Source organism: Nematostella vectensis, chromosome 8 (genome assembly GCF_932526225.1).
Source record: "Nematostella vectensis chromosome 8, jaNemVect1.1, whole genome shotgun sequence".
NCBI lineage: Eukaryota > Metazoa > Cnidaria > Anthozoa > Actiniaria > Edwardsiidae > Nematostella > Nematostella vectensis.
Genome location: NC_064041.1, coordinates 5,799,148 through 5,943,326, shown reverse-complemented (window position 1 = coordinate 5,943,326; position 144,179 = coordinate 5,799,148). Strand labels below are relative to the sequence as shown.

Sequence of the window (144,179 nt, the reverse complement as noted above, 5' to 3'; positions counted from 1 at the left end):
ATAACTCACCTTCATCTCAACTACACCTTCAACTTATAACTACACCTTCAACTCATAACTCACCTTCAACTCATAACTACACCTTCAACTCATAACGATACCTTTAACTCATAACTACACCTTCAACTCATAACGACACCTTCAACTCATAACTCACCTTCAACTCATAACTCACCTTCAACTCATAACTGACATTCAACTCATAACGATACCTTCCACTCATAACTATACCTTCCACTCATAACTCACCTTCAACTCATAACTACACCTTCAACTCATAACTACACCTTCAACTCATAACGACACCTTCCACTCATAACTCACCTTCAACTCATAACTCACCTTTAACTCAAAACTCACCTCCAACTCATAACTCACCTTCAACTGATAACTCACCTTCAACGATCTGCGTTATTGCTGCAATCATTTGATTGGTGACTTCCACAGAAACCAGTTCTGAGACTTTGTTGAGAAATCTTGTAACTGTAAGAGCTGTGACAAAACAAATACATGAAAATGTTTTAAAAAAATTATAAAAAAAACTCTGGACCCCACACTGCGTTTTTCTTTAGAAACGCCCCTGTACTTGTATATTATGTGCTGTAAATATTGGGCGATAATGATGACAACGATTATGATGAATGATATCACTATTAAGTTTATTTTGCTGTGTTGTGGTATTATCTAATGTGCTTAAATGACAGAAGGTAAAAGTTGATGTGGATGAATCAATGTTGATGTTTAGATCTTTTGATAATGCTGTATAATGTGGTGTACTTTGCTGTGCTTCGTTCACTGTGATGTGTTGTTGTATTGTATTTGGTTTTGCTGCGGCTTGTTGCCGTGTGTTGTTTTGTACTATATTGTACCGTGTTGTGTCGTGCTCTGTGCTTAATACTAACGAATGTCGCAAGGAGCGTTGCGCGGCCAGTCGCAACCCTTTGTCACGTGGTTCCAGTTGAGTCCCGCGGGACATGGCATCTCGTGCGCGATCCCGTTAGAGCACGTGATATACATTTTGCAAAAATCTGGGTGGGGGTAATTTCCATTCGCTTTTCCCTTGCAGAAGGAATTCACTGAAAAAAAATAAGTTAGAATATTACTTAAAAACGCCAAGACTAAACAAATCTGTGAAAAAAAGTTATTGTCGATGCATTATTTTGATTCTATATCTACAAAGGAATGAAAGAGCATTTTGTGAAAGAATCGAAAATATTTTTATGATTCAATAATTTCCAGTCTGAACTGGGCTAGCAAAAATTTATCGCAATATGCCTTAACACAGTCAACGCCATCTATAAATTTTGGCAGGTTTATAAAGCGCCATCTTTGATACAGATATTGTTAACTACTCACCGATATTATATCCAGGAGAACCCACGCAATGATAGGCCCAGGCCCAGTTGCAGTTTGTGATGCGTGGGTCCCAGACCCTCCCAGGCCCGCAATCTTTGCGCACGGCTTTCCACCAGGTGCAGTGGTAGTAGTGCTGACACGAGGTGGGGTCTGGTAGGTACGCACCGTGGGGCTTACCCGCGCACACATCTAAAAAAGTAATCATAAAGAATAGGCGCAAAAAATAAGGGGCACCCCCCTTGGCGGCCAAAAAGTGAGTCGTTTCTTCAAATCCTATGCTTTTTCTATGATACCTATGACCGTCCCCCCTTCATATGATACCTAGCATTTAAAAACATAGGTAAAAATATTCCCTTTCCCTTAAACACGAAGGCGCGGTATAAAAGGCCGCTTCCCATGGAAGCATCGGCTCATTTGTCAATCAACCGCCGTGGATGGGGGTTAAATTCAAGATGGCGGCCATAGTCAAATACAAGACACAGAGGGGAGAGGTTTCAAAGCGCTTCCTGATGTATAAAAATGCCAACTCTACCTTCTAGTCCGATAGAATGTGTAAAAAAGAAAACACAGTAGAAATAAAGCTACGAAACCATCGTGATTTACGCAGAAAATCAAGCAAACTCATGACCAAAAAACAACGATTTCAAACCTCGAAAAAAGGTGAGTTTTTATGCCTAAAATGTACTTTTCATATCTTTAAAACTCAGAAAACAGGATTTAAATTAGTAATCAAAAGCTTATAGGTACAAACTCAGAAAACAGGATTTAAATTAGTAATCAAAAGCTTATAGGTACTTAAAGTAGAGGGGAAACTCTGTTTTGCTAGAAAATGCATCTTGACTTTGTCCACATAACTGCCGATAGAAGTAATGCAGGCCTTCATAGAAAAGATGTTGCTTGTAGATCAAATCTTGCTTTCCTGTTGTTTGTTTTTATTTTTACATCGCCTCGAGCTCGGACAAGATTGTTTTGTGGTGTGTGAAGTTTTAATTCTATTTACATGCTACTATAAGTTGGAATTTAAGTACACATATGAATTAAATGGTAGTGTTTTTTTTATTGTTGGAATCTTTCTATCATTACACATAAATCATCAGAGAAAGCAGTCCATTATTTGTATTCCAGTAATGTTAACTAAACAGTTTAGTAAATCTTTCTGAATTATTTGTTGAATCTATTATATATAATTTATAATTAATTCTATAATTTCATCCTAGCTATACCCAAGGAGCAAGTCATGGTGACATCTGAATAACCAACAAGATATATATCTCAAGAAAAAACAGATATTTTTAGACATATACAGTTATTACATTTCCCTTTATAAAGGAAACATGTTTTTTTTTGCTATCAAATTGATTTATGTGTTACTGAAGGGTATAGCTACCAGTCATATTTTATAAACTGCATTATAGATTATACTTTTGAATAAACCAAAATGCTTTCTCTTTTATCCATTCAGTTCAAGACTTCTCATTCTTACAGTAAAAGCAAGTATAGATACAGGGGGGATATCCATTGAATAAAAACAGTAACGTCATGTCTCTATACAGGTGCATTCTGATCTAAAAGGTATTATGGCTCCAACTCACATCATGGCTCAACTTACTTAGATGGATATCAGGCATTTCTTTAGTAGCCCTTCAGTGGTTTGGTGTATATATATGTGTAAGTATACAAGCTGAGACATTGTACAAAGGGTTTTCTGCTGTTTCTGTGAGCCAGTTATTCACTATAAAAACAAATATTGAAACAAATGTTCTTTTATTGTATACCACACCCTTGTTTTGTACAGACAAATAGTAAGTGTTGCATTTTATTGGGACGGTACTAAGCCCTACTTTTAACCCTACATCTGATAAATTAGCACGAGGGCACAATGGTCTAATGACCAAGTGCTCGACAAGAAATCCAGTTGACTGCACTATACACCCTATTCAAACAGGTGTACCTAGTACTCTGTTGAGTATACTTATAAATGACAGGAAGGGTGAGGGTAAGTTGAAAAATTCCCTTAGCCTTTTTTTTTATCTTCTGGATTGAGAAGTCTGGTACTAACAGCAATGCACCAAAGAAAGGACCCAAGGTAATGACCACCCTAGATAATGTAATATCAGAGTTTCACTTGCCATTCCCTGTATGATGCTGAAATATCTTATGAAACTTGGGTCAGTTGCCAAAGCCTGATCATAGTAAACATGTATTGATCAACTATTAAATTTGGTAAAAAGATAATACAGATAAATCTTGACAAATTGACTTTCTGTCAAAGTCAAGTCAACTGGGTTCAACATCCCCTGACCTGCCCACTACACCAAATTTTCTTTCTGCTCAGGTAAATGTCAAAACACTTTATGGATTTTTGGTTAATGTTTAAACATATGTACAACAGTAGATAGGCACACTTTGCATTTTTGTTTTACACCTGTTGCAGCAACAAGTATAAATAATGGTTTCACTAGAATAAGTTTTACTGAAGTGTCCTCTTACACTACAACTGTAAAATGACTTATAAATAATAATATATATCAAGAGAGCATAAGATAAGAGAGGGACACTTTGGTATTACCTGCGCGCCATGTCGGTTCCGAATCCGGCTATTTTTAGTAACCACCACCCCACCACTGCGCGTGAGGATTTGCTCCTTTTATTTTGTCCTACTCCCCCGCGGGTTGCGTGTTGTTGTTTTGCAAACTCGATAGGAATCGAGCGTGTATCCAGAATTAGCTGAGGGAAAAGGGGGGGGGGAGTGAAGGGGTTGCGCACCAATAGGTATCATATAATATCTATCTGAAAAAAAAAAATGATGTAATTTCTGTAGACTCTTCTGTGAGTTTTAATTGAAAATTTTAAAGTACTTATGATAAGTTACTTATGTTTACGAGTATATATATCCACGTATATCCATGTAAACCCTCAAAACTAATTGATATAGAAAATCAGGTATCAAAGACATGTTGCATTGCGAATAAAACTTCATATAAGGTACCCATTAAAAAAGGTAAAATAAGTTCCAGATCACACGCATCTCATATTTATTTCAGAATTTGCAAACTAGCAGAATTGGTGATTATATTCGCCACATTTGAAGGAATTTAAAAAAAAAATTACCCGCGAGAGGCTTTAAAGCCCCATTGGCAACCAAAGCGCTTGTTGTTGTTTTGAAATAGCGTTATTGTCTTGCGAGCGATTTGATTGGAGGACTATAATAAGCATAATTATTCACTACCGTCACTCGAGGTGCGTGTTTCATCTTGTTTTTACTGGTGAAGAAAGCTTTTCAGCCACTTTTTCCACAGTATTTAGGGAGACAAGAACATAACGTAACGAAGAAACGACTAAGCAATGCGTGCTTCAGGATAAGGATCATTGACAAATAAAGATTGATGTCATCGAGAAAGATGTTAGCCTCCATCGAGGCTCACCTTTGAATCGAACCTACTTTTTTCATTCCTTCTAACTAAACTTTGACTTCTAGGAAAACTAAACCCAAATTCCTTTGTAGTCGTTGTGATTGTTTATCACGCAATGCGTGCAAGATTCCTTATAGGCAAAATACTGGCATCGACACGAACGCAAAAAACTAATAAAGCGAAGATTGTTCTTATCGAGTGTTAAATATACTCATAAAATTCTGTATTTTTATTGGACCTCAGTGAATGATTAGTACAAGTTTCATGAACCTTCTTTTATACTTCAATTTCCCGTGACCTCCGGCTCGAGGCACAGGCAGCCCAAGGCTACTGTCAGTGGTTTATAAAGCCAACGGAATGTATGGGGTAATTTATATGTTAGCGAAAAAATACTTTATCGTGAAAAATAAAACTTTAGACCATGTAATATAGTGTTTGAGTCTTCCTTTATTTCAATTTTGGCGATAGAATGTCAGTAGAGCGAGTTTGAAGCCGCCACGAATTGTTTCTCTCTCTGTATAAAAATAGTAAAGGCTGGGGACTCCATCGGCTAACGGCCACCACACAACTACTTCGAGGACCGATAAAACTCGCAAAAATCAACCAGCCGCCAATCCAGCACAAAAACACTTTGAAAATATACCTTAGCTTTCAATTGAACCGAGTCTCATGTCACCGATTTGCGAATTTCACTCATATTTTTACACTTTTCACCGTCGACTATCGAATTCACCATCTGTGACAACAGATCGTGTGCCCTTTCCCCGAGCGGCTCTAGGAACGAGGCACTGCTCGGAAATTCAAACTTCGAGCAGTCGTCGGCGAGACAACGGCCGCGCCGAGTGAGTGTGTTTTCCCTGCAACGCTGGTGGCGCGACAGTAGACACTCACTCGGCGCGGCCGTGTGAGGTGGTAAAACCGCTATCATATGACATCGCATAAATGCCAGCATATAGATAAATCTTAGAATTATTTGTATTGTTGTAAAACGATAAAGTAATAACTATTTAAAACTTTGAGCCGCATATCGACAATTTTAACGCGATTTTAACAACGATAGAAGAGGTTTCTTAAAATTTTGAAACAATTTTCTATTTTAGCGCAGCGCTAAAAAAAGCCTCGATCTGATGTAGGCTTGGCTGCTTATGGGCCTTAAACGCATTTTGAACGAAAATAGTGCTTTATTGCATCTGACGTCGATTTCTCTCGTTTTGGTAGAATAAAATGAATTTCGTCCTATGCTTCTCTTGGCTCCTCTGTACTTGCAACACAGAGTAAGCCTTTAAAATGCTAGTAAAATTGAACATCCTACCTATGGCAGGTGGGCCCATCATCAGTGGACCGGGCGGACCAAAAGGGCATGCCCCAATCGATACCACGATGCTCCAAAAGGAGAGAATAAGTGGAAGTTCCTTCATCTTGTCCTGCCCCTGCAGTCGAGAACTGCACTAATGCAGCTGGGATGTTCCGCTGCGCTTTTTATGTAATTGTTTCGTTCTAATAGCATTCTTTGGCTGTTTTCAATAGTTCTTTCCAAAATCTGTCAGAGTAATGTTAAAAACTCCATGACCAAAGCCAGAGGATATTGGACACATGGATACAAAAATAATTTATAAAGAGAGAAGCTACAAAAGGTGTATTCTTAAAAAACGACTACATCCTTTCGACATTATTTTCCTTGAATTTCATTTAATTACAGCCTTATTTTAGATCCAAAAAGATATAACGCGTCACTTTTGGTATATTTATAAAACATGCAGCTATTAGAGTTTAAGTGTCATTTATTTATTTTGAGCTGACGATTCAGTTTTGTATCAATTATATCCCCCTAAAAGGACACCCCGTACATATCGCATTCAAGAGGGGACATTTGAAATCAAATATGGCTTTTCTTGCCCTAAAAACCAAAAAATGTCAACTAGGTTGATACGTAGATATCAGTATAAAATTAAAATATTACATTTTAAATTGGCTTATCACTCAGTTTCGGTTTTCTGTAGTTTTGTTTTGCCTGGATCTGTTTCGCGCTTCTTTGGGGGCATGCTGCTAGCCATGTTCTAATGTTCTAGAAATTCCGGCCCCATATCACGCGTGTTTAACGATGATAATGGCTAAGATCACGATGTTATTTTTAGTGTCTAGCAAATATCAGTTCCGCATTACTTGCCATATCAATATTTGGGTGACCTTAAATCTCGTTCGGCCAATCTCTTGGAGGCCTGGGTCTAAGGGCTTTTCAAGACTTGTGTGATAAAGATTTGACCAAGCGATAAAGTTTTTTTGACACATTTTTGCCTCGAGTCTCAAGTTGAAAGGAATCAGCATTTTTCACCATGTTTTCTGGAGATCAGGGAGCGGGAAAACTTTAGATCTTCTAAATATGGGCATCAATGCCCATATAAGGCAATGCATACGAAGGACACTATCCGTAGGGAATATGTTTGATATGCTAGCTATTAAAGTGGTATTGTTATTTTTAGCTATGATGATGACGATGCAGTTTTATTTTATAATGATGATAATAATTTTTTTAGCTTTTGCGAGTCGGTAGCGTTTTTTTTTAATAATAAAATTTCATATTCCATTTTTCTTATGTACAGCGTTTATCAGTCGCCTACTCTTAAATATCTGTATGTGCATAGAATATGGACAAGAGCTTTAGTAATACTAACCTCTATTAACTATACTTGGGTTTCCTGTGGTTTTCTGTGTTTACATCGGTTGGCGGCCATTTTCGATGCCAATGAAATATTCCAATGGTGTCTATATAACGCTTCAATTGACTCCTATACTATGTTACTTTACTTAAAATTCATTTTGGTCACTCCTGAATAATTGCCTTCTGTTCTTGGCAATATTTTTTTGTCAGTTTTGCGAATCAGTGCTTTAATATATTTCGAGCGAAGAAACATTTAGGATGAAGTTCACCCCTACAAAAATTCCAAACAATCATCGCGCTACCAGTCTCCATGAAAAGGAGGAAAATAGAATATCGCCGACATAGAAGGCCAATATGACTGTGCCTTTGCCAAAGAAAACACAAAAGGTTAGCGAGGAAATCGATGAAAACTGTTAGGATCGAGTGATCGCAAGCGTCGTTGAGGTAAAAAGGTTGTAATCTGCTCCTATAACCTAAAACAAGAAAACGCGCGCTAGAACACTACACTGATAGCTATGTGACGATTATCCTTTGAAATGTATTTAGAAACTGTTACATTGGAGTTCCAATAAATACAATGCAACAAATTCAAGATTGCTGGTTTTGGAGAGATCGCACAGTAAAATTAGCTTGACAATAAAGCAGGCTCTGGTAGGTTTCCTCTGGTATAATCCCCTGGGCCTCTAAAGACTCACAAGTTATGGATGTTTTTGTCGCGTCGTTTTCAAGAATAAGTACAGTTTTTTTTGTTAGATACCAGCGGCGTCGTTCTCCGGCTGACATACACGGTTGAAGAAGCTGAATATTCTTCGAACTTATCCCAATTGTGTCTTTTTAACATCCAAAGAAAAATCAAATAGGAAGGATACCTGGTTTCCCATTGTGCAGAATACGATTCGATGCTAATGAGTCTTTTACACTGTATGGAGTTTAATAAATCCCATAACAAAGAAACTAGACCCAAATAGCTTGGAAAATAGCTTCTTCTACATGTCCAACAGCATGTAATCTCGATAAAAAGTAACTTAACTCGACTTCTCATATCGATGAGTATCGCGATGCGAACTCAATCGCTTGAATGCTACAAGAACAGCATAGTACTCTGTGGATTCCGGAGATAACGTTTCCTAATAATAGAACACATAATATTTTGGTAACATTGATTACCAGCCAAAGTTGATTCCCCGTGATTCCCCAAAGCTCGAGTAACGGTGTGTATCACCGCTTAATGTAACAACGGCCTCTTAATGTAACACTAACGCTTAATGTAACAAAAATCGCCGCTTAATGTAACACTAACGCTTAATGAAACAAAAATCGCCGCTTAATGTAACACTAACGCTTAAAACAGTTAACGCTTAATGTAAAAAATTTTCAACGCTTAATGTAATAACGGACTTAACGCTTAATGTAAGAACACTCGACGCTTAATGTAATAACCATAAAGTTAACTAAGGACGAAAATATTCATATCTCGTGATAGAAACATCGTCGGACAACCACACTTGGAGAATGTCATGTAGGTGTCAAGGGGGTGCATAAATAGTCACGTGAGGTGTGACGTCATCGCTTAATGTAATACCTATAAATTTGGATATAGGATTTGGATAGATAGATTTGGATAGATTTCGAAAGAACAATTTGCAAGACAAACCAAACTTATTAGGGTATAAGTTGTCTGAGCGTCAAGGGGTTGTAACGGGGGGGAGGTCATTTAGCGCTGCGTCATCAATGACGTCATACCAAATACGAATATCAATATCTTGAGCTACGAGAGTTGTGACCCGACCAAACTTAGGACAAGTTGCCTTGAGGTCAAGGGGGGGTCCACAAAAGGAACACGTGACATGACGTCATTAACATATAAAGAAAACGTTGTCGTTTTGTGGGACTGGTACGGAGGAATCTTAGTTTTTTTTCAGATACGCTTTCTCCATTTACCAAGGATGGTCACAGTCAATTTTTTTCTCTTCTGATTACAATTCATAAAGTTTACGAAGCACCTGCGGTACGGTCACCTTAAAAATGACAAGAATCATGCAGTTTTTCCAAATAAGGAATATATTAGTTTCCTTATATGGAAGTGACCGCGTTTGTAAAAAAACGACAATTTTTGGCTAAATTTTCTTGATATGTGACGTCATCATAACTAGAAAAAAATCATGTCTTTAGATACGAGAGTTGTGACACGACCAAACATAACACATTGACCCCTCAACCGGCCAGTACCGGCTTTGGTACCCACAACCCAAAAAATTCATAAATGCAAAATAAACACAACAAGATGAAAATACTCAGGCATCAGTCTAAGGGATAAATGGTCTTGAAGATATGCATCCAACCAAGGTGTTGGCAACTACTCTTAAGCCAAATAATAGCACAGGTTCTTTGACAAATTTCAAATCGAACAAGCAAAGAAATGCAGAATCACCCCTCTCAATAAAACGCTCAAAATACCACAAAAGGGAGAGAGATCAGCAAACACAGCTCAATACACAAATAGATTCCTTTATTCTGATCCTCCAGGTTAATTTCCATGGCCTCAAAACATAATGTACACTCCTTGAAGGCTTGTAAAATCACTTAGATGCCTTTACGGGACCGCAAAGCACTGTTGGAAAACTTGGATTCCGCTGACTAGGTGCAGCTTTGTTTGACTTTGACGGGCTGTATGAAACTGAAAATAGGGGGGTATCTGTTTTCAGTCTGTTTTATGTAAATTCAGCTAAAAAATAGCCAGGAATAGTCAATGGGTTAAGCCAAGTTGTGTTGAGGTCAAGGGACATCCAACAAAATGGACGTGACATGACGTCATTGATTACGTCAACAAAACTAGGAAAAATCATATCTTGAGCTACGAGAGTTGTGACACGACCAAACTTAGGAAAAGTTGTCTTGAGGTCAAAATCTGTCGTCCCTTAGGGCCCTTTAGAATATCTATTTACTGGCAAAATTCCCTCTTGAGAATGAATAACGTGTTTGAGGTGTCCTAGAAGGCCTTTCCTTTGATCATCTCTAGACCTAACGCTAGACAGACGGGGTATTACATTCTAAGAGCACTTTGGAGTTTTGAAATGTTGAAATGAGTGACTACACCCGTACAGGCACACGGAGTTCATCGTTGATTGACAAGTTCTCCACCACACCAGCTATACACACGGAGTTGATCGTTGATTGACAAGTTTTCAACCACACCAGCTATACACACGGAGTTGATCGTTGATTGACAAGTTTTTCACCACACCAGCTATACACACGGAGTTGATCGTTGATTGACAAATTCTCCACCACACCAGCTATACACACGGAGTTGATCGTTGATTGACAAGTTCTCCACCACACCAGCTATACACACGGAGTTCATCGTTGATTGACAAGTTTTCAACCACACCAGCTATGCACACGGAGTTGATCGTTGATTGACAAGTTTTCAACCACACCAGCTAAACACACGGAGTTGATTGTTGATTGACAAGTTTTTAACCACACCAGCTATACACACGGAGTTCATCGTTGATTGACAAGTTTTTAACCACACCAGCTATACACACGGAGTTCATCGGTGATTGACAAGTTTTCAACCACACCAGCTATACACACGGAGTTGATCGTTGATTGACAAGTTTTCAACCACACCAGCTATACACACGGAGTTGATCGTTGATTCACAAGTTTTTAACCACACCAGCTATACACACGGAGTTGATCGTTGATTGACAAGTTTTCAACCACACCAGCTATACACACGGAGTTGATCGTTGATTGACAAGTTTTTAACCACACCAGCTATACACACGGAGTTGATCGTTGATTGACAAGTTTTCAACCACACCAGCTATACACACGGAGTTCATCGTTGATTGACAAGTTTTCAAAAAACACCAGCTATACACACGGAGTTGATCGTTGATTGACAAGTTTTCAACCACACCAGCTATACACACGCAGTTGATCGTTGATTGACAAGTTTTTCACCACACCAGCTATACACACGGAGTTGATCGTTGATTGACAAGTTTTCAACCACACCAGCTATACACACGGAGTTGATCGTTGATTGACAAGTTTTTCACCACAGCTATACACACGGAGTTGATCGTTGATTGACAAGTTTTTCACCACACCAGCTATACACACAGAGTTGATCGTTGATTGTCAAGTTTTCAACCACATCAGCTATACACACGGAGTTGATCGTTGATTGACAAGTTTTCAACCACACCAGCTATACACACGGAGTTGATCGTTGATTGACAAGTTTTCAACCACACCAGCTATACACACGGAGTTCATCGTTGATTGACAAGTTTTCAAAAAACACCAGCTATACACACGGAGTTGATCGTTGATTGACAAGTTTTCAGCCACACCTGCTATACACACGGAGTTGATCGTTGATTGACAAGTTTTCAACCACACCAGCTATACACACGGAGTTGATCGTTGATTGACAAGTTTTCAACCACACCAGCTATACACACGGAGTTCATCGTTGATTGACAAGTTTTCAAAAAACACCAGCTATACACACGGAGTTGATCGTTGATTGACAAGTTTTCAGCCACACCAGCTATACACACGGAGTTGATCGTTGATTGACAAGTTTTCAACCACACCAGCTACACACACGGAGTTGATCGTTGATTGACAAGTTTTCAACCACACCAGCAATACACACGGAGTTGATCGTTGATTGACAAGTTTTTAACCACACCAGCTATACACACAGAGTTCATCGTTGATTGACAAGTTTTTAACCACACCAGCTATACACACGGAGTTGATCATTGATTGACAAGTTTTCAACCACACCAGCTATACACACGGAGTTGATCGTTGATTGACAAGTTTTTAACCACACCAGCTATACACACGGAGTTGATCGTTGATTGACAAGTTTTCAACCAGCTATACACACGGAGTTGATCGTTGATTGACAAGTTTTCAACCACACCAGCTATACACACGGAGTTGATCGTTGATTGACAAGTTTTCAACCACACCAGCTATACACACGGAGTTGATCGGTGATTGACAAGTTTTCAACCACACCAGCTATACACACGGAGTTGATCGTTGATTGACAAGTTTTTAACCACACCAGCTATACACACGGAGTTGATCGTTGATTGACAAGTTTTCAACCACACCAGCTATACACACGGAGTTGATCGTTGATTGACAAGTTTTCAACCACACCAGCTATACACAAGGAGTTGATCGTTGATTGACAAGTTTTCAACCAGCTATACACACGGAGTTGATCGTTGATTGACAAGTTTTCAACCACACCAGCTATACACACGGAGTTGATCGTTGATTGACAAGTTTTTCACCACAGCTATACACACGGAGTTCATCGTTGATTGACAAGTTTTTCATAACACCAGCTATACACACGGAGTTCATCGTTGATTGACAAGTTTTTCACCACACCAGCTATACACACGGAGTTGATCGTTGATTGACAAGTTTTTAACCACACCAGCTATACACACAGAGTTGATCGTTGATTGACAAGTTTTTAACCACACCAGCTATACACACGGAGTTGATCGTTGATTGACAAGTTTTTCACCACAGCTATACACACGGAGTTGATCGTTGATTGACAAGTTTTTAACCACACCAGCTATACACACGGAGTTGATCGTTGATTGACAAGTTTTCAACCACACCAGCTATACACACGGAGTTGATCGTTGATTGACAAGTTTTCAGCCACACCAGCTATACACACGGAGTTGATCGTTGATTGACAAGTTTTCAACCACACCAGCTACACACACGGAGTTGATCGTTGATTGACAAGTTTTCAACCACACCAGCTATACACACGGAGTTGATCGTTGATTGACAAGTTTTTAACCACACCAGCTATACACACAGAGTTCATCGTTGATTGACAAGTTTTTAACCACACCAGCTATACACACGGAGTTGATCATTGATTGACAAGTTTTCAACCACACCAGCTATACACACGTAGTTGATCGTTGATTGACAAGTTTTCAACCACACCAGCTATACACACGGAGTTGATCGTTGATTGACAAGTTTTTAACCACACCAGCTATACACACGGAGTTGATCGTTGATTGACAAGTTTTTAACCACACCAGCTATACACACAGAGTTGATCGTTGATTGACAAGTTTTCAACCACACCAGCTATACACACGGAGTTGATCGGTGATTGACAAGTTTTCAACCACACCAGCTATACACACGGAGTTGATCGTTGATTGACAAGTTTTCAACCACACCAGCTATACACACGGAGTTGATCGTTGATTGACAAGTTTTTAACCACACCAGCTATACACACGGAGTTGATCGTTGATTGACAAGTTTTCAACCACACCAGCTATACACACGGAGTTGATCGTTGATTGACAAGTTTTTAACCACACCAGCTATACACACAGAGTTCATCGTTGATTGACAAGTTTTCAACCACACCAGCTATACACACGGAGTTGATCGGTGATTGACAAGTTTTCAACCACACCAGCTATACACACGGAGTTGATCGTTGATTGACAAGTTTTCAACCACACCAGCTATACACACGGAGTTGATCGTTGATTGACAAGTTTTTAACCACACCAGCTATACACACGGAGTTGATCGTTGATTGACAAGTTTTCAACCACACCAGCTATACACACGGAGTTGATCGTTGATTGACAAGTTTTTAACCACACCAGCTATACACACAGAGTTCATCGTTGATTGACAAGTTTTTAACCACACCAGCTATACACACGGAGTTGATCATTGATTGACAAGTTTTCAACCACACCAGCTATACACACGGAGTTGATCGTTGATTGACAAGTTTTCAACCACACCAGCTATACACACGGAGTTGATCGTTGATTCACAAGTTTTTAACCACACCAGCTATACACACGGAGTTGATCGTTGATTGACAAGTTTTCAACCACACCAGCTATACACACGGAGTTGATCGTTGATTGACAAGTTTTTAACCACACCAGCTATACACACGGAGTTGATCGTTGATTGACAAGTTTTTCACCACAGCTATACACACGGAGTTGATCGTTGATTGACAAGTTTTTCACCACAGCTATACACACGGAGTTCATCGTTGATTGACAAGTTTTTCACCACACCAGCTATACATACGGAGTTGATCGTTGATTGACAAGTTTTTAACCACACCAGCTATACACACGGAGTTGATCGTTGATTGACAAGTTTTTCACCACAGCTATACACACGGAGTTGATCGTTGATTGACAAGTTTTCAACCACACCAGCTATACACACGGAGTTCATCGTTGATTGACAAGTTTTCAAAAAACACCAGCTATACACACGGAGTTGATCGTTGATTGACAAGTTTTCAACCACACCAGCTATACACACGGAGTTGATCGTTGATTAACAAGTTTTTAACCACACCAGCTATACACACGGAGTTGATCGTTGATTGACAAGTTTTTCACCACACCAGCTATACACACGGAGTTGATCGTTGATTGACAAGTTTTCAACCACACCAGCTATACACACGGAGTTGATCGTTGATTGACAAGTTTTTCACCACAGCTATACACACGGAGTTGATCGTTGATTGACAAGTTTTTCACCACACCAGCTATACACACAGAGTTGATCGTTGATTGACAAGTTTTCAACCACACCAGCTATACACACGGAGTTGATCGTTGATTGACAAGTTTTCAACCACACCAGCTATACACACGGAGTTGATCGTTGATTGACAAGTTTTCAACCACACCAGCTATACACACGGAGTTCATCGTTGATTGACAAGTTTTCAAAAAACACCAGCTATACACACGGAGTTGATCGTTGATTGACAAGTTTTCAGCCACACCAGCTATGCACACGGAGTTGATCGTTGATTGACAAGTTTTCAACCACACCAGCTACACACACGGAGTTGATCGTTGATTGACAAGTTTTCAACCACACCAGCTATACACACGGAGTTGATCGTTGATTGACAAGTTTTTAACCACACCAGCTATACACACAGAGTTCATCGTTGATTGACAAGTTTTTAACCACACCAGCTATACACACGGAGTTGATCATTGATTGACAAGTTTTCAACCACACCAGCTATACACACGGAGTTGATCGTTGATTGACAAGTTTTTCACCACACCAGCTATACACACGGAGTTGATCGTTGATTGACAAGTTTTCAACCACACCAGCTATACACACGGAGTTGATCGTTGATTGACAAGTTTTTCACCACAGCTATACACACGGAGTTGATCGTTGATTGACAAGTTTTTCACCACACCAGCTATACACACAGAGTTGATCGTTGATTGACAAGTTTTCAACCACACCAGCTATACACACGGAGTTGATCGTTGATTGACAAGTTTTCAACCACACCAGCTATACACACGGAGTTCATCGTTGATTGACAAGTTTTCAAAAAACACCAGCTATACACACGGAGTTGATCGTTGATTGACAAGTTTTCAGCCACACCAGCTATACACACGGAGTTGATCGTTGATTGACAAGTTTTCAACCACACCAGCTACACACACGGAGTTGATCGTTGATTGACAAGTTTTCAACCACACCAGCTATACACACGGAGTTGATCGTTGATTGACAAGTTTTTCACCACACCAGCTATACACACGGAGTTGATCGTTGATTGACAAGTTTTCAACCACACCAGCTATACACACGGAGTTGATCGTTGATTGACAAGTTTTCAACCACACCAGCTACACACACGGAGTTGATCGTTGATTGACAAGTTTTCAACCACACCAGCTATACACACGGAGTTGATCGTTGATTGACAAGTTTTTAACCACACCAGCTGTACACACAGAGTTCATCGTTGATTGACAAGTTTTTAACCACACCAGCTATACACACGGAGTTGATCATTGATTGACAAGTTTTCAACCACACCAGCTATACACACGGAGTTGATCGTTGATTGACAAGTTTTTCACCACACCAGCTATACACACGGAGTTGATCGTTGATTGACAAGTTTTCAACCACACCAGCTATACACACGGAGTTGATCGTTGATTGACAAGTTTTTCACCACAGCTATACACACGGAGTTGATCGTTGATTGACAAGTTTTTCACCACACCAGCTATACACACAGAGTTGATCGTTGATTGACAAGTTTTCAACCACACCAGCTATACACACGGAGTTGATCGTTGATTGACAAGTTTTCAACCACACCAGCTATACACACGGAGTTGATCGTTGATTGACAAGTTTTCAACCACACCAGCTATACACACGGAGTTCATCGTTGATTGACAAGTTTTTAACCACACCAGGTATACACACGGAGTTGATCATTGATTGACAAGTTTTCAACCACACCAGCTATACACACGGAGTTGATCGTTGATTGACAAGTTTTTCACCACACCAGCTATACACACGGAGTTGATCGTTGATTGACAAGTTTTCAACCACACCAGCTATACACACGGAGTTGATCGTTGATTGACAAGTTTTTCACCACAGCTATACACACGGAGTTGATCGTTGATTGACAAGTGTTTCACCACACCAGCTATACACACAGAGTTGATCGTTGATTGACAAGTTTTCAACCACACCAGCTATACACACGGAGTTGATCGTTGATTGACAAGTTTTCAACCACACCAGCTATACACACGGAGTTGATCGTTGATTGACAAGTTTCAACCACACCAGCTATACACACGGAGTTCATCGTTGATTGACAAGTTTTCAAAAAACACCAGCTATACACACGGAGTTGATCGTTGATTGACAAGTTTTCAGCCACACCAGCTATACACACGGAGTTGATCGTTGATTGACAAGTTTTCAACCACACCAGCTACACACACGGAGTTGATCGTTGATTGACAAGTTTTCAACCACACCAGCTATACACACGGAGTTGATCGTTGATTGACAAGTTTTTAACCACACCAGCTATACACACAGAGTTCATCGTTGATTGACAAGTTTTTAACCACACCAGCTATACACACGGAGTTGATCATTGATTGACAAGTTTTCAACCACACCAGCTATACACACGGAGTTGATCGTTGATTGACAAGTTTTCAACCACACCAGCTATACACACGGAGTTGATCGTTGATTGACAAGTTTTTAACCACACCAGCTATACACACAGAGTTGATCGTTGATTGACAAGTTTTCAACCACACAAGCTATACACACGGAGTTGATCGGTGATTGACAAGTTTTCAACCACACCAGCTATACACACGGAGTTGATCGTTGATTGACAAGTTTTCAACCACACCAGCTATACACACGGAGTTGATCGTTGATTGACAAGTTTTTAACCACACCAGCTATACACACGGAGTTGATCGTTGATTGACAAGTTTTCAACCACACCAGCTATACACACGGAGTTGATCGTTGATTGACAAGTTTTTAACCACACCAGCTATACACACAGAGTTCATCGTTGATTGACAAGTTTTTAACCACACCAGCTATACACACGGAGTTGATCGTTGATTGACAAGTTTTTCACCACAGCTATACACACGGAGTTGATCGTTGATTGACAAGTTTTTCACCACACCAGCTATACACACAGAGTTGATCGTTGATTGACAAGTTTTCAACCACACCAGCTATACACACGGAGTTGATCGTTGATTGACAAGTTTTCAACCACACCAGCTATACACATGGAGTTGATCGTTGATTGACAAGTTTTCAACCACACCAGCTATACACACGGAGTTCATCGTTGATTGACAAGTTTTCAAAAAACACCAGCTATACACACGGAGTTGATCGTTGATTGACAAGTTTTCAGCCACACCAGCTATACACACGGAGTTGATCGTTGATTGACAAGTTTTCAACCACACCAGCTACACACACGGAGTTGATCGTTGATTGACAAGTTTTCAACCACACCAGCTATACACACGGAGTTGATCGTTGATTGACAAGTTTTTAACCACACCAGCTATACACACAGAGTTCATCGTTGATTGACAAGTTTTTAACCACACCAGCTATACACACGGAGTTGATCATTGATTGACAAGTTTTCAACCACACCAGCTATACACACGGAGTTGATCGTTGATTGACAAGTTTTTCACCACACCAGCTATACACACGGAGTTGATCGTTGATTGACAAGTTTTCAACCACACCAGCTATACACACGGAGTTGATCGTTGATTGACAAGTTTTTCACCACAGCTATACACACGGAGTTGATCGTTGATTGACAAGTTTTTCACCACACCAGCTATACACACAGAGTTGATCGTTGATTGACAAGTTTTCAACCACACCAGCTATACACACGGAGTTGATCGTTGATTGACAAGTTTTCAACCACACCAGCTATACACACGGAGTTGATCGTTGATTGACAAGTTTTCAACCACACCAGCTATACACACGGAGTTCATCGTTGATTGACAAGTTTTCAAAAAACACCAGCTATACACACAGAGTTGATCGTTGATTGACAAGTTTTCAACCACACCAGCTATACACACGGAGTTGATCGTTGATTGACAAGTTTTCAACCACACCAGCTACACACACTGAGTTGATCGTTGATTGACAAGTTTTCAACCACACCAGCTATACACACGGAGTTGATCGTTGATTGACAAGTTTTTAACCACACCAGCTATACACACAGAGTTCATCGTTGATTGACAAGTTTTTAACCACACCAGCTATACACACGGAGTTGATCATTGATTGACAAGTTTTCAACCACACCAGCTATACACACGGAGTTGATCGTTGATTGACAAGTTTTCAACCACACCAGCTATACACACGGAGTTGATCGTTGATTGACAAGTTTTTAACCACACCAGCTATACACACAGAGTTGATCGTTGATTGACAAGTTTTCAACCACACCAGCTATACACACGGAGTTGATCGGTGATTGACAAGTTTTCAACCACACCAGCTATACACACGGAGTTGATCGTTGATTGACAAGTTTTCAATCACACCAGCTATACACACGGAGTTCATCGTTGATTGACAAGTTTTCAAAAAACACCAGCTATACACACGGAGTTGATCGTTGATTGACAAGTTTTCAGCCACACCAGCTATACACACGGAGTTGATCGTTGATTGACAAGTTTTCAACCACACCAGCTACACACACGGAGTTGATCGTTGATTGACAAGTTTTCAACCACACCAGCTATACACACGGAGTTGATCGTTGATTGACAAGTTTTTAACCACACCAGCTATACACACATAGTTCATCGTTGATTGACAAGTTTTTAACCACACCAGCTATACACACGGAGTTGATCATTGATTGACAAGTTTTCAACCACACCAGCTATACACACGGAGTTGATCGTTGATTGACAAGTTTTCAACCACACCAGCTATACACACGGAGTTGATCGTTGATTGACAAGTTTTTAACCACACCAGCTATACACACAGAGTTGATCGTTGATTGACAAGTTTTCAACCACACCAGCTATACACACGGAGTTGATCGGTGATTGACAAGTTTTCAACAACAACAGCTATACACACGGAGTTGATCGTTGATTGACAAGTTTTCAACCACACCAGCTATACACACGGAGTTGATCGTTGATTGACAAGTTTTTAACCACACCAGCTATACACACGGAGTTGATCGTTGATTGACAAGTTTTTAACCACACCAGCTATACACACGGAGTTGATCGTTGATTGACAAGTTTTTAACCACACCAGCTATACACACAGAGTTCATCGTTGATTGACAAGTTTTTAACCACACCAGCTATATACACGGAGTTGATCATTGATTGACAAGTTTTCAACCACACCAGCTATACACACGGAGTTGATCGTTGATTGACAAGTTTTCAACCACACCAGCTATACACACGGAGTTGATCGTTGATTGACAAGTTTTTAACCACACCAGCTATACACACAGAGTTGATCGTTGATTGACAAGTTTTCAACCACACCAGCTATACACACGGAGTTGATCGGTGATTGACAAGTTTTCAACCACACCAGCTATACACACGGAGTTGATCGTTGATTGACAAGTTTTTCACCACACCAGCTATACACACAGAGTTGATCGTTGATTGACAAGTTTTCAACCACACCAGCTATACACACGGAGTTGATCGTTGATTGACAAGTTTTCAACCACACCAGCTATACACACGGAGTTCATCGTTGATTGACAAGTTTTCAAAAAACACCAGCTATACACACGGAGTTGATCGTTGATTGACAAGTTTTCAGCCACACCAGCTATACACACGGAGTTGATCGTTGATTGACAAGTTTTCAACCACACCAGCTACACACACGGAGTTGATCGTTGATTGACAAGTTTAAACCACACCAGCTATACACACGGAGTTCATCGTTGATTGACAAGTTTTCAAAAAACACCAGCTATACACACGGAGTTGATCGTTGATTGACAAGTTTTCAGCCACACCAGCTATACACACGGAGTTGATCGTTGATTGACAAGTTTTCAACCACACCAGCTATACACACGGAGTTGATCGTTGATTGACAAGTTTTCAACCACTTCAGCTATACACACGGAGTTCATCGTTGATTGACAAGTTTTCAAAAAACACCAGCTATACACACGGAGTTGATCGTTGATTGACAAGTTTTCAGCCACACCAGCTATACACACGGAGTTGATCGTTGATTGACAAGTTTTCAACCACACCAGCTACACACACGGAGTTGATCGTTGATTGACAAGTTTTCAACCACACCAGCTATACACACTGAGTTGATCGTTGATTGACAAGTTTTTAACCACAACAGCTATACACACAGAGTTCATCGTTGATTGACAAGTTTTTAACCACACCAGCTATACACATGGAGTTGATCATTGATTGACAAGTTTTCAACCACACCAGCTATACACACGGAGTTGATCGTTGATTGACAAGTTTTCAACAACACCAGCTATACACACGGAGTTGATCGTTGATTGACAAGTTTTTAACCACACCAGCTATACACACAGAGTTGATCGTTGATTGACAAGTTTTCAACCACACCAGCTATACACACGGAGTTGATCGGTGATTGACAAGTTTTCAACCACACCAGCTATACACACGGAGTTGATCGTTGATTGACAAGTTTTTCACCACACCAGCTATACACACAGAGTTGATCGTTGATTGACAAGTTTTCAACCACACCAGCTATACACACGAAGTTGATCGTTGATTGACAAGTTTTCAACCACACCAGCTATACACACGGAGTTGATCGTTGATTGACAAGTTTTCAACCACACCAGCTATACACACGGAGTTCATCGTTGATTGACAAGTTTTCAAAAAACACCAGCTATACACACGGAGTTGATCGTTGATTGACAAGTTTTCAGCCACACCAGCTATACACACGGAGTTGATCGTTGATTGACAAGTTTTCAACCACACCAGCTACACACACGGAGTTGATCGTTGATTGACAAGTTTTCAACCACACCAGCTATACACACGGAGTTCATCGTTGATTGACAAGTTTTCAAAAAACACCAGCTATACACACGGAGTTGATCGTTGATTGACAAGTTTTCAGCCACACCTGCTATACACACGGAGTTGATCGTTGATTGACAAGTTTTCAACCACACCAGCTATACACACGGAGTTGATCCTTGATTGACAAGTTTTCAACCACACCAGCTATACACACGGAGTTCATCGTTGATTGACAAGTTTTTAAAAAACACCAGCTATACACACGGAGTTGATCGTTGATTGACAAGTTTTCAGCCACACCAGCTATACACACGGAGTTGATCGTTGATTGACAAGTTTTCAACCACACCAGCTACACACACGGAGTTGATCGTTGATTGACAAGTTTTCAACCACACCAGCTATACACACGGAGTTGATCGTTGATTGACAAGTTTTTAACCACACCAGCTATACACACAGAGTTCATCGTTGATTGACAAGTTTTTAACCACACCAGCTATACACACGGAGTTGATCATTGATTGACAAGTTTTCAACCACACCAGCTATACACACGGAGTTGATCGTTGATTGACAAGTTTTTAACCACACCAGCTATACACACGGAGTTGATCGTTGATTGACAAGTTTTCAACAAGCTATACACACGGAGTTGATCGTTGATTGACAAGTTTTCAACCACACCAGCTATACACACGGAGTTGATCGTTGATTGACAAGTTTTCAACCACACCAGCTATACACACGGAGTTGATCGGTGATTGACAAGTTTTCAACCACACCAGCTATACACACGGAGTTGATCGTTGATTGACAAGTTTTTAACCACACCAGCTATACACACGGAGTTGACCGTTGATTGACAAGTTTTCAACCACACCAGCTATACACACGGAGTTGATCGTTGATTGACAAGTTTTCAACCACACCAGCTATACACAAGGAGTTGATCGTTGATTGACAAGTTTTCAACCAGCTATAAACACGGAGTTGATCGTTGATTGACAAGTTTTCAACCACACCAGCTATACACACGGAGTTGATCGTTGATTGACAAGTTTTTCACCACAGCTATACACACGGAGTTCATCGTTGATTGACAAGTTTTTCATAACACCAGCTATACACACGGAGTTCATCGTTGATTGACAAGTTTTTCACCACACCAGCTATACACACGGAGTTGATCGTTGATTGACAAGTTTTTAACCACACCAGCTATACACACGAAGTTGATCGTTGATTGACAAGTTTTTAACCACACCAGCTATACACACGGAGTTGATCGTTGATTGACAAGTTTTTCACCACAGCTATACACACGGAGTTGATCGTTGATTGACAAGTTTTTAACCACACCAGCTATACACACGGAGTTGATCGTTGATTGACAAGTTTTCAACCACACCAGCTATACACACGGAGTTGATCGTTGATTGACAAGTTTTCAGCCACACCAGCTATACACACGGAGTTGATCGTTGATTGACAAGTTTTCAACCACACCAGCTACACACACGGAGTTGATCGTTGATTGACAAGTTTTCAACCACACCAGCTATGCACACGGAGTTGATCGTTGATTGACAAGTTTTTAACCACACCAGCTATACACACAGAGTTCATCGTTGATTGACAAGTTTTTAACCACACCAGCTATACACACGGAGTTGATCATTGATTGACAAGTTTTCAACCACACCAGCTATACACACGGAGTTGATCGTTGATTGACAAGTTTTCAACCACACCAGCTATACACACGGAGTTGATCGTTGATTGACAAGTTTTTAACCACACCAGCTATACACACGGAGTTGATCGTTGATTGACAAGTTTTTAACCACACCAGCTATACACACAGAGTTGATCGTTGATTGACAAGTTTTCAACCACACCAGCTATACACACGGAGTTGATCGGTGATTGACAAGTTTTCAACCACACCAGCTATACACACGGAGTTGATCGTTGATTGACAAGTTTTTAACCACACCAGCTATACACACGGAGTTGATCATTGATTGACAAGTTTTTAACCACACCAGCTATACACACGGAGTTGATCGTTGATTGACAAGTTTTCAACCACACCAGCTATACACACGGAGTTGATCGTTGATTGACATGTTTTCAACCAGCTATACACACGGAGTTGATCGTTGATTGACAAGTTTTTAACCACACCAGTTATACACACGGAGTTGATCGTTGATTGACAAGTTTTTCACCACACCAGCTAAACACACAGAGTTGATGGTTGATTGACAAGTTTTCAACCACACCAGCTATACACACGGAGTTGATCGGTGATTGACAAGTTTTCAACCACACCAGCTATACACACGGAGTTGATCGTTGATTGACAAGTTTTCAACCACACCAGCTATACACACGGAGTTGATCGGTGATTGACAAGTTTTCAACCACACCAGTTATACACACGGAGTTGATCGTTGATTGACAAGTTTTCAACCACACCAGCTATACACACGGAGTTGATCGTTGATTGACAAGTTTTTAACCACACCAGCTATACACACGGAGTTGATCGTTGATTGACAAGTTTTTAACCACACCAGCTATACACACAGAGTTGATCGTTGATTGACAAGTTTTCAACCACACCAGCTATACACACGGAGTTGATCGGTGATTGACAAGTTTTCAACCACACCAGCTATACACACGGAGTTGATCGTTGATTGACAAGTTTTTCACCACACCAGCTATACACACAGAGTTGATCGTTGATTGACAAGTTTTCAACCACACCAGCTATACACACGGAGTTGATCGTTGATTGACAAGTTTTCAACCACACCAGCTATACACACGGAGTTGATCGTTGATTGACAAGTTTTCAACCACACCAGCTATACACACGGAGTTCATCGTTGATTGACAAGTTTTCAAAAAACACCAGCTATACACACGGAGTTGATCGTTGATTGACAAGTTTTCAGCCACACCAGCTATACACACGGAGTTGATCGTTGATTGACAAGTTTTCAACCACACCAGCTACACACACGGAGTTGATCGTTGATTGACAAGTTTTCAACCACACCAGCTATACACACGGAGTTGATCGTTGATTGACAAGTTTTTAACCACACCAGCTATACACACGGAGTTGATCATTGATTGACAAGTTTTTAACCACACCAGCTATACACACAGAGTTGATCGTTGATTGACAAGTTTTCAACCACACCAGCTATACACACGGAGTTGATCGTTGATTGACATGTTTTCAACCAGCTATACACACGGAGTTGATCGTTGATTGACAAGTTTTCAACCACACCAGCTATACACACGGAGTTGATCGTTGATTGACAAGTTTTTCACCACAGCTATACACACGGAGTTCATCGTTGATTGACAAGTTTTTCACCACACCAGCTATACATACGGAGTTGATCGTTGATTGACAAGTTTTTAACCACACCAGCTATACACACGGAGTTGATCGTTGATTGACAAGTTTTTCACCACAGCTATACACACGGAGTTGATCGTTGATTGACAAGTTTTTAACCACACCAGCTATACACACGGAGTTGATCGTTGATTGACAAGTTTTTAACCACACCAGCTATACACACGGAGTTGATCGTTGATTGACAAGTTTTCAACCACACCAGCTATACACACGGAGTTGATCGTGGATTGACAAGTTTTCAACCACACCACCTATACACACGGAGTTGATCGTTGATTGACAAGTTTTCAACCACACCAGCTATACACACGGAGTTCATCGTTGATTGACAAGTTTTCAAAAAACACCAGCTATACACACGGAGTTGATCGTTGATTGACAAGTTTTCAACCACACCAGCTATACACACGGAGTTGATCGTTGATTCACAAGTTTTTAACCACACCAGCTATACACACGGAGTTGATCGTTGATTGACAAGTTTTTCACCACACAAGCTATACACACGGAGTTGATCGTTGATTGACAAGTTTTCAACCACACCAGCTATACACACGGAGTTGATCGTTGATTGACAAGTTTTTCACCACAGCTATACACACGGAGTTGATCGTTGATTGACAAGTTTTTCACCACACCAGCTATACACACAGAGTTAATCGTTGATTGACAAGTTTTCAACAACACCAGCTATACACACGGAGTTGATCGTTGATTGACAAGTTTTCAACCACACCAGCTATACACACGGAGTTGATCGTTGATTGACAAGTTTTTAACCACACCAGCTATACACACGGAGTTGATCGTTGATTGACAAGTTTTCAACCACACCAGCTATACACACGGAGTTGATCGTTGATTGACAAGTTTTAAACCACACCAGCTATACACACGGAGTTGATCGTTGATTGACAAGTTTTCAACCAGCTATACACACGGAGTTGATCGTTGATTGACAAGTTTTCAACCACACCAGCTATACACACGGAGTTGATCGTTGATTGACAAGTTTTTCACCACAGCTATACACACGGAGTTCATCGTTGATTGACAAGTTTTTCACCACACCAGCTATACACACGGAGTTGATCGTTGATTGACAAGTTTTTAACCACACCAGCTATACACACGGAGTTGATCGTTGATTGACAAGTTTTTCACCACAGCTATACACACGGAGTTGATCGTTGATTGACAAGTTTTTAACCACACCAGCTATACACACGGAGTTGATCGTTGATTGACAAGTTTTTAACCACACCAGCTATACACACGGAGTTGATCGTTGATTGACAAGTTTTCAACCATACCAGCTATACACACGGAGTTGATCGTTGATTGACAAGTTTTCAACCACGCCACCTATACACACGGAGTTGATCGTTGATTGACAAGTTTTTAACCACACCAGCTATACACACGGAGTTGATCGTTGATTGACAAGTTTTTCACCACAGCTATTCACACGGAGTTGATCGTTGATTGACAAGTTTTTAACCACACCAGCTATACACACGGAGTTGATCGTTGATTGACAAGTTTTTAACCACACCAGCTATACACACGGAGTTGATCGTTGATTAACAAGTTTTCAACCACACCAGCTATACACACGGAGTTGATCGTTGATTGACAAGTTTTCAACCACACCACCTATACACACGGAGTTGATCGTTGATTGACAAGTTTTCAACCACACCAGCTATACACACGGAGTTGATCGTTGATTGACAAGTTTTCAAAAAACACCAGCTATACACACGGAGTTGATCGTTGATTGACAAGTTTTCAACCACACCAGCTATACACACGGAGTTGATCGTTGATTGACAAGTTTTTAACCACACCAGCTACACACACGGAGTTGATCGTTGATTGACAAGTTTTCAACCACACCAGCTATACACACGGAGTTGATCGTTGATTGACAAGTTTTTCACCACACCAGCTATACACACGGAGTTGATCGTTGATTGACAAGTTTTCAACCACACCAGCTATACACACGGAGTTGATCGTTGATTGACAAGTTTTTCACCACAGCTATACACACGGAGTTGATCGTTGATTGACAAGTTTTTCACCACACCAGCTATACACACAGAGTTGATCGTTGATTGACAAGTTTTCAACCACACCAGCTATACACACGGAGTTGATCGTTGATTGACAAGTTTTCAACCACACCAGCTATACACACGGAGTTGATCGTTGATTGACAAGTTTTCAACCACACCAGCTATACACACGGAGTTCATCGTTGATTGACAAGTTTTCAAAAAACACCAGCTATACACACGGAGTTGATCGTTGATTGACAAGTTTTCAGCCACACCAGCTATACACACGGAGTTGATCGTTGATTGACAAGTTTTCAACCACACCATCTACACACACGGAGTTGATCGTTGATTGACAAGTTTTCAACCACACCAGCTATACACACGGAGTTGATCGTTGATTGACAAGTTTTTAACCACACCAGCTATACACACAGAGTTCATCGTTGATTGACAAGTTTTTAACCACACCAGCTATACACACGGAGTTGATCATTGATTGACAAGTTTTCAACCACACCAGCTATACACACGGAGTTGATCGTTGATTGACAAGTTTTCAACCACACCAGCTATACAAACGGAGTTGATCGTTGATTGACAAGTTTTTAACCACACCAGCTATACACACAGAGTTCATCGTTGATTGACAAGTTTTTAACCACACCAGCTATACACACGGAGTTGATCATTGATTGACAAGTTTTCAACCACACCAGCTATACACACGGAGTTGATCGTTGATTGACAAGTTTTCAACCACACCAGCTATACACACGGAGTTGATCGTTGATTGACAAGTTTTTAACCACACCAGCTATACACACAGAGTTGATCGTTGATTGACAAGTTTTCAACCACACCAGCTATACACACGGAGTTGATCGGTGATTGACAAGTTTTCAACCACTCAAGCTATACACACGTAGTTGATTGTTGATTGACAAGTTTTTCACCACACCAGCTATACACACAGAGTTGATCGTTGATTGACAAGTTTTCAACCACACCAGCTATACACACGGAGTTGATCGTTGATTGACAAGTTTTCAACCACACCAGCTATACACACGGAGTTGATCGTTGATTGACAAGTTTTCAACCACACCAGCTATACACACGGAGTTCATCGTTGATTGACAAGTTTTCAAAAAACACCAGCTATACACACGGAGTTGATCGTTGATTGACAAGTTTTCAGCCACACCAGCTATACACACGGAGTTGATCGTTGATTGACAAGTTTTCAACCACACCAGCTACACACACGGAGTTGATCGTTGATTGACAAGTTTTCAACCACACCAGCTATACACACGGAGTTCATCGTTGATTGACAAGTTTTCAAAAAACACCAGCTATACACACGGAGTTGATCGTTGATTGACAAGTTTTCAGCCACACCTGCTATACACACGGAGTTGATCGTTGATTGACAAGTTTTCAACCACACCAGCTATACACACGGAGTTGATCGTTGATTGACAAGTTTTCAACCACACCAGCTATACACACGGAGTTCATCGTTGATTGACAAGTTTTCAAAAAACACCAGCTATACACACGGAGTTGATCGTTGATTGACAAGTTTTCAGCCACACCAGCTATACACACGGAGTTGATCGTTGATTGACAAGTTTTCAACCACACCAGCTATACACACGGAGTTCATCGTTGATTGACAAGTTTTCAAAAAACACCAGCTATACACACGGAGTTGATCGTTGATTGACAAGTTTTCAGCCACACCAGCTATACACACGGAGTTGATCGTTGATTGACAAGTTTTCAACCACACCAGCTACACACACGGAGTTGATCGTTGATTGACAAGTTTTCAACCACACCAGCTATACACACGGAGTTGATCGTTGATTGACAAGTTTTTAACCACACCAGCTATACACACAGAGTTGATCGTTGATTGACAAGTTTTTAACCACACCAGCTATACACACGGAGTTGATCGTTGATTGACAAGTTTTCAACCAGCTATACACACGGAGTTGATCGTTGATTGACAAGTTTTCAACCACACCAGCTATACACACGGAGTTGATCGTTGATTGACAAGTTTTCAACCACACCAGCTATACACACGGAGTTGATCGGTGATTGACAAGTTTTCAACCACACCAGCTATACACACGGAGTTGATCGTTGATTGACAAGTTTTTAACCACACCAGCTATACACACGGAGTTGATCGTTGATTGACAAGTTTTCAACCACACCAGCTATACACACGGAGTTGATCGTTGATTGACAAGTTTTCAACCACACCAGCTATACACAAGGAGTTGATCGTTGATTGACAAGTTTTCAACCAGCTATACACACGGAGTTGATCGTTGATTGACAAGTTTTCAACCACACCAGCTATACACACGGAGTTGATCGTTGATTGACAAGTTTTTCACCACAGCTATACACACGGAGTTCATCGTTGATTGACAAGTTTTTCATAACACCAGCTATACACACGGAGTTCATCGTTGATTGACAAGTTTTTCACCACACCAGCTATACACACGGAGTTGATCGTTGATTGACAAGTTTTTCACCACACCAGCTATACACACGGAGTTGATCGTTGATTGACAAGTTTTTAACCACACCAGCTATACACACGGAGTTGATCGTTGATTGACAAGTTTTTCACCACAGCTATACACACGGAGTTGATCGTTGATTGACAAGTTTTCAGCCACACCAGCTATACACACGGAGTTGATCGTTGATTGACAAGTTTTTAACCACACCAGCTATACACACGGAGTTGATCGTTGATTGACAAGTTTTTCACCACAGCTATACACACGGAGTTGATCGTTGATTGACAAGTTTTCAGCCACACCAGCTATACACACGGAGTTGATCGTTGATTGACAAGTTTTCAACCACACCAGCTACACACACGGAGTTAATCGTTGATTGACAAGTTTTCAACCACACCAGCTATACACACGGAGTTGATCGTTGATTGACAAGTTTTTAACCACACCAGCTATACACACAGAGTTCATCGTTGATTGACAAGTTTTTAACCACACCAGCTATACACACGGAGTTGATCATTGATTGACAAGTTTTCAACCACACCAGGTATACACACGGAGTTGATCGTTGATTGACAAGTTTTCAACCACACCAGCTATACACACGGAGTTGATCGTTGATTGACAAGTTTTTAACCACACCAGCTATACACACAGAGTTGATCGTTGATTGACAAGTTTTCAACCACACCAGCTATACACACGGAGTTGATCGGTGATTGACAAGTTTTCAACCACACCAGCTATACACACGGAGTTGATCGTTGATTGACAAGTTTTCAACCAGCTATACACACGGAGTTGATCGTTGATTAACAAGTTTTCAACCACACTAGCTATACACACGGAGTTCATCGTTGATTGACAAGTTTTTCACCACAGCTATACACACGGAGTTCATCGTTGATTGACAAGTTTTTCACCACACCAGCTATACACACGGAGTTGATCGTTGATTGACAAGTTTTTAACCACACCAGCTATACACACGGAGTTGATCGTTGATTGACAAGTTTTTAACCACACCAGCTATACACACGGAGTTGATCGTTGATTGACAAGTTTTCAACCAGCTATACACACGGAGTTGATCGTTGATTGACAAGTTTTCAACCACACCAGCTATACACACGGAGTTGATCGTTGATTGACAAGTTTTCAACCACACCAGCTATACACACGGAGTTGATCGGTGATTGACAAGTTTTCAACCACACCAGCTATACACACGGAGTTGATCGTTGATTGACAAGTTTTTAACCACACCAGCTATACACACGGAGTTGATCGTTGATTGACAAGTTTTCAACCACACCAGCTATACACACGGGGTTGATCGTTGATTGACAAGTTTTCAACCACACCAGCTATACACAAGGAGTTGATCGTTGATTGACAAGTTTTCAACCAGCTATACACACGGAGTTGATCGTTGATTGACAAGTTTTCAACCACACCAGCTATACACACGGAGTTGATCGTTGATTGACAAGTTTTTCACCACAGCTATACACACGGAGTTCATCGTTGATTGACAAGTTTTTCATAACACCAGCTATACACACGGAGTTCATCGTTGATTGACAAGTTTTTCACCACACCAGCTATACACACGGAGTTGATCGTTGATTGACAAGTTTTTCACCACATTAGCTATACACACGGAGTTGATCGTTGATTGACAAGTTTTTAACCACACCAGCTATACACACGGAGTTGATCGTTGATTGACAAGTTTTTCACCACAGCTATACACACGGAGTTGATCGTTGATTGACAAGTTTTCAGCCACACCAGCTATACACACGGAGTTGATCGTTGATTGACAAGTTTTTAACCACACCAGCTATACACACGGAGTTGATCGTTGATTGACAAGTTTTTCACCACAGCTATACACACGGAGTTGATCGTTGATTGACAAGTTTTCAGCCACACCAGCTATACACACGGAGTTGATCGTTGATTGACAAGTTTTCAACCAGCTATACACACGGAGTTGATCGTTGATTAACAAGTTTTCAACCACACTAGCTATACACACGGAGTTGATCGTTGATTGACAAGTTTTCAACCACACCAGCTATACACACGGAGTTGATCGTTGATTGACAAGTTTTCAACCACACCAGCTATACACACGGAGTTCATCGTTGATTGACAAGTTTTCAAAAAACACCAGCTATACACACGGAGTTGATCGTTGATTGACAAGTTTTCAGCCACACCTGCTATACACACGGAGTTGATCGTTGATTGACAAGTTTTCAACCACACCAGCTATACACACGGAGTTGATCGTTGATTGACAAGTTTTCAACCACACCAGCTATACACACGGAGTTCATCGTTGATTGACAAGTTTTCAAAAAACACCAGCTATACACACGGAGTTGATCGTTGATTGACAAGTTTTCAGCCACACCAGCTATACACACGGAGTTGATCGTTGATTGACAAGTTTTCAACCACACCAGCTACACACACGGAGTTGATCGTTGATTGACAAGTTTTCAACCACACCAGCAATACACACGGAGTTGATCGTTGATTGACAAGTTTTTAACCACACCAGCTATACACACAGAGTTCATCGTTGATTGACAAGTTTTTAACCACACCAGCTATACACACGGAGTTGATCATTGATTGACAAGTTTTCAACCACACCAGCTATACACACGGAGTTGATCGTTGATTGACAAGTTTTTAACCACACCAGCTATACACACGGAGTTGATCGTTGATTGACAAGTTTTCAACCAGCTATACACACGGAGTTGATCGTTGATTGACAAGTTTTCAACCACACCAGCTATACACACGGAGTTGATCGTTGATTGACAAGTTTTCAACCACACCAGCTATACACACGGAGTTGATCGGTGATTGACAAGTTTTCAACCACACCAGCTATACACACGGAGTTGATCGTTGATTGACAAGTTTTTAACCACACCAGCTATACACACGGAGTTGATCGTTGATTGACAAGTTTTCAACCACACCAGCTATACACACGGAGTTGATCGTTGATTGACAAGTTTTCAACCACACCAGCTATACACAAGGAGTTGATCGTTGATTGACAAGTTTTCAACCAGCTATACACACGGAGTTGATCGTTGATTGACAAGTTTTCAACCACACCAGCTATACACACGGAGTTGATCGTTGATTGACAAGTTTTTCACCACAGCTATACACACGGAGTTCATCGTTGATTGACAAGTTTTTCATAACACCAGCTATACACACGGAGTTCATCGTTGATTGACAAGTTTTTCACCACACCAGCTATACACACGGAGTTGATCGTTGATTGACAAGTTTTTAACCACACCAGCTATACACACAGAGTTGATCGTTGATTGACAAGTTTTTAACCACACCAGCTATACACACGGAGTTGATCGTTGATTGACAAGTTTTTCACCACAGCTATACACACGGAGTTGATCGTTGATTGACAAGTTTTTAACCACACCAGCTATACACACGGAGTTGATCGTTGATTGACAAGTTTTCAACCACACCAGCTATACACACGGAGTTGATCGTTGATTGACAAGTTTTCAGCCACACCAGCTATACACACGGAGTTGATCGTTGATTGACAAGTTTTCAACCACACCAGCTACACACACGGAGTTGATCGTTGATTGACAAGTTTTCAACCACACCAGCTATACACACGGAGTTGATCGTTGATTGACAAGTTTTTAACCACACCAGCTATACACACAGAGTTCATCGTTGATTGACAAGTTTTTAACCACACCAGCTATACACACGGAGTTGATCATTGATTGACAAGTTTTCAACCACACCAGCTATACACACGTAGTTGATCGTTGATTGACAAGTTTTCAACCACACCAGCTATACACACGGAGTTGATCGTTGATTGACAAGTTTTTAACCACACCAGCTATACACACGGAGTTGATCGTTGATTGACAAGTTTTTAACCACACCAGCTATACACACAGAGTTGATCGTTGATTGACAAGTTTTCAACCACACCAGCTATACACACGGAGTTGATCGGTGATTGACAAGTTTTCAACCACACCAGCTATACACACGGAGTTGATCGTTGATTGACAAGTTTTCAACCACACCAGCTATACACACGGAGTTGATCGTTGATTGACAAGTTTTTAACCACACCAGCTATACACACGGAGTTGATCGTTGATTGACAAGTTTTCAACCACACCAGCTATACACACGGAGTTGATCGTTGATTGACAAGTTTTTAACCACACCAGCTATACACACAGAGTTCATCGTTGATTGACAAGTTTTCAACCACACCAGCTATACACACGGAGTTGATCGGTGATTGACAAGTTTTCAACCACACCAGCTATACACACGGAGTTGATCGTTGATTGACAAGTTTTCAACCACACCAGCTATACACACGGAGTTGATCGTTGATTGACAAGTTTTTAACCACACCAGCTATACACACGGAGTTGATCGTTGATTGACAAGTTTTCAACCACACCAGCTATACACACGGAGTTGATCGTTGATTGACAAGTTTTTAACCACACCAGCTATACACACAGAGTTCATCGTTGATTGACAAGTTTTTAACCACACCAGCTATACACACGGAGTTGATCATTGATTGACAAATTTTCAACCACACCAGCTATACACACGGAGTTGATCGTTGATTGACAAGTTTTCAACCACACCAGCTATACACACGGAGTTGATCGTTGATTCACAAGTTTTTAACCACACCAGCTATACACACGGAGTTGATCGTTGATTGACAAGTTTTCAACCACACCAGCTATACACACGGAGTTGATCGTTGATTGACAAGTTTTTAACCACACCAGCTATACACACGGAGTTGATCGTTGATTGACAAGTTTTTCACCACAGCTATACACACGGAGTTGATCGTTGATTGACAAGTTTTTCACCACAGCTATACACACGGAGTTCATCGTTGATTGACAAGTTTTTCACCACACCAGCTATACATACGGAGTTGATCGTTGATTGACAAGTTTTTAACCACACCAGCTATACACACGGAGTTGATCGTTGATTGACAAGTTTTTCACCACAGCTATACACACGGAGTTGATCGTTGATTGACAAGTTTTCAACCACACCAGCTATACACACGGAGTTCATCGTTGATTGACAAGTTTTCAAAAAACACCAGCTATACACACGGAGTTGATCGTTGATTGACAAGTTTTCAACCACACCAGCTATACACACGGAGTTGATCGTTGATTAACAAGTTTTTAACCACACCAGCTATACACACGGAGTTGATCGTTGATTGACAAGTTTTTCACCACACCAGCTATACACACGGAGTTGATCGTTGATTGACAAGTTTTCAACCACACCAGCTATACACACGGAGTTGATCGTTGATTGACAAGTTTTCAGCCACACCAGCTATACACACGGAGTTGATCGTTGATTGACAAGTTTTCAACCAGCTATACACACGGAGTTGATCGTTGATTAACAAGTTTTCAACCACACCAGCTATACACACGGAGTTGATCGTTGATTGACAAGTTTTCAACCACGCCACCTATACACACGGAGTTGATCGTTGATTGACAAGTTTTTAACCACACCAGCTATACACACGGAGTTGATCGTTGATTGACAAGTTTTTCACCACAGCTATTCACACGGAGTTGATCGTTGATTGACAAGTTTTTAACCACACCAGCTATACACACGGAGTTGATCGTTGATTGACAAGTTTTTAACCACACCAGCTATACACACGGAGTTGATCGTTGATTAACAAGTTTTCAACCACACCAGCTATACACACGGAGTTGATCGTTGATTGACAAGTTTTCAACCACACCACCTATACACACGGAGTTGATCGTTGATTGACAAGTTTTCAACCACACCAGCTATACACACGGAGTTGATCGTTGATTGACAAGTTTTCAAAAAACACCAGCTATACACACGGAGTTGATCGTTGATTGACAAGTTTTCAACCACACCAGCTATACACACGGAGTTGATCGTTGATTGACAAGTTTTTAACCACACCAGCTACACACACGGAGTTGATCGTTGATTGACAAGTTTTCAACCACACCAGCTATACACACGGAGTTGATCGTTGATTGACAAGTTTTTCACCACACCAGCTATACACACGGAGTTGATCGTTGATTGACAAGTTTTCAACCACACCAGCTATACACACGGAGTTGATCGTTGATTGACAAGTTTTTCACCACAGCTATACACACGGAGTTGATCGTTGATTGACAAGTTTTTCACCACACCAGCTATACACACAGAGTTGATCGTTGATTGACAAGTTTTCAACCACACCAGCTATACACACGGAGTTGATCGTTGATTGACAAGTTTTCAACCACACCAGCTATACACACGGAGTTGATCGTTGATTGACAAGTTTTCAACCACACCAGCTATACACACGGAGTTCATCGTTGATTGACAAGTTTTCAAAAAACACCAGCTATACACACGGAGTTGATCGTTGATTGACAAGTTTTCAGCCACACCAGCTATACACACGGAGTTGATCGTTGATTGACAAGTTTTCAACCACACCATCTACACACACGGAGTTGATCGTTGATTGACAAGTTTTCAACCACACCAGCTATACACACGGAGTTGATCGTTGATTGACAAGTTTTTAACCACACCAGCTATACACACAGAGTTCATCGTTGATTGACAAGTTTTTAACCACACCAGCTATACACACGGAGTTGATCATTGATTGACAAGTTTTCAACCACACCAGCTATACACACGGAGTTGATCGTTGATTGACAAGTTTTCAACCACACCAGCTATACAAACGGAGTTGATCGTTGATTGACAAGTTTTTAACCACACCAGCTATACACACAGAGTTCATCGTTGATTGACAAGTTTTTAACCACACCAGCTATACACACGGAGTTGATCATTGATTGACAAGTTTTCAACCACACCAGCTATACACACGGAGTTGATCGTTGATTGACAAGTTTTCAACCACACCAGCTATACACACGGAGTTGATCGTTGATTGACAAGTTTTTAACCACACCAGCTATACACACAGAGTTGATCGTTGATTGACAAGTTTTCAACCACACCAGCTATACACACGGAGTTGATCGGTGATTGACAAGTTTTCAACCACTCAAGCTATACACACGTAGTTGATTGTTGATTGACAAGTTTTTCACCACACCAGCTATACACACAGAGTTGATCGTTGATTGACAAGTTTTCAACCACACCAGCTATACACACGGAGTTGATCGTTGATTGACAAGTTTTCAACCACACCAGCTATACACACGGAGTTGATCGTTGATTGACAAGTTTTCAACCACACCAGCTATACACACGGAGTTCATCGTTGATTGACAAGTTTTCAAAAAACACCAGCTATACACACGGAGTTGATCGTTGATTGACAAGTTTTCAGCCACACCAGCTATACACACGGAGTTGATCGTTGATTGACAAGTTTTCAACCACACCAGCTACACACACGGAGTTGATCGTTGATTGACAAGTTTTCAACCACACCAGCTATACACACGGAGTTCATCGTTGATTGACAAGTTTTCAAAAAACACCAGCTATACACACGGAGTTGATCGTTGATTGACAAGTTTTCAGCCACACCTGCTATACACACGGAGTTGATCGTTGATTGACAAGTTTTCAACCACACCAGCTATACACACGGAGTTGATCGTTGATTGACAAGTTTTCAACCACACCAGCTATACACACGGAGTTCATCGTTGATTGACAAGTTTTCAAAAAACACCAGCTATACACACGGAGTTGATCGTTGATTGACAAGTTTTCAGCCACACCAGCTATACACACGGAGTTGATCGTTGATTGACAAGTTTTCAACCACACCAGCTATACACACGGAGTTCATCGTTGATTGACAAGTTTTCAAAAAACACCAGCTATACACACGGAGTTGATCGTTGATTGACAAGTTTTCAGCCACACCAGCTATACACACGGAGTTGATCGTTGATTGACAAGTTTTCAACCACACCAGCTACACACACGGAGTTGATCGTTGATTGACAAGTTTTCAACCACACCAGCTATACACACGGAGTTGATCGTTGATTGACAAGTTTTTAACCACACCAGCTATACACACAGAGTTGATCGTTGATTGACAAGTTTTTAACCACACCAGCTATACACACGGAGTTGATCGTTGATTGACAAGTTTTCAACCAGCTATACACACGGAGTTGATCGTTGATTGACAAGTTTTCAACCACACCAGCTATACACACGGAGTTGATCGTTGATTGACAAGTTTTCAACCACACCAGCTATACACACGGAGTTGATCGGTGATTGACAAGTTTTCAACCACACCAGCTATACACACGGAGTTGATCGTTGATTGACAAGTTTTTAACCACACCAGCTATACACACGGAGTTGATCGTTGATTGACAAGTTTTCAACCACACCAGCTATACACACGGAGTTGATCGTTGATTGACAAGTTTTCAACCACACCAGCTATACACAAGGAGTTGATCGTTGATTGACAAGTTTTCAACCAGCTATACACACGGAGTTGATCGTTGATTGACAAGTTTTCAACCACACCAGCTATACACACGGAGTTGATCGTTGATTGACAAGTTTTTCACCACAGCTATACACACGGAGTTCATCGTTGATTGACAAGTTTTTCATAACACCAGCTATACACACGGAGTTCATCGTTGATTGACAAGTTTTTCACCACACCAGCTATACACACGGAGTTGATCGTTGATTGACAAGTTTTTCACCACACCAGCTATACACACGGAGTTGATCGTTGATTGACAAGTTTTTAACCACACCAGCTATACACACGGAGTTGATCGTTGATTGACAAGTTTTTCACCACAGCTATACACACGGAGTTGATCGTTGATTGACAAGTTTTCAGCCACACCAGCTATACACACGGAGTTGATCGTTGATTGACAAGTTTTTAACCACACCAGCTATACACACGGAGTTGATCGTTGATTGACAAGTTTTTCACCACAGCTATACACACGGAGTTGATCGTTGATTGACAAGTTTTCAGCCACACCAGCTATACACACGGAGTTGATCGTTGATTGACAAGTTTTCAACCACACCAGCTACACACACGGAGTTAATCGTTGATTGACAAGTTTTCAACCACACCAGCTATACACACGGAGTTGATCGTTGATTGACAAGTTTTTAACCACACCAGCTATACACACAGAGTTCATCGTTGATTGACAAGTTTTTAACCACACCAGCTATACACACGGAGTTGATCATTGATTGACAAGTTTTCAACCACACCAGGTATACACACGGAGTTGATCGTTGATTGACAAGTTTTCAACCACACCAGCTATACACACGGAGTTGATCGTTGATTGACAAGTTTTTAACCACACCAGCTATACACACAGAGTTGATCGTTGATTGACAAGTTTTCAACCACACCAGCTATACACACGGAGTTGATCGGTGATTGACAAGTTTTCAACCACACCAGCTATACACACGGAGTTGATCGTTGATTGACAAGTTTTCAACCAGCTATACACACGGAGTTGATCGTTGATTAACAAGTTTTCAACCACACTAGCTATACACACGGAGTTCATCGTTGATTGACAAGTTTTTCACCACAGCTATACACACGGAGTTCATCGTTGATTGACAAGTTTTTCACCACACCAGCTATACACACGGAGTTGATCGTTGATTGACAAGTTTTTAACCACACCAGCTATACACACGGAGTTGATCGTTGATTGACAAGTTTTTAACCACACCAGCTATACACACGGAGTTGATCGTTGATTGACAAGTTTTCAACCAGCTATACACACGGAGTTGATCGTTGATTGACAAGTTTTCAACCACACCAGCTATACACACGGAGTTGATCGTTGATTGACAAGTTTTCAACCACACCAGCTATACACACGGAGTTGATCGGTGATTGACAAGTTTTCAACCACACCAGCTATACACACGGAGTTGATCGTTGATTGACAAGTTTTTAACCACACCAGCTATACACACGGAGTTGATCGTTGATTGACAAGTTTTCAACCACACCAGCTATACACACGGGGTTGATCGTTGATTGACAAGTTTTCAACCACACCAGCTATACACAAGGAGTTGATCGTTGATTGACAAGTTTTCAACCAGCTATACACACGGAGTTGATCGTTGATTGACAAGTTTTCAACCACACCAGCTATACACACGGAGTTGATCGTTGATTGACAAGTTTTTCACCACAGCTATACACACGGAGTTCATCGTTGATTGACAAGTTTTTCATAACACCAGCTATACACACGGAGTTCATCGTTGATTGACAAGTTTTTCACCACACCAGCTATACACACGGAGTTGATCGTTGATTGACAAGTTTTTCACCACATTAGCTATACACACGGAGTTGATCGTTGATTGACAAGTTTTTAACCACACCAGCTATACACACGGAGTTGATCGTTGATTGACAAGTTTTTCACCACAGCTATACACACGGAGTTGATCGTTGATTGACAAGTTTTCAGCCACACCAGCTATACACACGGAGTTGATCGTTGATTGACAAGTTTTTAACCACACCAGCTATACACACGGAGTTGATCGTTGATTGACAAGTTTTTCACCACAGCTATACACACGGAGTTGATCGTTGATTGACAAGTTTTCAGCCACACCAGCTATACACACGGAGTTGATCGTTGATTGACAAGTTTTCAACCACACCAGCTACACACACGGAGTTAATCGTTGATTGACAAGTTTTCAACCACACCAGCTATACACACGGAGTTGATCGTTGATTGACAAGTTTTTAACCACACCAGCTATACACACAGAGTTCATCGTTGATTGACAAGTTTTTAACCACACCAGCTATACACACGGAGTTGATCATTGATTGACAAGTTTTCAACCACACCAGGTATACACACGGAGTTGATCGTTGATTGACAAGTTTTCAACCACACCAGCTATACACACGGAGTTGATCGTTGATTGACAAGTTTTTAACCACACCAGCTATACACACAGAGTTGATCGTTGATTGACAAGTTTTCAACCACACCAGCTATACACACGGAGTTGATCGGTGATTGACAAGTTTTCAACCACACCAGCTATACACACGAAGTTGATCGTTGATTGACAAGTTTTCAACCACACCAGCTATACACACGGAGTTGATCGTTGATTGACAAGTTTCCAACCACACCAGCTATACACACGGAGTTGATTGTTGATTGACAAGTTTTTAACCACACCAGCTATACACACAGAGTTGATCGTTGATTGACAAGTTTTCAACCACACCAGCTATACACACGGAGTTGATCGGTGATTGACAAGTTTTCAACCACACCAGCTATACACACGGAGTTGATCGTTGATTGACAAGTTTTCAACCACACCAGCTATACACACGGAGTTGATCGTTGATTGACAAGTTTTCAACCACACCAGCTAAACACACGGAGTTGATCGTTGATTGACAAGTTTTTAACCACACCAGCTACACACACGGAGTTGATCGTTGATTGACAAGTTTTCAACCACACCAGCTATACACACGGAGTTGATCGTTGATTGACAAGTTTTCAACCACACTAGCTATACACACGGAGTTGATCGTTGATTGACAAGTTTTCAACCAGCTATACACACGGAGTTGATCGTTGATTGACAAGTTTTCAACCACACCAGCTATACACACGGAATTGATCGTTGATTGACAAGTTTTTCACCACAGCTATACACACGGAGTTCATCGTTGATTGACAAGTTTTTCACCACACCAGCTATACACACGGAGTTGATCGTTGATTGACAAGTTTTTAACCACACCAGCTATACACACGGAGTTGATCGTTGATTGACAAGTTTTTCATTACAGCTATACACACGGAGTTGATCGTTGATTGACAAGTTTTTAACCACACCAGCTATACACACGGAGTTGATCGTTGATTGACAAGTTTTCAACCACACCAGCTATACACACGGAGTTGATCGTTGATTGACAAGTTTTTCACCACAGCTATACACACGGAGTTGATCGTTGATTGACAAGTTTTCAACCACACCAGCTATACACACGGAGTTCATCGTTGATTGACAAGTTTTTCACCACACCATCTATACACACGGAGTTGATCGTTGATTGACAAGTTTTTCACCACACCAGCTATACACACGGAGTTGATCGTTGATTGACAAGTTTTCAACCACACCAGCTATACACACGGAGTTGATCGTTGATTGACAAGTTTTTCACCACAGCTATACACACGGAGTTGATCGTTGATTGACAAGTTTTCAACCACACCAGCTATACACACGGAGTTCATCGTTGATTGACAAGTTTTTAACCACACCAGCTATACACACGGAGTTGATCGTTGATTGACAAGTTTTTCACCACAGCTTTACACACGGAGTTGATCGTCGATTGACAAGTTTTTAACCACACCAGCTATACACACGGAGTTGATCGTTGATTGACAAGTTTTCAACCACACTCAGCTATACACACGGAGTTGATCGTTGATTGACAAGTTTTTCACCACAGCTATACACACGGAGTTGATTGTTGATTGACAAGTTTTCAACCACACCAGCTATATACACACGGAGTTGATCGTTGATTGACAAGTTTTTCACCACAGCTATACACACGGAGTTGATCGTTGATTGACAAGTTTTCAACCACACCAGCTATACACACGGAGTTGATCGTTGATTGACAAGTCTCTTTTCACCACACCAGCTATACACACGGAGTTGATCGTTGATTGACAAGTTTTCAACCACACCAGCTATACACACGGAGTTGATCGTTGATTGACAAGTTTTTCACCACAGCTATACACACGGAGTTGATCGTTGATTGACAAGTTTTTCACCACACCAGCTATACACACGGAGTTGATCGTTGATTGACAAGTTTTCAACCACACCAGCTATACACTGTCTTGCAAAAATTGTAGATTATTAGCTGTCTTCTCGCACTAGAATCACGCCATTTATTAAAGCAGTGCCAGATTCAAACATTGAAAGCTTCGTATTCGATCAATCATGAAAATCTACTTTGTTATTTGCCCGAGTAAAGCCCTAGTATGAAGATCGGACTTTTCCGCGAGCAAATAAATATTGGCCATAAAAAAAAGTCGCACCTTGGCTTGGAAAAGTAGTCAAAAGAATTTTGTGTATTTTCAATACTGCGGCCTTTTCCGTATCTGTTAATTTGACTGGTACAGGGACTAAACTTTGAAACCAGTGGTTGAACTGCCTCCTATCCCCTACTCCTCCCCCAATAAAAAAATAAATGAATAAAGGGCAAATTCTGACTGTAATCATTGATGCTTAAAATAGAGGTAAAACATATCATTTCTTTGACGGTAATTTATCCTGGCAAAACTTAAAATAAGCGTCCGCCCCCCCTTTCTTCAAACTTTTGCTTCGCCCCCCCCCCCCCCCCCCTTTTTAAACTTCTGGATCCGCCTCTGGTTACACTCTAGTAAGCACCTGTGATAGCGTTTCCTTTGTGTAGCTTCCGTCAGTTTTCGCTAGCTTCCGAAGCTTATTATCCTTGTGATAGGGCCTCGCGCTCCTATACAGCGAACTTATTGCCAAAATGGATAGACTATGGATATTGGCTATCGCTGCGATTATTTGGCAAGTATGAACCACTGATGTTGTACGAAAAAGGCAACTGCGAGCCGTCGATGACGAAACCTATAAAACACTTGTCGACCTCTGTGAGGCCTACTCCGGGTCCTATAGTCGCCGATTCATTGGGCGGCTCTCAGCAACTATAGGCGACTATAGGCAAAACCTAAGGTTACAAGACGCGACTTCGAGCGACTTTAGCAAAGATAAGTTATTGACTTTGGGCGACTTTAGAAAAATCAATGACCTAGTATTTCAAATTATTTTAGTCTAAAATGCTTATGTAGTCACATATAAAGCACAATTTGAATTGTGTCAATATATACCAATTCTATCTATTATTTGCTGATTATTTTATTTCGTGCTATTCAAGAAAGTTAAGAAAAGACCGCTTATTCATGAATACGTTTGAGATCATTTAATAAGGTTAATTAATTTATAAGTAATATCATAAAAAGATTAAACAAAGTATTTGTTTTGCTTTAAACGGCTTATGACTTTTCGTATTAGGAGCTCATTTCTTTTAGCTAACTGAAAAGTAGCTTTATAAGTAAGCTTAACTAATGATGCAGCAGATCGTTTTTGAAAAAATAGGGAAAATAATTTGGCGAGAAATGTTTGTGTGTACAGACAAAACCAAATAAAAGAACTAAAGTAAGTACTTATTGTGTCGAATTAGAGGCTCAGCTGATTGATTATCTATTTATTTTATTATTGAATAATTGACAGCCTAAGAAGAAGTTGAAGTTTGACACTTTGTGAGCTGTTTTCTTCTGTGGTCTTCAGAACGCGTGCAGACTTCTGCACGCGTTCGATTCTGGAGGAATCGGAATTTCTTCTCCGTAGCCGAAGAAGACGGCGAAAAGCAGCTTCTCTTTCAAGGAAAGGAAGTTATAAAAAGTTCGAGGCTCGACAATGTTGTGGAAGAGGAATTTGCTCCTTGTAAAGGCGTCGGAGCTGGGAAACTTGTCCGTCGACTTCAGTCCAGGTTTAAAGGGTTGAGTGAGCAGAAAATACAGGACGTGATGTCAAAGAGCAACCGAAATCAGCTGGTGATGAATGCAAAATTCCAAAACAAAGCAATCAGTCGCCCTATATGCGCAACCGCCCCACAGGTATGTGTATATTTTTATAACGCAATATGTCGATTGACGAACATAAAACACCTGACCACTGAATTGTAGACCGCTTTACCAAATAATCCACGAGCCTCTTTGAATTGACATTCCAGAAGGCATTTTCTAAAATCATCAACGCTATTGAAACACCCCTATATAAGACTATGATTACCGCGAACCAATTAATAGCTTGGGCCTTAAGATATATACAGAGGGCACATCACCCCAGCCTACTTTTCTTGACATACCCTCCCAATATTTTGTTTACGCACACACAATTTTTTTAAATGTCGCATACAAAGACGGGTATGTTTGTATTACAAAGGGCTACACATGATACACATCCATATACTCACTGCATATGCTAAACAATGTGAGGTGAGAATTTGGACCACGTCTCATTCAGACGTTTAGCCGGAGTTTTAAAGCGGGCTTATCAACCACGGTGATCCTAGATACTCACCATCAGATAATAATCAGATACCAAAAACGGTAGGGGAAATAGCTATAATATACATTTTCTAAAACGTTTCTATACCGATTTAGCGCTTAGTTTTTGCTAAGTTTTCAAACAGCAAAAGTCTGACACAATGACAGTTGTCGAAGGTGAAGACCACCCAAGTGGAAGTCACGCTCGGTCGTCACGCTAGCTACATCAACTACAGAAACTGCGCTACATCGCAACAATTACGGAGAGTTGATTATGAACTGGGGTCAAACTGGACTCGAAGTGACCGGGATTCCCAAACAAACACCGAGTTTTAAAAATCATTTCCATATCTTTACGCGAAAGAAAAACAATGTACCAAAAACTTAACAGCTCGCGTCATTCCACTGGCTTCATTCCAGTGCACGTCCGCGCGCGCGCTCAAATTCTGTTCATTATTCGTTGGTTGTTCTCTTTGGACTTATTTTGGAGCAGCTATAAGCAACGGAGTTTCCTATTCACCTGGGACACGTTTTTCTCCGAAAGAATAAAATGTTTTTGTATTAAAAGGTAAAAGTTCGAGCCAATTCCCAGTGTTATTGACTGATGATGCACGAATTCCCCATTTATGCTGCGTCATCGCACGACGTCATAGCGTGATGGAATAGACCGATCTCACCAATCAGAGCATCTGTATTAATTCAATCGCAGCAAAGTAATTTTTACCTCAATAGGGAAAATATGACCTCGCTCTCAGTAAATCAGCATTGATGTTTTGCACTGCATTAAAAGCTGTAATAAGAACAGTAGAAGTAGTGTTAGTTCTCAGGGCCGTAGGAAGGGGTGGGGCTCTGAGGGCATGTGCCATTCCCCCCAATGTTTTTCTAAAATTTCAAGGAAATGATCAGTAGGGGCGTGGCCGTGCCTCCCCTCCCCCCAATCTAACATGTCCTACTACTGTTCTATATATATCTTGCTTGAACGCAGTTATATATTTTTTCCGGCTCGTCATTAAATTGACCTTATTGATACGAGTAAAGTCCCAGTGACTCTAGATGACAAAACCTTCAAGTACATACTCACTGTGGAAGACGTTTTCAGTCGATATCTTTGGCTACGTCCCTTACTGAGTAAAAGTAGCAGTGAAATTGCGGAGAATTTGTCTGAATTGTATATGAAGCATGAACCCCCAAAGGTACTTCAGTCGGACAATGCTGGAGAGTTTAAGGCAAGTGTTGAAAAGCTTTGCCAAAAACTCGGGATTAAGATAGTGAGGGGCTCGCCTTATCATCCCCAAACTCAAGGGAAAGATTGGACGTTCACACCGATCTTTACGCAAAAAGATAGCTTATGATTTGGCCCATTTAAGTAAAAATGGCGTTAACTGGGCAGCTCATCTATTGACCTACCAAGCTCGCCAGTACGAAGAACCAATGGGTGTTCTTGACAAACAGTCACCGTTTCGAGTTTACTTTGGACGTTTGTCAAATTCTGTAATCAAACGTCATCCTGGCTGACGCTGTGTGAAGGAATGCCGGGTTGTGCCTAAGAGTCCAAGTAAAGAGCACTACCAAACAAGATAAATGGAAACTGTTAAAGCCGCATTATCGCAAGTTTACTTCCGGTCGATTACTTAACAATCTCCGATGGTTTTTAACGGAAACGCGAAAAAATATTTCAAAATATTGAAAGCAGTGTGGTTATTGGAAGTTTCTTTGAGGATGTGATTGATAATTTAGAACGGATGGCCTGTTTAATATCTCGGATTTAAATAGATTCTTTTGTCTTTTAGCGGTTGAGGTTTCCGTCGAACCTCCGGAAGTAAACAGTTGACAATGCGGCTTTAAAATTCGAAGAAAAGCTAAAAGAGCGAGTGATGTTTGGGACAAAAGGTATATTTGTCGACGAATGAAAGGAAACCCTTTTTCTGTATATGACATAGGAGAAGAGGTGGCGTTTAGATACCCCTTTAGCCGGTCAGGAAAGAAAGCTTCAAAACGTCGTCTTTTCTCTGCCTTGGAACAACAGAAACTTAAAAACCTACCGATACAAAGTGCGGTTTGCTAAACCAAACGAGGGGGGTATAATAGAGAAATGGATTTCTGTTGAGGACATCAAAAGCAAGAATGCCGAGGTAGAGAGAAAAAAAAAAGAGAAAAATCCAAAAAAGAGAGCTCAAAAACATGCAAAAGACCAAAAATACAGATAACCAAAAAAACGTAAATTTAGAATACCCCGTTCGCGTGACGACATGTTTCTTGGGTATGAAATAACATTCGATCTACAAGGAGACGGTAGCTTGTATGTTCTCGGCAATAGCACATCCGCTAAGAAGAATTGGAGTGCAGCGATCAAAGTGCACGCTCAGAAAAGAAATTTGTATATATCTCAAGGAAACCCTAACGATGTGAACGGAACGTTAGAGCTTTATGCTGGGGTACCTTGGGGAGAGTATCTTTCCAGCATGGCTCTAGAAGGAACGTATGAGCCCCAAGACACAGCCAGCGACAAAGACCCCTAAGAGACAGCAAGCGAGCAAGACCCCCAAGACACAGCCAGCGACAATGACCTACAAGACACAGCCGGCAACAATGACCCCCAAGACACAGCTAGCGAGCAAGACCAACGAGACACAACCAGCGAGCAAGACCCACGAGACACAACCAGCGAGCAAGATCCCCAAAACACAGCCAGCGACAATGACCCCATGGACACAGCTATCGACAATGACAACCAAGACAGAGCCAGCGACAATGACCCTTAAGACACAGCAAACGACAATGACCCCCAAGATCCCCTTCAACCTGACAGTGCACCCCTTCAGCATGGTAGTACCCCCCTTCAGCCAGGTAGTCCAGCCCTTCACTCTAGCAGTCCACCCCTTCAGCCTAGTTCCTCTTACCAGCTAAACCATAACAACCATTCTTCTCGTTCATCTGAGCCACCATCCGTGATCCCAGTCAACACTATAACAGTTATCTCCAATGACGCAGTTCCTATGCTCAATATTGGAATATATGCTCCATATTACTTGTCCAACGAGATTCTCGAAATCATCCTTGGGGTGGTCTTAGAATCAGCAGGATTTTCATGGCCTAACCACATTTGTGTGGCGTTTAAAACATTTCAAAGAGTGAACAAGCGATTTCGAGCCATTGCCGTAAAATTGGTGCGCAAACTGCCAAGAGTTCACATCCCCGATGGCACAATACTCGGACGATATGTGAGTGTCCGGAGTCTTATAAAAATGCATGGCTTATCCAGTGGCCTTGCCACAGAAGTGAAAAACATAGTCTCTCACAAGAACTGGGCCAATTCCTGGCTTGCACTTAGGTCAGAGAAATATGGGTGGTTCATAATCTTGGCTATAGTGTGGAGGAAAAAGAAAAATTAACAATGCGTTGTTCATATGTTGCGTTTTAGATATGGTGAGCTCTGAACCATCTTGTTACTTGTTACTGTTAGTTCGATATTTTCAATAAAAAAGTTTATTTGATGTTTTTGATTTCCTCGAATAATACAACCAGCCCTTGACACCTTCATGACATCCTCCAAATTTGGTTGTCCGATGATGAGGATTTTTGTTCATAATTACTCTTTCGGTGACATCACATATCACATGACTATCCTCCCCCCATCCCCCCCCTTGACACCTTCATGACATCCTCCAAGTTTGGTTGTCCGATGATGAGGACTTTTGTTCATAATTACTCTTTCGGTGACATAACATATCACATGACTATCCCCCCATCCCACCCCCCCCCCCCCTTGACACCTTCATGACATCCTCCAAATTTGGTTGTCCGATGATGAGGATTTTTGTTCATAATTACTCTTTCGGTGACATCACATATCACATGACTATCCCCCCATCCCCCCCCTTGACACCTTCATGACATCCTCCAAGTATGGTTGCCCAACGATGTTTGTATCCCGAGATATGAGTATTTTCGTTTTAATGACGTCATCGATGACGTCACACCTCACCTGACTATTTATGCACGCCCCTTGACACCTACATGACATTTTCCAAGTGTGGTTGTTCGATGATGTCCGACTCTCCTTAGTTAAATTTATGGTTAATTTGTTGCATTAAGCGTTAACTGTTTTATTACATTAAATGCATGTAGGGCTTCATTCCAGCATCTTGAACATCAAATACGATTGCTGCAACCCGTTTTTTTTTTTGCCTCGTATTTTAGCAATTCTCGCTCGAGTACCCGAAAAGCGACCATTTTAATGATTTCCAACGGCGGCGCAGTTTTGAGCAGCGGTATCCATCGTTTCCATGGATTCTATTGTGATGTCACTGGTGGGGATAAATTAAATTGTATTGAGAATTCGGCAGTCGAGCAGGCGCTCTTAACATACCTTTCGCGAAAACACCGACAAAATAGGCTTTTGAGTCCCCCAAAATTGAATGCTCTATGATTAGGATGTCTACAATCAAGCGGTTAATATATACTGCACTTGTTAAATCCCCAAAAGATACAGAAAATAGTGAGAATCAGAAACAAATGGCTCGTTGTTCCCGCTGACCAAGAGACCGTGTGCTGTGGGAGCTACATCGGTGTTGCTATGATACCGCCGCCATCTTGGAAACGAGTTCTAAACTAGACAAATGTTCGATCAGAACTGGTCAATTTAAAAGTCACTCTCCCGATCGAAAAAGCGCATCATTGAACATTTCTTGATCAATTTTGTTCTTGGCCTACATTATTTAGCGTCTAGCCACGATAAAATAAATTTAGATAACTGTTTTAAACGAATTTCTGAGGTAAATTGTGTTACATGCCACCCTAATTTCTTCGTCACAAGTACTTAACTTACTTATCGCTGGACAAAGATGGTTTAGATCTTCATCGAAGAAATTTACTTATCAAGACATAAGCACTTTCGTATAATGGCAATTGAAAAACTGGTAAGTTACTATATACAGTATTCATATTAGTGTATTTTCGGTATTGATCTAGATTGCTGTTGTGTCAATTTGAAATCTTTTATTCTGGAAATACAAATAACTTTCTTAAGTACTAAGTATACATTATTAAAATGGTGCAACGACAGCAACAACAACAACGACATTTTTATTGTCATTGAATAAAGCAAATAACTATTTAGAATAGCTGTAAGTTGTGTGCAAAGGACTAAATTCCACGTTTGCTTGCTTTGATATGCCTCACTCCATGCTTTGTAAGTAAAAATGTTGTACTGTATAGCTTCTCATATGTACGTTTTCAGCAATGGCTAAGGAAATAAATGACTACAAGAACCTATAAACTTTACATTATACCCAGAATCATTAGTGCCCATCTTCTAGCAGCACCATACAGGGAATTTCATCTGGTGGTCAGCTCATGGCAAGAAGAGATGTTTCTTCCACCTGTAGGGGTGTTTCTTCCACCTGTAGGGGTGTTTCTTCCACCTGTAGGGGTGTTTCTTCCACCTGTAGGGGTGTTTCTTCCACCTGTAGGGGTGTTTCTTCCACCTGTAGGGGTGTTTCTTCCACCAGTAGGAGTGTTTTGTCCATAAGTGCATTTTTTTCCATCCACATAGACTTTTTCCAAACTCTTGCCACTCAGCATAAGTTCATCTTTCTGTGTCATGAGTTTCACAGGGGTTTCACATAACTTTTGCGTTCATCCCTTGACATCCCAAACCCTCATGTTCCAGAATTTAATTAATTCCTTAAAGCTTAAGACTATAAATTTCATAGTTATTACTGTGCAATTTCAGTTGTGCTTCACTAAGATCAGTTACTTACAGCTCAAGCTGACAATTAGCATTATATACCAATTCTGATCAATCGATACAAAACTTTTATGCCTTATCCCACAAGCGTCAATAACCTAAAAGGTTATGCACATCCTGAGCTGTTAACTGGGCAAAACCTACAGCAGTAATTTGTTTTAATCTGGCTAGGAGTTTGACCTCCTAGCCGCTTTATTCAGTTTATTACTGATTAACAATACAACTCAGATAATAAACTAGTGTTGTCTCTAATGACAAATAAATTCGCAAAAGCTAGTAGAAATTGCCCAGTAAAGGTGAGGGCAACATAGACGCCATAACGCACGTCCTGTAGAAAGGGGAGGTGGCGGGATTTCTGGTGAACGTCCTCACTCGTTGAAAAATCAAAGTGAGTGAATGAACCGCGTGACGCTTGGCGGTAATGCCCCTTGGAGGGGGGTCAATCCAATGACCCTTACTCACGCACCAGACACGTGTCATTATGTAATAATTTTACAGTCACGGGTAACAAGGCTCTAGTTACTTAGACAATAACATTGTGCGTTGTGGGTTTACATAAAATTCTTTTTGCATGCAAAAATCCATTTTCTAGAGGAAACAACAATATTATGTTTTATTAACAAGCAAAGCCAGTTATGCTTTACCAGTAGAAATAGATTGAAAATGGGTCCAAAATTTAAATAAGCATATATTATACATATCTATAGATATATTTTTTTATATTTATACAAACTTTGATATTTATTCAAAACTTCTGGATAAACTTCCATCTAGAGTAAACCTTGACAATTCTCCTGCTCTAACAAAGCATCTTTGTCCAGATTATGGTGTGATGCAATAAACTAAAATCATATGCAGGTAACAAACTTTGTTATTGTTGGCAGTGCAACTTTACACCCATTACATATCTTACCTCTGCAGTATGAACAAAGTTGAAAAAAATCCAAGCATTGTTGTGTTGTTGATTTTAGTTTGTGTCTTGTGTTTCCATTCTCCTTGGTTATAGAGTCAAAACAGTTTTCCATCTTTATTGAGTCAACAACAATAATTACTACTACATTTAGAGACAATACAATACAGAAACATACAAAACAGAGAAGTGAACTAAAAAAAGAACCCTTTTGGGCTGCCAGAAAGCCATATGTAACGTAAAAAAATACCCACTCCCCCCTTTGCCACTGGACCAAACCCCCCCATTTAGCGAAAAGCTAGATCCGCCCCTGGGATCAACGAACTTAACTTAAATATAACCTCCATATAACCTTTCAAAGTTTATAGACTTTGTCAATTCTTTATATTTTCATCTTCAAAATGGTAAGTGGATCGTATGGACCCTATAAAACACGTGTTCGCGCGAATCTCTCAAATCTGTAATATTGAGGTATTTTGGTCAACTATAGAAAAAAAATGCCGCGAACTGAAAGGCCTGGGTCCAGTCATTTGTGACGTAGATCTAGATGTCAACCAAATTACATGAGAAAACATATGCGCGCGCTAAACCGGTTCCCGTCTTTAGATGCTGCTTGTTACCAAGCTGCATCCCCAGGGGGGAGGGTAGTGTAATTTTTGGTTCGTTTTTTTAAATGTCATTTTTTCTAGGGACTAAAAAAGCTTAAAAAACAGATCGTTATACTATATCAACATGTAATAAGTATCATTTAGCTGTTTTGGGTTTCGCTTATGTCATTACTGATAGAGAAATCACTGTTTTCTTGAAAATGACAAAATTGCCCCTCCCTCCCCCCCTGAGTCTCATATTTTTGGCACCCACCTGAAAAAAGTTATTTACACGACCTAAGAGACATATATGTGCCAAGTTTGGTGCTTCTATTAAAAAGTGCACAAAATAGCCATTTTTTGGCGCTAAGCCAGGCTTGTAGCGTACAATAACAGCACGGAAATACAGATAATACGTAGACAAAAATACCACGCGAATCTCGACCTCTTCGTCAGATATAACTTGTGTCATCAATCCTTATTCAGAGAACAATCGTCAAGGCCATTTTGCTGTACAAAGTAACAAAAGAAGCTGTGATAACATTTTCTTCTTTAGTGACGGCCATCTTGGAATGACATGCGCAGTAGATAATTTGTTACCTTGGCAACATCCCCACCACTGGGGTACACCGCTGGTAGTTTTTGCGCCCACGTACCAAACGGCGTTTTTCGGCACTTTCCTTGTATTTTCTCAAATAAAACGAATAACCGCGGGAAAACACCCGCAAACTTATATTTTTATCGTCAAACAACTGATATTTGAAGACCCAATCATATTTAGCATGCAGTGTCCCTTTAAGCGTTGATTTGTTGTTGCATTAAGCATTAGTGTTACATTAAGCGGCGATTTTTGTTACATTAAAGCGTTAGTGTTACATTGAGCGGCAGTTGTTACTAACATTAAGCGGTGATACACGGTGCAACTAAATTGCTTAGGATGTATTAGGTGCCAGGTGTCAAAGATTTTGATGGCACAGGTTTGGTAGACGATTTTCTTCTTTAGACAAAACTAATCTAAATGCGTTGTAATGTAATGAAGTTTTTATTTTGTGGGAACTAAAGAGAAAAATGCTGATTAAGATCATGAATTATATCGGAACGTATGGTCCTTACTTTGAATACGACCTCTCAAGATTGTCTCAACATTAAATAAAGAGCAGGAATGTATTGCGAAACTTCTCGAAATATTGAACAAATATGCGATTACTCAACTAAGGTTAACAACCTTTTTACCGAAACAAGTAATTCGGGGGAGGACTGTGAAACGACCTTCGAGGAAGGATGGCTAGCATCTCACTCATCAGGCGTACATGAGTTTAGATCAGTTTTTCCTCTGCTGAAATATGATTTTGCCGTATAAGTGGAGGAAATCAGCTCGATATTATTTAGAAATCTTATAAAAATAAAGATTGATATACTGGTGAGGCGTGACGCCTTAACTTGGCTACTCTGATATCAGTAATCGCTGTAAAATCGCTAAAAATAGGTATGAGGATTGAAAAACAACGCGACCAATACTAACCACAAAGAAACGACCATAGGAAGATATTTATTATTACCTATAGAGAGTATTTTTAAAATCACATACCATCATTAGTGTACCTATATTGCAAAACCAGAAGGTGCATTCAGCGAAATGCATTTTCGTTGCGGCAATTAATATGAAGGTCGTTGTAAGGACTTGGTATTTGGGGGAACGTTTTGAATTTCAAACGTAGTTTTATAAGCAAACAAAGCCCTTATGCACCTCATTAGGACCTTTTTTTCGTGTGAGACATGGGTTGGCAATTTTTGTAAAACTAAATAAAAACAGACAGCACAAAATGTGCACGAAAGTGGGCGCTAATTTTGTGGATTGTTTGTTTTCAATTGCAGTTGACATACGATAGACTTTTTAATTACGTAAAAGTCACTAAATGCCCGGCACCTCTCGGATCTGATGAAGAGGTTTGTAAGTGGTAGTGTACTTTCCTACTATAAATAACGACGCGATCAATAGCAATAGCCTGCGAATTTAAATGCAAAAGAGAAAGAGACTGCCCGGAATTTAACAAGGTTAGTGGTATTCTTTAATATTTTCTTGTACTGCAACCAAAAGATGGACATGCGTTCATCATTCATTATATCTTAATAGAGACTTCGCTGATGACCACATCCTTTTTATACAAGTTTCTTTTCTACTTTTTTATTCATTACAACAAGTTAGTAACAACTGGCATTACTACGATATTGAACAGTGTAAAATAAATTGTAATCATTTCTAAAATAAAAAAAAGGTTTATAGATGTTTTTGAACAACTTCTTTTTTCGATAACTCAAGAAGTCTAATGCCAATCAGATGCACGTCTTTGTATGGGATTTCTTGTATGGGATCTTTTTTCTTTTGTTACAGCGATGAATTCGTCCATTCCCTTGTTGGCTCTTCTCCTATGTCTCCTGGTGCTAATAATCCATGGTGACGGTATCAACGGTAAATTAAACTCTATAGGTGTAACACTTTACAATATGAAGCCTTTTTTCTTCCAGTGCCGTAGCAGGCCTCGAAATACTTGGGGGAGGGGGCACAATACAGAAGCATTAAGAAAATATTGGGGGCACGAACACACGCCCCTACTGGTCATTTTCTTATAATTTGTGAAGATATTTGGGGGAAGAGGCACATGGACCCAGTGCCCCACCCCCTGCTACGCCCCTGTCTTCTGATTTGTTTTAAACTTATTTGCTAATTCACTTTTTTTTCCTTCAATATCATTGAAATACGAAATTGCTGCTCCTGGTATTTTACCGTATAATAACTTACCAAAACATAAGCCAGAGTAAAATATTTAGTAGAGCACTTATCTATCTTCCTGAGATTCCATCACAGATCCATATCCTGCCCACGCATGCGCAAAGCTAGGGAGTATACAGCACCATATACAATCATTTTTATCCGACTAAATTGAACTATTCTTTTTCGCACAGGGCTTCAAAAGCCAGAGTTTGTAGGCTGTTACAAAGCTTATGGCGACCGTCCAATGCCGCAATTTCTCGCAAGCTACCGCACAAAAGAGTACCTTAAAGAGTGGAACCAAGATGAGTTTGACGCCGTCGTGCGGAACTGCGCCGCGGAGACAGAGAAACATGGATTCCTTTACTTTGGAGTTCAGTTTTGGGGAGAATGCTGGAGCGGACCGCGGGCGCATCTCACCTACGCAGATTACGGCAAAACTGAGAAAGACTCCGAGTGTAAAAAGTATCACGTGGGTGGGGACCTCGAGATCGCCGTCTACAGAATGCCTGACGCAGGTATAACCTTTGCTGCAAGACTATTTTAGTTGAGGGGCTTAAGAGGGATGGTGGCGTGCCGATGGTACGCTAAAAGGGAATGACAAAGCAGATAAAATGCATTTGTTGAAACCTTTTGTAAGGATTCGATGAAGCGATTAAAAAAGTCATGTCGTGCAAAACGTTATACAGGGTAAGTAAGAGTAGTATAGAGGACAATAGAGGGATTATGAATAAGTAATCATACGTAATCATGAGTGATAATCGTTTTCTCGTTTCAATTTGGGATTTTTTTTGTACAAGTGTGTTTTTCAAAATGATGATACTTTTTGTGCAAATTAATCCCGATATGAGCTCTATAGTAAATCTAATGTTATTAATTTGTTAAAAATTGTTAATTATAATAAGAATTTATATACCATATATATATATATATAATTTATATACCATATGCACGTATGCACGTAGATCTTGAAGCGTTTTATTTGCACGTAGATCTTAGCATTTTATTTTTTCAAACAAGGTTAGAAAGAAAATTCGAAAACGTTCGTAATGTGTAATGGCTCGGTCATTGATGCTCCACAATGCAACGCTGGAATTTACAACGAAAAAAACATCGAAAATGTCAAACAAAACTGCTTTAGGATTATCTTCGATATGGAAATCATTTAGTGTGTTCATAGACTGGGTTGATATGGCCTAGAGCCTATTTATACATACGTTGTTCATACGGGCTACATGCATTATAGCCTATAGCCTATAGCAATCTCCTCCTAACTTCTCCTCCTTCTCACTCATTATCCCCTTCACTTCTCCTCCGCTCCCCAACCCTTCCACCGCCTGTACAAGTGCGCCTGCGGATAAATGAAAACGAGAGCATTCCATGTATCTCTTTCTACTCCTCACTCAATCTCCCCCATCCCTTAACAATCCCTCTTCCTCCTTTATGATTGGGACAAGTCTGGCCTGTCTACGGTCTGCAGTATTGGGCAAGAGCATCACTTTGTTTTTTTATCATGCGGACGAAGAAATTACCTCATTAAACTTTGAACCAAATATTACCCTCGCTTTATTCTCCGGTTACAATTCAATTTCAACGTTTTATCCAAGCATTATTAAACCGTATGAATGGCTTGGTTAAATTCTTAATATAGATATGATAATAGTTCAAATTAAGTGAGTCCATTAAAACATAACTTGCAATGTAAATGTTAAGGTCTTCCAACCTTTGCTCTGTTTCTCTGGTTGTAGCCAATGCAATGTAGACAACGATTTATCTGAGCTATAACCATATGATTAAAGTATAACTTTATTGGGGGGAGCAAACATGAAAACATGGACTTGTGCATCTAAAGCCATAACCTTTTCGTAAAAGCTTGCAGGCATTGGGTTGAAAATTGTATTTTTTTTATTACTATTATAAAGATAGAGATAGACAAAAAGTGAATTAATTAAATAGTCGGTAAAAAAAGGAAGAAAAGATACGAAAACCGGACGCTAATTTTATGGCTTGTTTGCTTTCGTAAAATTGCAGTTGACATAGATTGAACTTTTTTCAAATGTCATTAAAATGACTTGAATGTTATTAATAGCCTTGGTGCCTTTTACGGATCAAGTGAAGATTTAAGTGGCTGTGTGCATTTGTACTGAATGACAACCTGCAGACTACAGCTTTTTACGCAACAGAGAGAGAGAGACAGCCCGGAATTTAACCGGAATTTAAAGGTTAGTGATGTTTTCTTTACTTTCTTGCACTGCAAACATTAACTGCGCCCCATAACGACAGGCTTTTATTTTTACACAGTTTCTGCCTTTTTCTGTTTTGTTAACTTACGTTGCTTATGTTCTCGATATTTTTTGGCAGTCAGTACCATAAGCTAGAAAAATAATAAGCTGACTTTACTATCAAATGCAATCGTGCAATCGTATGCATTATGATTAATAATCTCAACTAGAAAATATATATATCATTTTTTGCATCACTATATTTTTCGATGACTCAAAGTTTTGTAGGTCAACGGAAAGGGATCTTGTTTCTTTACTCTGCTTTTTTTTGTGGACAGAGATGAAGTCTTCCATCGCCTTCTCGGCTCTGCTTCAATGTCTCTTGGTGCTCGTAATCCAAGGCAACTATGACAACGGTAATGTTTCTCATAGTACAGTAGTCCATTTAGTTGGGTGACAATTCCGATTGACCGTAGGGTTAATTTTACTTTTCTTTAATATCTTGAGCCAAAATGCCACTAAATTTCCTAGATGGAAGAATTTCTTTCTGAAGCCTTTCTGCTTTACAAGGCTTTCGTAAAGAGTGTCGATACTGGTATATTTGAATGATCTATGATTTTCCAGAATACCCCAAAAAAGGTCGGAATATTGCTAGAGGTAGTAGCAGATTAGACAAATAGTAATCTACGTTAGTTATAGCTTAGTTACATTATTATACCTATTTTCAAATTTATGCATAATCCCGGGTTTCCAATGTTCTTTCATTTGACATATTCATTAGAAAAGGCTAGTACTTCGGTGGATGTCATGAAGTATTTTTGTACCAGTAATCCAGAGAGCCGCTCAAAACACGAAAGCTTTTAGCAAGAATCTGCGCTGGAGAGTAATTCTCCATCAATATGTACAAGACTCATCTATTAAACAGTGCAGGGCAATTTTGTTGGGAAATCATTCGCGTCATACTAGGTGATATCAAAATGATAAAACCGATCTATTTACTGCCACCGGAGTTGATATCATATTTATTATCACGTGTGGTGACAACAAGTTTCAACCAATGAGCATTCAGTATGTCGGAAATATTTTAGCATCACGCTCCGCTGCGGTGTTCTGGATAATATCAACACTAGAAGATATTTTTTATTCTTGTCGCTAGTCTCTTAGTCCAAAACGACTGCAATAAGGCAGAACTCCTGCCCTGCACATGGAGCATCACACGGGACTGTGGATACCACCAAAACTAGTTTTTATTGTGATTTTTATTGTCCTGCGTGGGCCTAGTGCCCGTTTACGCATGCAACCATTGGGCATCTATTTCGTATATTACAATTCTTGTCCAATTCAGCTAATAAAAACGAAAAAAGAAAAATGTCCTAAAGCATCAGCCTTTTCTGTTTGATTAGCAGGCCTCGAACAACTTGGTTGCTATAGGAACCGTCACTGTGCCCTAGGAGGCCGCCCATTTCCCGTCCACCTCAAAACCTTCCACGACGCGCTTCACATGAACGAAAGCGAACTCGAGGTCAAAGTCATCAGGCCATGTGCCGAGCTCGCCAAGAAGAAGGGATACCTGTGGTTTGGCATAGAGTACTGGGGCGAGTGTTGGAGTGGAGAGCATGCGCACTCAACATATTTCAAAGATGGCCGCTCTTCGCATTGCTGTAATGGCGTCGGCAAGGACAACACTGTGTTTGCCTACAGAATAAAGGGTCTTTTCATACGTTATTTGCTTTTATTAAAGTATTTTTGTTCTTCCTTTGGTATTTTATTACCATCCTCTCTTCCTCTTTCTCCGAAAATGGACTCAATGGGGCAGAGATTAAGATTCCTTGTGCCTCTCTCTTCGTTTACATCCCCCCCCCCTTCAAAACCAATGTCACCCTTTCTAGTTTCTTCTTTTGCCCCTTATTCCAACACAACTCTTGCTTATACTTTTGAAAATGGTTGAACGGTGCTGTAGACTACTTCTCTGGATTGAACGGGAGGCACGTTATTCTAAATCAGTTTTTATTTAAAATCCTAGAACCAATGTGTGATCAATATATGACGTTTGATGACGAGACGCGGGCGCAAAACTACACCAACATAGACGGTCCTTTCAAAACCGACAATAACGGCTCTACAAATCACATGTTTGCTGGAAACCTCTGGTACCGATTCCTCGGCAACACAGGGACGGCCATTGCTACAACATGCGTCCCCCCGCGTCATTGCGATGCTATTTTAACAGGATGGATGAAAGATGAACACCCAAGAGTGACAGACGGAGTAGTGAACCGAACGGTAAATATCAAGATGCGTCACGTCATCTAATTAGACCGTCATCTAGTTAGACCGCACGTCATCTAATTAGACCGCACGTCATCTAATTAGACCGCATGAATGGTTTAGGAGATTCCGACCCCCTGTCCCTATCTTCTATCTAGCGAAACCACAGCCAAAGAAACGGGCTTGGCAGAATAAGCGGGGAAAAGACCGTTTTTAGCTTGACTCTTGTCTGACAGTAGACACAATAAGTGTGTGTAGCAATACGTTAGCGCAATACTATTACTTTTCTTTTCATAATTCTTATTATATATCAAGGGGCAGTCGAGAGGAAAAGGAATTCACCCTAGGGCGGTCGTTCTTGATCCCAACCTCCCCACCCCCCCCCCCCCCCCCAAAAAAAAAACAGATGAAAAAATTATGGGAAATTCCACTGACTTGCTGAAAAATTTGCCAGCATGGGCTTTTTACAGAAAACCTGCCGAGAAATTTAACTTGCCAGCTTTGTTACATAGGGGTGTTGATATGTTTGCCACAAACAAAATATAGATTTTATGTCAAATTCTTTCACTATCTAATAGGGAGCATATGCATCCACTGTAAGGATCTTTAAGGGGGACCGCTGACCGGGGAGGGGGAGGGGTTGAGCTAATAGCATAATAGCACCCTAAAATATACCTAGTTAAAAAAAAAATCTGGGCATTTTCATTGTCACCCCTAAAAATATATAAGGCTCTATATTTACACCCTAAAAAGATACGACGATGATTCCCGTCCAATGGATATAGGGAATCCCCCCTGGGGATCGCTGTAGGGGGGGGGGGGGGGGGGGGGGGGAATCACAATGTTTATCCATGCCGTGCGTTTCCGTAACTACTGTTTGTATTTTTACAAGGTCTTTTTTTCTGACTCCGAAAATGGCAAGAACGATTGTTATAATAAAAAGGTGCGAATCCAAGTGCGTAATTGCGGGGGCTATTACGTGTACAAGCTGCCCGAGGTTCCCTTGAATCCCGCGCGCTACTGTGGCAACGGCAGGTATGATATAAGGAAACTGAGACGAAGGCGTTTGTTTAGTGTTTCCATAAATAAACACAGCCGCCATTACGAGCGCGCGTGGAGGGGGGGGGGGGGGGGGGTTGAGGACCGGCCAACATGTGTTATACGATAATGAAAAGGTGCGACTCCAAGTGAGTAATTGCGGGGGCTACTACGTGTACAAGCTGCCCGAGGTTCCCATGAATCCCGCGTGCTACTGTGGCAACGGCAGGTATGATATAAGGAAACTGAGACGAAGGCGTTTGTTTAGTGTTTCCATAAATAAACACAGCCGCCATTACGAGCGCGCGTGGAGGGGGGAGGGGGGGGGGGGTTGAGGACCGGCCAACATGTATTATACGATGATGACTGGCGACCGCATTGACAACTCTTAACCCGATCTTGGTATGACACAGCGTTGCTTTTTTTCAATTAGAAAGGTCAGAGATTGATGCTGCCTGCTGCATTATGAAAAGATGAAAGATATACGGAAGAAAGAAAGTGTTAAATAAAAAAGGAAAAAAAAAATGTTCAACATCATTACCTTATGCAATGGACTACAGACTCCCATCCCAGAAGGGGGGGTATGCATCAGTCTAAGCCTAATAACGGAATATGCGTGTGCTTATGGTTTTATTATATGAAGCTCATATTCAGGCATTTTCTCTACTGTTTGATGTCATTTCTTTTTTTTAATGCTGAAATAACCACCCATACTGCACTACCATACCCTGTTTGTATTGTATTCATAATTTTTTTAATCTCTTCTTGTTTGCAGAGTCGGTTAAAGCTTCAAGATTAGGACAAAGAGTTTGAATAGAAGTGTTGTGCTAGAAATGTAGAGGACAACTGAACAAGAAGCACAATAAATGTCAAAACCGATCAACCAATACTTGTCCTGAAGCGTCCCATCTCGCACCTTTGCCTAGTTTCCTATAGTAATAATGATATATATTTGAATTGATATATACTCCTAAGGATAAACTCCAACTAAAATTATTATATTTATTATATTATTTAAATCGGAAAAAAAAATCGAACACCCCCCTTTAAGGAAAAATTAGTAGCCCTCTCATTATTGAAGCTCTTTGTGTAAAAAAAAAAAAAAAAAAAAAAAACGGGGACGCATGCGTAAATTCATAATTTTTACAAATAACCCAGCAAATTGTAGACCTAGTGAGTTCAAAGTATTCTATATTTGTTGAGAAAGGGCAAGCGAATCTGAATTGAGCTTTGTTGTCGGTATTGAATGTTTTCTGTTGTCTGTGACATCGTAATGTTAGAGGAATTTTCTACAATATGTTGCTAAATGTCGACAGCTCTCGATTTCCTAAAATATCACGGTAAATTTTTTAATCCTGTGAGTCCAAAATTGAGCTTTTTTTTGGATGAAATGTTTTTATTGCTTGTAAAAACTATAGGCCCATACCCAGGTTCTTTCTTGGAGGGGGGGGGGGGGGGGGAGGGTGGCTAAATCCAAAAAAAGTGTGGGATTGGGAGGGGAGAGTTATATATAAAAAATCTGACCGTCCCCGAAAAAAAAGAGTTCTTTTATACTATTGAAATATTTCAACGTTTGTTATAGGATTCACATACAAAAAGTTTGACATTAGATTTACAATGCCTTCTTTATCTAATTCTCTTGATAGTTTCTACAAATAGCACGTCTATTGCGAACCGGAAGTGGACTTTCCGCCTTTATAGTGATATCATAGTCTATACAAGCAAGGAAAATCATTCAACTTCGACAACAAAGCTCAATTTAGAATCGCTTGCTCTTTCTAAACATATCTAGAATACTTTGAACTTACTAGGTCGACAATTCACTGGGTTATTTGAATTATTTGAAAATTGTCGTGCATTTAATCCATCGAACGTGGACCTTTTCTGACTGTCGGGCATATAGCCACGGCGTAATTTCAAACGCCTATGGTTGTCACCGCTTTCGGAATCGCCCTTGGCGAGTGGTGCGGACAATACCGATAAAAACCTTGTTCAAATATTTTCACTATGTTCCCCTGTTCCCAGCAGCTGTTCTTGGAGGGGAGCGACAGTCTGCGGCTGCGCAGATGACAATAGAAATAGTATTAGCATTTCATAGTAAACAGGTGGTTTGGTGTTCCAATTTTTTTCTAATACCTATTTTTCTATCCTAAAATATGGACACATAGAGAAACAAAAATCTCTAAGAGACAAGTCCAGGGAAGATATCATGACAAAGTCAACACAAAGTTTCCGCCAGATCAAATCTACTTTAGCAAACTTCCACTCTCTCGAGGAAAACGAATTTCATCACCTATCGGAAGCCATAACCGCTAAGTAATCACGCATAACCACGTCCCATTGTTGCAAACCAGTGTCTATGATCCAAAAAAAACACACACGACTGAGTCATTGTGATCATGTTCGCGCATCTGACGACAGTACTTTACACTGTTAAGATTAATTACAAGAGATTCTAAAAGTTTCATAGACGTGAATGGCAGTGAGTAGAGAATTGCCAATTACAAAGCGTCAAAAAAGAGCCTTCAGTTTTGCCACGTGCCCAGGTTTTTAATCAAAGTGTCAAAGATACGATTGTGTGTCTTTTAGAGTTTTAAAAGGGGGCGGCAGGTGGCACGGAAGAGATTGTCCAGACTTAAGTATTCGCCCAGTATTAGACTGTGGCACAGACCCTTGTCTCATAATTCAGAGAGTGCGGTCATGAAGGCAACGATGGCATCCCTGACTGTCTTTGCGCTTCTATTAGGGCCAGCTTCTATAACAGGTAAGTGATATAAAATACGCACTACCTATATCCTCTTATGCACTACATATATCTTTTGATGTACTAATGCATATATCTTCTTATGTACTACATAAAACTTTTGATGTACTCCATATAGTAGAATAAGGCAGATAAAAATGTGAAAGATATTATGCAATAGTTTTAGATTGAAAGCCTTTAATTGTTTAACTTGTTTTTCTTGTATTGCTTAACAACTGAAGCCCTTTTTCTTCTGATTTGTTTTAAACTTTGCTGCTAGTAGTGAAACTTTGCCTTCAATATTATAGTAATACGATTTTGCTGTTATCATTTCTCTGAAGAAGAAAGACAAGCCATGGAGTGAAATGTTCAGAGCAAATTGCGTCTTTTTTCACCCTGTGATTCCAGCAAATATCCATGCCTGTCAACGTATGCGCAAAGCTAGGGAGTTGATAACTTTTCATCGAAGGATTAAAGATATTATCCTTTTTTAGAGCTGGCCATTTGGTTAAGTTTGTTTAGATTGGTTTAAATAAAAAAAGCCCTATAATGGTGAATCGAGCTTTCAACTCTAGAAACCAGATTTTCCATACCCAGCTCACAGATTTTGCAAGAGTGCCCGCACACTTTCCCTATCCCAAAAGGCTAACCGAAAACGACAATTTTATTCGCTGGTCTGTATTTCTTCCGCTTGTTTTTTTTTTTTTTTTTTCTGTACATGATAAATGATTGCAGACACAAGCCCTACGCAAGCCAAAAGTTCTATACAACTATTCATAGATCCGACGCGTGCACGAATATCCAATCAGAAAGCAGCAAATAGAAGCCAGTGAAGTGCAACACAAATGTCCCACAAATTGTACAACATGTCGTATGAGGTCAGTGAGTCATGCCCGGAGTTATTTAAAATACAGGCGTTTATAGGGGTTTTTCCTGCGACTTGGAAAATAAAACACAGTAACCTAACATGATGGAAACTTGTCTTGTTGTCCAAGCTTGGTGAAAATCTTGTGAGAATGAAGCATAGAAATAGATAACTACGAGTTTGGTTGTTGAATGGAAACGGCACGAATCCAGCTTTAAATACGAAAAATTGGAAATGATAAGATAAAGCGGTGCTCTCTACGGTAGGTACTACGTGTTTTAATTGTTTTCAAAGCTATTTTTGTCAATTTGCAGTGATTTAAGTGCGGGGAAAATCAGAAGAGAAAGCCGAATTCGCTGTTTACGACCGACTTCTAACTACAAGTTTTATCGGCAAACGTCAAGATTTACAGTAAAAATTACAAACGACAGTCTCATTTTTAAATGTAATTGAAGTAACCTAGGTATAATATCAAACACAAGTTTAATGGTAGGAATTACACTGCTCTTGTAAGTGGTTTCTTTGCTTTTTGTTTTTTGTTTCTTCGTAGTAAATTTGTTTTTCTACAATTGAGTCTCAACTCTACACTAAAAGCGGCCGAGCAAAGAAAACAGTGCTAGCACTTTCTACGCTGACCGGAAAATGCTTATTTGCTTGTCCAGATTCGCAGAAAAATATCTTAAACCAATCTTTTTCGGCGTCGATTGCCGACTTTTTGTGGGACATTTGTGGGACCAAATGGCTGTTATTGCACCATCTCTTTCCTGATTGGCTATTCGTGCGCGCGTGATTGACATGTCGGATCTATGAATGAATTTTTTCTTCGACTTGGGTATTTCGTTATGTGATTAAATTGAGATGCAAAATTACCTATTTTGTTTAAACAGCGCTCCAACAGAAATTCGAGTTTGTGGGCTTTTACAAAGATATCAATCACATAGACAAAGACGAAGCCAAAGACAAAGACAATCTCGACCGACCAATGCCTGAATACCTCGCAAGCTATCACACTCTATCACACGACTAAATTGAACTATTCTTTTTCGCACAGGGCTTCAAAAGCCAGAGTTTGTAGGCTGTTACAAAGCTAATGGCGACCGACCAATGCCGCAATTTCTCGCAAGCTACCGCACAAAAGAGTACCTTAAAGAGTGGAACCAAGATGAGTTTGACGCCGTCGTGCGGAACTGCGCCGCGGAGACAGAGAAACATGGATTCCTTTACTTTGGAGTTCAGTTTTGGGGAGAATGCTGGAGCGGACCGCGGGCGCATCTCACCTACGATGATTACGGCAAAACTGAGAAAGACTCCGAGTGTAAAAAGTATCACGTGGGTGGGGACTTCGAGATCGCCGTCTACAGACTTCTTGGCGCAGGTATGACGTTTTACTGTAAGACTTTTAGATGAAGGGTAGGGAGAGGGGTGTAGAGGACCCTAAATAAACCCAGGACCCATAACGATCCCATAACCCGAAACGATCCCCAGGAGTCCCTGAAATGAACCCAAATTAAAGCGATTACCACAACACCCTGGTACAGGGTACCGGCGACACTATCAGGCAAAACCAATTACTAAACCCATGGTGCATTGCATCCTAGAGGATGAATGCTCTAATAGCACCTACAAGGTGCTCGATACCGCTGACCGCTTAGAGACGCACAAGACTGAAAGTCCCAAGTGTGACACGCAGATGGGAGGCTGGTACCGGTTTCAAAGCGAGGCTGGTGACGTCATAGCCACATCGTGCCCTCCCATGAGTCATTGTGGAACGTACATTACGGGGTGGATGAAAGGTGGCTTGCCCTATGACGTCATAGACAAATCAGTCGAAAGAGAGGTAAGTTCTCATATACTCGTCCAAGGGTCCCCCCTTACATCGCAAAAATGGCCTTGTTGATGTATTTTCTGTTGTGAAGAGCGCAAGCTCAATTCATTAAGATATTAGTCGGATAGTTCAACCATCACTGTCTCTCTCTTTTTATAGGCCTGCTTCCATAAATCAGATGAGAATTGTTGTTTAGAAAAGAGGACAATCAAAGCCAGGAATTGTGGGAAGTTTTTCGTGTTTAAACTAGAAAACGCTCCATTATGTGGACGCTACTGTGGACACTACATTGAACAAGGTATCGCGCTTGAAATTGTGACATGTTTTGACTATACTTTACATACATTATTGGTTGTTCTACTTATGTATTTTCTTTTATTTTTAAAGTGGATATTGGAAGATAACCATCTCTACGCATGTGATCTCCTCACTCTCAATTTGTTCAACTCAGCAAGATAAATTTGCACATCTCTAGAGACAGAGTTAGTTTATAGTAAGACCTCATAATGTACCTCTTAATTTTTCTCTGAGTAAATAACATTTTACCACCATTTTTTTGTTCTATCACTCACAGATAACAGTTCTTTTTTTTTATTGTTCTGAGCAACATTTGACGAGCTTTTTTCAAAGCTCGATTTATTTTTTGCATTTTGACGTTTGTTCTACCACTCACAGATAAAAGTTTTTCTTCTGATCTCAATTTTTGAGAGTGGCGCAGTGGTTTTTGGGAGCTGTAGCATAAAACGTCGTGTGTTCATACTTTGATCTTTGAGCTTAGGAAGTGTTTGTTTTGGTTGGTATATATTAGTTGGTACATATTAACTTCTAAGCATTTTACTAGTTTGTAGTAGTGAAGTTGTTGAGGGACATGAGTTAGGAAACTGATTAAAACGATTATAACGTAAAAATCCTCGAGAAATAAAGTTTACTGCATTGCATTTTGATGGAGACGTAAAACTGAATTATGTATTAATATAATAATAAACGAAAGGCCGTTCATCTTGAGTAACCAAATAACAAAGAAATAATTGCTGCCCTTCAGCGATGCATGAAGAAGACCCAAAGTCCATAGCATAATCGTGTTACGGCTTAATAAATACCACGAGAACACCAGAAAAACTTCGCATCAATTGAAGAATTTTTATAAACTCCCATTTATAAGAACACCTAGGGCTGAAACATAATTAACGAGACATCCTAAACTAATGCAAGAATATCAATGAACGGAAACATTCTACACTTATTGTTTCAATGCGTGAATTTTTTTTTTTTTGTTTTTTTCTTTGATCCGCTTTATTTCATTTTAAGAGAAGTTTTAGAAACTTCGGCATGATATTGCCTATACTTAACTTTTGATGGGGTAATAAATTGTTACGTGAATATGAGTCGGCAATTTAGGCACTTTTAACCACCAGAGCGTAAAGACCTTGGGGTAGTAAAATGTCTCTATGAGTCAGCAATATTTGCCTGTAATAAAACAGCGAGGCCGACATCCAACAGCTCATTCGGATAAGCTACAATAACCCTGCGCACACAAAAATGGAGGAGAGAAACGATCAGAATCCCGTGATTCTACACCAATTCCCGCGAAACCCCAGACTCCCCGTTCCAAATATCTCCCCTCCATGTCTCAAGTTAGAGACGTGGATGCGCATGGCGAAGATCCCGTATGATGTGAATACGGCGTTTAAGAAATCCAGCAAGGGAAAGTTCCCGTGGATTGAGCATAAAGGGAAACATGTAGCTGACTCCCAGTTCTGTATCGAGTACTTGACGCGGGAGTTTGGTGTTGACCTTGATGAAGGGTTGAGCGAAGCTGACAAGGCCGTTGCCACGGCATTCAGGGTAATGCTCGAGGAAAACACGTTCTGGTGAGTGATAGTTATACATCAACTTTTTTCTTCCTAACTTTGTGGCATCAAAGAAGGCCATTAACGCCACCACTATACGCTCCTGTACAATAGCGAGTGACACAAAGAATACATTTCCATCGGTTAAAATCAAATGTAATTTAATAAAGAACAGACTTCAATACCGTGGATCATTTTTCAGTTTTCCTGCAAATGAATCGCTGTACTTTCAATTAACAAATAACAAAGAAGTGACACAGACACAGTAAATTATCCATTTCGACATCTAATGGAAACACCCTTGAATCAGTGGAATCAGTAAGACTCCTTGGACTGGATGTGGACAGTAAATTGACCTTTTCGGATCACGCTGAAAGGACATACAAGAAAATTGCAGGAAGAATCGGCGTACTAAATAAGATCAAAGGTTGTCTACCCCTCAAACAAAGAACAAATTTCTATAATGCCATGATCAAACCTTTGTTTAGCTATGCTGGGACTGTTTGGCAAACAGCATCAACTAAGGATTGTTTGTCAAGATTTCTAACTCTACAAAAAAGAGCTGCACGTCTAATACTCAACGCTGAACCCAGAGCACCCTCAGTACCGTTGTTTAATAGACTTCAATGGCTGCCTTTCTATCTGGACAATCACATCTCAATGTGTTCTATTCTCTTTAAAAGGCTACAACTGATGGTGCCCGAATATCTAATTGAAACTCTTAAGCTGAACAATACACTTCATAATAGAAATACTCGTTTCTCAGGACTGAATTTTATAACTCCAAAGTATACTAGAAAAACCGAAGGTGGGAAAACGTTTACAGTAAATGCCATCCGTAAATGGAACAATTTAGAAGCCAGCATAAAGAAAATGCCTAATATAAGCTCTTTTAAGAACGCTCTCCGTCATAAATATCTTAATGAACAATTACTTTTAAATCATTTTAATATTTCGAATTAACTCATATTTTATTTTATTTATTGAATCTTTTTTTTTTTTTTTTTTTTTTCTCCTTTTGGTCTGGGTGGGAATAGTATTTTTATAATTTGTATTGTAAATAGAGATTTTATATATATATATATATATATATATATATATATTATATTTATTATATTGTATTATTTGTATGTATGAGTTTTGAGGGCCACAAGTTTACTAGTGTATTACACTATTAAGTGCCACCCTCTGTAAATAAAGTTTTTATCTTATCTTATCTTATGGTGGACATACTTTAATGTTTAGGAGAAAATTCGAAACATCTACTTAAAATTGTGAAGTGTGAAATTTTATGTAAAGTTTAAGTGATACCAGCAAAGTTGGGATGTTTGCTTATGTTAAGATAAATACTGAATTATTTATTTGCTACGCTGATTTGCTAAGTAGAATTCTTGTTATTTAAATAGTATGTTTCTCGAATCCAGATTGGCTAATTTCTAAAAACTCTTCAGCACTTTATCAAAATAAAGCTAGTTGAAAAATTGGCTACTTCTTTGAACTTACAAAGCGGGGAGAGGGGGGGTGGTGCATGTCGACAAGTAGGTAACATCTAAAAGCGCAACGTGTTGACCTTCTGGGTTTTATTGCATTGTTGCGCATGTTCGATAGTACTAAAATATTCAGCAGAGGCCACAACACTTAAAACTACATCGGTCGACTACTTTAAAATGTATTAAAAACAATTGACTGGCCCTTACTGTGATTATCTGATTATATCTTTTCCACACACAAATCAAATAAGCTTGCGCCATTCTTACATTTTCCATAGTACTATTCAAATGGAACCCTAGCGAGGAACTCACAAAGGAAGCACACCTCTTTTGTTATATTTTCTGTGCTTTGTTTTGTTGAACTTGAGTTTAGTTCGAATGCATTTGTGTTTGCTTTTTTGAAGCCTGGATTAGCTTACCACGGGTTAGGAAAGTTATCCACCGATTAAACACTAACCATTGTTTATAACTAAGTCTTTGAACAAACCGGTCCCTGGTGCTTTCCAAGTCAGGGTCCTAACTAAAATTGGAGGCATTTGGTAAAAAAGAAAAAAATATATCCAATCACAGCAGAGTACCCACTCCCTTCCCCTTGGTATTTGTATGTCAAGCGATCACTTGAAACAAAATGGTGGCGAGAAAGGGAGTACAAATATACAGCCTAAAGTAGACTGTTTCTTTGAAGCTGTTTGACACCCTGAAAATAATATGCTACATTCAATATCGAAATACACGCACTTTAGTTCGCTAAACGCTAAACATAGACCCGGGAAGCACTGTCGACTCGAAGCGAATGCGTTGTAATAAGCTAAGTACAGCAGCTAAAACACTAGTGTCAAAGTTTTACTTGATACAAAATTAAATGGAGAATTACTGTGAATGTATCAAACATAAGTACTTATATAAAAATAAGCGAGAGAGAGAGAGAGAGGGGGGTGGGCTTAAATGTGTAGATGCTCCCACAAATTGAACAACCTATTTATTTATTTTATTTATTTATTTATTGACTTTGCCCACGGAGAAAAAAAAATACACATACATAATACGTTATACATGAGAAACAGAACATAAATACATACAATAACGAAAGGGCAGGGTATCCGCCACAGCTAGGCCAATTACGGCGGACCCGAGTTTAAAATGTGTAAAAGTTACAAGGTCACAAAAACTAAATTAGAAACAACATGAAATTTGGTGCGTTAGCACCCTGGCCCGATTGCAGGTGAGGCAGACAGATTTCCATGAGCGCGGATCCTCTGGATCGTAAGTTATCGAAAGAGCATTTAAGTAGTAATTTAATAAAGCGCGCTTGAAAGAAGCATGGTCAGAGTAGCTAGAACTATTTAACAAATTAGTGAGAGTGTTCCATATTCTTGTACAACGGTTTAAATATGATTTTTGAAAAGCAGAAGTTTTGCATTTGCGAGCGAAGAATTGTGGTGCGCTTGAGTTTGCAGATGATCTAGTAGGACGGACTGAGCGAACTTTGGGAACAATTGATGGATTAATATTGACAAGCCCATTTATGATTTTATAAAAGTATGACATGTCCAAATATTCGTGCCAATACGATAGTGGCAATAATTTAAGTTGAATAAGTCTTTCTTTGTATATTTGGCTGCATCTAAATGGGAGTCCTAACATGTACTTGCTAGCTCGTCTTTGGATTCTTTCAACTCGTCTAATCAGGTCCTTTGTCTGCGGTGCCCACAGTTGTGTTGCGTATCCTAGGTGAGGACGTACTAGGGCGAGATACATCGATCTTCTTATGTTGGTTTTCTTTATGGATCTTGAGTGTCTTCTAACGAACCCCAGCGTCCTGTTGGCCTTACTACATGCCTCGTCAACTTGCTTAGTCCAAGAGAGGTCGTCTGACATCCAGACGCCGAGATCCTTCTCCGTCTCAGTGCAGGCTGGGTGCAAGTTTACTTGTGTGGCCACATACACTTTACAACTCCACTGAACCCTAAAATATTTTTTTTGCTTCAAAAGTTTATCTTAAGGCCCTGTCACACGTAGGCTGCAACTTGTAAAAATATTGTTGCAGGTCGCATGCGCCCTGTCACACGTGAAGTTTTTCCTGCAACTTGAAACAATTTGTTGCAGAAAGTAGAAGAGCGTTCTACTTTTCGTGCGACTTTGAGAAATGCAAAACAAAGTTGCAAAGGGGGTATCATACGCAAAAAAATGCGCATGCGACCTGCAACAATTTTTTTTTTTGCGAGACAGATCGCAAGAGTAAAAACGTACGTGTGACAGGGCCTTTACTGATTCCCCCAAAAAATGTAGTTTATTTCATATTTAATTCTTTATCATCAGGGGGTTGACTACAGATTTTTAAGTGTGACAGTATTTGGAATTAGGAGGCTGGTATTTTGGGGACACAAACCCTGTATTCTTTAGCATAAAAATGAATTTTTACAAGAAATTGAAGATGCTAAGCAATGAATAATAGTTTTCAGTACTTTCAGTACTAAATTGTTGGTCAAGCCCCTCTTGTGTAAACTGATGAAATTCATGAATCTTGTTAAATTTTACAAGTCTGGTACACACCAGCAACAATACTGCATTATTTTGGCCTACCAGTGTGGTAAAGCGAAAATAAAAGTGCCGCCTGGGATATTTTGCAGTGTATTTTCCACTCGAAATCATTGTATAACAAGTATGAGTACAAGCGATCCAAGGTATCAATGGAACTTATTTTCTATGTTATGGCTGTAATTGCAAGAAAATAAAAGGCACAGGGCCTGCACACAAGTAGGAGCTTTCCCTCAGGGGCATCATTCTGACTTTCCATAGTTTACCACAAGCCTTATACCCTTAAAGCCAAAATAAAATTCAATGTTGCTGTTTCTTGTAATGCAAAGAGCTGGTTAATTAAACCAAACAATACAAAACCATGTACATTTTTTTTTTACCCCTTGAAAAAAAAATAGCCCAGATAAATAAGCTCATACTTATGTGATCACAAGGCCAGTCCTTTCCAATTTCATCGATTTTTTTCTGCGTAACTGCTAGCACCCTTCTGCTACCTTTCTTTTACGGCTTTGATGTATGCGAGTAACCTTAAACACCCAGGAGGAATTCGCTTGTTCATAGCATAAGCATCAAAATGATGACAAACTATTGTATGATGATCGCACTGATTCTCTTTACAACATGGCTTCCGGGTTCCTCTAGCATACAGTAAACGCAATAAATCATGGGTAGGAATATTATTAAGCAAAAGAACGATTATTCGGCAAAAGAACGTTTATTCAAAAAAAGAACGTTTTCTTGCGTGATTCTCTCGGTTAGGCTATGGCCGCCATCTTGCAAAATAATTCGGTAAACTGATGCCTCCCTTTTTGGTTAGGACCCGAACTGTTTCCGCCCTTCGATTCGAGCTGAAACCCTAAGTCAACCATCGCAAAGCCCAGAAACCATTCAATATTTATTCAAAACGAAGGGCGTAAGAATTTTATGCAAACATCGTTTTCATTATTCATCCTATTGGTTTGCAAGAAAATCGAATACTGCCAGGTAGTGTTAAATTGGCTTATTTTATTATAACGATCAAGTATGTTTTTTCTGTTTATAATAAGCAGTTTCTTTATAGGGCCCATAAGCGAGTGGGCTCCCGCCAGCTCTTATTTAGCTTATCATCCGTTACATTCTGCCTCAAAAGGAATGTATTACAAGTAGCCTGCAAACCATACGTTACTTTGGAGATTCGAAGAAAAAAAAATCTTCGGACTTAATTTGCTGGAACTCCACACAAACGCTCGCTTCTCAGGTTACATAACAAGTGAACATGATTGTTTCAAAAACATAAACTTTGTTGCTATGGTGAGAGCTAATCAATAACTATCTATCTCAACAGGACATTCCTCCACTTTCGATTCTTCAGCCCAAACGCGCCCACGTTCCGTGACAACATGCTGCACTCTTTTCCCGCGCTAATGAGACACCTCGGCTTCTGGAAATTTAAGCGCACAGTGGGAGGAAACATGAACGGCCACGGTATTGGCCGCCACACCGAAGACGAGATCTACAATCTGGGGGAGAGAGACCTGGCCGCGCTGTCAGGATTCCTGGGCTCTAAGAAATTCCTGTTAGGTGACAAGCCTTGCGTGACAGACGCTGCCATATTTGGTCTGGTGGCGAATATATTATGGACAGCGCAGGGGAGTCCTCAGGAAAAAGCCATCCGAGATAAAATGCCGAATCTCCTGGCGCATGCACAGAGAATGAAGGAAGAGTTTTACCCTGACTGGGATCAGTTGGTCAGCGGTAAAGACCCAAATAAGGATGCGCAGAATGGCAATACTAATGAATCTTATAAGCAGCGCCCTCATTGACTAATATCACGGCGAACAAAAGGGAGAGGGAGCTTCAACTTGTAATAACAACTTTGTACCCCTCCCCCCACCCTAAAAAAACATTTCCCAGCAATTGCTTTAATGCATGAACTTTGCGATATATACTATAAATACGGCTTGTGAAAAAAAATAGTCCACGCCCCAAAGTTCTCAGAAATCCGTTGAAAGTTGAAGTTAATTCGGGTGAAGTTGAACGATGTCATTCTTAAAAGAAACCACCAGTGGGTACAAAAAAATTGCTCCTCTTCACCCGAATATAACATCCTTGCTCTTAAAGAATGTCGATGAACCACTCCTTTGTTATTAATTGCCACTGAAAATACAACGGATTTTACGCAAGGAAACTTGCGTAAAAAAACAACAATCTACGAATGAAGTCTGAAATGTTATTGAGGATATTTGATTGAAAATATCTTGGTAACTCGCCTAAATTAGCCGATGAAAATGCAGGATGCTTTGTGTGGAATTGAGCGGGAGCATGAAATGGCGGCGTGATTGGCCCTTTTTTAGACCATGTCTCCTGAACATTTCTTAGGTCATCAAAAAGTGTGTGACAAAAAATAATCAGACGGATACTGCTTATGCAAACAGTCATGAGAGAAAACTTGAAAATAAAAAAAAAGGCTTTCGTTTGTGCAAAGATGGATTTCCTATCCATTACAGAGCAATTTATTAAAGAAATAACCACAAAGCTATTCATATTCATATTCATATTGAAGAACCCTTGAATACATGTAAACAAAGATGTGAAAAAAATAATAATAAAATCCTGCACAAAACAATTCAAGCGTAGAGACCATTACTAAATCTAACTACTCTTAATTTCCAAGGAACGGATTACATTAAACATGCTTTCGTCGAAGCCGACTGCAAAAAAAAAAAAAAAAAAACCTACTTGGGAGGGCGGATAAATATTCAAACTAGTGGGGCTTCCTGTGTTAATAATGACTTTAAAAGTCTTTTTTTTTTTTTTGTAAATATGGACATGGCAAGGGTAGGAGAAATACAATTCCCTAGACTGAATTCTGATAAACCACGGACTCCTCTCTAATTAGCTGAAATGTGCTTTGTTTTGCGACACGCTCTCCGTTTAACGTTGCGTAATCTGAGCTACTACCCCGTAGCGAGAGAACATACGACGACGCGCTAACCGAACGTTTCCGGGAACGGATTTAGTGGTTTTATTATCGGAATTTAGCCTAAAAATCTATTCTGCCCCAGGCTTAGCTCTGTCACCTGTCACCCTGCGTTTAACAGGTAGTTGATGGTATGATTTTATATCCGGGACTTTGCGTCGATCACGTGATTTCCATGAGCGCTTCAGATATTCTCCTTACGCCCTTCACCAGGCTCTCCTCGCCATAATGCGACAGGCTCAGTCGCAAGTAGTTGTTCCAGTCACCACCGGCCGAGAAGCTAGAGCACGGTGAAAATCAGGCTTTAGAAGTTAGATCAATGTGAAAACAAGCCTTTAGAAGCTAGAGCAAGTTGAAAATCAAGCTTTAGAAGTTAGATCAATGTGAAAACAAGGCTTTAGAAGCTAGAGCAAGTTGAAAATCAAGCTTTAGAAGTTAGATCAATGTGAAAACAAGGCTTTAGAAGCTAGAGCAAGGTAAAAATCAAGCTTTTGAAGCTAAAGAGCAAAGTAAAAACCGGGCTATAGAAGCTAGAGCAAGGTGAAAATCAAGCTTTACAAGTTAGAGAAAGGTGAAAATCAAGCTTTACAAGTTAGAGCACGGTGAAAATCAGGCTTTACAAGTTAGAGAAAGGTGAAAATCAGGCTTAATAAGCTTTATTTCTAAACGTGGAAAAAACCCGTGAACCCATTTTTCCACGCAAATAAAGAGATCTGGTTTTAACTAAAATAGTGAAATCGCGAAAATAGTTTCGCGAAATAGTATCGTCATTTAAGAATCGAAAAATGTTGACGTCGCGGGGTCCCCTTAAAGGACCAAACAAATAAGTGAAACAAGTAAAACAATTGAAACAGGTAAAACAAGTGAAACAAGGAAAACAAATAAAACAAGTAAAACGAATGAAACAAGTGAAACAAGTAAAACAAGTGAAATGTACTTACACACGCCCAGGCTCAAAGTCCACTTTGAATTTGCTTTTGCAAGCTAATAAAAGTTCTAAAAAGAAAGAAAGAGCGAAAAATTAAGAAAACAGAAATAAATTATTTTTAAATAACAATTTTATCAATTTTATCGCGTTCTGAAATTATCCATCTAACGGAATTACCAAAATGAAACCTTGTAGTGTCACAAAAAAAACATCGAATTTAAAAATCCCTAACTCAGATAAGTCGAGCTCCCCATATAATTTAAACTGAGTTCAAGCTCCCAGATAATAATGTGTGACTCATTTCTACCTGCGGGTAACTCGAAATCGAACTCGAACTGAATGTTTGAGTTACCAGGGCTTTACTGACTACATTCACAAGATAAGATAATATTAATAATTATAAATAATTATAAAAAGATACATTGGCGGATCCACAGGGAGGGGTACCCCCACCCCCTCCACAAAAAACTAGGATCCGCCCTTGATATACTCCCCCCCCCCCCCATTCTACCCATATACACACCTTTTGTGTTTATGTTTTGGGGGAGTTTAGCCCATACAAACAGTCCACCCTAAAACACACACAAAAAGGCAGACACGTTAATGGCAGCATTTAAAAAGTAACCTCTGCAAGTTGCTTTTTTAAATAGGGTTTAGGTTTGCCCACCGAGTTCAGTAAGGAGCTGCGAAAGGGTTAATGTATTTGAACGCAAAATCATACAATACATGCCCAAATAATTCTCTTTTCTCCTTAACTTATGGTCAGGTCATGGTGACTGGACCAAAAATACTAAGTGAATTACTTTATATGTGGTAAACACAGCTCACCTTGGGCTGAGTAATCTTTATATGTGGTAAGCACACCTCACCTTGGGCTGAGTAAAGTTTGCCCTCGGGATATGCTCCTTTAGCGCTTTACACAGGCAGTTCATGCGAGACTGAGAAGACAAAGATACATTTTAGAAATACAGTTAACATATATTCATACACAGCACGTACACAGCATGCACATGATCGGCTGAGGGTGTGTGCGCACACCCCTGTGTTTGCACCTGATACAAGATAGTCTGAAAGAGGTTTATTTCGGGAACATTGCAAGCAGTTGAGATTGTGGCCATTATCAAATAATCGGGATCCTGTGAGATTCGAGCGCAAAAGTATGGCTTCACAAGCTGAAGTTAACAGGTCGTCTTGTATCTTTTTTTAACAAAATTATTGCATCCCTAGTCCTTTTAACTAGGGTATTTGGCTTTTAGCTTTATCATAAAATGAGCAAAATTTCCAGAAGTTGCAAACAAACTCCAACCTACTGTGCTTAAATTACGGGAAAAGGAAAAAAATATCCGCCCATGTTTTATAATCTGTTGACAAATACAATATTCTCCCACATAAAGCAATTTGAAATATTTTTAGTTTTGTACATAAACTCGAACGTTTTTGCTTCACTCAGGCACGTGAACAAGCGGCACCCCACCCCCCTTGGTGGCCAAAAAGTGATTTAATCCTTATTAAGGAATCTCCAAATACTATTCTTTTCCCAGAACGGCACTATGCTTACTATTCTTTTTTAGAACAGCACTATCCTATTTTCACGTTGAACGCAGGCGTTAATTTCCACGTTCAACGTCACGGACGCCAACGGTCGTTTTGAATATCCGTGAGCGTGAGCGCCGTTCTTGCGTAAGGTCCCTTACAACAACCGGTCAACCTTATGAATGTTCATGTCAATATATGACTCACATGATAGGTGACTCGAAGAGATGCGAAGGGTCCTTCTAAACTGCCAAGATCAAGGGCACTTTCTATAATGGCCGACATGTAATGCTGTGGGGCACCGGTGTACTTGATAAATGGGCTGCAAGAGGTAACACATAGAAAAAAGTAAAATGCTATTACAGTGTAAACGTTTTTACAGGTGAATCTGCTACCCCGAAGGGTCTCCTTCAATATGATAGTAATCCAGGGGCAAATCTAGGGGTTGGCTGAGCAGGTCCTGCCCCCCCCCCCTATTTTCAGACATTTGCCTTTAAAATAACATGAATATAAGGAAAAATACGGAAGAACAATAAGTACCCCCCTTTCTTGAAACATTTGCTTCTGCCCGCCCCCACTTTTTTAAACTTCCTGATCCACCCCTGTAATCAAACCTGTCAAATCTTGTAAGATTCCCTTTTTTGAAAACTAACAATAAATAAATGAAATCTGCCTTTCAAATTGTCATGACAAAGGGAATGCATGGAATATTACTAAACTTTTAAATTTACCTTATAAATCACACTTAGGGTCTAACATCTAGAGACCACGCCCTTTTTCTATCTTTTAGGGGTCAAAATTTATGATGGCCACACTCAAAATCTAATGTAGCCAATCATAGGAATTGTACTGACAAAATCTCTAAGTCTTCAGAAATCTAGATAGGATCTTCGAAATCATGATTTTATTACCTGTCAATCAATGTCTGAATTATGTTTTGTGGAGCCTCAATCCAACCCAACCTCAGCCCTGGGGCAAATATCGTGGAGAAAGATCCAAGTGAGATCACATGACCAGCCTTGTCATCCTCGTCACCTTGGCTACAAAGAAAAGTAGAAAAATTGTTATCCAATAAAGCAATGGGATAGATGCCTATTGCTTCATCTTTGACCTCAAATGTCATGTTGCGATAATATTAAGACTATGTGATAAGTCCTACTGAAGTCCTGGTGAGTTGTTAGGAGGGGGGATTTCTTCTTTTACACTGAGGGGAATGCTCTGATTAAAAATCTCCCTTTTAATGAAAAATCCCTAAAAGCAGACATATCTTGTGAAAAAGATTGAAAAATATGAAAAATTATGACCAATGTTTGCACATTATTTATTAAATGGACTTTTCTGATTTTCCTTAACATTGTACATTCAACGTCCTGCCTTCACCTATCAAAATAATTATTAATAATAATTATTGTCTTTTGTGTGGGGTAGGTAGTACCTTGAATCGTAGCTGAAAAGCCTGAGTGGAGGGGGGCCAAAGGGTGGGGTCCTCTCCTTGTAAGCCAAGAAGGCATACACATCATTGGATATTATCAGCAGATTATGCCTCTCTGCAATGTTCACCAGCTTTTCACATCTTTCTATTAGAAAACAAAAAGCTTATTCGATTCAAACTAATACATAAAACAATCTTGCTATCAGTATCAGTAGTGAATCTAGGGGGAGGGTCTAGGTGGTTTATTTATCCATTTATTTACTTTTTCTTGGGGGGGGGGGGCAGGGGGACATTTTTTTGGGGGGACAGGATTGTTTGGACATTATAACCCGTGAGTTGTGTTTAGCAAGTCGCAAGGCTTTCCGTTGTTGAGGTGCAAGCGTTCCGCGAGATAGGCGCGAGCTTTCAGTTGTTAAGGCGCGAGCGTTCTGTGAGAAAAGCGCGAGCATTCTGCGAGAAGGGCGCGAACGTTCCTCAAAACGGGCGCGAGTTTGGCCAAACTTGTGGAAAAACCTAAGGTATGTTTTCGCGTGAGTCGTCACATTTATGTAGTCACCATTTTGCCATAGGGATAGGTATATTTCTTCCCTAGCTCATAGTTTTTCTCAATATTTTCTATTCAATTTCTGTCCCTTTAGGCCTTTTTTCCTGGTGGCAGAGGCCTCTTTTCTTTTTATGCTGCTGGGCTCAGTGAAATGCAAAGAAAAGTGGTCTCTGCTAGCAGGAAACAGCCCTTTTAGTTCAGGGTGTTTTTTAGCCTCCCCACCTCCCTAAACCACCAGGCAACTAGTTGGTTGGGGCATAAAAAGTGTCCCTGGCAGAAGGGCTCAAAACGTTTCCATTGTAAAAATGCAAGGATTTAAGTCTTTCTCCTGGTGGTCCATGAAACCTGATGGAGAATTTGAATTCTATTGCAAAAACACAATATTAAATGAATGACACTCATTTCCTACTCAAGGAGGGACCTCAGCTTTGTATGTAATTGCTGTACGTGCAATAGCTAAGGAAAGGCCGCCAGACAAACTAAAACAGCCTTGAAGGGGTACTCACACGCTTGTTCTAAGAAGGTTTAATAGAATATGAAAAAGTGTGTAACAAAACAATGTGAAATCTTGCTGATCACTACGAATTCTCCGTAAAAGAAATTTTAATATGTGAAGTATCTAGTTGGTTTTTATGCACTTTCAAGGTTTGAGTAAAGGTACAGCCTGTTCCGAAACCTAAAAGTACTATTTTCAATCCATTTCCATCCGCTCGATGTGAGGCGTTCAAACCAGAATATTGCATTTATCTGAAAGGCCTAAGGTCATTTAATAAACCTGGATAGTTATTTTAAATATTCCGCATAATTTTGACTATTTTTTAGATTGCCTAAGTGACACTAAAATCACTCCTTACCGTGATAGTGCCCCTTCAACACTGCTCACTGTGTTTTACCAACCTGTTGACAGGGAGGCCCCTGTGGGGTCATGAAAGTTTGGGGTGACATATACTGCTCCCCAGTAAGGCCTTGCTGCTGTAGGCTGCCGTTTATGACCAGAGAAACTGTTCACTAGGTCATCCAGATGAGTGACGTTCAGACCATCTTCATCAACAGGGACTTCAAGTATTACAAAATGATGCCAGTTGGTATGGAGGGCAAGCATCAACTAACATCAAATACTTTTACTTGTTATCCTGAAGCCTGTTTAGCAAATCTTTTTGTCAAACACCAAACCTTTTTTGGCAGGATTTGGTTGCATTATACAACACATAGCACAATAACATAAACTGAAACAGGAGCAAGGTCTTTTATCAATTGAACAATGTATCAGTGTGCCCCTTTGAAATACTGGAATCAACATGCAAAAAAGCTATGAGAATGAGAATCAAAGTCTGTGATATCACACCACTTTCTTTGTCATGCATTGAGCAATAGACCGTTTTCAAGTTGTGCTAGCATCCAAAATGCCACAGACTGGCGGGCCACAGCTGATCTAAGATGGCGTACAAATTGGAGTTTACAGACAAAGCTATAAAAAACGCTGTCAGAGTGCTTCTTTTGCTGAGTTTTTGGGTCAAAATTGAATCAGCAAAATGACCTGTCATATGTATAAATTCCTAGGGTGACCAAATTCAGAAGAATACAATTTATTTTTTGAATCATCATGACAAATACCTGGAATAATGTTGTACCCTAAGCATTTGAAGATATCCAAAGCCTTGGGTGATATAGGCTCTTCAATAAAGATGGGGTCTCCATGCTGCAGCAGCACATTACAAACAAGTGTTAGGCCATACGTGAAACCACCAGTCCCCACCAAATTGGCACTGAAAGAGGAGATAGATTTGTGAAGAACAGAAGCTCAATGACTTAATGGTTAGGGTTTTACATTGTTGTAGAAAGGAAATTTAAATCTTGATAATTTAGCAAAAGAATTGAAGGAATCAGAGAAAAATGGTTAAAATATGATTTTCAATGTATGATCAAAACTAAGTTTGGCGGATCTACAATGAAAAAAAAATTAAAAAGAGTTCAAATAGTTAGTCATGGTTGTTGTTTCAAATAGTTTAAGTGAGCACGGGACCCCTAGCAATAGGGGTGTCGTCAACGGTAGGGTGGGTGTCAGGCGTGGGCACCGCCAGATCGACATCAAGCGACCACGCCTAATGTTTCGATTAGCAACGTTAAATGTTGGTACTATGAAAGGAAGAAGTGGTGAGGTAGTAGAGACCATCACAAGAAGAAAGGTTGATCTTTGTTGTCTGCAAGAGACTAGGTGGAGGGGTGGCTCGGCCCGTATGATTTCTGGTAAAGATTCAAAGTTCAAGTTCTTTTGGATGGGTAATGAGAAGGGAACTGGTGGTGTTGGTTTCCTTCTGGCTGAAAAGTGGGTAGAGAGTGTTGTTGAAGTTAATCGTGTATCCGATAGAATCTGTGTGATCAAGATAAATGTCGGGGCCTCTATATTAACTGTTCTCTCTGTGTATGCCCCACAATCAGGGTTAGATGATAGATCTAAGGATGCTTTTTATGATCTGCTCCAGTGTACCATTTCTAAGATTGCTGACTCTGAGCTTTTATTTGTCTGTGGTGACTTTAATGGTCACATCGGTAGCAAGGCCTCTGCATATGATGGAGTACATGGTGGTTTTGGCTATGGTGAGCGTAATATCGAGGGTGAGAGAATTCTTGAATTCTCTATAGCCAATAATTTTGTCATCTGCAACTCCTTTTTTCAGAAAAGGAAAAGCCACCTTGTCACGTACGAATCTGGAGGTGCTTCTACCCAGGTTGATTACATTCTGTCACAGAAATGCCATTTTAAATCAGTGCATAATGTAAAGGTAATACCAAATGAGGAGTGTGCCACCCAACACAAACTGCTTGTCTGTGATCTCGCCATCATACCCAGGAGGCAGCATAAACACTCCTTTACCCCCAAGCTTCGTGTGTGGAAGCTAAGAGACCCTGAGGTGAAGAGTGTTTTCTTATCCGAGGTGAGATCTGAAGTGGAAGGTCACCATCACCTTCCTTCAGTAGATGATCAATGGCTACTCCTAAAAGACAGTCTCTCAAAAGTCAGTGACAAAATTTGTGGTTACACCAAAAAAGGGCACTGGAGAAAGCAAACCTGGTGGTGGGATGAGTCTGTCAGTTCTGCTATAAATGAGAAAAGGCGCACATGGAAAGCTTGGAAGAGTGGACGTGGTAGTAAAGAGGAATATCATAAGGCTAAACGGGTGGCTAAGAAGGCAGTATACGCAGCGAAGAAGCAGGCTGAGGTGGATACGTTCGCAAATGTTGAGAAAGGTGAAGAGGACATATTTCGGATTGCAAAGCAGATGAAAAAGGAAAACAAAGATGTTGTAGGAGACTGCTGTATTAGGGATGACCATGGAAACCTAGCCCTCAGCACTGAGGCTAAAGCTAAAGCTTGGAAAGATCATTATGAGCGATTATTGAATATAGAGTTTCCCTGGTCTGTTGATGACCTGCCATTAGCAGAACCAGTTTATGGTCCCCCCATCCTTATTACTACTGGGATGGTTGCAGAGGCAGTCAGTAAGATGAAGCAGTGCAAAGCACCAGGTCCCTCTGGTATTGTTGCCGAAATGTTGAAAGCTTCAGCTGAGATCAGTTGCCCATTGCTCTGTGATATCGCAAATGCAATCATTGCTGAGAAGTCGATCCCAGATGACTGGAATCTGAGTTATATAATCAATCTTTATAAGGGCAAAGGTGATGCTTTAGACAGGGGTAGCTACCGGGGATTGAAACTAACAGAACACTGTCTCAAGGTAATTGAGAGGGTGTTGGAGAAGATCATCCGTAGTTTGGTGGAAATTGACGAGATGCAATTTGGCTTTGTGCATGGCAAGGGGACGAACGATGCCATTTTCATTTTACGTCAGTTGCAAGAAAAACACCTGGAAAAAGGAAAACATCTCTATCTGGGCTTTGTAGATCTTGAAAAGGCCTTTGATTGTGTCCCGCGTGAAGTACTGTGGTGGGCAATGCGGCGGCTAAGTGTCCCAGAGTGGCTAGTTTCAACAGTAAAAGCCATGTATTCCAATGCGTCAAGTAGGGTTAGAGTTGACAACTCCTACAGTGATAATTTCAATGTTCAAGTCGGTGTACATCAGGGATCAGTTTTGAGCCCACTCCTGTTCATCATTGTTCTGGAAGCCCTGTCTTGTGATCTACGCAGAGGTTGTCCCTGGGAGCTGCTCTACGCCGATGATCTGGTTATCGCCTCTGACTCTCTGGAAAATCTACAGCAGAAATTGATGTTGTGGAAGACTGGAATGGAGTCTAAAGGCCTCCGTGTGAACATGAAAAAGACGAAGGTTATGGTCTCTGGGCCAAATCTTGAAACCCTTAAAGACTCTGGGGACTACCCGTGTGGTGTGTGCAGGAAAGGGGTAGGTGCTAACTCTATCCTTTGCACTTGCTGCTCACACTGGATCCACAAGAAGTGCAGTGGTATACGTGGCAGGCTTACCCCCAACCCCTCTTTCAAGTGCAGTCGTTGTCTTGGTGTAGCCCGGCCTATTGATGGCAGACCTCTGGACACAGTTCAAGTTGACGACCAACAGCTTGCTGTTGTGGACTCATTCTGTTACTTGGGGGATAACATCTCTGCAGGTGGTGGCTGTGAAGCTGCCACAATTACAAGGGTCAGGGTTGCCTGGGGCAAGTTTCGGGAGTTGCTACCAATACTCTGTTCCAAGAGCCTGTCCTTGCATACACGTGGTCGGATTTATAGCAGTTGTGTCAGAGGGGCCCTGCTATATGCCAGTGAGTGCTGGCCTCTAAAACAGACCGACCTGGCACGACTACGGAGGAACGAGAGAGCTATGATTCGTTGGATGTGTGCCATAAAGCCTAGCAATGACATCAGCACAAGTGAGCTCCGCCTGAGGCTCAACATTGAAGACCTTGACGCTGCCCTCAGACGGAGGCGTCTTAGATGGTATGGCCATGTCCAGCGGAGCACCTCTTGGATTCGCTGGATAAGGGATTTCATTATAGAAGGCAAAAGGACACGGGGGAGACCCCGCAAGAACTGGCATGAGGTCCTCCGTGAGGACCTGAAGCTGGCGGGGCTGACCCCAGATGATGCTCAAGACCGTGTTCATTGGAAGTTGAAATTGAATCATGCACCGTCAGACCCGCGACCAGTGGATAACTGACGTTTAAAGGATAGTGAGTGAGTGAGTGTCAAAAAAAATAATAATAATTATAAAAATAAAACAATTAAAATAGTTATTACAAAATTTTTGAAATATTGCAAGGAATGTGGAAGCTGGAAGCGGAGAAAAAAAGGCAGCTTAAGTGGGCCAAACGCATAGCTAGGATCTAGTAAGGGGGAGGGGGGATGGACAAGAAGTTGATGACTATTTTAATTTTTCAAAACTGCTTTGTCATGGTCTAGGGATCAGAGGAACACCCCCCACTGAACCACTTTCACTGGTGTCTGGACAACCTTAATGGCATATAGTACCAAGTGACATAAATAGTAACACATTGAAACAGTTTTAATTGGTTTCCTTCAGGCTTTCAGAAATTCAGGCTTCTTCAGTTTATAAACTACCCTGGGTACCAGAGTCTCGAGCTTCGTTCATTTAATATGCGCCCTTTACTGACTGCGAGTAAAGCTCCTGCTCAAGCCTATGGTACCCAGGGTATTTATAAATGGCTCATGAAGCCAGAATAACAACATTGACTATTCCTTATTGGGGTTTCCCAACGACCTTTCTGCCACCACCTGTAGCCGTTGACCAAACCATTTTCATAGCACACTCTTACCTTGACACCTTACATTTATACTGTCCCTTCAGGAATTGAGCCAAGGCATCTCTGAATGATTTAAGACCTTGCTTAGGTCCATACTGAAATATAGAACCCTCATCTTGTACAGCCTGATACCAGATAAAAAATAAAGTGACAGCTTTAGAATACCCTGTTTCAAGCATTCACAATGACTGGCACAAAGAAATCAGGTGGTCAGGCTCTTCATAAATCTAGCAACAAAAGTTGTTGTAGAAAATTGACACTGACCAAACAATGCATTGTGGCCATTTCGATGGGATCTTTACAGCTTCCGAGAAGAAATGAATCAAGGGCGTCGATCGAAAAACACACGGTATCATCTTTATAGCAACCAGCCTCTTGAAACAGCGAAGTCATTTTAGCGGAATATAATAGCGATGTGGAGACGAATGAACCAGGGAGAACGTGAACAGATATAACATAAATATATAGGCGGGGGTGTCTGATACCTAATCAACATTTGTATCGTAGATCATACCTTTTCATTTGACTCCAAGTTTGGGCAGGGGCTGACCAATCTTGACAGGCACACGTCAAGCGAGCATTATTCAGAAATGGCTAGAACCTACTAGTACTTCAAACAATAATTAAATGCACTATGTACGAGTTAAGGATGGACGTACTAATGCGTGAAATTATTTTTGCCTATGTAAAAAAGTGAAATTACGATAAATACTAGGCGTTCTACGCGCGAGTAACATAAAGGAGACGCTGATTGGTTATTTTGTGATAGCCAATCAAAGGTTAGCTTAGTGCCCCATATTATGCAAGATCAATATGGCGGCTTACATCGTGGTAGCGTAGCCAAGTCAAGAAAATGCTATTTTTTCCCTTGTTTAGGGTACAATCCTGCTTTAAGAAAGTCAACTGGTTACATAATACACATGGAGCTCACTGCTATTTGTTAAACAAAATGAACATCACGGCATGGGAATTACTTCCATGGAGAAACAAGGCCACCATAGCGTATGGTCAAACTCATGGTTTGAGAAATAGCCGCCGGCTAAGCTCTCAAAAAGACAATTTCAGCATTGACCAGCATTCACTCGAAGGAAGAATGATCCCTGGAAATGCTCACTACCGCACTAACTCTTCAAGGATCAAATCCCAACGCAACGAATATTTCTCCAAAGCATCGAAAGCATATTCAGAAGGAAAATACAATCTCGCCAAAAAGCTCTCCCAAACAGGCCATTTACTCAATAGAGCCTACAAAAGCGCGAACAGAAAAGCTGCATCACGCATACTAGTTAAAGAGAACTGCCACTACTATCTTGATCTACCAAACTCTGGTAAAACACTAAATGTCCATGGGCTTCACGTAGGTGAGGCTCTCCAAGCCATGGGCCAATTTCTAGACTGCTACCTTGAAAGCTGTAGAGCAGTTCTTGTGATTACGGGGTGGGGTAGGAATAGCTATCGTAATGAGGCGAGACTCTTACCTGCAGTACGTGGGTATTTAGAAAAGGAAGGTTTGACATTTGTTGAGTCTAGACCTGGTGTTTTTGAAGTTAGTAGTAGCAAAAAAGTGTCAGTGCAGGGTATACATTCACCAAGATATAGATTGTAGCCAGGGGCGGATCCAGAAGTTTAAAAAAAAGAGCAGGGCAAAAGTTTCAAGGAATCGGGGGGGGGGGGGGGGCTAGACTTATTGTTCTTTCATATATTTCCTCATATTTCTTGTTATTTTTAAGCCAAGTGTCTGAAAATGGGGGGGGGACCGGGGCCTGCTTGCCCCCCCCCCCCACCCAGATCCGCCCCTGGTAGCAAGACATCAATAGAAACAGACTGTAGCAAGACATATGTAGATACAGAATGTAGCAAGACATACATAAATACAGACAGAAGCAAGACTAAAGATACATATTGTAGCAAGGCATATATAGATACTGACTGTAGCAAGACATATAGAGATACAGAATGTAGCAAGACATATATAGATAGTAGCAAGACATATATAGATACAGACTGAAGCAAGACATATATAGATACAGACTGAAGCAAGACATACGTAGATACAGACTGTAGCAAGACATATATAGATACAAACTGTAGCAAGACATATAGATACAGACTAAAGCAAGACATATATAGATACAGTATGTAGCAAGAAATACATAGATACAGAATGTAGCAAGACATATATAGATAGTAGCAAGACATATATAGATACAGACTGAAGCAAGACATACGTAGATACAAACTGTAGCAAGACATATAGATACAGACTGTAGCAAGACATATATAGATACAAACTGTAGCAAGACATGTAGATACAGATTGTAGCAAGACAGACTCAACATCAGCCATTATTGCTGTCACTGCTACACTCTTTTGAATACAAGATAAAGAAAGATACACAAGAGATACAATTCCAGTCTGCTATTTGTAGTAAATTCTTGCCCTACCCATGATGTGTTGCTTCAACCGGCAATTTCAATCTAAGGGCTCTCCTACGTTCGGTTGCCTACAAGACAAAGGAAATGTTTGTGAACTACTACACAACTCTCGTAATAGTGTACAAACAGTTTTGACGGGTCAGTGCCTCGTCAGCTTTCCCCCAACAATATTGACACTGAACTTTAGACAGCTATTTATTTTAAGGTACATTTAAATGGATGAGAATTTGAAAAGCCACAGAATGTATATAATAAAAACAATGATGTGCACTTTTTAATTGGAATATTGACTTGGGTTTCTTTGAAAACACAGTGGTACCTCAGCCACCTAGCAATTGATCAGCCTCTATTTAGCAGCCACTATTCAAAGACTCAAAAAAACTAGTTTTTCCAAAACGAATCAGCATTTAAATACTTCTTTTATGTCACCAAGCTCCATTTAGTACCATCTTTGTTTGGCCTTGAGGGTGCTGCTTATTGGAGGTACCACTGTATGTAAGAATTTTTGCTAACATACCAACCTTTCTTCATTAGGCAAAAAAAAAAAATTGGAGGTCTGATAACCATCAGGCAATCTGATTAGTTAGGGAGAGAACGTACAGTCATAGATATTTAGGAAAAAAATATATTTAAAAAAGACTGATTTTTGGCATTTGAGTGGGAATGGGCACAATCCCTGTGCCCACCCCGAGCTGTATTTCTGTCACAGTAAGCTATTTGTATTTGAATGGTGGCCATTAAAATAGCTATTGAAATGATTAATGATTACTGTACATGTGTTAAAATTTAGTTTACTATACAAAATAATAATGTCCTGCTTCTCCCAGTGTCTCCTCCATGAATGTGTTTGCCTATTGTTTAAAATCATGTAGCAATAAATTTTGTCTTATTTCGGGTGCAATGATTTGCATTTATAGAAGCTCTGGACTGGACATTGCTGTAGAAAAAATAAAACCAGAATATAAAATACGGCAAGCCAGGTATCGAATACAGGCAAATATGGGACAGGCGAATGAGATTATTCAAAGTGTTTTTACATTTCCCTTAATTCATCTCATCAAATAACACAAAGATCTACTAAATGCTTATTGTTTATCCGCCATTTTAGGAATTTGGTTGGCTTGTCTGCCCTTGATAAAAGGTTATTTCGCTCAACTGTATTTTAATACATCAGGCAATTGGGTTGGGCTAATTGAGGGGCTAGTTTGATTATCCGCTTCAAGTAAATTGCTTATTCTTTTAGTTGTTTTATCATAAATTCAGGGGCGGCAGAGTGGTCCCATAAGTGGGGAGGGATTGGGGGGAGGGTTGGGTAGTGGTTCCAGGGGGAGGAGTGGTTTGTGGTTTCAGGGGGGAGGGGTGTTTGGTGGTTCAAAATCCTATTTATAAGAACGCGGGGATTTTAAACTGTTCAACAAATTCGTTGTCGGTTGCCTTTATACCGCTTGAAACCCATTGGTTAAAAAAAATAACTTTAATATATAAAGAAACATCTGCTCAGAAAAATAATGCCCCCCCCCCCCCCCCCCCTCTCACCTTCCCTTCCCCCGGCACTGGTCAATTGACAAACTTCGAAAGCCATAATAAGCAAAACCGGTAAAACATCGGATAATAAGTCGTCATACCAAATAATTATTTGTTTTCGCCATCGTATTCGCGGTTTAAATTAAATCTTTTCTTTCAATAGTTATCGTAAACACAGGATACATGCGAAAAATCATGGCCGCTTTTGTATCGCTGTCTGCCAAAGGTAGCCCAAATCTTGGTAGACACAGACAACTTCTGCCAAATCGAAGCTGGAGAGCGAACACATGAATGGGGGGAGGGAACGAAGATTTTATTTCCAAGATGGCGTTGTTCTACAGGAAGCCCAAATTGATTGAGATCGCTTTTCTGATGGCTACTGGCAGCTAAATTAGTTTAGTCTTTTTTCACTCAAAACAGCAAGCAAATTTTGAGCGGGCTAAAAAAATTTTTACGGCTATTTTACAGTCAACACACTCGCGCAAATCGTCCCTATGAAACACCCTTCCTTACACAGCCCTGACGAAGTAGCTATAGATATATTTATAAAGTAAAACATATAGTAAAACACAGCCTAATAAAGGCAAGGGCTTTCTTTACTGCACGGGGGCTATCATAAAATAAAATAAAAATGTTTGTATAGCATGATGAATTAGCTGTAACTGAAAATAATTTCCATGGGACACGACTAAGCCATGTATCAAAATGAGTCAAGTATCACCTATGAGTCATTGCATTCAAAGCTGTCCAAACAGCAGGTGGTTTCGTTCCCACACGACTTGAAATGTAGCGCCGCACCGCTACGCATAATGTTCTTGAAACAGAGTCTATCTAGGAAATTTATGTCATCGTGTGTTGGGGAAAAAAGAGAGAAATATACCCTCTTTTCGCAATAACAAGTATTAGAATTCCAAATGGTATTAATAGGTTTCAGTATCCATACTTGTTCATTAGAACACTCAATAAAAATCGTGAATTAAAAACAAATTAGGTCTCCTTTTTCTATTAAAATAAACTGTTAGACGCATTTTATGAATGTGTAAATAGATAGAATTTATACTCTATCTTCGTGTATAGTGTCTCTAATGCAGAATGCTAAATGAAATCGAACGGAACTACAAAGGCTTAAAAAGGCTATAAGCAATTTTTTTGATAACAAAGAGTTAAACGTGCTATAACAAGCTGTGAGAATTCTGTAATATTATTTGTCGAGTTTGCACAGCTGTGATATGCTATTTCACGGCAACTTTTAATTGGATGTTTCTGGATATTTTCACTATAAACCTGTTCGCCTCCTATTGGCTGATGTGGCACCAGATTCAAGTAGAAATGGGTAGTCATACACAAGTTCCTAAAACTCCTCTTTGAACCTCTTTTGCTTTCCTGAGTGCACACTTAATCATTGTATCTTTCTTATAAATCTTTTCATTTGACGACAGAACAATCATAACCACGACAAGCAGAATGAAATATCTTGTTTTAGGGCTTGCGATATTTTGTTCCCTTGAATTGGCTAAAGCGAGCGTAGAGCAACACAAAGATAACTTATACAATCACGATCACTATACGGACTCGCACCTACACGATGTTCGCTACGATCATGACGCGTTCCTCGGGCCGGAGGCAGACAAGTGGGAAAACTTCCCGCCCGAAGAATCCAAACAAAAGCTCAAGATCATCGTGGAGACTAAAATAGACGTGAATAAGGACGGTAAAGTGAGTTTGCAGGAGCTGGAAGTGTGGATTGACAAACAGCGAAAAGCTTTTATGTACGAAGCAGTGGAAGAGAATATCAAGAAAGAGGACAAAGATGGCGATGGAAAGATATCATGGGAAGAATACAAAGTGGTGTATTTCGGTGAATTCAATAGCAGCAACTTACCGAATGACCATGTAAGTACCACAGTCAAGACGCGGATCAGAGAAGAGCAAAAACAATTTTTACTCACCCTATTAATTATGTCAACGTTTCACCGTTCATCTAAATAAGCTTTGTTATGCTTTCTTAATAACCTCAAAAATCAAAATCTCAAAAATCATGTAATAGAAATGTTTGTGTTAAGTGTAACCTATGCTAGGAATTTGTGGTTCAGGGCCGTGGCAGGGAGCGGGGTACTGACTTGGGCACGCTCTCCCCTCTCCTCCCCTGATGTTTTCAATAATTATATATAATATATTAGGAAATGACTAGCAGGGACCTTGTTATACCCACTATGTTTCTTATTGTTTCTGTATCGTGCCCCCCCCCCCCCCCCCCCAATTTTTAAATTTATCTATCTAACATCAAATACCTTGTGTCAGCTCTATTTTTTGGCCAATCAAATGTCAAGTATTAACAAAGACATTTTGACATGCCAGTGTGCTTTTTTTGTTTGGTGCCGTAGCACGAAAAGAGCGTTTCATTAAAAAGTTATAATTCGAACCTAGAAAAAGATTTCTCATTTCTCATTTTTCTTTTTACAATTAAAACCACCCGCGAAAAAGTGACTTTACAAGATTCCCAGATTAAGCGTTAAACTTATACAGAATAACAGCAAAAAATGGCATTTTTCATGCATTCTCACAGAATCTGCGCAAGCAAATTCGCAAAGCGCAGCACAAATTCAACCTCGCGGACGAGGACAAAGACGGCAAGATGGACGAGGAGGAGTACGTGAACTTTCAGCATCCGGAAGAGAGTAAGCACATGGAGGAGCTAGCGGTAGACGAAGTGTTGGAAGACGTTGATCAGGATGGGGACAGGTAATACACGAGGGGGAGGGGATGGGGACGGGTAGAGGTAATATACGAGGGGGAAGGGGATGGGGACGGGTATAGGTAATACACGAGGGGGGAAGGGGATGGGGACGGGTATAGGTAATACACGAGGGGGAAGGGGATGGGGACGGGTATAGGTAATACACGAGGGGGGGAGGGGATGGGGACGGGTAAAGGTAATACACGAGGGGGAAGGGGATGGGGACGGGTATAGGTAATACACGAGGGGGAAGGGGATGGGGACGGGTATAGGTAATACACGAGAGGGTGGGGACGGTATAGGTAATACACGAGGGGGGTGGGGACGGATATAGGTGTTACACGAGGGTTAGGGGGTGGGGACGGGTATAGGTGTTACACGAGGGGTAGGGGGTGGGGACGGGTATAGGTGTTACACGAGGGGGAGGGGGTGGGACGTGTATAGGCGATACAAGAGTGGGAGGGGTGGGGACGGTTATATGTGATACACGGGGTAGAAGGGTAGCTATTGGTGGACGACGATGTGCTGGAAGACGTTGATGAGGATAGTGATAGGTTTATACACTATGGAGAGGGAGGGGTGGGAATGGGTTATACACGAGTGTTTCGGCGGATATATAAAGGGTACTAGAGGAAGAGGGGGCAGGTAGATTATGTAGCGATTTTCATAGGTTGGTTGACTGTTGAGTTTTTGTGTCCGTAACCTGGATACTTGGTTCAGCACTTAACGTGATTTAATTTGTATCTTTGTTTTTTAACAGGTTGATAACAGTAGAAGAATTCCTTGGCCAGTACGGGGATGAGGTCCCTGGATGGGTGGAGAAGGAGCGCGAGGACTTCGCAAAACAGTTTGATAAGAATAAAGACGGCAAGCTGGACAGGGAGGAGGTGAGTTGAGCGCAACAGCCGAGGGGGCAACCATATTTACATCGATCCAGTTCCTGAAACGCAAGTGGCTCAGCGTGTTAGCGTTTCGGGCCTCTCACCACAGGTGGCCCAGTGTGTTAGCGTATGGGGCCTCTTACCACAGGTGGCCCAGTATGTGCTGAAGGGGCCTCTCGCCACAGTGGATTAGCGTATGGGGGTATCGCCACAGGTGGCCCAGTGTGTTTGCGTATGGGGCATCTTACCACAGGTGGCCCAGTGTGTTAGCGTATGGGGCCTCTCGCCACAGGTGGCCCAGTGTGTTAGCGTATGGGCCTCTCACCACAGGTGGCCCAGTGTGTGCTGAAGGGGCCTCTCGCCACAGGTGGCCCAGTTTGTTAGCGTATGGGGCCTCTCGCCACAGGTGGCCCAGTTTGTTAGCGTATGGGGCCTCCCGCCACAGGTGGCCCAGTGTGTTAGCGTATGGGGGTCTCGCCACAGGTGGCCCAGTGTGTTAGCGTATGGGGCCCCTCGCCACAGGTGGCCCAGTGTGTTAGCGTATGGAGGTCTCGCCACAGGTGGCCCAGTGTGTTAGCGTGGGGGGCCTTTGTCCTCTGCTGAAACAAATTCAATACCCGGTCGAAAAATGGAGAGCATCTTTCTGTTTTATGGTCCTAGTTCCACTTATGTTCATGTATGTTGGCTCACTAGAAGCATATGTTTTACCCTAAATAGGTGCAAATGGTTAGCTGGCTCTTGAAAGGCGATAATATGTACCTACAAAGGGCCGATGAGTAAAGCGACCTTTTTACGAGCTGCAAATTTTGGTCTTGTTCTCTAGTGTCAGCTGAAAGGGATGTGCAGAATTCCCCAGTTAAAGCCAAGATGGCAAGATACTTTCACTGTCCATCTGAACAATCAAACCATTAAAAAACTTTTAATGCTAATTATTCATTTCTTTTTAGGTGAGAGCCTGGGTACTACCAGAGAAAGGCGAGTCGTTGGACGAGGCAAAGCATTTGATTGACGGCTCAGACGAGAACGCCGACGGCGATCTGCAGCTTGATGAGATACTTCTGCACTGGGATCTGTTTGTGGGCAGCAAAGCCACGGACCACGGCGAGACGTTGAGAAAGATGAAGCACGACGAGTTCTGAGCATGGGCACTCGAAAACACGTGATCAATGATGTAAAGAGCTTTGCCCTGAATCTTCAAATTCAATTTGTTTCGTTTTTTTTTTCTCACATTCGTCAAACAATATTTAATTTAGACGCAAATCAATGTTTTAATAGAATTGCTATATTCTCACACAGTTTAGTTGCTTTTAACCCATTGACTCCTGGCTATTTTCGAGCAGAATTTACAAAAAAAACAGACTAACAACAGATACCTCTTAAGCTCTTGTAATATCTGATAGAAGCTGTCTACCTGTTGCTTTCTGTTTGTTGCTGTTGTTTTGAGCTTATGTTTTAAACAAAGGGGGTAAAAATGAGACAAAAAATGAGATCATATTTCCATTTTTTCTTCTCGATGCTTTTTATAGAGTAGATTAAGTTAATCTATTTCTTAAATTCCTTCGTGACATCTAAGGAGCATTTGTTTGTTATTTCATTCTGTTGTTGTTTTGTTAAAAATGATAAAAAACAAGTCACTATGTTGCTCTTTGTTTTATTACTATATATATAAAAATACATTCGAAACACACACTGTTAATTTATCATTTTACATTCTGAATCCATGTATTAATATCTAGTACCTATTTCCCGCTTACGTCAGGTCGGTCCTTGGGCATGTGACATGAATAAGTCTCTTATCTCAGTGCGCTTGCGCAATGTTATCTCGTCGTACCGCTGGGCATAAACCTTATACACTGCATTACGTCTATCACGTGACTCGGCGATAGATAGACTCGGTTCTTCTTCTGCCAATCTTCGGTTGCACGAGGGGGTGAGTCCGCTGACAACTTTGACCTTTCTTTGTGGGCTTGTGTTGTCACGTGGTTGTAAGGTTTTAGGTTCTCGACCAATCACAGGCAGACTTCGATCAATAGATGACTGTGTCCTTAGAAGTTGAGCGTGCCAGTAGTTTGAACTGGTGACAACGCGACGAAAGTCTTTTTTGATGGCCTCAAGTCTAAGGAAACACAGACAAGTGAGTACCAACTAGCACACCAAAGGTAATAAAGGGGGAAATTAAAGCAGCTATATCATCAAAAGATAGGACAAGCGAAGATGGCGGTGGTTTAGATGGATCATCAATCGCCTGCAATTCAAAAGCCCTTGTCAGCCACACCTTTGTTATTGCTTTAATTTAATATTGGAAGACAAATGATGGGATAAAATCTCGAAATAACTATATAAAAACAAAGTTCAATATTCTATTTACCAAATTCAAACGAAAATAGGCTTTCCCAAATCAGCCGATGGAGATGGATGCTTTTTTACACTTGGTACTCTGCTAGGATGACAAAATGAGGCTGGCAGAGGCTGTTTAAGCTACAGTAAAAACCCGCGTGTAAGAACCTAGTGATTTAAGAACCTATAGGCGGAAGTTTTGGATTTTAATAACCCAAAATAAAAGAACCTACTTAGCCAAAAAAAAATCAAAGGGTTCTTATATGATGAGTTAGTCCATTGAAAATATAAGAACCTGTTTTGCCGAACTTGAAGAAACTAGGTTCTTACATGCGGGATTTTACTGTATGTGCTAATGGAGACCTACTCTCTCGCAAGCTTGAGCTTGAGTTGTGCTTCATCGGGTGGTGCCCGCTTGGACATCCACGGGGTCCCCATGACAACCTGGTGCGACCAATAAGCGGTTAATAAAGGAAAGCACTTAATTGGTAAACATCCAAGTATACATCCCTGTCACAGACCGTGGTCAACTTGACACCTTAGCTCTATACTTAGCCCTCTTTCCCTTTCAAGCCCACCTTTGAAATAAGCACTAATACCCCCCATTTGAGCTCAACTATTCATGTAAACCCACCTTATCTTTCCCACCCTATCGCCAAGGCAAAACTAATAATGTGATCTCCACGAGCTTTGAAACAAAGTCAATAAAAATCGCCTAAAGACGGGAACTTCATTAGTCAAAAACCACAACAAAAGAATACTTTGTTGCATGCAAAAATATGACGAAATATTCCAAGTTATTAAAGTTCGCGTAGAAACAGATTTCTCGCAAGCTAATTAACTAACACGTCCTTGGTCCAGGGTAGCCCAGCTCACTTACGTCCTTGATCCAGGGTAGCCCAACCCACTGTTATATACTCATACCTGTTTCGACGCTGTTATGAGAGGGGAGAGTGACGTCAACTTTACGCGCCTGCTGTCCTCGGAGCACAGCTGAAACATAACATCTCAGGGTTGGTGATAATAACTATTTTGATTTCAGATAGATTGTGGTTTTCTAAGATTTGGTGCGTTTTGTTATAGTGTGGTGTGATTTTCTCAGATATGGTGTGCTTTTCTTAAATTGGTGTTATTTTCTCGAATGCGATGTAATTTTCTATAATTTGATTTTCTTTTCTTAAATTGGGTTCAATTTACTTTAATTGGAAGTGATTTTCTAAAACGGAGGGTATTTTTTTTAAACCGGAAATCCTTTTTCTCCATGACTGCACCATGATTGACCGTGCTGTATTTTTTTTTACTGTAGTTGCTTTCTGGAGAGTATTCTTTTGCTTGTTGTTTAGGAATTTATTTTGTTACTGAGGCTTAGCGATATAATTAATTATATAAGATACATAGATTAATAAAAAGCCCATAGTATGTGATAGCAAGCATGAGTATTGTGCAAACATAGGTCAATATGAGCACTTTGCCACATAGGCCGCAAGGGAGTGCGATTCTTACCCCCCCCCCCCCCCCCCCCTTCCATCGCCCTCCCCTCGACTCCCCTGGATTCTCCACTACGACTGGCCAAGCCGAAGATATATCAAATATCAATGAGCTTAGTATTTTCGGGTATTTGTCAGACATGATCTCACCTCTCGTGATGACGACCGCACACGGGCCTGTCCCATGTCAGGGTAGGCTGCAAAAATAATAATGATTTGTCATGCTAGGTGTACCTTTGATCAGTCAATACAAAAGGTGTTCAATGCTGGCTCCGCTTTTAGGCAGTGCCTAAATCTATATTATTACAGTCTGGTCTACAGCATACGGTATGAGAACGTATGCAAAACCTAAGTCTATAAGGATATGTGAAAGCAGCTCAAGACGTTGACTGATACGTGATGGAGTTAACTAAGTAAGGTTGACCACTAGTAGACTGATACTGATGGTATTTGACTATTTATTAACGACTTCTTCTAGCAGAAGTCTAAGGTGTCCCCAGTAAAGCTTAAAATGGCATAGTTGAAAACCAGTGTCCGTTGTAGATTATTCAACCTCTACTTGGTGTTTTATTGTGAAAAGGTACAGTTATAAAGATATGTTGGATGGAAGAAGGGCTGGTAATGAACTGGAGGATATGCAGAGAAGATTGGGAAATGTTCTTAATGGAGAAAATGGAGAAATGGAGGAATACAATACAATGGAGAAATACAATACAATAAAGGAAGAAGCTTTCTTTGAAGTTCGATTAAATAAATGAGTTAAACTAATATTGTATATTGTAACTGATATTGTATCAATATGTATTGATATTGTATATATATTGTATTGATATTGATATTGTAGAGAGGGGGGATTGGTGGAGAACTCGTTATCAACGAGGAGGGGGCTACCTATCAAGCCGCTGATTATCTGCAGGGCTGCTTTCAGCAAGGATTGGTTAGCGGCGTTCTTGTTGAACAACAGTGACTGGCCGACGTCATAAAACCCTAATGACGTCATGAACCGCTGAGTCTCGGAGTTGTACCACAGTGGGCGCACGGCATAGTCATTAGTCTTCACGATACGGGCGGGGTATCGTGTAGTTATGCTTACCTAAGAAGCAACAATAATACCTGTGTATTTACCTGGAACACATATCACTAAACATATGCATGCTTGTCAAGAAAAAAGGTATGAAATTCATAAAAAAGTGGGGATGTACGGCCTGCTCATCAACCAATCAGAGCGCACGTAGTACGCTAACCAACCAATGAGAGCGTACGCAGTACGCTAACCAACCAATGAGAGCGCGCGTAGCACCATTGTTAATCTAAACATTAAAACTTTACACTAAAAAATGTACATATTAAAACACACATGAATCTTTACTTACGATTTCTTTAAGCCTGTCCATGTCAGCGGCGGTGAGGGAGCCCAGGATACGAGCAAGGCTATGGCCGCACAAGCCAGACACATCATACATGACTAAATAAAACAATGGTAAAAAGTGATGAGGATAGTTATTATGATGGTACTACGTTAGTGATCGCAGTAACAGAATGTGTAGTTACAGAAAATATCCATCCCCCCCCCCCCCCCCCTATTGAGGGGGTCGGAGGTATGAACCCCCTCCCCTCTGGAAATTCCTGGGCGTTTGAGCACCCCACCCCCATGGAATTTCCAATCCCCTCAATGGGGGGGGTATGGATATTTTCTGGAACTTATTTTGTTGTTGTTGTTGTTTCTGACGGTGGTGCTGAAAATGTTAATTATGATGAAGACGATAATAATGGTGACGTCACTAGCAAAACCGTGCATGGCTATACATACCATGCTAGTCATTATTTTGCAGTAGTAAAAATATGATATGGCTGTGAAATTTCTAACTAGTTGAAAAATTTCCAACTGGTTGGTAAAAATTCCAACCAAAATGAATTTCCAACCACAACATATATATTACTGATGTCTTTTACAAATACTACTCACGGCATACGGCGTCCAGTATATGAGCTGTTACATCCATCGTGCTGTCGTAGTCCCAGTGCGGAAACACCACAAAGGGGTCCCTATCGTGCGCGCCGTCCTTCTGGAAGTTGAACCCTATGACCAAGAGGAAATCACGGCTGTATGGGGCGTCCAGCACTTCTGAACTCAGCTGCGCGCACATGGTCAATTTGTCCAACCGCTGACCTTCTTCGTAAGCTGACAACATACTGTTTGCAAGCTTTATCTAAAACAAAGAACAGAATAAAAAATAAACGAGAACAAGCATATTTGGATATACCGTTTTATTCTTGCAGAAAATCATAGAATGTAACGTCATCCCAATATTTCTAACCTGGCATGGCGTATAATATATTACTAAACAAACAAAAATAAAAAATAACAAAAATAAAAAAATAAAAATAAAAGAAACGTTATAGAAAATTGAAAAAGCCGCAACGAAAATAGGCCAACTGATTATGGCTAAATTCATTGTTGCGCGACCTCGGCAAATCCAAAATCATTGTGTCGTTTGCTTAGTCAATCAAGCGTTTAAACCAATCTGATGGCTTTCAGGTTTTCACTGTCGCGTCATAAACCATTGACTGCACACAGCAAGTAATTGATTGGTCACATTGTAATGATTGACTACGCCTTATCCCACGACGAGAAATGGATTCGAATTCTTGGCATTTGCGCAACAACAACTTCGGCTATAAACGGAGCCGAAAGGATAGGTGTAGCCAAATGTTTAGTATAGGTAATCATATGGCTTCGAGTTCAATTTGGAAATAATTTGTAAGAGTTGGTTTTTCAAAAGCTTAAATTGCACGAGCAGTCTTCTTTGTCAACATTATAAAAAAGGAAACAGCCTTGTTTGGGATTTACATTAAAACACTGTATAAGCCAAAATGTTCGGCTTGCCTGCTGGCTTTTAACTAAGACGCCCGTTTTCACGCGCAATGCTGCCCCTACCAAGTCTCGAAGGGCTGGAAGAACACGTGGTAGGGTCACGTGCTGCAACATCAGACTCGTCAACAGACTCCTGAAACGCCTTATTTTGTCTGGTCCGCTGAGGACTGGGTATAAAAAAAAGTAAAATATGAAAATTTAACATTTTGAGAGCGTAGAGCGTACAGGTCAGTGATATTCTAATGATGGTTAGACTCTAGACAAGACAAGTTGGCGTGTGTAGTATGAGTTTGAAGTGTGTACGCTTATCACATATCCCTGGAAGAGTAACAAAAGTTCTGATATCTTTTTCTAACACCAAAAAACACACGATTACAGGGGCGAATACAGGGGGGGGGACAGGGGGGACTGGGTGGATACCCACCCCCTTTTTGTGAAAAAAACGTCATTTTGTTTGAATAAAATAAATGTCTGAGGGACGGGAGGTACTGTCCATGTGACTTTGCCTGCTTGACTTTGCTTACGCAACAAATCGAATTCATCGTGAAGTATGTTAGATCTATGTCTGACCTACCAAGAACCACTGGATCAGTTATAAGCCGTCTCTCTATACGGCCATCATCCAGCCCCCCCCCCCCCCCCCCCCCCATTTGGAAATCCTGAGCCGCCCCTGGATTATATGCATTCAATTTACATAGATAAATATGGTACCGTGGTAATCTACTAAAATTTCACGGAATCACCTGTATTTGTCTCTTGGTTGCTAAGGTCGTTACTAAGGCCAAAGCGCTCGGTTGCCACGCGGTGGACGTGAGTGTCTAAAGTTTTGTCGTAGAGTTTATGCCGTAGTTGCTGAAGGTTCACTGTGGTGTCATTGCCGAGTACGATATGTGAGGCCCAGGACGCTGGGTCCGAGTTTTTAGCCTTGACACGCTGTAAAGAATCCCTAAGTGCTTCTACAACGGTCTTGCCCTTCGTAAAACAAAAGCACCATCATCATCACCACCTTCATCATCATCATACTTCGACAAATATCTTGCCCTTCACATAACAATTTCATAATTATTACCAGTGATAACCCGAAGTCTTTACCATTATTAACATTGATATCACCATCTTCACATGCCACCTCCAAAGTCACCAAAACAACGGAAAACACCACCTTTGACTGCTCATGTTCAACATTATCATCACCGTCGTTATCATCATCAACACATCACAATTTTCATAATCATCTCATAAAATCACCAACATGTCATCACCATTTACTAACATAATCAAAGTCAAAATTTATATCGCCATCACCTGCATAATTATTAAAAAACAATTAATATCATCATGGACATAACCATCATCATGACCCCTCATTATTATAACCAGCATCTAATTATCGCCATCGCCAGTAATTTTCATTTTTTTTTGTACCGCAATAGGCATCACCATGATTTAAGTGCCCTCGTCTTTTTGCTATTTTTATTTTATTTTGTAAGATAAATTATGTAAAGAGATGTCAAAATAACCCAGCTAAAAACAAAGCTTTATCCTTCATTAAACAAATTCAATCAAAAGCATCAATAAAGCTTCCCCAAATCGGCCGATGGAAATGGATTATTTTAAACATTTGTTATTTTGCCATTGGGCGACAAAATGGCTGTTGGCAGGGGCTACTTGATGTCTTACCATCTCTAGCGCCGTGTAAAAGTAATAGTATAGCTTGAGAAGCACAGGCTGAGGCAAGGACCATAGTGGCATGACGACCGAGACTGCACCAGCCGCGAGAAGTGCGGTGGCTAGCGTGAAGGATGCTTGCTTCAGGTAACAGAACTTGTGGCTGCAACTACAACAGCTACTCAGGACCACAACCTGTCAGACAAGGGCATGGTAATTCAGCGGGACCTCCATATAGCGGACACCCTCGGAAATGAAATATGCGTCCGTGGCGTCTAAGTTTTAGCGAAAACCTCCATATAACGGATACACTTGGGACTGAAAGGTGTGTCCGTATCTTCTAATATTTAGCGAAACCTCCATATCCCGGACACACTCGGGACAGAAAGCTGTGTCCGTAGCTTCTAATATTTAGCGGAACCTCCATATAGCGGACACACTCGGGAAAAAGATGTGTTTATTCATAGTGGGCTCTCAATATAACGGACGCCCTCGGGACCCATAAATCATTTATAGTGTTAATTTAGAGTAGAAATCAAAATTAATCCATCAACAAAAACATTGTCATCGTCACCATTGGTATGCATCGTCATCAGCCTTTAGAGATAACGTGCAAACTGACCTTAATCTAAGACCAGCAAAGTATACAGCTAGCTCAGAAAACGTTGTCAGGTCAGATGGCGAATTGCAAATGAAAAATGGCCGTTTTAGGAAACCATGGAAAGGAACCATGGATGTCGAAATATTTTTTTCCGAATGTAGAAAAAAATATGTATAAATCGTACGATTACTCATTTAAGGTCATTAATGTACAGTTTGGTTATGGCATCGCTGGAGCTTATTCATTTCCTTTTGTTCTTACAAATAATTAGCGGCCCATATGAGCACCTTTCGGTCGTAGAAATGCCATTCGCCGTTTTCACTGACAACGCTTTTTAAAAGACGCAAAGCAAACGCAAAAAAAGAAAGGTGGAGTTACCTTGGCTTGCATATCAATCGCCGCCAAATCAGCTAGCGTCAATAAATAAGCATCTTCCTGTGCCACCTCACCCATAGAGAAGGGATTAGGAGCAAATGCAAGACATCCTCTTTGCCAGCTTCCGAACGCAGTGAGGTGCACAACCGAGGATGGGCCCAGTGCTTCCAGAACACACTCTTTTGTGGCATGTACCCCAGTGATGGGCGTGGTCCCAAGGAGGGTTGACACAGAGTTCAGTTCTTCCTCGGCCAGCTCTGACTTCCTGGACGAGCACCATGTTTCCTGGTCAAGGGTAACATTGGGTATGGTAGCATTCCCTGCAACAAGAATGTCTCCTGATGAGTCAGGTTGGTGTTTACGGGTTGCCAGGGAGATTACTCGAATACAGGGTAAGATTGACACATGGAGTGTCTCGTAAAGGTGCCGTCCTTGTGTCGATTGCAGGGAAGGGAAAGGCACCATGCTAAGTACCCCATCTGGTACCACCACTAACTTGTCTCCTTCTGTGAGAAATTCCTCGAAAGGCAAGATCAGTATCTGGTAGAGTTTCTGCAGCGGTGAGAAGTTGTCTCGTGTAAATGTACACATGAAGCAAGAGCTCTGTGTTGCATGCTCGGCCTCTTCTTTCATTGGAGCAGTGGTGTTTTCGTGTTGGTGTTGGAACACCGTTGATTCGCTTTTGTTTTCCTCCTCCGTCCCCTTAAAATCAGTGGTGACACCAAGTTGCGTTTTGTACACCTTCGAGTCTCGTTTGCCCTCTAAGCGGGCTGCATTAGGAAGAGCTCTGTGGTCACATTTGTATGTCGTGGTGTGATCCCCATGGATTTCCTCGATGCATCCCTTGATCCTCTCGTCAAGATCCTTGTGTTCACAATTCTTGTATCTGTGGAACTTGGTCATCCCTTTACCGGGGGAGAGAAGCCAGCCCATGAATCCACTATCGACAACAGAGTACACAATGACATGCGCTTGCTGGCTGTTGACAATTCGGATGATTTCTTCAGCCGTGTGTGGAGAAAGTTCAGGAACTCTTTGTCGTCCAGTTATAATGCTTTTATGGCGTAGAATATTGACCAACAGCCGCGCCTTACAATGCTCACTTAATTCCAGAGCTTGATCAAACTGTTCTATCTCTGCGAGTACTTCTTGGAGCTCGTTGTAACACTGCTGTAATTTGATCGCTAGTGCGTCATGTAGAACTAAGTCCTTGCCTTGTTTCAGATGCAATCTGTGCTCTAGTACTGGTATCACATCGTTAAAATACTGCCGTGATTTCTCGTACTGTCGCAAAGATTTCATAATCCTTGCCAGCGAGTGCCTCGCCTCTAGACCATCCTCCTTGTTTCCTAGTTGGCATGAGAGCTCAAGACACCTCTCGTAGTAATGCTGTGAATGGTTCAGCTGGTTAAGGCACCAGTAACATTGCCCTATCAGCCTGTAAGCTGTACACTGCGTGTCCTCTAGCCCATTAACTTTAGCCAGGCTCAGGTGTGTCTCGTAGTAATCCAAAGCTTTGCTGTAATCACACTTTAATCTGTGCATATCCCCAAATTGCTTGATAGACACCAACTCACACACTCTATCGTTAAGGTTCTTTGCAAGTTTGAGATGCTGCTCATGGTTCACCTCAGCCTGAGCGAAGTTTCCTGACTCAGCATGTACATTAGCAATGTTCCCATAGGCATAAGCCATCGCAGTTTTATTAGCGAACTTCTTAGCGATCCTTAGCTCCATGCTGTGCGAGTCAAGTGCCTTATCGTGACCTCCAAGCGCAATCTGGAGCATCCCAAGGTTAGCGTATGCTTCAATCAAGTTTTCTTCATCTACACACTTCACCACCTCAATATACTCATTGGCGTACCCCAAGGCCTTTTCATAGTCCCCGAGACACTTGTAAGCAAGAGAAAGGTTCCACAATGCCTTTCTCTCCTCGTCGTGGTTCCAAACATGTGCAAGCTCTTGTGGGAACTCAGTCAACATTGAAATGTCTCGTCCAATAGCTAGGAATTTTGCATTGTAAGAAATGGCCTCTAAGTAGTCGCCAAGTCTCTGTGAGATATTTGCAAGCTTAACGTAAGATTTTAATTCATACTCCTTAATATCGCAAATAATTGCATGCTCCATGCATTTCTTGGTAAACACCATCGCCTGTGGATACTGTCTCATCGAAACGTGAGCCTGTGCAATGGTCAATAATGCAGACATCAAAACAAGCGATTCATCAAATGGTAGCTGATCATTAGTGCCCCAATTAGACCCGTGATCATCTCCATGGAAACCAGTAGTTAGGTACATGGCTGGGAATTGGTTGCTAGGGTAGTTGGGTGTGGTATCTTTGCTGATAGCTCCAGTTGTGTTTCTGTGCTCAGTTGAAGTAGCATCACTGCTTGGGGTGTTTTGACCAAACAGGTCAGTTTGGTTTGTGATGTTGTGGTGAGCCTTCAGGGCAGTCCCCAGAACAGAAATGCACATGTCGTACGAATTGCTTGTGAAGAGGCGTTTTCCAATTTGAACAAGAATTTGGAACTTCTTACTCTCCTCTTGTTCTAAAAAAAAGTTATGGAAATGGTGAACTGCCGTATGCAGATGACAAAAAAAAATAATAAAAAGCAATCTCAAGAGATTATATGACAAAATTTATTTTTGCACTCAGCAATATGCGAACTTTTTGGACTTGATTTGCAAATATGGCAAACATGGAGTACCTGTCTCTGATAGGTTGATCTCATCATCTTCCGTCATCTGACATAAACACCCTGCAGCCTGAACAATGTTCAGCACAATCTCTAAAGGGTGATTGGTGTCTAACTCATATGTTTTCAGGTATGCAAGTAATGCGCTGCTATGGTTACCAAGGTTTTGTAGAGCGGCAGCTTGGAGAAAGTATCCCTGGAACAAGATTGATGGAATCACACCAGAATAAACACAATTTATATATAAAGCCTGAAAGTCTGAATTTTTAAGATTGTTGGAGATACATGTGGTCAAGATAGGTGGTTGTGGTTGAGACTGTGGGAGTTGTCTAAGTGTCCTCAAAGAGATGGGTCATGTACAGTAGAATATATCAGTGAAGATTTCACCTTATTGGATTGATGCACCACAGACAAAACAATGGGAAGCAAAACAATATTAACAGAAATACAATAGAACAATGAGGTAATCTAGCCATCCGGTTAGGCCTTTCAAGCAAACTTCTTCACTTCTAAAAGAGATGGGCATGGTCAAGGTGGCGGAAGGTGGGTGCACAGGTAGCCCACGCTCACGGCGAGTGTAGGTTTATTACAGAGTTTGTATGAGCGAACAAATCTCATTGAAATAAATATGCTGATTTGAAAATAAAACAGTAGCTTGACGCTGCTGCTACTCAAACCCGCCATTATTTGCCATTTTAAGCTGTTTAAGCCGCTGCGAATTTTTCCTGTCGCCTTCTGTATATAAAATAGACAAGGTTGCAAACTCTGACAACCGCCAAATTCCAAAGTGCTCAACAAATCCACCGATCCTCTCAAAATCCAGACTCGCAAGGCAAAATAAACCTCGCAGAATCATAGCACACATATTTATCTTGCCAACCATACCTTTTAATCGTCTATTTGTCCCTGTTTTGCCCTTTGAGCGGCGAGAATCTTTCTCTGTACGCTCATACAAACTCTGTAATAAACCTACACTCGCCCTGAGCCTGGGCTACCTGTGGTGGGTGTGGGAGTGGGGATGAAGACGGGAGTTATGTATTTTTGTGCTTGTTATTTTTGCACTTTCCAGCTCACCTCCAAACTTCACTGCCCTGAACCTTTTAAATAATTTCTAGATTCATTTTTTAAACACTTTGAACAGTAAAACTTCCTCTTATTGGGACTGATACCTTTGGCTTATCAGGCACATTTGCTATAAGCCTGTCTGCATCCTTCCTTGCTTCATTGAACATGCCCAGCTTGGTGTAGACTGCTGACCTACATCCCAGTACATCCTCATCATCGGGCTCAATCTCTAATGCCTCAGAGTAATAGGCAATAGCTTGAATGAGTTCATCACGAGAAAAGGCTTTATTCCCCTTGGAGGAAAGACTTGCAAGCTGTATAAATAATTATTTGTTTACCCTTAGCACATTTCTTACATAAATTAAGAATGAAGACTGGAAAACTGTATGTATTGATAAAAGGAGTAAGAAAAGCCCAGTCTCAGGGAATGGGATTTGATCTGGCATGGGATAAAAAAACTGATTTTTCTTAGCAGGATGTCACAAAATATTATATATATATATATATATATATATATAATATATATATATATATATATATATATATATATATATATATATCTTGACACAAAATAGTTTCACCGATAAGAACCATTGGGGATCTGAAGCTACCCAGTGTTTTCTATTCAAGGTGAATATTTGCTTGATGATGAATCACTAAAATAGAAGTACAATTTTAAGATTGGCTTAAACAGGTCACATTACCCACCATTAAACCACGCTTCATGCTACTTCAATAACATGAGTTGCAAAATATGTAAACATGCTCCAAGTCCATTGCAAGGTTATCTAGGAATCAGTGTAAGTGTGTGCTACTGATTTGATTAAGACCCTATGCGGCCCCCCCTATGCAACTAAAATTAGAGCTGTGTGACTAATTCCTAAAACTGGTCGCACATATAAATCTAGTAAAATTTATGAGCTCTGAGCAGGTACACCAGGGAATCCCATTAAGTATAAGTGAGGATGGTAACGATGGTTGACAATAGTCAATTTGACTTTGACTGTGTGTCCTTAAATAAACCCTCTTCCATGGTGCTTACCTTAGACATGCCTTATCGCGACCAATTTGATAACAAAGCCATGTCTAAATTGTGCGAACGCCATGTCAACATCATAAAGTCAGTACATTTCCTTTCGAATGCAATCACTTACGGCTTCGTTACTTCAAACCATTCCGTTGGTAGGTTAAATTGAGACATAACAGTGGTAGCACGCTTTGGTGATTTTAAAACCAATAAAAAGCAATCATTTTTCATTCGAGAACTGATGATCTCGGACAAACGAAGCCATTTTGTTTACTAGGCAACAGACACTTGGCCCCAGACTCTCGCATTCTCTTCTCAAGCTCTATCGGTCAAGACAAGTAACGCCTAGCAGAAAAGGCTATTCTTTCATTCAATAGTAACAACTTGTGACATAGCTCACGACTCTTTAATTTTTTATGCCATATTGATCGATAATCTAGTGGTTGTGAATTTACTTTAAACTATATATTTCCTGGTTATAATTACTTATCTGCCGATTTTGTTTTTATTTATCGAACTTATCGTCATAGAGTAGGCTTTCTTTTCCAATAATGTTTCACGGAAGATACATTCGATTGTTCTTTTTCTTTGTGTTTTGTTTGGTTCTATCTGAGAACGTGAAGGGAGATCAGATCTTGAAGGAGTTTACCGACTGGCTTGAAGCACATGGTAGCAAGTGCCGTTGTCATTTTATCCTTGATAATAGGCCCGAAGGAGCGAAGACGATGGTTATGGCTGACCGTAGAATCCACGATCGCGAGTCTATTTTTATGGTGCCCGAATCGATAATTGTCACACCAGCGATTGTCGAGAGGTGACGATTAATGTGATTTTATCATTGTAATTTCCATATTATTTGTTAAGATTGGTGAAAGTTTGGCTTGTTGGGTCTTTGTTGTTTAGCAAGGTTTTTCATGACTTAATAACAGTCAATAATTATCACATTCAACTTGGATAAAATCCCCAAAAAATTGTTGGCGAGATACCTTGCATATTGTGAAGTTAATTTGCATTGACAGGTCATCATTGGGCCCTAGTCTTGATATGGTGTCATTAATTGAGGAGAGAATATCCAAGGAGTCTGACATGACGCGCCAGGCAGTCATGCGAGTTGCAATGCTGACATTGTATGTGTTATATGGAATACAGACCAAGGACCAGGAGTGGACGCCGTACTTTAATTTGCTGATGCGTAATTCTAGGTGAGGATATGGTTGTGGAGGGCAGATTAAGAGGGCTGTCTTTGGTGGCTAACCAAACCTCTTCCCTCCGTTTTTATGTGTTTCTTGTACATTCCTTTGATCTCACCCTTTCATGTCAATTTTCTTATTTGCTAACAACTCTTATTTTGGATGTCTGGATCTGTCTGTTGATGGTGCCCCAACCCTTCACTTACAAATAGTAGCTACATGTATAAGTGCCTTTCAGCCACAGAACTACAATTTGCCATCCCCTGTTTGCACTCTGATATTTTTTTAAATAAGCTGTATATTGATAACCCTCTTTACAAACCACATTAATTATGATGCTCTTGCCTTAGAGGCAGTTTTTTTTTTTTTTTTTTTTGGGGGGGGGGTGGGCTGAGTGGTACTCAATTATTTCTGGAATAATCATAGTCACAACCACTTGTTTGTTTTGACATTTATACAAGCTGTTTGCTCACACACTGCTAATAAAGCAATTCCTGCTTCTGTTTGTTAGGTGTGATTTGCTATGGCAGTGGACTGACAAAGAGTTAGAAGAGCTTCAAAGTGCAGCATTAAAGAATAGGGCACAGAAATGGGGACTCGAGGTCAAGATGCTGGTTTCCAACATTATTCCAAAGCTGGAGCAGGGTGGCATGTTTCCTGATGGGCTAACAACGGATCAACTGGTAGAAGCATCACTCATCCCCTAACCCCCCCCCCCCCCCCCTCCTTACTCCAGCTATCACTAAACACTTTTCTAGTTGAATCCAGGAGAGCCTTTATATCACATTGGGTGAAGATATGGCTCTGTTTCCCACAATCAATCCGTAGCCAGGATTTTGAGCAGCGGGGGGGGGGGGGGGGGGGGGGGGGGGGGGTTGTTTACTGCATTTAGTGGACCATTTTCACTAAGGAAGCTCTCCTAGCTAGCAGTTCAGGGGCGGATCCAGGATTTCAAAATGGGGGTGGATAATGGCCGAAAAGACAGCATATAATTGACCAAGTGGTTCTTGGTAGGTCACTACATAGATCTTATAATACTTCATGCAGAATTGGATTTGTTGTGTCAGCAAAGTCCCTCAGACATTTATTTTCTTCAAACAAAGTCACTTTTCTATTTTTTTACTCAAAAAGGGAGGTGGATATCCACCCTCCTTACTCAATTTTCCTTTATTAGAGCGGACCTTCCAGTCAAGTGGGGTGGTTTTTCTTACACCCCCTGGCTACGGGCCTGTGTATGTTTCTCACTTAGAGGCTAAATCTAGGAGTCATATGCCCTACTTATATAGTGTTTATGTTGTAGCAAAACGCCATGTGTGTGATTCAGTCACGGAGTTTTAATATCACAGATGCCAAAGGCTCGCAGACCAGGGCACTAATTCCTGTAAGTAGATCATAGTTCAGTGATATTTTAGGTCTCTTCTAATTTTATAATCACCCAAGGGTTATTTTCATTTTTTGTTAGTGAACATTTAAAACAAATGATTCGTCCTTCATGTGCTGAGAACATGGAATAAATATTTATTTTTTTCTTTATTTTACACCTTTTTAAATGGGAAAATTGATTAAATACACAAATGGTGACCACTTCTGATAGTCTCGTACTCAACTAAAAAGGCTGCATTTATTTTACAAAACGTCTGAGTAACAAGTGCATATATTTCAGTTAGCATGTTGGCGCCCATTATCCACACGATAGCTAAGGCCTGAATCTTAGCTTTTTATGACAAATGGTGTGCTAAGACTTATTTTACTGTGCACTTGTGTAGCATAACATATTACCCCAGGCAGCTTTGAAAGAAAGGTTCACAAAAAGTATCTTCGCAATAAGCCGTCAAGCATAAAAACCAGTCTCTTCCTATAGCGACATATAGCAAGATTTTCTTCGTCTCTCCCTTCCCCCCTCTCTTTCTTTAATAATTTATTTATTCATTTCTTTATTATCAAAGGGACGAGACCTTTTTCCTTACGACCCAACAGTACCGAGCACCTGGTGGTCCAAGACCGGAGCCTTGAGGTACCGTTATGCAAATAAAGAAATTGAGCACGGTGACGCTATTTACAACAACCTGAGCCCGGCAGGCGACTCCACCCAAGTCCTCATGGATCACGGCGTGTTCTCCACAAAGGGCAGCAAATTTGTCACCAATCTTCCGCGTCATGGTATGATCGCGACGCGAGAGCTTGCAGAGAGACTAAGCATCAAACACAAGATAAGGTACTCGGATCGATTCACGTTCAAGTCAGTCGCACTGCCTTACTTCCGTCTCGAAAGTCTGACGGGTCAAGAGGCTAGAGAGTTACTGGATATAATAAGGAAAGACGAGACCTCACTCGCAGCCGCCAAGATTGCTATTAAAAGTCCCATGCTATACCACAAGTCCCACAAATACTTCTCATGTAAATCGGAGGTGGTTGCACTCAACACACTTTCGGTTCATCTGAGCGAGGAGCTCAGGGGAATGCCGACGAGTATTACAGACGACGAAGCCTTTCTTAAGAAAGGCAAGCAGTCACGTCGGGCTAGCATAGCAACGGCTTACAGACTGCGTTTCAAAAAGCTTGTTACGCATGCGCTGGATGTCACTAGCGCAAGCGCAGTGGAGACTAAACGTAAATGCCTGAGCGGCGATGAGCTCTGATTGGTACGCCATTACGCTACAGGATCTCAACAGCATCACGTGACTGATTGTGCCGCGCCCACATGACTGCAATGTCCAATTACGTGCCACGATCTGCGCACAACCACAGCGTCACTGGAGCAATCACCACGTGCTTTGCATTAAGTAATCGCATTCTCACCAGTTTACTTCCGGTCGACTACGTAACAATCTCCGATGATTTTTAACGGAAAACTCAAAAAATATTTCAAAATATTGAGAGCAGTGTGTCTATTGGAACTTTCTTTGAGGGTATGATTGTTAATTTAGAGCGGATGGCCTGTAAAATATCTTGTATTCTAATAGATTCTTTTGTCTTTTAACGTTTGAGGTTTTCGTCGGACCTCCGGAAGTAAACTGGTGACAATGCGGCTTTAAAGAGATGTTCTATTTATTATTACTGGAGCTGTGCTATTTATTATTACTAGAGCTGTACTAATTTATTGATTAAAATTACCTCAATGAGCACATGATTTGTCGTTAACAGCCCTCATTTTTTTTTTCTACCGCCCCCAGCCGAATTATTTGTCTTCATTAAGAAGGGGGGGGAGGTATATATAGGAACATCTAAACGTCATTTCCGTCGAAAAAATTACACATAAGCAGCTGTCTTCATCAATTAATCACAACAAAGACAACACGAGATCGTGAACGCGACAGAGATTGTCAAACTTTATTATAGAATATGAGCAACCTTGAAAAAACATATATTGGTTTACAGATGATTAAAATTATCGTTGTGATTGGTATATACAACGGATCTTGAAAAGGTTATCCATATAAAATAACATTGACAATATTAGAAATGGACTCCACTTACCAAAACAGCACGATTTTGTTATAAGGACACCTCTACAGCTCGAGTCGTAGAGTTTAAATCAGCCTAAGACTCCTCTACTATGTTCGACTACAAAAGTCGTAGCGTGTAAGTCTGGGCTACGACATGTCGTAGGCAGGTCGCATACGACTAAATCGTGCTGTCTAAATCGGCCTTCCCGCACATGATATTACACACATGGTCAAATGAGTCACGTGAATTTTTTTTTAGATTATTAACATTGAAAGTGTCGTCTGATTGACAACATTTTAAGATTAGCTGTTTGTATAGGCAGTGAATTTCAATGTGTCATTGATCTAAACTTTTTTAAACCATTGTTAACATTGTTGGAAAACCACGCAGCAATGTTGGCCCAAAATGCAGCATCATTCAACATTATGTTGATCCTTATCACCCTTTTATACGTGTTTTCCTGATAATGTTCGCGCACTAATAAAAATATTTTTTAAATTTACTATACAACTTACTATACAATTTTTATATAATTTTATATTCACCATTCAAATATCTCTCTGTATAAAAAAACTGAATAGCGTGAAACCCAAGTGAAATAAGGCGTTATTAGTTTTGCATTGTGGTAGTTCCACAAAATACCCATACCCCACTCGTTTTTGCCAAACGCGGTCACATAAATTCCTTATTTGGAAAAAATGAATGATTCTTGACATTTTTAAGGTTACCGTACCGCAGGTGCTTCGAAAACTTTTTGACTTGTAATCAGAAGATACAAACAGTGACCATCTTTGGTCAATGGAGAAAGTATCTGAAAAGAAACCAATATTCCTCGGTACCAGACCCCTAAAACAACAACGGTTTCTTCATATGGCCCCATTGAGGGGATTGGAAATTCCGGGGGGTGGGGGATTCAAACGCCCAGGAATTTTCAGAGGGGAGGGGGTGTAAAATGCCCTTTTTCCTTAACAGTTACTGTATTTATTTTTTTCCAGGGGGTTGGAAATTCCAAAGGGGTAGGGATCATACCTCCAACCAACTCAATAGGGAGGGGTATGGATATTTTCTGGAACTACACATTTAATACAGTAAGCCCAGTTAGTCTGTTTTGATCTCCTTGGGGTTTGGAGTGATAAGATCCATGGCACAGACCACCGCCGAGGCGATATAAATCTTGTGTACAACATCCACAGTTGGAGCTGGAAAAGCTACAACAACAAGCAAGGGCGATTAAAAAGACTTTAGTAATATATTCTCACCAGCCTCATTGTTTTTGGACGGAGACCTGGCGAACCCAAGGATAGCGGGGAACACTAAGATTGGGATGGGGCGCGCTCAAGAGCACGCCGAGGCTAAATGGGAGGAAAACAATAGGAGCGTCGAACTACGAGAGGAGAAGCGAATGAGCAATCTGCTAATGAGAAGTTTTTAAACTTCTGTACTGTTAAAACTTCTTAAGTTTAATGAGTACAGCAAGAATAGTCCTTTTGCAGGGATAGAGTTTCCAGTTGCGTTTGTTTCGTGATCGCCCCGTGCAAACAGCGACAGAATGTATGGAGAGACAGTGGCGGTGAGATGGTCCAGCAATGCTGGTGTTTGAACACGCGGGGTGTTCCTCAAAAAGCGCCAGCGATGCTGGCTGATGTCGGCGCTGTTTGAACGGTCCTAGCAGTCGTACACTTTGTCGAGTGCAGAGCTCCACAAAAAGAAGCAAAAGAGATATGAACAATTTCGAAACGATGTCTTCAACATCACATTTTTTGTCGTTGTTGCCGTAGAAAACCATTCCCAAGAAGTACGCCGTTATTGCCTTGTGTATACAGAGCATTATTTTCAACTTGAAAGATCAAAGTTAATCTACGGCTCTGCTTTTTCGATATTTATGGAGTTTTGCACTTGACGTGGTCTAGCAGCGGGAATGACGACTTGGACCAGGTCTGCGCATTCATACCGCGGGTTCTTGATTAATGTGAAGAATGTGACAAACGGTTGGTTTGAGTAAGCTAGTGCTACCTAAAGAAAAGGCTTTTGACTTTATTTTTGTGGTAGTAGAAATAAGATAATGAGTGTGATATTTGGTTTTAGCGTGGCGACCGTATCGCTTGTGTTGAGTACAGGAAAGGAAATCTACTTGCTTTGCTCTAGAGAAGCACTTCCGTTTAGATTCTATAAAAAAGGCACAAAACAACAGAGATCCGTTCCGCAGGCTTTCTCTTCTGGATGCGTTATGTGGTACGACCAACACTCTTACCTCCACGCTCAATGACCCTCCCGCCCTCACCCCTGCCACCTACCTCTACCCATATTACAACCATTATCCCCCTTTTATGTCCCCCTTCTCCCCAGGTGCCATGGTACGAATACCCGCTTTTAACCAAAAACAACAGAGATCCGTTCCGCAGGCTTTCTCTTCTGGATGCGTTATGTGGTACGACCAACACTCTTACCTCCACGCTCTACCTTGTACACCATAAGCACATGACTAATAGTCAGGAAGAGGATACACCGGCCTAGTTCCAGATGTCGCGCGTACCATCTACAGGCACAATCAAGGTCATAGATGCTTTAGTAACTAAAATGTGCATAAAATTTGATCATACAAAAAAATGGTTTAAAATTGAAGTCCGAAATCGGTAAAAGCCCCTTTTCCCAATAAAAGACCCAAAACACTAGAGACGCCTGAAGGCTATGTGATTACAACTGTATGTCTACTGTATTCGTAATCATGCTGCTGATCATGTCGTCTTACCCTGGAAACCGGAACAAGAGAAGGGGGAAGAGCAAGAAAGGCAGAGAACAGGGGATGGTTAAACAAGGACTCGAGCTATAAAAGGGCTTAGCTCCGCCCTCTTGCGGCTGAATAAAATTCAAACTGCATGATGACCACACGGCGTAACATTGCGTCGGTAGTAAGACTTTTTAGTTGTGTTATCGGTAATAATTTGAACTAATTTTTACTGCACATTTCTGCTCTTTTGGTGGGTTATTCGTTTTCGGTAATCAAAAGAGAAATCTAAACCGAGCAAACGAGAAGAAAAGCGCTTCAAAAGTTGAGTTTGGGTTTCTTGCGGGTCCTTGTTTAAGCGGACTTTCAGCCTCTGATCTATGTAGCTTAGCTTATAAGTGACCTCGTGTCCCATTCTTTTGCATTAAATAAAAGGATATAATAAGAACAAAATCAACCGGACGCATTGATGGTTTGCCCTATACCACTTACGTGTTATCGAAAGTTGCCCCAAGTGAGGTGAGTGTCAAAAGCATAAACAGAACCACCGCCCAGACTCGAACCGGACCTAAAACCTAGCAATACAGAACATTAGCATTTAGTACGACGCAACAACAACAACAACAACAACAACGACAACAACAACAACAAACGTCTGAAGGAGTGTTGCACTGCCTAAAGCCCTCCTTCTGCCCGAACACCACCCCCCTTTGATCCGTCACTGTCACTATGTTCCTTACATTGATATCTACTGCATACAAACTTACTGTCGAGTTAACGACGATATTCTGATAGGCGATCATGAATACAAGCCCATGCAGGACAAAGTACAGTGTCTTTATGAGACCAGGAGAGCTGTCATACTTCACAATAGGGTACTCAATCTGTGTTTTGGAACAAAGGGAAAGAGTAAACTTAAGGCTGTGCAAGGTCGGACCATTACATGTAAAGATGTTAATAGAAGAGCGTTGGCATTATTTTCTATGTAGATCGTGTTTTTTGGCTTAAAGGGTCCAACTCACCCTTCCCATAATGCGTTGCGATGGCGGCCATTTTTAATGGCATCGAAATTCAAAACTTTTGAGAAAATGAGAAATAATTTAATATTTCTTTCAAGTGTGTAAAAATTTCTATCCACGTGCATTTTTTGGACTTGATGAAACAAATCCATGATGAAACAAAAACAAAGAAATGCATTGTGGGCAGGGTGAGTTGGACCCTTTAAAGCTTTCATCTATCTATTTCAAAAGTCGTTCTTTATACCTTGAAGCATAACTGTGCTAAATTCCATTGCTTTGGATTTTTTTTGTGTGCGTATTTTAAGACCCCTCCCTCAAGCCCTACAAACACAGCTTCGTTAAACATCCAATCTACCGTCTGTTATTTAGATCTGGCCACTTGTGATGTATTAGCTCATGTGTAGCGTCGCGTCTTATTGAATCTGTCACTTGGGTTAGCTCTTTCCTAGAATTGTGATCACTCTTATAATACATAGCGTAGAGCTTTGCTTAGATCGCCTATACAAACAGCTAATCTTAAAATGTTGTCCAGTCAGATGACACTTCCAATGTTAAGAATCTAGGAAATTTCACGTGACTCATTTGATCATGTGTGTGTGTGATATCATGTGCGGTAAGCCCGAGGTTTGTATGCGACCTGCCTAAGACATGTCTAGCCCTGAATTACACATGCTATGTATTATAAGAATAATCACAATTTTCGCAGAGTGCTAGGGGAATGACTCATCGAGAGAAGATTTCCCCCATTACGCCTTGCGCGCCTTGGTACGAGGCAGCAAGCGAATTGGCCCCTCCCGATAATTACAGCCATCACGTGACTCACCTCTGGGAGGTCGTCAGGGTTACCGAGACGAGGATGACCAGGACCAGGTGTCCATCCGGGACCTTTGAATAACACTGATAGCTATAAAGGCAAAACATTTGACATATCAATTGCTATTATCTCGTTAGCGGTTCATTGTTAAAATCATATGCTTGCGAGAAGCTAGAAGGAGAAAATAAGACATCTTTTTAAAGAATGTCGATCACCCACTCCTTTGTTATTGTTTATCATTTAAAATACAGCGGTTTATTCCCAAGGAAACGTCAAAATAACAATCTACGAATGAAGTCTGACATGTTATTGACGATATCTGTTGATTAATAATATCTTGGTTACTCGCTTGAATTAGCCCATGGAAGTGGGTGCTTGTGTGACTCGCCATTGGGCGGGAGCATAAAATGGCAGCGTGATTGGCCTTCTTTAAGTTCACTATAAGTTGTAATGCGGACATTCTAATTAGGTTCTGGCGAAGAACAGTATAGAGAGAAAAGAACAGTGCGGGGTGGACATGGGATGGGGCAAGGTCTGCTGGTGCTGCAAACAGAACACACTGGAAGCATTATGTGGAGGCCTCATGCGCCATTAGGCACAAAGAAGATAGGTAACAGGTAACAGGTTTGATTATTATAAAGCAAAGTTAACACGTAAAGAAAAGAGTTTAAAAACAAAGAAAAAGGCCATACCTTGTTGTTTAAACCAGGAGTTGCCCAAAATGTGTTCCATATATGAGCATAATGGGAAACCTACGTACAAAAATGCATGACTCGTTTTTATCACGGTTTGCAATACAGATACTGCACTGGGGCACTGGGGGCATGTGCCCCCCCCCCCCCCCCCCCCCATTTTCAAAAATAGGGATGTGCACTTCCTCCCCCCAAACCCTCATATCTTTCGTGGGCTGCTACGGCTCTGAAGCAGAAAATATTTTTAGAGGAGCACGCCTAACACATCGAAAGAGGCCAAAAACGGCATTCTTTTCTCTTTACCTATAATTGCCGGTGAATATTCTGCGCTTAAGCGCCACCATATTGCTATGTCAGCAATGGTTTTTTTTTTTTTTTTTTTTTTTGGCCCGCAAAGTTGTAGCCTCCCTCGCAGGCGTTTTTAGGCAGGCATCGCTCGCTCCCTGGCTAGCAAAGGTGGGGCTGATTTGCAAGGGGCTACAAATGGTGTTAATATATGGTTTGCAATAATTAAGGTACGCCATAACGATTCTTAACTACGGCGCTTTTTTTTAGATGTCCTAAGCAGGCTCTGAAGGCTCTCTAGGTGTTGGGAAATAAAAAAAAAAAAAAATAGAGAGAGAATTTAGACCCGGGAGCCCTGTGGCTTGTAAACGTGACATGTTGAGCGGGAATGGGACGGCCCAGTTCGAGAGTAGACGAGGATTGCCTGCAGAATAGGCCAGGACTCACTTGAGTCCAGATAGGGTTCCAGCTGGCGAGCGGATGTACAAGTCCATAAGCAATCTTCTCCTTTTCCCTTTCTGCTTGAAATGTCCCTGGTTAGGAAGGAAAAGCATTAAGAGACGACCATGACATGGCAGTTAATAACACTAGAGGGGTGGAGGACGGGCAGTGACCCTTGCTGCCCACCCCTCCCCCCAACATTTTGAGTGGATGAAGTTTATACATCCGTGTGTTATGCAATAATAGACTTGTAAAAGCCCTGAATCGCTTATTTTTTTACTATCGTAACCTGGTACCTACCAAACAGCCGATCCCATATTATTAATGTGCCACCTACATAAAAAAAAATGTCAGGAATCAGAATTATTTGTAAAAAAAAAAATAATAAAAATAGATAACTGCAAGCAATCGAGATTATTGAGGCCTTATGTGCCTTACAGGCGCGAAGATGACAGGTATTCAGGATTATCCAATATTAAAGTATCTGAGGGAGGGGCTATAAACCCTTGCACACTAGATTAATTTCGAACAAACCTCTTTAAACTAATGAGTTTCAATCCATTCTTTAAAGTATCAAATCATGCAGATAAAGAATACCAAAACATACACAAACGTTGAAAAAAAAATATTGCTCTAAAACATAAGCCAGGAGCTTGGCCATAGGCCATAACTACCATAGTTTTTATCAATGCAGTATGGGTTGCGTCCGTGATGAACTCTGTGGTGACTTGGTGTGTTCAAGATGTACTCCAAGGGGCCAACACTTCTCACAACCTGATGAGATGAAGGACAGCAAACAGTGCTGAATTAAGTTAGGATCAAGCATCAGGCAGGGGCGTACGCAGCCTATAGGCCTGCAGTCACTGGACTGCAAAAAAATTCGGCTAATTTGCATAACGAGGGATAAAAATCAAATGTTTACTCATTCTTTTTCATGTACGTAGTATTATATATACGGTGAGGAAAAAAAACTTTAATTTTCTTAATCATTTAGTCCACAGATGATTTCCAAACATACTGTTATGTCGTTCAGTGCCATGCGACGACTGATTTCCTATCTCAGATCAAGGATGGAAGAGGATCATGTAATAAATTCTGACGTATTGCCGCCAATTTCTAACCCAAAAGCGGGAGCTATGAAATCTTCACGGGGATGCGGGCCACGCCCTCATCCAGCTTTTGAATGCTTTGACTGCAACTTTGTAAAATTCTGCGTACGCCCCTGTCAGGCTACAATAGGGGACTTGCGCTAAGAGATCATGTGACCTTTTTGGGTGGCAAATTCAAAACAAAATGATCAAACAAAGAAAAATCTCAAAATGAAATTAAACCCTTTCTGAAAGGGTTTTCACGTAAGCGCTGAATAATTTGCTTTTTGTTGCTGTTATTTTGCCGCTAAAATGCTGAGCGCACGCTAGTTTGCCACCCAACAGTCACGTGATCTCTTAGCGCGAGTCCCCTATTACATGCTAATCCACATGTGGATCAAAAAATCTGGAAATTTGCTATTTCTTCCTGGTTGCCATCCTCAAGTACACTGGGTGTCAAGGTCAGCATGGAATGAGTTGGCGGAGAAGGGGTGAGGATAAGGAGGCATAGAGGATCTTTCCCACCCCCTACCCCCTACCCCCCACCCCCTACCCCCTACCCCTCTGTTCCATGAGTTTCTGGATATGCCTGGGAGCATGTAGGCAGGCAGTTTTTTATTTCATTTTTATGTTTTTGTTTTCAATTTTCTTCTTATCCATAGGAACTATTGTGACACTCTCCCGAACACAACTTTCGATGTAAGGCATTACTTGATATCTATCTCTTGCCACTTTTTTATCGAAGGCCCAAAACTCACATGATTATACTTTGCCACGGAAGGAGTAAGGCACTGCAGGTACATGTCCCTCCCCCCCAAATATTTGAAAATGACCAGTAGGGACGTAGCTGTTCAACCTATTGTTTTCGTAACATTTCTGTACTGTGCTCATATTTCGAGAACACGTACACGGGCAGTGAACAACATTAGTTTTTATTTGTTTTTATGAGACCTAACTATTAACCAATAGTACTGGTAATTTGTTGTGAGGCTGTATTAGCAACTAACCTCTGTGTGGATCCAGAATTGGTAAAGAGTGTTGAACTGATGATGGACGAGGAAGACAGACGGAGGAACGGCTACTGACATAGGAAGCCAGAATAGCTGAAAAGAGGGAAACATATCTCACTGTCCAACCATATATCTTAATTAATTTCTATTAAGAGCCTGCCTTAATCAAATAAGATAGACTTACAAATGTTGAGAAATTTTGCGTCACAGACTGTCTGAGGGCAGTGCTGAGGTTGTAGTCCTCTGAGCTGTGGTGGACTTGGTGAGCTGCCCAGATAATGTTAACCTCTAAAAGAAAAAATATTGCTAAGATAGCAATGATGCTGAAAGTTATCATAGATAAAGAAAATAATGAGATGATAGATGACAGGATATGAATAAAGATAAATATCATATAATGGCTAAATGTGACAATGCAAATTATTTTAAGAACCAGTTTTCCCCTCTTCAAAGTAAATGGTAACAAAAATTCAAAAGTATTTACTGTATATAAAAAAATAAAAATAAATATAGAGAAGCTACTTCAGCAAATTTTTCATCACAGATTTGATTATATTTAATGGTGAATCTCACTGTAAAAACTGAACTACCACCCCTTAAGTGTCATTGACCCCACCCCAACCCCCCCTCCCAAGTACTTTCACCTGCCTCTTACCGTGTGAGGCCCGATGAAGCCAATAATAGGTAAAATCCACGCCCAAGAAGCACAAATACCACGTCCACGGCGAACCCCAGGGGAGTGACAGCAGACGGAAATTATTGTACAGGTATGCATAACATACCAGTTCAACAGAGAGAGTAACAAGTCTGATGGGGTTAAAGAAAAGACAACAAATCAAAATGACAGGAGCTCAGCCCTATATGCATTATTCTATTACTAGACAGAGCTTGAATATAATTTTTATCCTTAGAATAAATAATTAAAAAAAATAATATTTTGCCAATTGTTTATTTGGGCTGAAATCTGGACTTTGAAATTAGTGTCCAGGCCTGTAACTAGGAATTTGAGCGGCTGGTTCGTTTTCCCATTTCAGCAGACCAAATTTCCGGTATACCCCTTTCCTTGCCTTATTACATTAAGCAATCAATTTTGTATTTCAAATGTTATTAAAATAGGGTACTTTTTAAGATATAGTGATAATAATAAAAGATCATTTTTATAGCCATTTTAAAGACATATTGGGGTACACGGTATATCTCCAGCCAAACGTTTTATATTACTGTTTGCTCTGAGCGGACCTTCAAGCCAGGTGGGGGGGGGGGGGGGGGGATTAAAACCCCCCGAACCCCACTGGCTCAAGCCTGGTGCCTTAACAGTTTGAAATACCACTCTCTTTGGGCGTAAATGAAATCAAATAACTATCCAAAGCGCTAAAACAGGGAGATCATATATATATATTTTTCATCTCAATAAATCTTTTTTGTTATTGTTTAAGCATGTTAAATATCAATCAAAATCATTATTAATCAAAGCCCACTTAATAATATAATATAAAGGGACACTGATATATATATATCAGTTTAAGAACATGGAAAAGCAACACACTAATTAGCATTGCTTACTTAGAGAGCTGGGATATCAAGCCTGCAGAGAAGCTGCTAAAGGCATCATTTAGCCTTAGTGTTGGCAGGCCACAGGCCATGGCAATAAGCTGTTCCAGAATGATGGCTGACACAAAAAATGGCACTGCCTGTAGCAAATGAGATAAGATAACATTCAAAAAATAAAATAGGGTCTGATCTTTCCAGTAGTTGACCGGGTTCAAAGAGCTCATATACCCAGCTGCAGGAAACTCGCAGTAGCTTGTAGGTGCTGGTCATTACCAAATGGGATTATATTGCATCTAGCCTCCTCCGCTGGCGTCTTGAGTGTTTTGAGCCTTTTATTGGGGAAAAGGGCTTTTATTGATTTTGGGCTTCCTGTGGAAGAATGTCTTTTGCCCCCCCCCCCCCCCCACAAGTTCAACTCACCACAGTATTCCTTAGAATACTGAAAGTAATAAAAACACTTGAGATGCCTGCAGAGGAGGCATTATTGCATACCAAGGTTTCTATTCTTTTTAATATCCATCCAATTTAGTTTTAGTGGCGCAGCTTGGAAAAAGACATTCAGTCCATTTGTAATTCTGAATTAGTATCAATTAAAACATTGAATCAAAAAAAAGGATTTTTGCCATGGGTGTGAGAGGACAGTCTAACACGCAATTAGGCCACCTATATAGTATGCCTGGTTATAAGCTGTTTCTGAAAGCCTGTACATGCACCACCTTTTCATTTGGCTTTGTTGCATATTGAAAGGCAATAAACTACACTGCTTATTTTTATTCCTATCATATTAACCCATTGACTCCTAGCTATTTTTGAGCTGAGTTTACAAAAAAAAAACAGACTGAAAACAGATACCTCCCCCACCCCCCCCCTATTCTGAGTTTTATACAGCCTGTCAAAGTCAAACACAGCTGCACCTAGTCAGCGGTATCCAAGCTTTGAGTGCTTTGCTTATGGATATTTGCAAGCAAAGGTGGATTCATGATGATTTTTTCTTGTATGGCTTTGCCTGGATGAGAAAATAATTTTCTAATGAATCACCACAGCTCTCCTAAATGATGTCTTTTCTGAAACCAAATTGATTCCAAAATTGTTTACACTGCTATTTTGGGTCTGTATGGCCTGGAATTGATTTGTTTGGCTTCGGGGTGAAAAGACTTATAAAAAACCATCTGACTTTGGGGGGATGAGTGTTGACTGGCCCTCCCCTCGTGAATTTTTTCCTGGATCTCCCAGAATGCTTTGCAATCCGTTAAGGCATCTTCGTGGTTTTACAAGCCTTCAAGGAGTGGACATTGTGTTTTGAGGCCATAGAAATGAACCTGGAGGATCAGAATAAAGGTATCTATTTGTGTCTTGAGCTGTGTTTGCTGATCTCTCTCCCTTGTGTTGTATTTTGAGCGTTTTATTGAGAGGGGTGATTCTGCTTTTCTTTCCTTTTGAAATTTGTCAAAGAACCTGTGCTATTATTTGGCTTAAGAGTAGTTGCCAACGCCTTGGTTGGATGCATATCTTCAAGACCATTTATCCCTTAGACTGATGCCTGAGTATCTTCATCTTGTTGTGTTCAGTTTGCATTTATGAATTTTTTGGGTTGTGGGTACTTCCCAAAGCCGGTACAGGCCAGTTGAGGGGTCAATGTGTTAAGGATCCTTGAAATTTTACCAAGTTGTCAATTCTTCTAGTAACAATATTGTTGGAGTCTCTACAACCTGGTATATGTATTTTTAATAATGGAAGGGAATACAGTACCTCATTCAGATAGTCTGGTACATCCAGAATCTCAGGGAAAGACGCTTCAGAAGGAGTCAAGGCATAAAAAAGACGGCGAACTCCAACAGACATTGGTACCTTGCCAGTCATCTTTAAACATAGAACAACTCATCAACACATAAGGGGCAGGCCCGTAGCCAGGGGGGTTCGAAGGAACCTATCCCCACTAGACTGGAAGGTCCGCTCTTATGAAGGAAAATTTAGTACCACAGCCAGCTCCCAAAGAGAAAAGGTCCGCTAAATGGGTAAACGAACCCTACCGCTCAAAATCCTGGCTACGGGCCTGAGGGGGGTTAATAAGAGTATGTAGCTGGGGGTAGCAAGTCTATGATGGGGGTATACAGGCATGCAGATAGGGGTGGTGGGTGCATTGGGTCTACATATACCTATCGAACAACAAAAATTGGTGTTTACTTAAACAGTTATTGATAATCGCAAAATCGTAGATTTTTTTGTTCATTTTAGAGTTTATTTGTGATGCAGTGATTCTAATAATCGATTTGTTTAAATGTTCGGGAAACGAAAGTAGGCAGTTAATTTTTGTCCGAAAACCGAACAGTCGAATTCAACATTTCGGTTGCGTTCGATTTCTGAAACTATAGAGTAATTGAAATGGTATGCGTACAGTATACAATGAGAAAGTGAAAAAACATAAAAGTACTAATATAGTGTGGTAAAATGACTGTCATGGACAGACAACTAAAATGAATTGTCCTTTTCTATTTTTAAACGATACTTATGGAGACTGCGCTGTGTGTCATATTAATCTTTGTGAATAAGTTACACTGTCTCGCAGAGTTGTTTTTGCGAATTTACTATCGATGATGCTGAGAAACGAGAGAGAAATAGACGAAGAAAAAACAGAAGTTTACAGCTTACGTGAGAGTAGAAGGAAAAGTTGGCCATGGCAGCGGTAGAATTGTTAGTCGCTCGCTCCATCGTCTGTGCTTTAGTCTGTGTTGATGTTATGAAAGTCGTCTTTTCCAGCCTCGCTTCTAAACAACAAATGACGTACAGTATTTATCAGGGCGGGGAGGGCTGGGGGGAAGGAATTTTATTATTTTTTTTATTTCGTTCGCTATCTTCATTGTGCGTCGCGATCCTTTTAATGAATAATGATAATGATGATATCAATTAGGTAGCTATAGCTTTTGTCCTAGTCCTTATTGCTTTTATTTTGATTGAAAAATAATAAAAGGATGATCCTTTATAGTCAGCTTACCCCCCTGAGGAGATTTTTGCTGCCCTTGAATAACCTTTGAGGAATTATATGGTCACATTTTCTATGTCATATGAATAATGTAGCTATTTCTTCAAGGTCGTCAAAGGTGGGTGCCGCGTTTTGTTTTCACGAATCTGAAACACGATCGTCTGAGGTCAGAAGAGGCGAGTGCGGCGGAGGGGGAGGGGAGGGAGAGGAGAAAAGAGGGGAGAAAAAATGTCTTTTCTTCCCTTTTCTTTCTCCCCTCCAAGGCCCGTAGCCTGCATAAGTATTTCTCGTATCAGTCTACGAGGAGTTCGAAGAACTACATCTCCCCGTAAACTGACCCTCCGGGTAAATATAATTTCCTATCGAGTTGGCAAAACAACAACACGCAACCCGCGGGGGTGTAGGACAAAATAAAAGCAAATCCTCACGCGCAGTGAGGCGTGAGCGTTTCCAAGCGACCGATTTCAATCACCTAAAACGTCACCAAAAAGATTGAACAGCAAACGCAGTAAATACGAGTTTTGTCTTTTTTGTGGGATAAATTTCAAGACATCTGGGCAAACGAGTTTCTTTAATGTAAATATCGCACAGTTGGACTCAAAGAAGATATTACAAAACTTTTTGGTAAACTTAGATCAGCTAATTCTAGAAGAATATGCAAAAGCTGTCAAAAGAGAGAAAATTCTGAATGAGGACAAGGCATTGAATGGCTTCTTTTATAATTCGTCGCGTGGTATTTCTACGGAGGACGCCGTTTCGAATGCGGTCTTATTAACCCACAGCGGATATACGCTTCACGCATGCGCTAGTCATTGTGGGATCAAATAGTGGCCAGTAATTAATGAACGGAGCATGCGCTCTGGATCTCGTCCACGATCGTGGACGGCGGTTTGATCAAACGAACTTGCGACCAATGGCAGAGGTCTCTTTTCCTCGCGAACTCCAGCCCAGCGAAATACAGGGAAAAGAGGCCTCTGCTAGCAGGGAAGCAGTGGTGGGGTGGTGGTTACTAAAAATAGCCGGATTCGGAATCGACATGGCGCGCGGGTAATACCAAAGTGTCCCTCTCTTATCTTATGCTCTCTTGTTATATCGTAATCAGATTTGCTGCAGTATTTCTCGGCGGTCGGTGCTGTGCGCCTCGTAATTCCACGGCATTTGTAATCGTGAAATAACGAATATCCTGGTGCATAAGTGATCTTAGAACCCGGATAACTTATCAGAAAATTGTTTAATCTTACTAATAATTAAGACCAATTTAATAAGCAGCAGTAACTCCTGGAACTTACATTCGCTAATTTTATTGACAAAAGTCTCTTTTATCTATTATTTTTATATTTTTTATAATAGATACACAGCTTATTTTGAAAGGGTTGCCCTCCTGGGCAAGCAGTCCACTGTATTATCCCGTAACACACGTGATTTCTAAACGCGCTGAAAGTGAATGTATAAGTCACATGTCGCTTTTTATATTGGAAATATCTTGGGGGATACATTGTGTTTCAGCCTGCAGTAGTCCCGCTTTACGAGGGGTTGCAGCGGTTCTTCTACGCCACCCCCCCCCCCCCCCCCCCCCCCTTCCCCATCGCCGTCGTTCAGTAGCGAGGACCAAGTGCTTGACTACCTATAAGAGGTGCGTGTACATCCTCGGCAACCGAGGGGTCGAGGTCACAGGCGCGGGAACGAGGCAGAACAAGAACAGTAGAGGGGGGGACTTGAGTTGTAGGGGACGGGAGAGAAGAGAAAGGTTGTAGAACGAATTCTCATTCCTGTGCGATTCCATAATTACGCGGTTAATAAGTAATTTGTTTGACAAGCATACCATTGGGGAATGAGATGGGTGGGTTATTTCATAGAAATGCGTTTCCCTGTTTTCAAAGACAAGAAAAAGAATACAGCCGGTGTCGGAAACATCAAGGATCTGGCATCAAAAGATGATTGGCTGCTCATTACCAAGAAGACCTTCAAGAGCTTTGCTGACGTCATAGCCACAAACTATTCCGACGACTCATTTCTATTTTCCGCGATTCGTTATGGCAGGGCTGATTTTTGCTGTATTTGTCGGTATTTTTTTTCGTGTTCGGAACTGCAACCCAAATCATCACAATTCTGATCTTCTTATCAACATCGCGGTTAGCAACTTGATTCTGCTTTTCTCCAGCTACCCGCTTGCCTTCGTATCTTCGCTGTTTCAAGACTGGCAAGGTGGGACTTTCGGTTGTCAACTCTCTGGCTATCTGGTTAGCATCGGTGCTGCAGGTTCCTTTGTCACAATGGCGGTGATAACCTTCGAGATTTTCCGCCACGTCTCATCCAACAAGATCCATGTAGGCCATCGGGGAGGAGCAACGTTTTAGATGTTCAAAATCCTTGCCGCCATTTGGTTGTACTCTGGCCTGTCCTTAATGCCGCCCTTGGTCGGTTGGAGTTCCATGACGGTACAGTCGGACGACACAAATTGTGCGCCAAATTGGCTGGCGCAAGACGCCGAGGGTTTAAGCTATCTTATCTTTCTCACCACCTCGGTGTTCTTCATACCCATGGCAGTAACAGGCGTGTATCTCTACAAACTCTATCGCTACTTCCATAACCCCGAGGCCGACGTCAACGCAAACCCTTCATTTGTACTAAAAATTCAGCGCTACAAGTTAACAAGTTACAAGTTATGGTTTTGGCAGCGATTATCGTCAATGCCGTTTGCTGGTCGCCCAACGCTTTGTACAGCCTTGTGTCAAGCGTGAATGGGAGAGAGTTACTAAGCGGATCAATAGGAATCATTCCCTCATATTTCGGCAAAGTCAGCGCCGTATTTAACCCCATAATCTAGTGGATTTTCAGCCCCAGGTAAGCGAAAATACTGAAACACCGATAACCCAAACTCTGATAACTCGAACTCCCCGCTAATTCAAATTGACTTTAAGTTCCCTAAAAAGAAAATCTCAACCATTTCTACCCGGGTAACGCGAACTTCCTGCTTTGACCCCGTCCCCACGTTTCAGTTTTCGTTTGAAAACGCAACCTCTTTGTTCTGTTTTCAAAAAGATCCGCGTCCATGCGAAGCGTTTTCATTTGGATACGACCCGTCTCTACAAAAACGCAGAAACGATACGAAAACGATAACAAGCTCTACATAGCATGCGTACTCGCGCGCCAAGTGGACTGGACCTGAATTACACGCCATCGTTTTCGGAAGGTCCGCTTCCCCCCCCCCCCCCCCCCCCCCCCCCCCCCCCCCCCCGGCACCGAAAGGATATCGTTTTCAAATTGTTCCACTGTAGAGACTTAGCTTTCAATCGTTCCGTTTATTTATATGGTCATCTGTTTTCGCGTTCACGTGTCGATACACGTTATCCGTAACAAAAAGGTTGTGTTTTAAAAAAACGGAAACGAGTTCTTCACTGTTTTCAATTGTTTTCTAAACCTTTTTATATAACTGGCAATTTTGTTTAAAATTTTTTTGTTTTAGTTTAACAGCGTTAGGGATCGATGTTTCCAAATCTTTGCTTCTTTGTCTGGGTATTACAGCTATTTACAGGCATGGCATTTTGTAAGTTTCGTAAACGTCTAATTTATTTTTTTTGTTGTTGTTGTTGTTGTTGTTTTTATTTTAACGGGAGATAACACGAACAAAAACATGCAGAATTTACTGTCTGGGATACGGAAAAAGGAAAAAAAAAAGAGTATTCTTACAATTTGCATATTGTATTAAATATTAGATTTAGCGCCGTAGGTTGGAATAAGCGCCCCGCTACTGATAGACGCCCCGGACCTAAGGTGTAAACATATGAAACAAGCGCCCCTTTCAAATGAGACCCTTTATACTTGAAATGAATACATATTTGCAGCTATTTATTTACAGCTGAGGTCTGATTCTCAAATTTAAGTGCCCCTCTCGCAACCCACAAAATTGCATAGGCGCATATGGCGATAGTATACGATATAAATAGTGGGTTTATAAGTAATAACGTTTCTTTGAAGGGGATGAGATCTCAAGCTAATATTTCCTGTTTCCTGAAGGTTTCGCATGACGGCTTTGAAGATAATTCGCTGTGACACGAATAACAAAGGAATCATCACCAATCCACCACCCGGAAACAAGATCTTTCCTGTCGCGCATGCGTCTATACCGCTGACCGAGAACGCGGCAAAAGGAGAATCGTCTGAATCGGACCATGAAGGTTGTAATAGCTTTACAAAAGAATGACAGGTCTATGAAATACAGGTTTTATCAAGGACGCGCTCTCATGGCTTGCTATCTTAGAATAAATGGTATCTAGGAAGAAAAAAGCCTAAGAAAAACTAGATGGTCTGCTTAGAGGTTGTATGAAAAGGGAAATTATTCCAACACAGGGGTTAAGTTCTGTGTTGAATGCGCTTGGCGACCCTATGGAGAACGTCCCTCCCTCCCACCCCCCTCCCCCTCCTAAAATCTTTTTTTTTCAGGTCCCCTTCCATTGTCATTAGTCACATTGTTACGGAGGTAGGGAGGGAGGGAGGGATTATTGTTTTCCCAGGTGGTACGCAGCCTATGTGGAGTTATTCCGATGTGCTTTGTTTCTTGTCGTCGATGTTGCGTTTGATAAGTCGATAGATGGTAAGTTTTGTTAGTTATTTAAGGACCGGCTATTATTATCTTATTAAGGCTTTAAGGCTTGTTAAGGCAAAGACTATCGTCATCGTAGGCTTCTATACAGGTGCTCTCCCTTATCCCCGATTTTCTCTCTCTTCTCCATGGCGCCTAGCCTGTGTAGCAAGCCCGAAGGAAGTAAAAAGGAAAGTTCAATGCTTGGATTTCTATTGTTTTAGTCTTCAATTCATGGATAAGGGCCGAGACGTTTTGTGAATTTCAGCTTAATTACACCATCATCGCCGAGCAAAATAATATAGAGAGGGAAGAAAATGGCGACGGGCCCCGCGCGCTATGAATGACGGAGACAAGGCGCACGCTCTCTACCTCTTCTCAGGCGTGCGCGGTCTATTATTCCGTCTCCCCTCCTTAGCGCCCTTGCTACTCAGGCTATGTGGCGCCTGTCAATGGCCCAGTATTCGCCGATTCGAAGTGTTGACCTGCGTCCTTGACATTGCCTTTTGCAATGCTTCCAATCCAGTTTCTGACGGGCGCCCTGACATAAATATTGCTCAGTAACGACGTTGCTACGCTGGTGGCGTTGAGCGCGCGCGTACATAACACGGAATTCGTCATTAACAAGCTTTTCTGAAGTAAAAGAAAAATTTTATGCGTTTCAAGTTCCCTAAAATTGACTTTAAGTGGATCTCAGCCTTTTCGGGTTATGATATTTCCCATATTTTGTAAAACGAAGATTCAGCGAAGATTTAGTCAATACAACCTTTTCGGATACAAAAAAAAAATTCAATTTTCACTACCGGTTTTCAAAAATCGGTTGCAAACGCTCGCGCACGCACTAAAAATCTTATTCTTGGGTTGAAAATGACGTCACATCCGCCTCATTAGATATGCCAAAGTTGAAGTGGTGGTCAAAACACCAAAATAATTGGAAAATTCGGGAGAAACCTGGTTTTCGCCTACAGCTGCCATGTTTGAGCGTTGCTGTTTTTGACCATCACTTCATCACCGGAAGTAAATTCACACGCCAAAAGTCACGTGACTGAAACCCAAGAATTTCAAAGTAGCGCGCACTGTATACTATAATAAACCTTAATTCATTGAATTATTATGGCTTTAATGATGAAATGGTATCTTTTACGTCTCTTTCCGAAGGTGCTCGTAAAAAGCATTAAATGCTTTTCTTGTTTTTTTTTTTTTTTTTGCCAAAGAAAGTGCTAAAATAATGCTTATTTTTTTCAAAAAGTGCTTGTGGTAAAAGAAATACTCACTTTTTTTAACTTTTTTAATAATGTAACATTTCATTTTTAAGGTTTTCACTTACATTTCTCCAAAAATAAATGTAACAATCAAGTTTTTTTCATTTAAATCCAGCACATCTAAGTCAAACGTTTGAGGTTTCTGATAACTAGAGGTTAGTCCTCGCCATCTTGGAACGATTGAGATGAACCTAGATGGTTCTAGAAGGCAACCGCTGACCTATGAGCCTAGCTCATTTGACGAACATAAGTGTAAATGCGGCTTTTTTGGACGACATAAACATGAAGTAAGATTGCGCTATTTAACGCAACATTATACAAATAATCAGTTGAAAATTGGCAGCATTGCTTTTGGGGATAAAATGTAAAAAGTGCTCGCGAAGCCAAAATAAAGTGCTGGCACTATCGATAAGAGCGTAGAGTTGTTCGCTGATGCTGTGTGCGCTAGCGCCCTTCAAATTCTCGAAACATCAGCGAAGCTAATCTCATGGGCGTAAAACCACAGGTATCCCAAGCTCACAGTGTGTGGTTACGCTACATACAGAATTCAAATGATCCGTTCATTCTACTAAAACATAGCATGATTACACACTGTGAGTTTGGGATACCTGTGGTAAAACATTCAACCATATGAATTCCACATTTAAGAATCCCCACCCTACCCTACCCCCGAAAAGTAAAAAATTGTTTGTTGGTTATAGCACGGTTTTTATAACTGGAAACACCTATAAAGTTTGGATGTCATACGATGTTTCTTTTATGAGATATGGGAAAAGTGGCCTAAATTATTACCATATCAATATTTGGGTGACCTTCAAACCTGCACGGTCAATCTCTGGGAGGCCCGGGTCTAAGGGCTTTTCAAGATTAGCGAGATACAAATTTGACCAAGCTGTCAGGTTTTTTTTTTACAAATTCTTGCCTCGAGTCTCAAATTGACAGGAATCAGCATTTTTCACCATATTTTCTGTAGATCAGGGAGCGGGAAACCTTTAGCTTTTCTAAATATGGGCATCAATGACCATATAAGGCAATGCAAACGAAGGACACTATCCTTAAGGAATATGTTTGATATGAAATGTGGCCGTATTGCAAATATTACAAATGTGGCCTCAATAGCCGTCATTTATTATTTGTCATCGTAATGTAATGTAATAAGGAAATTTTTTTGGGCGCAAATTACAGGATAAGTAATTACAGTAGGTCGGGATTTTCTATCTTATTTTAATAGCATTTAAATACAATACTAATGCGCTACACTACAGTTAATCGAAAATATTTAGTCCTCTATATTATAATAACAAAACTCTTTAAACGGAACATCTAACCTTAACAATTTTCGATTTTATCGAATCTATAAAATTTCGCTCTGCGAAACAATGTCTTTCTTCTATAAACCTAACAAGAATAATGATTCATTTATTCACTGTTTCAAAACAGCGTTCTGTTTCAGTATTATGCTTTAGACTTCAAGCCTAAAGGAACTGAAAAGCAATGTTCAGTCAAACTAAAGAAGTGGCACGAATCCAGGGGACAGCGATACAGCCGGTATTTACGTAACATGTCAAACTCGAAAGAGGCACTGAAGAAGACAGCAATACAGTCGGAAGTGACGTAGCATGTTAAACTCGTAAGAGGCACTGAAGAAGACAGCAATACAGTCGGAAGTGACGTAGCATGTCAAACTCGAAAGAGGCACTGAAGAAGACAGCAATACAGTCGGAAGTGACGTAGCATGTCCAACTAAAGTAGGAGCTTTCTAGAGACAACCTACAACCGGAAGTGACGTATCTCAACAGATGCTTTCTTTCCTGTGTGTAGATGAAGGCAATTTTGCATTACTTGGAGTGAAAAGGTGACTTTGTAATACTAGCTGTGCTGTAATAGCTGTGACAGCCATCCGTCGCCTTTTTTGGTCAGGTTTTGTGGAGTGTCAAACTCCACCACCCGGCCATCATCAACCACCATGATGCGATCACAGTCGAGAATGGTGCTCAGTCTATGCGCTATGATCAGCACTGTGCAGTCTTGGAATTTCTCCCGAATCGTCGTCTGTATCAAGCGATCCGTGTTTTGGTCGACATTCGCGGTAGCCTCATCCATGACGATGATCTTATTCTTGTGCAGCAATGCTCTCGCCATACAGAACAACTGCATCTCGCCAGCGCTAAAATTTGCCCCGCCTTCTTTGACCTGAAAATCCAGCTTTCCGTTAAGATTTCCTACGAAAGTTCCTAGTTGTGAGTTGTGCAGCGCGTTCCAGATCTCCGCGTCCGAAAACATTCCAAATGGATCAAGATTCTCGCGTATCGATCGACAAAACAGGACCGGGTTTTGCTGTATAACCGAGATCGCCTGCCTCGTCTCCTGTAGGGTCACGTGATGGATATTCACCCCGTCAATCATGATATCGCCGGTAGCCTCGGGCATGCGCAGTAGACACGAGACAATTGAAGTCTTTCCCGCGCCCGTCCGCCCTGCTATCCCGACTTTCTCATGGCAACCAATGCGGAAGTTGACTTCCTTCAACACTTGAGGCCCTCCTTCGTAATACCTCAGCGAAACATTACGGAACTCCACGATGCCTGATAGCGGCCAGCGATCCGGGGGGTGCCGGTCAATGTCGTAGGAAGGCTCAGGGGGGAGGTTTGTATAGCTAATGAGGCGCTGTGCTGAGGTCATCTGGTTTTCGGTCTCGGCGATGTTTCGAATCAGAAAGTCGGTTTTACCAAGCATCTTGATGGCATACGCGATGGCAAAACCCGTCACGCCTAGGAGGAATATGAAAAAATCTGTTAGAAATGACGCACATAGGTCAACGGTCACGAAGTCGTTGCTACTGTTTTAGCGATGCCGAGCTGTCATCCTAGCAGAGGAGGATTTTAAAACAACATATGGTTAAAAATGGCGACTGCCTTTACAGAAAATTCCCTACAGAAAATGACAGATGCTCCTCCAGATAAAATTTGCTATAGTAATAGAAAACGGCCTTGACAATTTATTTCGTCCAATCAGCGACGAAAGAGTAAAGATTCAAACAAACAGTCTTTTTCACAGGACTCTCATTTCTGGGAACCGGTCCATAAGGCGTATGCCTTAACAGAAAATTATAAATGACAGAGTCTCCTCCCGACAGCATTAGCTATAGAAACGGTTTGACAAGTTATCCCCTCCAAAACAGTCTTTTCCACAGGACCCCTATCTTTGGGAGCCGAACCATAACACACACCAGGCGTGGCAGCGAGAAGGACGGAGCAGATGGAGACCATGGTCATGAACACACTGGAGATGATGTAGTATCTGAAAGTTAATCTGTAGTGTCTGAAAGAGATATACAAACCACGCTTGACTCAACTCGTCTTGATGCCTGCAGACGATAAAAAACGGCGAGTTGGAATAGACGCCGTGGCGTAACTACCTTTGGTAAGTAACAGGGACAGAGGAAGTAGAAAAAATAAGAAATAGAAAAATTGAAAAAAAAAACACACAAAATAAACGAACAAGGTAAGAGCCGCAAAGGGCCGAATGGATAATCAAAACATGATACCGTAAATGACCTGATAAACGCCCGGGCGTTTATTAAATTTCCATGGTCCGAGGAAGGGGGGGGGGGCGTTCATTAGATAGGAGGCGTTCTTTACAAACATAAAAATATAAAAAATCCTACAAGCCTGTAACCAACAAGCCTGTAACCAGAATCAAAATTCCACCGAGGCAAAGTTAGCCACTGGATGATAAATCAAACAAAAGCAGGTGTTTTATCTCATACTTTTCAATTGTGAAACACTAAACATCAAAATTTTACCGAGACGTGTGCCCCACTTTCCTCATGCTGGCTACGGCCCTGCCCAAGTGCAGTAGGGTTCTAGTCTCACCAGCCAGGATCATTTTAAATTATAGCCTGCTTAGCAAGCGTTTACCGTGCGACGAATGTAATGATTTAACGGTGCAAGTATGCGGAAACCGTAACAAGGCCTTGTAATTCCGGGATGCTACACTGCGAGGACAAAACGAAAGAAAATTGCAGACATCCTAAGCAATGAGATCAGGAACGTTAGAGACCGGTACCCTCATTTCGAACTTGACATTGAACAAGACCAGTGTTGATTAATCAAGATGGCAATTAAATTGGCATTTATATTTCCGGAATTTCTATGTCGTTTGTTTTTTTAAAAGCCGGCAGTGGAGGGAGCGGGGGAGGGAAGGGTGACGCTGATTGAGCGGGGTTGTTTATTAGAGGGGCGTTCATTGCAGACGTGTAACCTTAAGGGGGGCGTTCATTAGATCAGAGGCGCTCTTTAGAAAGGGGACGTTTATTAGGTCATTTACGGTACTACGGTTAGAAAATTCAACGGAATATACTTAGAGACCCCTCAGACCCTTTAAACAGGGTCTTTAAAGCAGGTTAAAATGTTTAAAAAGAATATGGATTAAGCTTCCTTTAGTAAACAATAACTGTCCTTGATAAAGAGGTGCTCTCCCTTTATAACTGTCTTCCATATATGTAAAAACGACCGATGGTTACCTTCGAAACATGTTCCCAAAAATTATTCTATTTCACTAAATTAGTGGACTTACTCGTACAAACTATTCATGAACGTATCTTGCGCCTGGTGAACACTGATAGTGGTCAGTCCCTCCATCGACGACGAGTAGTGCGCGTACACTGGCGTCCGAGCGAGGGACTGGAGACGAGTGACCTCACGTGACACGGGCAGGTAGTACTTGCCATACCATATATAGAAGAAGAGAGGCGGTAGCGAGCCTAGCGCGAACCAGAGGTTGGCAAAAGCCGGGATGATGAGGGCTATGATGGCGTCGATGATCAGCACAGTGATTCCGACAGCGTATGGGAAGATGTCATCCAAGTACCCTAATGTAGACAGTTTAAGGAGTGTTGACCAGCGCCTATTCATTTATTTGTATTTTATTTATTTTTTTAGGGAGGGGGTAGTTAGGGATATGGTTAACACAATTCGATCGTGTAGAAGAAGTCATCTATTTTTTAAAAGCTGATTAAAACTTAAAAGTCCTAAAAAGATTCTCATATTATTTTTTAAAAAAAGGTTAGTGGCCATTGTAAGTTCTTGCGAAAACGCCCCTAATTCCAGTTTTAAAGAAGAGATAACAGAACTAACCGGTATCAGCAGAGAAGCGATTCAGAATCCTTCCCACGGGGTTACGGTCGAAAAAGAGGACCGGAGACTTGATTATAACGTCAGTCATCTTGTTATGGAGAGCCGAGGTGCATGTCAAGATGGCCTGGTAGACAAGGAAAGGCTGGAGGAACCGGCACGTGATACCGACCAGGGAGACGATGATGTAGGTGACGATGCCTGGTCGATCGTGCTGGTCGTACCATGACTCGTGCTTCCACTTGCTCATTAGAAGTCCAGGAACGCTATCGATTACTGTGAGATAGAGGGCAATTATGTTTTATACTATAGCCGATTTAGAAAGCATGATCTAGTCGTATGCGACCTGTCTGCGTCATGTCTTACCACTAAATTTCACACTACGACATTGTTAGTCGAGCATCGTAGCGGAGTCGTAGCCCCCCCCCCCCCTTCCCCACCCCCTTGGCCAATCCTGGGAGCGGACCTGTAGGCCGACTAACACTGTATGGCTCGAGTTAAAGAGGTGTCGCATATAACTAAACTGTGCTGTGTGAAACACCCTTAAATGACAATGCTCGGAAAATCAGGGCTTTATTTCTGGCGCTTTGCAAAGTTTAGTACATCAGAATTCAAGGCACGCTATCGATAACTATGAGACAAAGAGGAAAAAGTCTAGATAATAGAATCAGGAAATCAGCCGTCTATGTGGGCGCCCGCTAAAGGTCTCGAAAAGAAGGCAATGCATCCTCGAGTATGACAATGGGACGCGTCTATTCAAAATACTGTATTCGGATATTAACTGTACCACGTAACTAACCTGGCGTCATGACCATCAATATGACGAGTGCAATGAATGTAGGTAGCGGGAATCCCGCGCGCAAAATGCGGGATAACTCTACCACGTGACTAACCTGGCGTCATGACGATCAATATGGCGATTGCAAGGAGTGCGGGTAGCGGGAATCCCGCGCGCAAAATGCGGGATAACTCTATCACGTGACTTACCTGGCGTCATGACGATTAATATGGCGAGTGCAAGGAGTGCGGGTAGCGGGAATCCCGCGCGCAAAATGCGGGATAACTCTACCACTTGACTTACCTGGCGTCATGACGATGAATATGGCAAGTGCAAGGAGTGCGGGTAGCGGGAATCCCGCGCGCAGGTAGTGCCAGTACGTCCGCCATGACACCTTTCCCACATCCCTCTCCTCGTCGTGTAGCAGCAGCCCTTTGCTAGCACCCTCATCAGGTTGCGCGTCCGGACTGATGGCCGTCTCCTTTTGCTCCTTGCTCTCATCGCCTGTAAATAGATGGCGCTTATTAGCAGGGACTTTTACAAGCTTTAAGAGTGCCGCGATAGTTTTTTTGTACGGGCTTCCCCTCTCAAGCAAGAGGATTAGGATAATTCAGTGGTGGAATAGTTCGAAAGGGGTTTAATCGGTGAAAAAGATGATAAAGTATTTCAAGCCAACAATTGGGGACTTGCGATAAGAGATCACGTGACTGTTTGGGTGGCAAACTAGCGCGCGCTCAGCCTTTTATCAGCAAAATGCCTGCAAGCCGGGCTCTAACATCCGGGCTATTTGCCCCGAATTCCTCATAGGAGATCACTTACCTGAAAGCGAGGCTTTAACATCCGGGCTACTCGCCCCGAATTCATCGTAGGAGATCACTTACCCGAAAGCGAGGCTTTAACATCCGGGTTAATCGCCCCGAATTCATCGTAGGAGATCACTTACTCGAAAGCAAGGCTTTAACATCCGGGCTAATCGCCACGAATTCTTCGTAGAAGATCACTTCCCCGAAAGCGAGGCTTTAACATCCGGGTTACTCGCCACGAACTCTTCGTAGGAGATCACTTACCCGAAAGCGAGGCTTTAACATCCGGGTTACTCGCCCCGAATTCCTCGTAGAAGATCACTCACCCGAAAGCGAGGCTTTAACATCCGGGTTACTCGCCACGAATTCTTCGTAGGAGATCAATTACCCGAAAGCAAGGCTTTAACATCCGGGCTAATCGCCCCGAATTCTTCGTAGAAGATCACTTCCCCGAAAGCGAGGCTTTAACATCCGGGTTACTCGCCACGAATTTCTCGTAGGAGATCACTTACCCGAAAGCAAGGCTTTAACATCCGGGTTAATTGCCACGAATTCTTCGTAGAAGATCACTTCCCCGAAAGCGAGGCTTTAACATCCGGGTTACTCGCCACGAATTTCTCGTAGGAGATCACTTACCCGAAAGCAAGGCTTTAACATCCGGGTTAATCGCCACGAATTCTTCGTAGAAGATCACTTACCCGAAAGCGAGGCTTTAACATCCGGGTTACTCGCCACGAATTCTTCGTAGGAGTTCTCTCTCGAAGTGCCCTTCTCCATGATGACAACCCTCCCGGACCCCTCAAGGTACTGGAGCTGATGCGTCACCAACACCCTAAGGCGGTCCTTGAGAAGTCCCATAATGCACTGCCCGTACACGTGCTTGCCTACCCTGACATCCAGCGCGCTCAGCGTATCGTCAATCAGATAGATCTCCGCGTCTGCGTAAACCGCGCGTGCTAAACTGACGCGTGCCCGCTGACCACCACTAAGAGCTACGCCGCGTTCTCCGATGACCGTCAGGTCACCGTTCGAAAAAAGCTCAAAGTCTTTTCGAAGCGCGCACGCGTCGATTATTCGTCCGTATTTCTCCTCGTCGTAAGGAAGTCCAAATGTTATGTTCTCACGAACAGAGCCATTAAAAATCCAGGGCACTTGAGGCACGTGACATATCGTACCACGTGACTTGATCTTCCCTTTTGTGCAAGACACTTGTCCTAAGATGGCTGATAACAATGTTGTCTTTCCGCTTCCAACCGCACCAATAACAGCCACTATATCATTTTCTTCAACGGACAAATTCACGTCACAAAAAACGTCCCTTCCTCCTTTGTGTTTCTGGAAACTAATAGTAAGGTCTTTAACCTCAATAAATCTTCTACTAACGGGTGAATTGGCATTTTCTTCGTCCTCTATCTCTTTCCCTTCTTTAAATAAACCCTTGCCTGGGCTTGATGCCTTTGATGTTCCCCTGCTTAAGGCGTTGCGTCGTTTTTTGTTCTTATTGTAGAAAAAGTCGGAGCTTTGCAGGAAGTCTCGTATCCTCCTCTCAGAAACGCTGCAATCTTGAAACTTTTTGAGGCCGTACCCAAGAATGCGTTGCGCGGATACCCGGATGGAGGAGAAGCTGGCCATGATGGAAAAGATGACCGGGACACTAGCGTGGGAGTCCTGGGAACGAAACGCGAAGACTAGCACAAGAACGAAGGTGAAGGTTGCTATGGTTGCATTCTCGAACGCGGAGAAGATGGCTTCGATTGTGAACATCAAGCGGTATTTGTTCACCTCAGCTCTGAAAAGGGAAAAAATCTAGGTTAGAAATGATAATATAACTTTGTAACTAGGAAAGTCGCGAGAGTAGCACAAACGGTACAACTACTCTAAGGAATGATGATGATAGGATACGACTGAGACATTCACCATTCTTTATCGATAAACTGTGTCTTTGCAAAAGTTATACATATATATGCCGCATTCCGATCGATCGCCGGAAATTACAAAAGCGATTAGCCAATCAAAATCGTTGTTCGATCGAGCTTTGAGATATACTTGCCCCATTGACCGTCTGAATTTATAACTGTTTTTTTTTTGTATATATGGCTAGCAATGGAAAGCAAAGAGGTCTCAAACAGAGACAAAGCAAAAGTGGTACTTCTTTAAAAAGAGGATAGAACGGTGAAAACAACGGACAAAATAACGTGGTCAAACCTGTACAGGACCCGAAATGATCCCAAAAAGTACCCCAACTGAACACGGGACCCGAAATCCGAAAATATAGCTTTTTTCTACCAAACTACTGCGTCTATAAGTAGTTTCAGGTTCAACTTAATTAATGAAATAGACTAGTCACTTCCTTATAATTTTTGAAAATATTGGGGGAGGGGTGCCCCACCCCCTGCTACGAGCCCCGACCCTGAATTGAAATTCAAGAAAAGAATGTGAGTATAAAAATATTGATGATCAAGAAAAGAATGTGAATATAAATATATTTATGAATTTTACTATGATTTTAGTGGTGATGATTAAGAACGTGTGAATTGAAATACGGAACTCACTTCCTCGTGCGTTTGACGATATCAGAGCTCGGTTTCTCCCAGGCATGCATCTTGACTGTGCGGATCCCATTAATAATCTCCCTCACCAGCGTTATACGCCTATCCGTAATCCGAGAACCCTGAAGTCGTATCCCTGCAGACTGCCGTGACCCGATGATCTGCCGATAACAGCAACATGTCGTCACGCACCAGGCGAATGATTGGCGGATTTATCAGACGACGGTTCGTGAACGCTCACGTGCCGTCTGATAAATCATATTTTTGGCAATTAATTTTAAAAACTCTACGAATAAATGGTCAGGTCAGTCGGACAAAAGAAAGAAACAAAATGAAACTTTAGCTCATTTGAAGAACCTCGGCTACAGAAATAATCTAAGTTGAATTACCCATTCTCTATTGATGGCCGTAGCAGTCCTCACAACATTCTTATTATTATAATTTTTTTTTTTTGGGGGGGGGGAGACGGTACAGAAACATCAAGAAAGTTGTAGGGGCACACTCACATCGGTCCCCTACAGGTCATTTCCTTATAATTTTTGAAAATATTGGGGGAGTACGTGCCCTTAATACCCCACTCCCTGCTACGGCCTTGTAAAAAAAAAATTAATAATCGGGTAAAAAATAGCTAAAGTTATGGCGCCATTTTGGACACACTCGTTTATGACGTCATTACATCAGTAGTTGATATGCCGTTCAAATAAGGTTCGATTCAGCAGATTAGGATCAAAGGTGCACGCTTTCTAATTCGCTTCGATTATTCATTAGCTCTGTACCCTCCCCCCCCCCCCCCCCCCTTATCCTCTAAGGGGCACGGTACCCCGCACCTGGTATGTTATAAGCAAGAGGGAGACGCAAATCCCGATTAAGGCAGGCCATCCCGCGATCCAAATCATGCACGCGAACAGACCAACAACTTCCAGAGGTCCCGTCAGCGAACGCGGGAGGAACAGCATAACCCGGTCAAACCGGTTTAGATCGTTGGAAATCAGGTTCATCACGTGACCGGAAGTGATGACTGAGAGGTCCTCTTGGGAGAGATTCAGCACCTGCACACGAGTCAAATAAAAAGCGTGACATCCATATTATCTATTATTTATTTATTATTATATTATTATATTTATTGATATTTATTTAATTATTTTTGCTTATTTATAGCTCTAGTTACAAGAAACGCGATGGCGTGACCTTTGAGAATTTTGCTTCAAAGCGTATGATGTCGTTTCCAAATTATCCTATTGACGTTGAAACCTCATAAAGAGCGTGACGGATGTGGTTTACCTTCTTGTATATAATTCCTGTGATGGCGGTCCTGACGCGCATGCCCAGTAACGAGCAGCGATAGAGTCCGTGACACCATGACACGCTTCTCACGTATGACATGACGCTAATCCCAACCGCAAACGGAAGTGCGTCACGCCACGATCCACCCCCTGTCAGGGTCTCTAGCAGCCAGTAGAGCATGATGGGAGTAGAGATGATTGAAACGCTACCCATGAGGAACATGAACTCGAGGAAGATGACCTCTGAGAGCGACGTTAGGCCGAATAAGGCACGCCATAGGCTCGGCTTTGTAAAGCAGCGCTTAGCACGCTCCTTAGAAATGTGAAAATAATCAATGAACGAATCAAAAATGCGTGAGCTAACAGCGTGACTAATGTGAGTTCTGATGCATTTTGTTTGTGTTTTATGCTAAAGCCTGGAGGGGTGGGGTGATGGGGGGTTCCGATAAAAACAGACGGGGTGATCTTTGACGGCAAAATCAATCTGTTCCCTCAGTATTTAATCAATGTTTTGTTGATGTCTCTTTATTGTACACCTAAACATTTGGTCCTGTTTACATAAACGTGAATCAAATTCCAGATTTATTACTTGAGCTCTATATATGTGAGAAGCGTAAGATACAAACCTGTTCACGTAGCCAGTGTAATTCTAGTTGTAATGTTAGGTGGTCGGTCTTGTCAGTTTTGCCAAGTGGAGGGAGGTCGGATTGTGTGAGAGGATGCTTGTTGCCATAGGCAACGAGTGGGTTGAGCCAGCGGAATGTCAGGCGTGACCACAGTGACGCTTGCTCCCTAGGGTTTTTTTGGTCTTTCATCGTGTCATCTGGAAAAAAATAATCATCGGCGAAATGAAATCAGAGGCAAGCAAATACTGTATTAACAATTATCCGTGGGATCACTTTTTTCACACAAAAAATAATAATAGAATAAATACCATAAACTGGATGCAAGCAGTACATACATACACCTATTTCAAAATATTTTGTCAGCGCAAATGACAAACAGCAATATTATGCCAAATATTTTTCTTTAAACAATCGGAACGATTTTTTTCCAAGCATCCACTCCAGCGCCCCCAAAAATATCCCAGCACAATTATTTCGACTCCGCAAATTTGACTGCAGAACCATTCGGGACGATTTTTCCCCAGCCACCGAGGGGTCATATATTGTGCAGAACACAGGCGCGTACACAAGGGGTGTGCCCCCCTCCCCCTAGACTTTCTCAAATGTGTACTTTAGACGCTAGCACAGTCTATTACCCGTGCAGTTCGGCAACCATGGACAGCTGTTTCGTCCTTCGCCCGACTGGTGCCAATGTGTGTATGCTAGTGTGCTTCTAAAGTTCACTTTCTCAAAGTCCGCTGGCCAGCTGGTACGCGTTGTACAGCAGAAGCCAATTTCTAAAAACTTGGCCTGACTTTTTTACTGATTTTCGAGGAAAATACCCACCCGAGCGCTCCTATCAGGGAAAATCAAATAGGGCGACTTGGGGCAAGTCTCTTTCCCCCCCCCCCCCCTCCCCCCCCATCCTCCCCTTGGCCGGCATCTTTTTTACCATATGATTCCTATGACTCTCAGTCAATCCTGGGAGCGCGCCTGCAACAGGCGTTTTGTGCCCTTGGTGATAAAGAAAATACATCCCTAAACTTGCCATACAAATTTCAATGCGATTACTTGTCTCTCTTATTTCTCTCTTATTTTATTTTCGTCCGGTTAGCCGTGTGTTAAGTAACTTTGTAGAAAGGCTAAAGCTTTAAACTAAAAGTTAACTGAAGTTTACCCAAACGAAAGCTTAATAAAAGACTGCATTTGACGAATCTTTTTAAAAGTGCCGCGAAAAATATTTTTTTCAAGATGAAAGTATTTCAATATTCTAAATAAAACCAAGAAAAAAGGTGTCACGCCACTATTTTTATTGCTACCTGTAGAGAGACGTACTGTGTTAGGCTTTCTAGGCTTTGCTGTTTCCTGAAGCGAACGGAATGGACGCGAAAAAAATAAACGAAGCGGTAATAAAGACGCGTCTTTTTCTCTAGAATGATTTTAGTATCTTAGAAAAAGCAAATCGCATTTAAGTTTGTGCTTTTTGAATAATATGTTTTAAAACGGTTCAGGTTTTACCATATGCGAGACCTTTTGAAGCAATGTACATTTTTTATTATCATAATACGGTAAAAGGGCAAAGTAAGATCCTGGGAGTCAATCCTGGGAGCGCGCCTGCAACAGGCGTTTTGTGCCCTTGGTGATAAAGAAAATACATCCCTAAACTTGCCATACAAATTTCAATGCGATTACTTGTCTCTCTTATTTCTCTCTTATTTTATTTTCGTCCGGTTAGCCGTGTGTTAAGTAACTTTGTAGAAAGGCTAAAGCTTTAAACTAAAAGTTAACTGAAGTTTACCCAAACGAAAGCTTAATAAAAGACTGCATTTGACGAATCTTTTTAAAAGTGCCGCGAAAAATATTTTTTTCAAGATGAAAGTATTTCAATATTCTAAATAAAACCAAGAAAAAAGGTGTCACGCCACTATTTTTATTGCTACCTGTAGAGAGACGTACTGTGTTAGGCTTTCTAGGCTTTGCTCTTTCCTGAAGCGTAACGGAATGGACGCGAAAAAAATAAACGAAGCGGTAATAAAGACGCGTCTTTTTCTCTAGAATGATTTTAGTATCTTAGAAAAAGCAAATCGCATTTAAGTTTGTGCTTTTTGAATAATATGTTTTAAAACGGTTCAGGTTTTACCATATGCGAGACCTTTTGAAGCAATGTATACCAAAAAGGCGTGCAAACTAAAAATAGGCAATAAAAAATATTGGTAATCAAGTTTACGAATAAATATCAAATTTTCAAAGAAGCTTATTACATACCCAACTTTATCCTCTGAGCTCAATTCCAGGTTGTGCTTTTTGTATTACTCAAAAGAAAGACATACTTCATCCTCGCAAGATACTGACTGGGTCATTAAATGTATCCAGCCTAGTAAATGAACACAACACCACTTCGAGGACACTACGAAAGACGAAGCATAAAAATGAAAGCGCGTGATGTGATTAACCAAGCATAGAAATCGCGACGCGCAACGAATACATTGAACGGAAACTAATGCAGAGCCGTAACTACTAACAACAGCTTATAGATCTTTTCACTCGAATTTCGCTGTCTTTATATTTAGAAATTTTATAGTATTCAGAAATTAAATAGTACTTTTGATAAGGAATTAATGAATGCATGAAAATGTTCAAGATGATTACTTGATTATTATTTTAATATAACTCAACAAAATAACAAAAATATAAAAAGAAGAAAGAAGGAATTATGAAAAAACACGTCATAAAACGACTTGTCTGGTTGTGTAAAAATATAAAAAATGCGCACCAATTACTAAGAAAAATCAAGATAATTTTTTAAATGAACATCACCTAATTTCTTTGGTGAATAAAATACATTTTTAATTATCATAATACGGTAAAAGGGCAAAGTAAGAATTAAAATTTGAAAGAATTGC

The 144,179-nt window shown here is 41.0% G+C and overlaps 11 protein-coding genes and 2 long non-coding RNA genes across 20 annotated transcripts in view; 7 read left to right on the top strand and 6 right to left on the bottom strand.

The window, feature by feature from the left end:
• The first annotated feature begins 1,609 nt into the window (after positions 1-1,609).
• On the top strand, positions 1,610-2,891 carry LOC116614595. The gene is made up of 2 exons (XR_004294633.2): positions 1,610-2,016; positions 2,574-2,891. It is a non-coding gene; the product is annotated as an uncharacterized LOC116614595 (long non-coding RNA).
• A 41,946-nt stretch (positions 2,892-44,837) lies between these two features.
• LOC116613980 lies at positions 44,838-56,123 on the top strand. Its single transcript, XM_032374513.2, has 4 exons — positions 44,838-44,910; positions 54,464-54,643; positions 54,981-55,058; positions 55,553-56,123. The coding sequence occupies exons 3-4, from the start codon at positions 54,983-54,985 to the stop codon at positions 55,903-55,905; spliced, it is 429 nt and encodes a 142-aa protein (XP_032230404.2). The 5' UTR covers positions 44,838-44,910; positions 54,464-54,643; positions 54,981-54,982; the 3' UTR covers positions 55,906-56,123.
• A 1,304-nt stretch (positions 56,124-57,427) lies between these two features.
• Positions 57,428-61,769, top strand: LOC5506128. 4 transcript variants are annotated; one of them, XM_048731095.1, is made up of 6 exons: positions 57,429-57,580; positions 57,919-57,996; positions 58,984-59,289; positions 59,604-59,863; positions 60,741-60,791; positions 61,662-61,769. In XM_048731095.1, exons 2-6 carry the CDS (start codon positions 57,921-57,923, stop codon positions 61,683-61,685), a joined length of 717 nt encoding a protein of 238 aa, XP_048587052.1. In that variant the 5' UTR covers positions 57,429-57,580; positions 57,919-57,920; the 3' UTR covers positions 61,686-61,769. The 4 variants fall into 4 exon arrangements, with proteins under 4 accessions (XP_048587053.1, XP_048587052.1, XP_048587050.1 ...); XM_048731093.1 differs by having other exon boundaries at positions 57,430-57,580; positions 60,741-60,883; XM_048731094.1 differs by having other exon boundaries at positions 57,431-57,580; positions 58,987-59,289; positions 60,741-60,883.
• Positions 61,770-63,454: 1,685 nt separating this feature from the next.
• LOC5506136 (oncoprotein-induced transcript 3 protein) lies at positions 63,455-67,257 on the top strand. 2 transcript variants are annotated; one of them, XM_032374512.2, is made up of 5 exons: positions 63,455-63,650; positions 65,546-65,869; positions 66,093-66,331; positions 66,479-66,617; positions 66,707-67,257. In XM_032374512.2, exons 1-5 carry the CDS (start codon positions 63,587-63,589, stop codon positions 66,721-66,723), a joined length of 783 nt encoding a protein of 260 aa, XP_032230403.1. In that variant the 5' UTR covers positions 63,455-63,586; the 3' UTR covers positions 66,724-67,257. The 2 variants fall into 2 exon arrangements, with proteins under 2 accessions (XP_032230403.1, XP_048587049.1); XM_048731092.1 differs by lacking the exon at positions 63,455-63,650 and adding an exon at positions 64,471-64,756.
• Positions 67,258-67,669: 412 nt separating this feature from the next.
• On the top strand, positions 67,670-74,802 carry LOC5506135 (failed axon connections homolog). Its single transcript, XM_001626810.3, has 2 exons — positions 67,670-68,190; positions 73,522-74,802. The coding sequence occupies exons 1-2, from the start codon at positions 67,859-67,861 to the stop codon at positions 73,997-73,999; spliced, it is 810 nt and encodes a 269-aa protein (XP_001626860.1). The 5' UTR covers positions 67,670-67,858; the 3' UTR covers positions 74,000-74,802.
• On the bottom strand, positions 74,651-85,834 carry LOC5506142 (2-aminoadipate transaminase). Its single transcript, XM_001626825.3, has 11 exons — positions 85,594-85,834; positions 85,342-85,454; positions 81,208-81,359; positions 80,491-80,649; positions 79,053-79,194; positions 78,529-78,657; positions 77,825-77,939; positions 76,954-77,022; positions 76,608-76,656; positions 76,098-76,152; positions 74,651-75,436 (listed from the first exon to the last, which is right to left on the bottom strand). Exons 1-11 carry the CDS (start codon positions 85,720-85,722, stop codon positions 75,319-75,321), a joined length of 1,230 nt encoding a protein of 409 aa, XP_001626875.3. The 5' UTR covers positions 85,723-85,834; the 3' UTR covers positions 74,651-75,318.
• On the bottom strand, positions 81,907-85,321 carry LOC125570105. Its single transcript, XR_007312466.1, has 2 exons — positions 84,035-85,321; positions 81,907-83,804 (listed from the first exon to the last, which is right to left on the bottom strand). It is a non-coding gene; the product is annotated as an uncharacterized LOC125570105 (long non-coding RNA).
• Positions 85,835-90,587: 4,753 nt separating the features above from the next.
• LOC5506130 (calumenin-A) lies at positions 90,588-94,543 on the top strand. The gene is made up of 4 exons (XM_048731182.1): positions 90,588-91,181; positions 91,855-92,030; positions 92,786-92,912; positions 93,854-94,543. Exons 1-4 carry the CDS (start codon positions 90,753-90,755, stop codon positions 94,043-94,045), a joined length of 924 nt encoding a protein of 307 aa, XP_048587139.1. The 5' UTR covers positions 90,588-90,752; the 3' UTR covers positions 94,046-94,543.
• On the bottom strand, positions 94,542-107,333 carry LOC116613977 (tetratricopeptide repeat protein 28). Its single transcript, XM_032374507.2, has 14 exons — positions 107,053-107,333; positions 106,115-106,324; positions 104,958-105,141; positions 102,253-104,798; positions 101,286-101,468; positions 100,349-100,577; positions 99,669-99,772; positions 98,697-98,940; positions 98,104-98,195; positions 97,622-97,823; positions 96,881-96,927; positions 96,168-96,236; positions 95,611-95,687; positions 94,542-95,022 (listed from the first exon to the last, which is right to left on the bottom strand). Exons 1-14 carry the CDS (start codon positions 107,059-107,061, stop codon positions 94,662-94,664), a joined length of 4,557 nt encoding a protein of 1,518 aa, XP_032230398.2. The 5' UTR covers positions 107,062-107,333; the 3' UTR covers positions 94,542-94,661.
• Positions 107,334-107,385: 52 nt separating this feature from the next.
• Positions 107,386-111,350, top strand: LOC5506140. Its single transcript, XM_032374508.2, has 5 exons — positions 107,386-107,851; positions 108,057-108,239; positions 108,739-108,910; positions 109,528-109,608; positions 110,174-111,350. The coding sequence occupies exons 1-5, from the start codon at positions 107,589-107,591 to the stop codon at positions 110,864-110,866; spliced, it is 1,392 nt and encodes a 463-aa protein (XP_032230399.2). The 5' UTR covers positions 107,386-107,588; the 3' UTR covers positions 110,867-111,350.
• A 179-nt stretch (positions 111,351-111,529) lies between these two features.
• Positions 111,530-124,059, bottom strand: LOC5506132 (alkylglycerol monooxygenase). Of its 2 annotated transcripts, XM_048731180.1 has the most exons (15): positions 123,949-124,059; positions 123,049-123,159; positions 121,312-121,439; positions 120,404-120,555; positions 119,933-120,036; positions 119,746-119,841; positions 118,325-118,424; positions 117,951-117,983; positions 117,657-117,742; positions 116,925-116,984; positions 116,242-116,322; positions 115,167-115,283; positions 114,892-114,974; positions 114,122-114,210; positions 111,530-112,882 (listed from the first exon to the last, which is right to left on the bottom strand). In XM_048731180.1, the coding sequence occupies exons 1-15, from the start codon at positions 124,006-124,008 to the stop codon at positions 112,773-112,775; spliced, it is 1,410 nt and encodes a 469-aa protein (XP_048587137.1). In that variant the 5' UTR covers positions 124,009-124,059; the 3' UTR covers positions 111,530-112,772. The 2 variants fall into 2 exon arrangements, with proteins under 2 accessions (XP_048587137.1, XP_048587138.1); XM_048731181.1 differs by lacking the exon at positions 123,049-123,159.
• Positions 124,060-131,992: 7,933 nt separating this feature from the next.
• On the bottom strand, positions 131,993-132,805 carry LOC125570225 (ATP-binding cassette sub-family C member 4-like). Its single transcript, XM_048731566.1, has one exon. It carries the CDS (start codon positions 132,803-132,805, stop codon positions 131,993-131,995), a length of 813 nt encoding a protein of 270 aa, XP_048587523.1.
• The window catches only part of LOC5506143 (ATP-binding cassette subfamily C member 4), a 12,519-nt gene continuing 532 nt past the window's right edge, over positions 132,193-144,179 (bottom strand). For 2 of the 3 annotated variants that reach the window (XM_048731703.1, XM_048731704.1), the window contains exons 3-12: positions 141,298-141,494; positions 140,670-140,984; positions 140,216-140,437; positions 139,392-139,549; positions 137,538-138,628; positions 136,340-136,540; positions 135,262-135,534; positions 134,702-134,996; positions 133,353-133,490; positions 132,193-132,894 (exon numbers count right to left, since the gene is read on the bottom strand). In XM_048731703.1, coding sequence (XP_048587660.1) covers positions 132,849-132,894; positions 133,353-133,490; positions 134,702-134,996; positions 135,262-135,534; positions 136,340-136,540; positions 137,538-138,628; positions 139,392-139,549; positions 140,216-140,437; positions 140,670-140,984; positions 141,298-141,486 — 2,928 coding nt within the window. In that variant the 5' untranslated portion in view covers positions 141,487-141,494 and the 3' untranslated portion in view covers positions 132,193-132,848. Of the gene's footprint in view, positions 132,895-133,352; positions 133,491-134,701; positions 134,997-135,261; positions 135,535-136,339; positions 136,541-137,537; positions 138,629-139,391; positions 139,550-140,215; positions 140,438-140,669; positions 140,985-141,297; positions 141,495-143,541; positions 143,737-144,179 lie in introns of those variants that run through there. The other variant, XM_048731702.1, reaches the window with a different exon arrangement.

What these genes read in the sequence shown, in the direction of transcription:
- LOC116613980 (XM_032374513.2), top strand. Translation starts at nt 54,983, where the DNA reads ATGAATTCGTCCATTCCCTTGTTGGCTCTTCTCCTATGTCTCCTGGTG. An exon ending in CCATGGTGACGGTATCAACG is followed by an intron (nt 55,059 to 55,552) that starts GTAAATTAAACT and finishes TTTTTCGCACAG; the next exon opens with GGCTTCAAAAGCCAGAGTTT.
- LOC5506128 (XM_048731093.1), top strand. Translation starts at nt 57,921, where the DNA reads ATGAAGTCTTCCATCGCCTTCTCGGCTCTGCTTCAATGTCTCTTGGTG. An exon ending in GTTTGCCTACAGAATAAAGG is followed by an intron (nt 59,290 to 59,603) that starts GTCTTTTCATAC and finishes TTAAAATCCTAG; the next exon opens with AACCAATGTGTGATCAATAT. An exon ending in ACGGAGTAGTGAACCGAACG is followed by an intron (nt 59,864 to 60,740) that starts GTAAATATCAAG and finishes TATTTTTACAAG; the next exon opens with GTCTTTTTTTCTGACTCCGA.
- LOC5506136 (XM_032374512.2), top strand. Translation starts at nt 63,587, where the DNA reads ATGAAGGCAACGATGGCATCCCTGACTGTCTTTGCGCTTCTATTAGGG. An exon ending in AGGGCCAGCTTCTATAACAG is followed by an intron (nt 63,651 to 65,545) that starts GTAAGTGATATA and finishes TTTTTCGCACAG; the next exon opens with GGCTTCAAAAGCCAGAGTTT. An exon ending in CTACAGACTTCTTGGCGCAG is followed by an intron (nt 65,870 to 66,092) that starts GTATGACGTTTT and finishes ATTGCATCCTAG; the next exon opens with AGGATGAATGCTCTAATAGC.
- LOC5506135 (XM_001626810.3), top strand. Translation starts at nt 67,859, where the DNA reads ATGGAGGAGAGAAACGATCAGAATCCCGTGATTCTACACCAATTCCCG. An exon ending in CTCGAGGAAAACACGTTCTG is followed by an intron (nt 68,191 to 73,521) that starts GTGAGTGATAGT and finishes CTATCTCAACAG; the next exon opens with GACATTCCTCCACTTTCGAT.
- LOC5506142 (XM_001626825.3), bottom strand. Translation starts at nt 85,722, where the DNA reads ATGACTTCGCTGTTTCAAGAGGCTGGTTGCTATAAAGATGATACCGTG. An exon ending in TGGCCACAATGCATTGTTTG is followed by an intron (nt 85,455 to 85,593) that starts GTCAGTGTCAAT and finishes ATCTGGTATCAG; the next exon opens with GCTGTACAAGATGAGGGTTC. An exon ending in AGGGTACAACATTATTCCAG is followed by an intron (nt 80,650 to 81,207) that starts GTATTTGTCATG and finishes TAATACTTGAAG; the next exon opens with TCCCTGTTGATGAAGATGGT.
- LOC5506130 (XM_048731182.1), top strand. Translation starts at nt 90,753, where the DNA reads ATGAAATATCTTGTTTTAGGGCTTGCGATATTTTGTTCCCTTGAATTG. An exon ending in GCAACTTACCGAATGACCAT is followed by an intron (nt 91,182 to 91,854) that starts GTAAGTACCACA and finishes GCATTCTCACAG; the next exon opens with AATCTGCGCAAGCAAATTCG. An exon ending in GTTGATCAGGATGGGGACAG is followed by an intron (nt 92,031 to 92,785) that starts GTAATACACGAG and finishes GTTTTTTAACAG; the next exon opens with GTTGATAACAGTAGAAGAAT.
- LOC116613977 (XM_032374507.2), bottom strand. An exon ending in TTTACACGGCGCTAGAGATG is followed by an intron (nt 100,578 to 101,285) that starts GTAAGACATCAA and finishes TGTTTTACGAAG; the next exon opens with GGCAAGACCGTTGTAGAAGC. An exon ending in TGCGGTCGTCATCACGAGAG is followed by an intron (nt 96,237 to 96,880) that starts GTGAGATCATGT and finishes GTTATGTTTCAG; the next exon opens with CTGTGCTCCGAGGACAGCAG.
- LOC5506140 (XM_032374508.2), top strand. Translation starts at nt 107,589, where the DNA reads ATGTTTCACGGAAGATACATTCGATTGTTCTTTTTCTTTGTGTTTTGT. An exon ending in GGCTAACAACGGATCAACTG is followed by an intron (nt 108,911 to 109,527) that starts GTAGAAGCATCA and finishes TTTATGTTGTAG; the next exon opens with CAAAACGCCATGTGTGTGAT. An exon ending in AGACCAGGGCACTAATTCCT is followed by an intron (nt 109,609 to 110,173) that starts GTAAGTAGATCA and finishes TTATTATCAAAG; the next exon opens with GGACGAGACCTTTTTCCTTA.
- LOC5506132 (XM_048731180.1), bottom strand. Translation starts at nt 124,008, where the DNA reads ATGGAGCGAGCGACTAACAATTCTACCGCTGCCATGGCCAACTTTTCC. An exon ending in AATATGGGATCGGCTGTTTG is followed by an intron (nt 117,743 to 117,950) that starts GTAGGTACCAGG and finishes CTTCCTAACCAG; the next exon opens with GGACATTTCAAGCAGAAAGG. An exon ending in ACCCTGACGACCTCCCAGAG is followed by an intron (nt 115,284 to 116,241) that starts GTGAGTCACGTG and finishes TCCAAAACACAG; the next exon opens with ATTGAGTACCCTATTGTGAA.
- LOC125570225 (XM_048731566.1), bottom strand. Translation starts at nt 132,805, where the DNA reads ATGACCTCAGCACAGCGCCTCATTAGCTATACAAACCTCCCCCCTGAG.